We start from the raw sequence: 144179 nt of genomic DNA on the forward strand, positions 1-144179 counted from the left end.
CGTCTCCCTGCCACTTCTGCTGTATCGCTGGGTAGACGCCGAGTTCAGTCTTGGCTCCTCAGCGAAGACATACTGCGGTTGCGTTCACTTCCTCCTTTTATACTCACGGAGTAGGGCGGAGTACGCTATGCAAATTTCCGCAGCCCCAAGGCATTGCATGCCATTGGCTCGTTTTTAAATACTCGAAGAGGATTGGCTTTCTATGCGAAACCCCCAATCTCCGTCACTTCTGACGTAACGTCTCCGTTCCCTACTCAGGGAACGAGGGTTACATACGTAACCGAGACGTTTCCTTATCAGGTCAACATATGATGTTCTCCCATCACCACAGAACTTAAACCTCTGGGTAGGAGAGGATCCCTCTTGTCCTTTGTGTTCATCACCCACCACATTAAGGTACATTTTGACAGGATGTAAGGTGGCTCTTAGCCAAGGTCGGTGTACTTGGCGCCATGACAAAGTACTGCAATGTTTGGCTTTAGCATTGGAAGGCAAGTGTAACATGACCAATAAGTTGCCACCTGTTCTAGCAAAACATTACATAAACGTGTTGGGCATGAGTTATCGTCATGATGAAATTATATATTGATTTATAATTTTACCATTATGACATTATGAGTGTGATTCTTAATTTAATCAGCCAATATAACTTTATTTATATTCCTTTTTATTCCGCTGTTTAGACACGTTTGAACACGCAACCCAAACCCACCCCACCCCACCCCTAAACCTACCTAGCCAAAGGTTTACCCTGCATGTTGAAAAAAGATTATGTTTTGAAATCATGGAAATAATTATGGAAATTATAATGTGATGATAATGTGGTGGAAAAAGCTACTGAACACACCTGCCTGAAAACAAAGTCTGTTTTTCAGCTGAACTGCTTGCAGAGAGAGAGAGAGAGAGAGAGAGAGAGAGAGAGAGAGAGAGAGAGAGAGAGAGAGAGAGAGAGAGAGAGAGAGAGAGAGTGTGTGTATGTGTGTTTATATTCTCTAGAGCATCTGTTTACATGGATGACTGAGGAGATGTACTAAAATCCCCTAAAACTCTAAGCCCTCATGACAGATGAGTGAATGAATAAAAAGTATTGATATGCAAGTTACCACAGTATAATATCTGTAACCTCAGGGGGGTCTATTGTAACTAAATAATCATGGCTAAGCGACCGTAAGAATTTCAAATGTTTACCAGCAGGCTATCCCAATAAAGGGAAATACAAAGAGAGAGAGAGAGAGAGAGACTGGAGTATTATAAAAATAGAAAATTTATTAATTTCCCCTTTTCTTTGGCTCAATGGACTCACAACATGAAACAGTATTCAAAGGACATTAGGCCTCTGGGCAACAGAGTCAGGGACAACAAAATCCAAAATCAAAGTGTTCAAATAACTCAAAAACAAAATACAACAAACTCAAAATTGATAAGGCACGTCACAAAATCACATGCACAAATATAACCAAAAAGAAAATAATTCACACTAGACAAACCAGTGGCCACACAACAAAATTGTTCTCCCCCCCTACCCAGGATATTGCACCAACCCAATGGCCTAAAATACACACATTACATAACACACAACATACATCAACACACCAGGGGGAGGCTCATAGGCAACCCAATAGACGGTTCTTCCCCACGTACACGTACACACACACACACACACACACACACGGAGCTGAATCCTAAAAACAAGAGCACAGGAAAAACAGTGGCCAGGACAGCATATGTCGCTCCTCCTGCAAAGAACAATTACAATGTTACATAATTATACAGTATACAGGTCGGCATCACAACTATGCCTAATTTGTAACCTGTGCACCAATGGGCTGGGAATTACTTAAGATGTAAAAAGTTAAGCTGAACAATCAGAGCGGGGCAAGAGGCTAAAGTAGCCTAAAACACTAACCTGTATGACCAGACAGCACAAAATCAGAAAAACGCCAGCTTGCTGGATTTAAAGGTGTAGCGCCAAACAACCCCCACCTGATTCAACCCCCACCTGATTCAATCAAGCAATTCTCATGGAACACACCCCACTCGCTACATATCAAAAAACACATGACAGTGTAATTTTTATTGCATACACTATGTTTATATTATGGAATTTATTCTAATATATTTTTGCATATGAATAAGGTAATCATTTTATATTCCAGAAAGCAAGATTAACTTACTGTCACATATTCGCTTCAAGGGTAGATGAACTGAGAAATCAATTTTTCCTTGAGCTTTTGACATCTAAGAGGTCATCATATTATAAGAATATCCTGTAAGTTTCAGAACTGAAAACGTCCTTGTTAGTCCAATAAAAGCTTTTATTGACACCAGCCTCAGCAAACGACTCGTTTTTAAAAGTGGGGAACTATGACGTAAAGGAGGATAAAACCCCACCCCCGCAGAAGAAGATCAACTCCTACTATAACACAACCAGTTTAAAACAACCGGCTAAAATAACATAGGCCTACCTCGGGATGACAAACCGGATCAAGCTACCGAGCAATACAGAATATTGTGCAGTGCCTGGTTGTGGAAGAAGACGCTGCATATGCTTCCTCTAGATAGACCATTTTGCAAGATGTAAACAACACTGGTCCAGAAACACTTCCTGTTTCAGTTTGTAACTGTTTTCTTTATTTTCACAAGAAAACATGTAAAAGATGTTTGTTTAACTTTTTGATTCAGTTTTATATGTTCTGTTGGTTGTATTTTATCCCAGCTTTTATGTAGTGTTAAAAAACTGAAACGGGAAGTGCTTCTGGACCAGTGACATTCCACTCCAGCTGATGAGGGTAAACCGTCTGTTCGCTTCATTTCACTGAGGATTGTTCTGTAAACAAGACTGGATTTGCAGACCGATTATAAGTAAAGAACGGTGCTGTGCCGTCTATATTGGATCTGACAGGAATTGTGCAACACACGGACTCTGGGTCGAACATGCATGGGCGAATCATTCCGGTTGCCATTTAACAACATTGGATGTTTTCAGAACATTTTTCCCCACGTACACCGACGAGGTAAGTTGAAAAACTCATTATAATATGCAAAACTGTTATACACTCACAGCAGTGGGCGTTTACTTCCTAGTCTTCAGTGCGAAACGCCCATAAAATCCGTGCATTTCTGAGCTAGGCTCAAAGCTAGGGTAGAAAATAGCTTATTAGTTATTCATTTTGATGTTTTTGAATACAAAAACCAAGCAAACGTCATAAGTTTACCTCAGAAAACAATATAATACAATTTAAAAAGCCAGTTCATGACCCCTTTTACACTTAGTTGATTAATGCTGAGTTCACACTGCACGATTTTCGCCCGGAATTTTACTCGCAGACAGATTTTGTTAAATCGCCGACAAATGCCCGAAATCGAAGTCAAAGCGGTGCTTGACAATCACACAGTATGTATCAAAGATCTGAGAGAATCGACGATGTGTCGCCAATGCCCATGAGACATTTGGCATATCTGGACCTGTCTGTCTCAAAATCCTGCTGTGTGAAATGTGTTCTGACAATTACATTGGCAATGACCTACATCCAATAAGAGACCAAGATACAAGGTAACTGGAAGTTCAGGGAGGAGATATAGACTAGAATATCAGTAAACTGAATTCTTTCAGATTCTATTAATTTTCATACACACAAGCTTAACAAGTATATCAATCAGCCACCTGAAACAGCAGCTAGCAATATGAGGCCATACCTGAAATAAAAACTCATTGTAAGAACACTGATCAAATAAATTCCAAAAACCCCTGTCCTCAATAAAACAATCATAAAAAAATGCCTCACCTTCTAGGTAAGATTCTAACTCTATACTACCTTGCCACCTCACCACACTTAGAATGACGGCTTTGGGTGGCCCAGATCTCGCAAGCAGGCCATAGCAATGCCACATGTCAGCCAAGAGCGAAGAAATAAACCAGAACTGGACCTTATCTGAACCACAAAATCTTTGTATAAATATGGTGTCGTATCAGCCTTAAAGGGATAGTTCACCCAAAAATGAAAATTATGTCATTAATTACTCACCCCCATGCTGTACCAACCCCGTAAGACCTTCGTTCATCTTTGGAACGCAAATTAAGATATTTTTTTAGTAAATTTGAGAGGTGTATGTGGTCTAAGGGATTAAAACTATATTTAAAGGGTACATATCATGCTTTTAAATCATTCATTTTTACATATAAATCATACCGTTGTGGTCTATATAAAACATAACTGCAATGATTGGGTCTGAATTCCTCATTATTATAGCTCCACAGGCCCCTTTTCTACCCCTTTTCTGATGTGCGTCTTTGAGCGACCGGTTTCAATGCTTCCCCTTTAAATAAAAAGGAGATGAGTCACACCCCGCCCGCTCTCCAGGTCGATGAGTTCACGGCCAGTTTAACTCCCCACGTTCGGCCATTATTGTAGTTTGATTAGAGATATACGATTATATACGATACCTTCAAAGAACATTTTTATTCACACGTTAATAAAATGTCAACAACAGAAGACTTGTCCATCAAGCCTTACATATTGGAGCCAGAGCGAGCGAGTTGATAAAGACGACGACGAACCTGCAGAACAACTTTTCATATGGATATATTGGTATGTGAGTTAACTGTTTTGTGTTATTAGTGAAAGTCGACTATTTTTCTTGTTAAAACAAGCACACTGACAAGATAAATGACTACGGTCTAATCTTACCACAAAAAAATCTGTATTGACAATATGATACGTTTAGAAAAGCATCAGAAAACAACGCAGCTAAATGACCATTGATGAAACTCAAGAACAATAATACTGCAAACGTGTAACGTTACTTCACAACAAAAACAAAGAAAGACAAAGGTACTGCTAAACCATGACCACCATGTGTTTTAAGAAAGTACTTTATTTTTATTAACGATATTTACAGCTTATCGAAATGCTCTGTTCGTCGTCTCCAAAGATACAGTAGAAGGAATTTACCCCTCATTCAGACAAAGTCAATCGGCAAACCCTTCTTTATACTGGTGGAGGTTGTTGAAGTGGGAATCCTTGAAGTGCTTCAGGTCACTAACGTACATCCAACAACCGAACATTTTGACTTGCCCTCTCGTAACTTCTGCATCACTGAGCTCGGACTACAAAATCGGAGCGAGAAATAATAATGGCGGATTGCTCGAAGTGTTGGACCGGTAGTCAATGTCCTTATCAGTTCCGGTGCAAATACGGTGACGCACTTGCTCAAAAAACGTCATAGAGAACAGAAAAATCTGAACAGGTTGAAAAATGACCAAAACAGAATATAAAGATATAAACGAAGCACCTGAAGAGAATAATTTAATCTTTTCTGTACTTATAAACACTCCACATATAAAACCAAATGCATTTAAGGGCTAAAAAAGTGGATTTTGCATGATATGTCCCCTTTAAACTAAAAACTATAAGGGATTAAAACTCAACTATATTTATCAAGTGATGAGAATACTTTTTGTGCGGAAAAACCCCCCCAAAAAACGACTTTAATCGACTATTCCTTTGCTTCTGGGCCTGATACGAGAGTTCAAGATATTTCCACGACGCATGTGCGAGAACTGAACAAGAAGTAGTAGAAGAAGAACGTAGTGCTCGCGCATGCGTCATTGGAAATCTCTTGAACTCTTGTCTCAGGCCCAGAAGGAAGAAAAGGAAGAAAGTCGAATAAAGTTGTTAATTTTGTTGTAAAAGTTGTGATCCAAGGACATGTTTTTGAGCTGTTCAGTGGGTGATAATATATGATTCTATACAGGCTTCAGGCAATCATCACACCTGGAGGGTCCAGCAGCATTGTCTCGTTCCCTACTTAGAGACATTTCTTCTGTTTCTATTAGTCTCGCTGTGTCTGAAAAACTGCACTGATAAGTTTCAGTTTGTGTTTTAACTGCTGAGACAGCTTTTATTTATTTTGTAAGCTCATTATTTTTCCATCCATTTCCTGTCCTTTTCTCCTCCTTTCTTGGGCTACTACTCAATCCCCCACTCACTGGACGGCACATTCCTTTCTATTCCCAGGCTGTCCTTTGAACTGTCCGCACAAACATTTTGTGTCGTATGTATGCGTAAGTGAACTTATGAGTGGGTGTCTTAGAACATGTTCTGGAATGATCTTTTTGTGGATTCATTCATTTGTTGTAACAGTCATTTATTGCATAGTAACATTTTCATGACAATTAGGTACATTTTCCTTTCCCCGTTCTCATTACTGTGATGCAAAAAAGAGGCTACATGACACATTTTTTACACTGTTAAAAAAATGGTTACTTGCTCATAAATATCCATATAATAATGTAAAAAAAATATTGTTACTGTAATATATATATATATATATATATATATATATATGTGTGTGTGTGTGTGTGTGTGTGTGTGTGTGTATGCCTATTGTAGGTTTTATATTGTTGAAGAGCATTCAATTTAGGATTGGGTGGGGGCTCTAAAACATTAATATGATGGCATAATGGACCTAAACTAATATATTAATATATATAAGCATAAAAAACATTGTAATACAATCTGAAGACTTTAATTGCTACAGTGAGGCATCCCTTATGAGATTCAAGCCAGCCATGTTACTAAAGGACAGTGAAGGCCGCTTTTGGGGTCTACATAGAGATGTGTGGGTTCACAGAGCCTATGAGTGTAAGGGCACTTCCTTCAACAAGGGTGCAGAAACACATAGTTATGTGAATATGAACGAGGAAGCACAGGGTCAGGCAAACAAAAATACATATTTCACTTGTAACGAGATGTGGACACATGTTGAGAAATGTTTATTTATTGTTGGTCAAGAAACTTACAATACTTTCTCAGACACAACTGCATATCAGAGATCTATTCCAGTGCAAAACATAGCACAAATGATATACAAACACAAACACATGCTGACTCAAGGACAGAAAATGAGACTGTGTGGAGTAGCTACAGTAAGTGGAGCCAGACGTGAAAGCACAGCTCTAATTTAAGACTGTTAGTCATTTCCTCAGCTGTCCTGAAACTGTGGTCCACTGCACTCCGCTGGGCCAGCACACTGCTGTGGAATGATTCATAACACCCCAGGAAAACTTCATAAATGGGTTAACACTAACATAACAACAATCCGATATCCATGATAACTTGGTATTAGCCACTTCTTGTTCATCACTATATCATCTAAGTGTATTACATATAAACAACCTTAGAGTTTCCGATTAAAATTACATAATATGTTGGCAGAGAAAATTTAAGCATGCTTAAATTTATTAGATATGTTGATAAATTTAGGATTAAAACCACTTATAAGAAACTTTTTGAACTAAACCCCTGTAGACACAATCTTTTGGAAAACATTATAATTTCATCTAGCACAAAACTTCCAGCATGCACTGAATGTGTCACCGGGGAGGCCGGACGCCGGATGACCGGCCGTCCCAACCCCCTCCGACACACGTGCCACCGCGAGGAGCCAACACCACAGAGGACACAGAGGCCAAGTCAGTTAGAGAAAATCACAGAGTCTTTATTGAATAAATTAAGTTAAAACGGCCTCCAGCCAGCTGAAGGAAGGTGAAGTTTCAGCCGTATAGCTGGCTCTTCTCAAAACTCAGGTAGGCAGAGCAGGTGAGGGTTCACAGCTGGACTGGTTCTCTCGAATTCACAGCAGAACAGTTTCTCTTTTCACAGGATTCGGATGGACGGAGAAGAGTACGGAATCCACAGCCAAGCTGGCCCTCTTCTCAGGACCCAGGCCGACAGAAGACAGGTGAGGATTCAACAGCATAACTGGTTCTCTCAGTTTCACAGCAAAGCTGGCCCTCCTCTCAGGACCCAGGCCGACAGAAGACAGGTGAGGATTCAACAGCATAACTGGTCCTCTCAGGTTCCACAGCAAAGCTGGCCCTCTTCTCAGGACCCAGGCCGACAGAAGACAGGTGAGGATTCAACAGCATAACTGGTTCTCTCAGGTTCCACAGCAAAGCTGGCCCTCTTCTCAGGACCCAGGCCGACAGAAGACAGGTGAGGATTCAACAGCATAACTGGTTCTCTCAGGTTCCACAGCAAAGCTGGCCCTCTTCTCAGGACCCAGGCCGACAGAAGACAAGTGAGGATTCAACAGCATAACTGGTTCTCTCAGGTTCCACAGCAAAGCTGGCCCTCTTCTCAGGACCCAGGCCGACAGAAGACAGGTGAGGATTCAACAGCATAACTGGTTCTCTCAAGTTCCACAGCAAAGCTGGCCCTCTTCTCAGGACCCAGGCCGACAGAAGACAGGTGAGGATTCAACAGCATAACTGGTTCTCTCAGGTTCCACAGCAAAGCTGGCCCTCTTCTCAGGACCCAGGCCGACAGAAGACAGGTGAGGATTCAACAGCATAACTGGTTCTCTCAAGTTCCACAGCAAAGCTGGCCCTCTTCTCAGGACCCAGGCCGACAGAAGACAAGTGAGGATTCAACAGCATAACTGGTTCTCTCAGGTTCCACAGCAAAGCTGGCCCTCTTCTCAGGACCCAGGCCGACAGAAGACAGGTGAGGATTCAACAGCATAACTGGTTCTAGTCTCAGGATCTAGCTGAACAGGGAGGAGTAAGGATTCAACAGCGAAGCTGGCTCTCTTCACGGGGCTCAGGCAGACAGAGAATACAGGTGAGAATTCAACAGTGTCACTGGTTCTACTCACAGGATCCAGCAGAACATGGAGGAATAAGGATTCACCAGCAAAGCTGGCTCTCTTCACGGGGCTCAGGCAGACAGAGAGTACAGGTGAGAATTCAACAGTGTAACTGGTTCTACTCACAGGATCCAGATGAACAGGGAGGAGTAAGGGTTCAACAGCAAAGCTGGCTCTCTTCACGGGGCTCAGGCAGACAGAGATTGACGGTGCGGGTTCAACAGTGTAGCTGGTTCTACTCATAGGATCAAGCAGCACATGGAGGAGTAAGGATTCAACAGCAAAGCTGGCTCTCTTCACAGGGCTCTGGCGGACAGAGAGTACATGGGAGATTTCAACAGTGTAACTGGTTCTACTTACAGGATCCAGCAGAACATGGAGGGGTAAGGATTCAACAGCAAAGCTGACTCATGCAGGCAGAGTGTCAAGCTGGCAATTCAACAGCAAACTGAACTTCACAATCCTACGTAGAGATTAAAGAGGAGAAAAGAAGAATTTCACCACTAGATGACTTCCTCCATCCAATGAGATGCGGGCGATATATCCACAGCCAGAACCGTTTCCCCGATGTCACTGCATTACACTTCCACTCGTGTTTAACTGTAATTCACACAAATCGGCACACATGATTTAACGAACAACACTGCAAAGTCTTGTCACTCACAAACTAGGGCGTAGACAGGGGATCTGGTCCACTGCACAGCACTACAATCTCTTGGACTTCTTCCAATAAAGCGTGGGAAATTCAAACTTCCTCCAAAAAGACAGATTTACACCTCATGAAGTCTCATCACATCCTCCAAACAGATTTCTCATATCACAGTCCAAACATCAACAGCACTTATCTCTTATCCACCACGGTTCTCCTCTTCTCCTTCTCCTTCCTCTCCTCCCTCTCCTTCCTCTCCCTCCTCCTTTCCTCCTTTCATCCTGTGTTGTCCATCCTTTCCTCCTCTTCCTGCTGTCAGTCCTCCTCTGCTCTCCCCTCTGTTGTGTTGAAGATGAAATATCCTTTTATCCTTCCCAACTGACAACGTGTCCCAATCGCGATCGCGATAGTCTTGTCCCGCACCTGTTTTGAATTAACTAATAATTCTCCGTCTCCGCTCGGAGTTTTCCGGAACTAGAGTCTTCCGGGTCCCACACCGGAAATCCCTCCCCTCAGAAACCCGTCCATGATAAAAGGTTCCGCCTGCCTTTTTGTCACCCCGGTGACATCCCCCCCTGCCATTCGGGACTAGTCCCTAGGACCGGGAACTTCAGCCCACTCGCCGTATCGCTGGGGTGGTCTCCCCTCTTCATCGGCCCCCGTGAACCTGTGGCTGCTTCAACTCGCGGTGGCAAATCCTGCCGACTACGCCACTTTTGTCACCGGGGAGGCCGGACGCCGGATGACCGGCCGTCCCAACCCCCTCCGACACACGTGCCACCGCGAGGAGCCAACACCACAGAGGACACAGAGGCCAAGTCAGTTAGAGAAAATCACAGAGTCTTTATTGAATAAATTAAGTTAAAACGGCCTCCAGCCAGCTGAAGGAAGGTGAAGTTTCAGCCGTATAGCTGGCTCTTCTCAAAACTCAGGTAGGCAGAGCAGGTGAGGGTTCACAGCTGGACTGGTTCTCTCGAATTCACAGCAGAACAGTTTCTCTTTTCACAAGATTCGGATGGACGGAGAAGAGTACGGAATCCACAGCCAAGCTGGCCCTCTTCTCAGGACCCAGGCCGACAGAAGACAGGTGAGGATTCAACAGCATAACTGGTTCTCTCAGTTTCACAGCAAAGCTGGCCCTCCTCTCAGGACCCAGGCCGACAGAAGACAGGTGAGGATTCAACAGCATAACTGGTCCTCTCAGGTTCCACAGCAAAGCTGGCCCTCTTCTCAGGACCCAGGCCGACAGAAGACAGGTGAGGATTCAACAGCATAACTGGTTCTCTCAGGTTCCACAGCAAAGCTGGCCCTCTTCTCAGGACCCAGGCCGACAGAAGACAGGTGAGGATTCAACAGCATAACTGGTTCTCTCAGGTTCCCCAGCAAAGCTGGCCCTCTTCTCAGGACCCAGGCCGACAGAAGACAAGTGAGGATTCAACAGCATAACTGGTTCTCTCAAGTTCCACAGCAAAGCTGGCCCTCTTCTCAGGACCCAGGCCGACAGAAGACAGGTGAGGATTCAACAGCATAACTGGTTCTCTCAGGTTCCACAGCAAAGCTGGCCCTCTTCTCAGGACCCAGGCCGACAGAAGACAGGTGAGGATTCAACAGCATAACTGGTTCTCTCAAGTTCCACAGCAAAGCTGGCCCTCTTCTCAGGACCCAGGCCGACAGAAGACAAGTGAGGATTCAACAGCATAACTGGTTCTCTCAGGTTCCACAGCAAAGCTGGCCCTCTTCTCAGGACCCAGGCCGACAGAAGACAGGTGAGGATTCAACAGCATAACTGGTTCTAGTCTCAGGATCTAGCTGAACAGGGAGGAGTAAGGATTCAACAGCGAAGCTGGCTCTCTTCACGGGGCTCAGGCAGACAGAGAATACAGGTGAGAATTCAACAGTGTCACTGGTTCTACTCACAGGATCCAGCAGAACATGGAGGAATAAGGATTCACCAGCAAAGCTGGCTCTCTTCACGGGGCTCAGGCAGACAGAGAGTACATGTGAGAATTCAACAGTGTAACTGGTTCTACTCACAGGATCCAGATGAACAGGGAGGAGTAAGGGTTCAACAGCAAAGCTGGCCCTCTTCACGGGGCTCAGGCAGACAGAGATTGACGGTGCGGGTTTAACAGTGTAGCTGGTTCTACTCATAGGATCAAGCAGCACATGGAGGAGTAAGGATTCAACAGCAAAGCTGGCTCTCTTCACAGGGCTCTGGCAGACAGAGAGTACATGGGAGATTTCAACAGTGTAACTGGTTCTACTTACAGGATCCAGCAGAACATGGAGGGGTAAGGATTCAACAGCAAAGCTGACTCATGCAGGCAGAGTGTCAAGCTGGCAATTCAACAGCAAACTGAACTTCACAATCTTACGTAGAGATTAAAGAGGAGAAAAGAAGAATTTCACCACTAGATGACTTCCTCCATCCAATGAGATGCGGGCGATATATCCACAGCCAGAACCGTTTCCCCGATGTCACTGCATTACACTTCCACTCGTGTTTAACTGTAATTCACACAAATCGGCACACGTGATTTAACGAACAACACTGCAAAGTCTTGTCACTCACAAACTAGGGCGTAGACAGGGGATCTGGTCCACTGCACAGCACTACAATCTCTTGGACTTCTTCCAATAAAGCGTGGGAAATTCAAACTTCCTCCAAAAAGACAGATTTACACCTCATGAAGTCTCATCACATCCTCCAAACAGATTTCTCATATCACAGTCCAAACATCAACAGCACTTATCTCTTATCCACCACGGTTCTCCTCTTCTCCTTCTCCTTCTCCTTCCTCTCCTTCCTCTCCCTCCTCCTTTCCTCCTTTCATCCTGTGTTGTCCATCCTTTCCTCCTCTTCCTGCTGTCAGTCCTCCTCTGCTCTCCCCTCTGTTGTGTTGAAGATGAAATATCCTTTTATCCTTCCCAACTGACAACGTGTCCCAATCGCGATCGCGATAGTCTTGTCCCGCACCTGTTTTGAATTAACTAATAATTCTCCGTCTCCGCTCGGAGTTTTCCGGAACTAGAGTCTTCCGGGTCCCACACCGGAAATCCCTCCCCTCAGAAACCCGTCCATGATAAAAGGTTCCGCCTGCCTTTTTGTCACCCCGGTGACATCCCCCCCTGCCATTTGGGACTAGTCCCTAGGACCGGGAACTTCAGCCCACTCGCCGTATCGCTGGGGTGGTCTCCCCTCTTCATCGGCCCCCGTGAACCTGTGGCTGCTTCAACTCGCGGTGGCAAACCCTGCCGACTACGCCACTTTTGTCACCAAGGCCGGACGCCGGATGACCGGCCGTCCCAACCCCCTCCGACACACGTGCCACCGCGAGGAGCCAACACCACAGAGGACACAGAGGCCAAGTCAGTTAGAGAAAATCACAGAGTCTTTATTGAATAAATTAAGTTAAAACGGCCTCCAGCCAGCTGAAGGAAGGTGAAGTTTCAGCCGTATAGCTGGCTCTTCTCAAAACTCAGGTAGGCAGAGCAGGTGAGGGTTCACAGCTGGACTGGTTCTCTCGAATTCACAGCAGAACAGTTTCTCTTTTCACAGGATTCGGATGGACGGAGAAGAGTACGGAATCCACAGCCAAGCTGGCCCTCTTCTCAGGACCCAGGCCGACAGAAGACAGGTGAGGATTCAACAGCATAACTGGTTCTCTCAGTTTCACAGCAAAGCTGGCCCTCCTCTCAGGACCCAGGCCGACAGAAGACAGGTGAGGATTCAACAGCATAACTGGTCCTCTCAGGTTCCACAGCAAAGCTGGCCCTCTTCTCAGGACCCAGGCCGACAGAAGACAGGTGAGGATTCAACAGCATAACTGGTTCTCTCAGGTTCCACAGCAAAGCTGGCCCTCTTCTCAGGACCCAGGCCGACAGAAGACAGGTGAGGATTCAACAGCATAACTGGTTCTCTCAGGTTCCACAGCAAAGCTGGCCCTCTTCTCAGGACCCAGGCCGACAGAAGACAAGTGAGGATTCAACAGCATAACTGGTTCTCTCAGGTTCCACAGCAAAGCTGGCCCTCTTCTCAGGACCCAGGCCGACAGAAGACAGGTGAGGATTCAACAGCATAACTGGTTCTCTCAAGTTCCACAGCAAAGCTGGCCCTCTTCTCAGGACCCAGGCCGACAGAAGACAGGTGAGGATTCAACAGCATAACTGGTTCTCTCAGGTTCCACAGCAAAGCTGGCCCTCTTCTCAGGACCCAGGCCGACAGAAGACAGGTGAGGATTCAACAGCATAACTGGTTCTCTCAAGTTCCACAGCAAAGCTGGCCCTCTTCTCAGGACCCAGGCCGACAGAAGACAAGTGAGGATTCAACAGCATAACTGGTTCTCTCAGGTTCCACAGCAAAGCTGGCCCTCTTCTCAGGACCCAGGCCGACAGAAGACAGGTGAGGATTCAACAGCATAACTGGTTCTAGTCTCAGGATCTAGCTGAACAGGGAGGAGTAAGGATTCAACAGCGAAGCTGGCTCTCTTCACGGGGCTCAGGCAGACAGAGAATACAGGTGAGAATTCAACAGTGTCACTGGTTCTACTCACAGGATCCAGCAGAACATGGAGGAATAAGGATTCACCAGCAAAGCTGGCTCTCTTCACGGGGCTCAGGCAGACAGAGAGTACAGGTGAGAATTCAACAGTGTAACTGGTTCTACTCACAGGATCCAGATGAACAGGGAGGAGTAAGGGTTCAACAGCAAAGCTGGCTCTCTTCACGGGGCTCAGGCAGACAGAGATTGACGGTGCGGGTTCAACAGTGTAGCTGGTTCTACTCATAGGATCAAGCAGCACATGGAGGAGTAAGGATTCAACAGCAAAGCTGGCTCTCTTCACAGGGCTCTGGCAGACAGAGAGTACATGGGAGATTTCAACAGTGTAACTGGTTCTACTTACAGGATCCAGCAGAACATGGAGGGGTAAGGATTCAACAGCAAAGCTGACTCATGCAGGCAGAGTGTCAAGCTGGCAATTCAACAGCAAACTGAACTTCACAATCCTACGTAGAGATTAAAGAGGAGAAAAGAAGAATTTCACCACTAGATGACTTCCTCCATCCAATGAGATGCGGGCGATATATCCACAGCCAGAACCGTTTCCCCGATGTCACTGCATTACACTTCCACTCGTGTTTAACTGTAATTCACACAAATCGGCACACGTGATTTAACGAACAACACTGCAAAGTCTTGTCACTCACAAACTAGGGCGTAGACAGGGGATCTGGTCCACTGCACAGCACTACAATCTCTTGGACTTCTTCCAATAAAGCGTGGGAAATTCAAACTTCCTCCAAAAAGACAGATTTACACCTCATGAAGTCTCATCACATCCTCCAAACAGATTTCTCATATCACAGTCCAAACATCAACAGCACTTATCTCTTATCCACCACGGTTCTCCTCTTCTCCTTCTCCTTCTCCTTCCTCTCCTCCCTCTCCTTCCTCTCCCTCCTCCTTTCCTCCTTTCATCCTGTGTTGTCCATCCTTTCCTCCTCTTCCTGCTGTCAGTCCTCCTCTGCTCTCCCCTCTGTTGTGTTGAAGATGAAATATCCTTTTATCCTTCCCAACTGACAACGTGTCCCAATCGCGATCGCGATAGTCTTGTCCCGCACCTGTTTTGAATTAACTAATAATTCTCCGTCTCCGCTCGGAGTTTTCCGGAACTAGAGTCTTCCGGGTCCCACACCGGAAATCCCTCCCCTCAGAAACCCGTCCATGATAAAAGGTTCCGCCTGCCTTTTTGTCACCCCGGTGACAAATGCACCTGAATGGTCTTTTGTATTTCCACCATTGTCAAGATTAATTTTTAATATCTGTGTCTGCCTGAATGACGCTGTAGTTCTGTATTTTTTAGTGTTTGTATTTTTTTGTGTGTGTTTTAGAAAATCCTTCATTAACTAATTGCTCCTGGAACTTTTGCTATGGTTAGGACTTTAAGCGTGAAATACCGAACTAAAATATCAGTGTGTTAATAACACTTTAGACAAGGGAAACACAAGATGAGATCAATGAATCAAGAGATTATATGACGATCATGTCACCATCAATACATAACTATCAGCAGTCATTGATATATTTTTTTGGGTCACAACAAATGTGGTTTGCAAAACAAAACAAAAAATAACAGTTAAAGCAGCAAAAGAAAAAAAACTGATGTTAAAGGAGAACTCCGGTCAATTTTAACATTGAGCTCATTTCTTTGTACATTTGAAGTGCTGTCAGTACAGACAAAAATGACAAAAATCGGTGTTGCCTTCACAGTGTTATCCTCTTTTTAAACTTCGCACCCTGTTTAATTCAGTGGGGCAAGTTCTAAACCTGCTTTTAAATCAGCCAGCTCACATACCCATATTTACTTTCTGTTTTCGGTCAAAGTCCACAGTTGTCGATTGTCGAGTTCGCGTGTTATTCCTTAGATACCAATGATCGTGCGCGCAAACTCGACAATCAACTACTGTGGACTTTGACCGAAAACAGGAACTAAATACGGGTGTGTGAGCTTGTTGATTTAACATAATTTTTATTAATATCTTTCACATCTACTGCAGTCATATATTGACCGTGGTCACGTGTGGCTGTGCACTCGTAATGACAAATCAAGGATGTTAAGAGGCTAAAAGCAGGTTTGGAACATGTCTCATTGATGTCAACAGGGTGCGAATTTTAAAAAGACGATAACACCCCTGCTGAAAAATCCAGCTAAAACCAGCCTAGGCTGGTTGGCTGGTCTTAGCTGGTTTAAGCTGGAAGTAGCTGGTTTTAGTTGGTCACCCAGCCTGGCTTAGCTGGTCAAGCTGGTCTCCCAGCCTGACTTAGCTGGTTAAGCTGGTCTCCCAGCCTGGCTACCAACTTGACCAGCTAAGACCAGCCTGACCAGCTGAAAAAGTGTTCAAAACCCCTCTAAAACCAGCCTGATAAACCAACTAACCAGGCTGGGAGACCAGCCAAAACCAGCCAACCAGCCTTGGCTGGTTTTAGCTGGATTTTTCAGCAGGGACGGTGTAGGCAACACCAATTTTTGTCGTTTTTGTCTGTACTGACAGCACTCCAAATGTACAAAAAAAAATAGCTCAATGTTAAAATTGACCGGAGTTCTCCTTTAAGCGTAAAAGTAGATGTAGAACTTTCCAGCAGTTAGTAGTTTATAAACTTAAAATGGCAGTTGGCCAATTTAAGGCAGTCGGTTGAAGAAATGAAAAAAAAAAATCAGGCCAAAACTTCACTCACAGTGGTCCCACAATAAAACCATAATGGGGCCATTTGTGTGTCCATTGTGTCACGTCCTGTGAAGTATGTTGTTCTTCAATGGAGAACTCCAACGCAAAATTAACTTTTGGTCTATTAAAACATTGGTACCTTGTCGACCATTCTCTGAGATTTGCTTTAATGATAATTGAATGTAAAGAGTTTTATCTCTAAAACTGTTTAGCGTATATCGCTAGTATATGGGGCATAGAATAATTAAAAAGAAATCGCTAGTTAATACCACTAACAAGGCTCAAAATAGCCCCACACTAACACAGAAACTTAATGAGGGCCCATAGATGCAAAACAAAGCATTGAGAACTGTGTAAGTGTACAGACCGTTTAATAAGAAGATACCACTTTGTGTACATACAGGCAGGAAATAAAACAGTCTCGACAAGTCGAACCACGAACGCTGTTCATTCAGTTCAGAAGTTCGCTGAACTTCATACAGTTCAGCTCACTTGGCACGTCGTTCGTGGTTCGACTTATCGAGATGTTTTCCAAAGATGGCTCCTGCTGTGTATACACGAAGCGCACTGTCTTTATAAAATATCATCTTATTAAACGGTCTCTACACTTACAAAGTTTTCAATGCTTCGTTTTGCATGTAGATGTTACTGTGTTAGTGTGGGGCTATTTTGAGCCTTGTTAGTGGTATTAACTAGCGATTTCTTTTTACTTAGTAAATGCCCCCAGTACTAGCATTATACGCTAAACAGGTTTTAGAGATAAAACTCTTTTCATTTGATTATCATGAAAACAAATCTCAGAGAACGGTTAACTATAGGTTAATTTTGCGCCAGAATTCTCCTTTAATGTGTTTCTGCATTCTGATGTTTGCTTCTTTTCTTTTTCTTTTTTTCTATCCGCTGTCTGATGTGAACATCCGTTGCTGGTTACTGGGCTGAGATTAGGACAATCGGTTCCTTATAGCTCTGCTTCAACTGTGCGATACCCTCACGACATCCGACCAACCAATTGCAATCTCTGAAGGAGGCCGCCCCATACTCGCTCTCACTGTCAAGGCCACGGAAGCCATTCCTGAGTGGTTTCTAAGTGTGGTTTACTATTTGTGCTCCTGTTTTTGGAGACAGGCAGTGAATAATGGGGGGGGGGGGGGGGGGTCAGGGCTGAATCTCGCTGAACGGTTGGGGTAATGCAGTTCAGAAATTACACTCAGGAGCCTAGGGACTTTCCTGACCCGTGTCATGACACTCTCCCAGCCCCCTCCTTCGAACTTCCTTATGGTTCCTCAGTAGTTCAATTCAGCTGTGGAAATGTTTTTTTTTATGAGAGTAATAAATTCCATTTATTCTCACAGGAACTTGATTCCTGTTATGTAAAAAACAGGAAGTAACTAAGTAAATTAACAATGTTAATTTTATTCTCCATTTGGCTATGGCAATACATTCATATTTTGATAAATAAATCACATCATATTGCATCAATATACTTTATATTTAGGGCTGTCACAATCCCCCCAAAAAAGTGACACATGTCAAATGTCAAATAAGTACTAAAGAAAACAATCAAAGTCCCTAATCTGGAGAGAAGATATCAAAGAAAGAGCATAGGACACCACCTTGAAGGTGAAGGTGACTTAACATCATGTGGGACCTTTTGATATCTCTCTATCATTGACTTAGCAAGTTGCAGTAACGGGACTAAGAGAACTACACTTTTTGTAAGAGCAAGCATGTAGCAGTTGCCTAGACAGTACGACTAACATCAATCTGACAATGTTAATCTGACTAACATCAGAACTGGCGAGTTTGAGACCCAGATGAGTGAGACTATGCAACATTGGGTCCCTAATGAATGAATAATTGAAATTATAATCAAATATCCAAAATGTATAACAAAACTCTAAATTTAACATTTATTTGACATTGGAGTCAGATTAAATACAGAGCTAAAGCCAAATTGAAACTACCAGTAAATTATGTGAACATCACAGAAGCCCAAGTAAAAGACCTACATGCATTAATTTCGCCACGCCATTAGAAATGGGTGCATGGTCCTAATAGAAATATCTGATGAGTGGTGGTGTTACCACCTACACTAAACCCTGTCCTAAACCTTAACAACAATGTTAAATCAAACATGCAATTAAAAACCCATTTGCATGGAACATTTTCTATGTAGTACAGCGCTGAATAACCTTTCTCACATAATAGATTAGAATCTATGATGACAAAATAATTGCTGAATTTCCACAAATCCAGTTCAAAAGTTTACATAGCCTTTGTAAGGAAATTAGCTCAACGTAACTTGTTACTAACTAATTATAAATATAAAATATAGCTGCGAGCAGAGATGGCGGGCCCAAGCCGGTGTCACCGCAACCCCGGTTCCTTTAGTTACCTAAAGGCACCGGGGTGGCGGTGCCGAAGGCTTTGGCCTTTTCATGATTAAATGTTAAAATGGCTTGCCATACTCTGACATTTCGACTAGTCACAATTATGTTACAGATATCTTAAATGATAATACAAACTATCCCAAATGTAATTACGACTAGACAGAAAGACGTTGTTGATATCTACAATGTTAATTCCGGATAGGCAAACTTAGCTTTTAAATGTTAAAAGGGCTTGCCATACAGGGACGTAGGCTCAGAGAGAGCCTCACCATATTCAAACCAAAATATCTGACTTCCTCTTGGTCCGAGCTAATGACTATGTATTAAAAAGTTGTCCGGCTTGAGGAGTACAATGTATATACCGATTTTTGTAACTGTAGATAAAACTAACAACCCCACTTTTGTCAAAAGGTGGCGCTATTTAGTCCTTGCACCATGCCCGTTTCTGAAACTTTGCACATGTCTACTGGCTAATAAATGTGATGTGTCTGTTGAGTTTCATGCAATTTCAAGCATGCTAAGAGTCTCAAAAGTCCATCCTAAAATAATTTCAAGGTTTGAAGCGTTGCCACGGCAACAGTTTCAAAGATATCAAGAATCCATTCACAGGTCTAACGTTATATAAATGTATGACTTACCTCAACCCCGTCCCTAAACCTAACCGTCACTGGGGTTAATGGCATTTATGACTGTTCCCTTACCATCCTAGGTAAAAAAAAGATATGACTTACCTCAACCCCATCCCTAAACTTAACCGTCACTGGGGTTAATGGCATTTATGACTGGAGATTTGACTGCGTGTACAGACACGCGGAATGACGCGGACGTTAATGGCGTAGACATATACGCATACACGCGGATACACGCGGATAACTCAAAATGGGTAGAGATAACACGCCACCTGACTCGAAAGTGTATGTTTGTATGTTTACGCAAAAGTCATGATGTCATGTTGATACACTATACAACACTTGACAAGCTATAATCCATGAATGGTTATGGGTGTTCCGTTTCCAACAATCTCTTCCTACGGTTTACCAATAACAACTGACTGGGTCATGTGACCAATCACCGCTGATTCGCATCACTCAAAGGAGGTGTTTGGAAAAATGAATCGTCGAACGAATCATTTGGGAGTCGTTGAGCAAATCAGGTAAAAATAAATGCGTATAGACGAATCCGACGAGCGTTCTTGTGTAGGCTGCCATCTTGTGGCGACGCCATTACTGAGCTGTTACACCGGCATAGACATGCACCGGTATGTAAACAACCCTCGGAGATAAGGTGATAACGCACCCTTGATGACAGCTACAGCCAGGCAGACTTGATGGGTTGATGATGTTAGACATTGGCCTCCAGTCACAGATGAAGGTACAAACGATCTTACAGATTATTTATGAAAATAGCTTGGCAAGCAAGCTAGGCTAACGTTTGCTACCGAGGAAACTAAAAAAAGATCTGTCCATTTGGCAACAATAAATAAATAAATAAATGAAATCAAATTAACAATTTCATGTTTTTCATTTGTGTCCATTATTTATCTCATTTTTACATTGCAACGGGCATGGGTAAGGTAACGTTACAGCTAGAAAGTATACATAATATCGACCAACTACTGTTTTTAAACCATGGAAAGAGGTCAATATAACAGCAGGAGAACAATTATGTCACATAACGTTACATTCAGCTCAGGAAAGCCATTTAATGACCATAGCATGTAAATTGAATAGAAAAAATAACAAGAGAGGAGATTTTGCTGATCACTATATCACACATTTATTATATTTTTTTACTTATGTCATTAAATAATTGTTATTATACGCGAATGTCCGCGTCTTGTACTCGCCCAGGAAATCTTTGTAAACCGTACGGCTCCAGACAGGGGCAGTCGACCCGGGGTATTCACAATGTTTTCTCTTCAAAATTGAAATTTTACTGCCACCATTGAAACAATTTATAACGGAAACTGTTTACCCACTCGACATTATACAAGGGCTAACGTTGTAACGTTAGTGACAGTCGTAAATCGCGAGCTGTTTATTCCAGTGGACACAAGTTGCAACTAAAAACAATAGAAGGCAATGGCACAACGCTACCCAGCAACAGCTCAATAATGGCGCCCGCTTACTTCCGGTAGTTTCGCCGGATTCGTCTATTATAAGACAAATAAAGTGTTTTTTATCATGCACATTAAACTGTTTTTGGGAACTCCCAAAACAAAAATAGGAACATTGCTATGATACAAATGCTATGATAGGGGCTATTTAAGCAAACTGGATGTTTATTTGGACAACACCTGAGCAGGTAAACTGGAAGTAGGTGAGTAGTAAACGCTGGAAGTGAATGGATTGTATATTCTTACAGGAATGTTGATGGATCGATGAAGGAGTGAAAGATGGAATACAGGATTGCTGGAGACTTTGGAGACATGGAGAAGACACTGGGAGAATCACACGCAGGAGACTGGAGACGGGACGCTTGAGAATGACGCTGGAGTGGAGAGTGGAGAGAGATCGCTGGAGAAGTCAGGTCGTTGCACAGAAGGTAAGTATAGTCCTCTTCATTCAAACAAGTGAGACTGGGCCATAAACAGAAGTGAAGAGTGAGTCTTTATAGAGGCGATGGTGATGATGGGGATGTGCAGGTGTGTGTAATTAGGAATGACGTGCAGATGGGAACGGAGGAGAGTGATGGAAATGATGATGATCTGTAACAATAACATTTTATTTAAAAACCATATAGTCCCAAGAGATCCACAAACACAAAAACAATGTATTTAATGTAAACATTGCATTCAAATGTGAAACTGTATATTTGGGGAATCTAGGATTCGAAACATGGAATATCAACAATAAAAAATTGCTGGCGATACTAATGGCTGCCAGTAAGAAATCTGCAACGAGGAAATGGTTAAAAGTAGATCCATCTGTAACCCACCCAATTAATTGAGGCTGTGTTGCTATGTATTTTCATGTATTTTTTTTGTTTTGTTTTGTTTATATACATATATATATTTTTTTCTTTTTCCTTGCCTAATGCATGAATTGTTCAGACATATGTTTTAGTATTATTTTTATTTTAATTACTATTTTGTTTTCGCGGAGTGGTGAAAATAATTCATTGCGTCGATGGGTGCTGATGTCACATGCGCGCCAGCTCATTGAAGAGAGAGACGTGAGCCACATGTGTGAGCTCTCGTTAATCAAATCCATCGTCATTAATATTGTTCTAAATCGATGTCTGAACTGTTTCATTGTATTAGGTAAGTCACAATTGGGTCATATTTTCATGTATAATGTTCAAGTTTGTGTTTGTTCATATAAGAAAATGTGGATGGTTAATGGTGTTTGTGATTGAGTATATAGTGTGCAATAGAAAACATGTAAAGCACTTATGCTGCAGTAGTATACTTGTTAAAAACTGGTTGCACATTTATGTAATGGGAATAATGTAAGTTAAAGTTATTGAATGTTAAATGCATTTTTTGCGATGGGTGCTGACGTCACATGCGCGCCAGCTCATTGAAGAGAGAGACGTGAGCCACATGTGTGAGCTCTCGTTAATCAAATCCATCGTCATTAATATTGTTCTAAATCGATGTCTGAACTGTTTCATTGTATTAGTTGGGATTGTTTCAACGCTCTGGAATCGTGTTTGAGTTGCGCCGTGAGGGAGAACGCGCTGGATTTCCACTGGAGGAATTGCGTCATCAGGGACTCTTCACTCAAGGGACTCTTCACTCAAGAAACTCTTCACGTTCGGCTTTCATCACTGCACGGAGTTTAGTAGGCATTTACGCAAACAAACAAACCCAACTGAGTCATTTTCACTTTCACGCGAACTGAGTCATTTCCACTTTCACGCGAACTGAGTCATTTCCACTTTCACGCGAACTGAGTCATTTCCATCTTCTCAATGAACTGAGTCACATTTCGAACAAATTGAACCGAGTCACATTACGAACAAATTGAACTGAGTCACATTCCAATGAAACTGAACTTAGTCATTTGCATGGCACTTATACTGCTGTGAACACGAACTGATTTTTCTTTATTTTTTGTTTTATTTTTCTTTTATATATATTTTAGTGTCCTTTGATGGTCATTGTTTTTTTTTTTTTTTTTTTTTTTTTTTTCGAAATGGTGATTTGTCAAATGGGATTCTAATGTGATGTGATGTGTGAAAAGTGATTCGTGCGCAATGACATTCGAGTAAACAGTTACTGTTCAGTGATCTGATTGACCTATCTGTTAATTCATTTCATTATCATTTATTAATTCATTCTATTTTATATTGAAGTTTATTCATTGGTTTATTTAATATCATTTTCATTTATTTACTTTTCTAGTTAGCAATACAGACATTAATTTAAACAAGTGCAGACACACATTTAATTTTTTTTATTGCAAGGTGTGAGACCCCGAACCCGGGACTCCAGATACCATTATAAACTGTGAATTATAGGTATTTGGTGAGCTCAGACCCAAGTAGATATTTTTCCTCCTTTTCTTTTTGCGGTGTTAAATCCCACTAATGGGTTACATCCAAGAATAGAGAGAGAAAAATTTGGCGCCCAACGTGGGGCTGCGCTTGTTTGACAAAATCGGGTTTTAGTCCTAATTTTCAGAATAATTTTTTTTCTTTTCTCACAATGGAATTTTGCAAGCAGCATAATTTTGATCCTGAACGGTCTGTAATACTTACAAAAGTAGATCCAAAAACTACTCTTATGGACGTGAGGCGATGTTTTGATCATCTTGATGAGGTGAAGAAAGTTGAGTGGTTAGGTGACAAATTCACAGGAGAGCTTCTTTGCGAATTTCAGGAGGTTACTACCCCGTTAATAGCTGAAGAAGAGTATTTGAATGCAGATGGCCAAAATGTATGGGGTGTTGTGCCACTAGAGGGTAGGCAGCTCGACGATATGCAACCTCACCCTAGTTCCCCAACACCAATACAGAGTAAATACTCGGGTCAAACCTTGGATGATATGGCTGATCAGCTATTGGTGCAAATAGAGAGTTTGGCACAACTTCACTGCGTAGATGTAAATGAACTAAGCCAGCAGGTTGTGACTAAGCTTGCACACATAGCTGATGGTGTTGATAGGGGCCCCTCCACTTCAACCCCTGCTCCAAGAAAGTTTGGTAATGCAATGCCAGCAGCAACGCCTACTGTAGCCGCCAATTCGGCATCAAAAGTGTCTTTTGCAATTCGAACCGATTCACCTCCTGTGGGTAGAAACGCAACACACGAAACTCCTATCACTTTTACTATACCACAGGACGTACAGCGGGTAGTGGTGGAACATGTGGTGAAACATGACTCTGATTACCAGGGACATGTTCCCTTACCCCCTAAATTAAGAATGTTTTCTGGACATTGCCCCAAGCCTAGTGGGGAAGTTGATTTCGCCACGTGGCAATTGTACGCTAGGCAGCTACTTTCCGACACTTCTCTGATGGAGAGGCATAAGAGAAGGCACATTTTGGATAGTCTCCTTCCCCCTGCTCTTAATGTTGCTCTAGGAGTAGGTACAAATGCGCCACCAGAAACGTACGCACGGGAGCTAGATAAAGCTTATGGTAGTGTCACAGGGGGAGATGATCTGTACATTCAGTTTATCGAGACGCACCAAAACCGAGGTGAAAAGCCCTCTGATTATTTGAGGCGTCTTCATTCCTTGATGCAGGAGGTGGTTGAAAAGAAGGGAGTGGTTGGCAAACATTCTGACACTTTGCTTCTCAAGCAGTTCATCAGAGGGTGCTGGGATGATGTCCTGATAACGCAGTTGCGTCTTAAAGATTTGCTATCAGATTCTTTACATCCCGATTTGAGCTATTCCAGCTTGCTTTTCAAACTGAGGTCTTTCGAGCATGAGAAGCAGCTTAAAGAGAAACGTATGAATGTCCATTTATGCATGCCTCCTGTTAGAGCGCAGAGCCAAGTGCATGTTACTGCCGACCAGGGATTTGTAGCACACTCTGGGGAAGCACAAGTAAATCTGGCCTTGACAGAACGCATTAGAGAGCTTGAAGCTGAGGTAGCTAAAGCAAAAGCACCAAAGCCAGTTTCAGTGAAGAAACTGCCATATGATCAACACCAGTCAAAAGTGCCAAACAAGAAAGGGAGCAAAGAAGGGAAGTCCTCACGCCCTGTGCCTCAAACTCAAGCTAAGTCACTGCCCATGAGTGGATTTTGTTATCGCTGTGGTGAGGATTCTCATTATTTGCAACAGTGCACTAATCCAGTGAATGCAGCCTTGGTGCAGAAAAGGCTGGTGCAGAGACATGAGCAAAGGAGTCTTCCAAACAAAGTGACGACACCCGCTGCTCATTTAAACATGGAGTAGCCTCTGTTGTGGAACAAACAGAGGCTAGAGTTGTAAAAGGTTCCATAGAAAAGACAAACCAGGTTCCTAGGGGATTAGTTGGAGAACCTTGGGAAAGTCAGGCTTGGGTGGATGGAATTGAATGTTGTTGTCTAATTGACACTGGGTCACAGGTGACTTGTGTAGCTGAATCTTTCTACAAGCAGTGTTTACAGCATAGGGGTATTACCCCCATGGTAGAACTACTCCGGGTTGAGGGGGCTGCAGGGCAATTAGTCCCTTATCTAGGATACATTGAAATCGATGTCCAGTTTCCGAAGTCTGCTTGTGGAACAGATGCAGTGGTTGCCGTACTAGCGCTGGTCTGTCCTGATCAAACCTACAGTGCTCGGTCGCCCTTGTTAGTGGGTACAAATGTTCTCCGTCATCTTGTACAAGATTGTAACACGGTGCAGGAAAAGAATTACCTACCGCAAATGCCCATTAGCAGCGACTGGATGGCTGCTTATAGTACTTGTGAAGCTACTTCGACACCTTGTAAAGGGGCACAGTGCCTCACCCCAGTTAGACTGTCGGGTAAGAGATCTGTAACGATCAGTAAAGGTGAAAAGTGTGAAGTGACCGGGGTGTATCGAGCTAAAGATTTCGGCCAGAGCAAGACAATGATCATTGATGAACCAGTGATGCATCATCTTCCAGGTGGTTTAGTCGTGGAATGTAAGTTGATACAAGCTGAGGCTAGAGCTCGAAATAAAGTCAAAGTGGTCATTCGAAATGTTTCAGACCACAGTGTGACCTTGCAGCCAAAAGGCGTTCTCGCTGAGTGTTCAGTGGTGGAATGGATGAAGTCTCTGCCTATATTTGATAATGCTAGTACTTCTCAAACTACCACTTCTCTGATGGCAAGTCTTATGGTAAAGGCAGACGATCCTGTGGTTCTCGATTTTGATGGTTCCCCCATTTCTGAGGAGCTCAAAGCTCGCATAGTGGGAAGAATAAACCGTGAGGCATCAAGTGCATTTGCCAAGCATGATCTAGATGTGGGACGAGTGTCAGGCGTGGCACATAGGATAGAGCTAATTGAGCATGTTCCGTTCAAAGAGCGTACTCGTCGTGTCTCTCCAGCTGACTTTGAGGACTTAAGGAAACACTTGTTAGATCTGCTTGCTAGTGAGATTATAGAAGAATCAAATAGTCCCTACGCTTCACCAGTAGTACTGGTGAGGAAGAAAAACGGTGACTTGAGAATGGTGGTTGATTATCGCAAACTAAATAAGTTGACAAAGGGAGATGCATATCCTCTTCCCAGGATCGAGGAAACCTTTACATTGCTGTCAGGTTCGAAGTGGTTTACGGTCCTAGATTTAAAAAGTGGATATTACCAGTTGGAGGTGGAAGAGAGTGATCGCCCCAAAACTGCGTTCACTACGCCATTTGGAAATTGGCAATTTCGGCGTTTACCACAAGGGCTGACGAATTCTCCAGCCACTTTTCAGAGAACCATGGAGAAAGTCATGGCGGGTTTGAATTTGCAGGAAGTTATAGCTTTTCTTGACGACTTGATCATTTTCTCTGACACACTTGAAGAACATGAGGCTAGACTTATGAAGGTTCTCCAACGTATTTCCGCGTTTGGGCTTAAGTTAGCACCGTCCAAGTGTAAGTTCTTTCAAACTTCCGTCAGATATCTAGGGCATGTTATTTCTGCGCAAGGCATACACCCTGACCCAGACAAGATTTCTGCTTTGACAGAATGGCCCATCCCAAAGACTGTCAGAGATTTGAGGTCATTCCTAGGCTTTGCTGGGTATTACCGGCGATTTGTTGAAAGCTACTCCCAGATAGTTAAGCCTCTGAATGCGTTATTACAGGGTGAATTCTCTACTAGAGGACGGTCAACATCATCTTACCGTGTTAGGAGTAAAACGCAATCTCTAGCTGGGAAATGGGATAATGAGTGTCAAGTTGCTTTTGACACTATCATTCAAAAGCTCACAACAGCGCCTGTTTTAGCTTTTGCAGACTGGAAGTTACCATACATTCTACACACTGACGCTAGTGTCACTGGCATAGGTGCTGCTTTGTATCAAGTTCAAGATGGAAAGACAAGAGTGATCGCCTATGCCAGTCGTGGTCTTTCTAAGAGTGAGAAAAACTACCCAGTGCACAAGCTAGAGTACTTAGCACTCAAATGGGCTGTGTGTGAGAAATTTCACGATTTCTTGTATGGCACAAAGTTTACCGTGCTAACAGACAACAATCCATTAGTGTATGTGCTCACTACGGCTAAATTGGATGCGGCTGGCCATAGGTGGCTCGCGGCTCTGTCTATGTATGATTTTGATATTAAGTACAGAGCGGGCAAAACTAATGTCGACGCGGACGGGCTGTCTCGTCGTCCTCAAAAACCACTTATGGATGATGAGGAGGCCATACAGATCGATGAACGAGTAGCAAACTTAATAAGCAGAGCAGAATGTGCAGCAAGTGAGTTTGAAAACATCGAACATCAAGCAATCAAAACTGTGTGTTTGCGACATTCAGTGTGTTGCGAGACGCATGTTGTACAGCCGTGTGATGAGGGAGACCTGCTGGAAGGCAGCGTCATCTCGAATCCCGCTGTCGAGATGCTTCTTTGCAATGATGATGTGGTTCCTGATGATTTGATAGAACCTGAGCACTGGCCTGGACAGACTGCTTTACCCAGTATGACTCCCACAGATTGGTACCAGTTACAGAGAGAGGATGTAGCCATCGGAAGGATAATTGCCCTTGTGGAGTCTGGAGAAATTTTAGCTCATGCGGATAGACTAAAAGAATCTAAAGAAGTGAGTCTGATGCTGAGGGAAAGGCCTAGACTAAATTTAGTAGATGGCGTTCTGTATCGTACAGTATCTGATCAGTATGGGCAAAAATACAGGCAGCTGGTGGTTCCCCCGAGTCTTAGAGACAGGGCTCTTGAAGGAGTTCATGATGAGACGGGGCACATGGGGTATGAGAGGACACTGGAGCTCGCAAGGGGCAGATTTTATTGGCCTAAAATGGCAGAATATGTGGAGAAAAAGTGCAGGACTTGCGAGAGATGCGTCAAGAGAAAGGCTCGTGCACAAAGAGCTGCAGAACTAGTGAACATCAAAGCTTATTCTCCCTTGGAATTAGTTTGTATTGACTATCTTTCATTAGAGCCAGATTCAAATGACACCCGCAACATATTAGTCATTACTGATTTTTTCACTAAGTTTTCTTGGGCATTTCCAACCAAAGACCAAACAGCCAAAACGGTGGCCTCGGTGCTGTGGGAAAATCTGATTTGCAGTTTTGGTTTTCCTAAGAGAATACACAGTGATCAGGGGGCAAATTTTGAGTCCGATCTTGTGAAGGAGTTGTGCACACTAGCAGGAGTTAAGTCCCGCACTACACCTTATCACCCGCGGGGAAACCCAGTAGAAAGATTTAATCGAACCCTACTGGATTTACTCGGAACCCTTAGTGATAAAAAGAAGGAACATTGGAGAAAATATGTCCGTCCTGTAGTGCATGCGTACAATTGCACTAGAAATGATGCGACTGGTGAGACTCCTTTCTTTCTCATGTTCGGACGCCAACCTCGTCTCCCAATTGACCTTTGCTTCGGGATTAACCCAAAGGGGCATAATTCCAAAACGCATACTCATTATGTCAGTGAGTTGAAACGAAGGTTGCGGTACGCTTATCAATTGGCAGTTCAAAATTCGGAAAAGAGGCAATTGATGAATAAAGCTAGATGGGATAAGAAAGTGACTGCTGCTACAGTAGAAGTTGGCGATCGCGTTCTTGTAAGAAATGTTAACATCCGGAGAAAGCACAAGATTGCAGATCGTTGGGAATCCACCATCTATGTGGTGGTAAAGCAGCCTAATGCAGAGATCCCCGTGTATGTTATTCAGCCTGAGAACTGCGAAGGCCCTGAGCGTGTCCTGCACAGAGATCTTTTACTTCCATGTGGGTTTCTTCCAATGAGTCATGATGAGATTGATGAGGCTCCGGTTGTCGAAGGAGCAGTTACACGCAGGAGGCGTAAACTTGAGTTGGAAGGGGATATGGAGGCTGAATGTTGTGATGAGAGTGTGGAAATTGAAGGTCACAATATGTCTCTGAATCCTTATGCCCCAGAGTTCCAGTTGGGGACAGTCTTGCAAGAAGTCTCTGAACCTTTTGTGTCTCACAGTTTGTTGAATGAGCATGAAGTTGAAATTCAGAAAGGCGATTGGCAAGGCACTCAATCTGTTGAGAACAATGTGGATGATGTTAATGAGACTGTAATCCAGCAAGATGTCTCGCCATTAGAGGATGATGTCAATGAGGTATCAGTTCATCCCGATGAGTTGAGTGCTGAAGGGAAACTTGATTCTCATGTTGAGTTAAGGAGGTCCCAAAGAGAGAAAAGACCCCCAAGTAAATTGAAAGATTTTGTTTGGAAAGCACAATGTGGAAAGCAGAGTGTTCATGTAGAACCCAAATCGAGTTATTTTAGCCAAGTACTTGAAATGATGCAACAACAGATGAGAGTGCAACAAACTCAAAGTGAATTGTTATTTAGCCTTGTGGGTCATGTATCAAATTAAGTATCTGATGAGGACATCAGAGTTTCAGCAGGGGAGGATGTAACCCACCCAATTAATTGAGGCTGTGTTGCTATGTATTTTCATGTATTTTTTTTGTTTTGTTTTGTTTATATACATATATATATTTTTTTCTTTTTCCTTGCCTAATGCATGAATTGTTCAGACATATGTTTTAGTATTATTTTTATTTTAATTACTATTTTGTTTTCGCGGAGTGGTGAAAATAATTCATTGCGTCGATGGGTGCTGATGTCACATGCGCGCCAGCTCATTGAAGAGAGAGACGTGAGCCACATGTGTGAGCTCTCGTTAATCAAATCCATCGTCATTAATATTGTTCTAAATCGATGTCTGAACTGTTTCATTGTATTAGGTAAGTCACAATTGGGTCATATTTTCATGTATAATGTTCAAGTTTGTGTTTGTTCATATAAGAAAATGTGGATGGTTAATGGTGTTTGTGATTGAGTATATAGTGTGCAATAGAAAACATGTAAAGCACTTATGCTGCAGTAGTATACTTGTTAAAAACTGGTTGCACATTTATGTAATGGGAATAATGTAAGTTAAAGTTATTGAATGTTAAATGCATTTTTTGCGATGGGTGCTGACGTCACATGCGCGCCAGCTCATTGAAGAGAGAGACGTGAGCCACATGTGTGAGCTCTCGTTAATCAAATCCATCGTCATTAATATTGTTCTAAATCGATGTCTGAACTGTTTCATTGTATTAGTTGGGATTGTTTCAACGCTCTGGAATCGTGTTTGAGTTGCGCCGTGAGGGAGAACGCGCTGGATTTCCACTGGAGGAATTGCGTCATCAGGGACTCTTCACTCAAGGGACTCTTCACTCAAGAAACTCTTCACGTTCGGCTTTCATCACTGCACGGAGTTTAGTAGGCATTTACGCAAACAAACAAACCCAACTGAGTCATTTTCACTTTCACGCGAACTGAGTCATTTCCACTTTCACGCGAACTGAGTCATTTCCACTTTCACGCGAACTGAGTCATTTCCATCTTCTCAATGAACTGAGTCACATTTCGAACAAATTGAACCGAGTCACATTACGAACAAATTGAACTGAGTCACATTCCAATGAAACTGAACTTAGTCATTTGCATGGCACTTATACTGCTGTGAACACGAACTGATTTTTCTTTATTTTTTGTTTTATTTTTCTTTTATATATATTTTAGTGTCCTTTGATGGTCATTGTTTTTTTTTTTTTTTTTTTTTTTTTTTTCGAAATGGTGATTTGTCAAATGGGATTCTAATGTGATGTGATGTGTGAAAAGTGATTCGTGCGCAATGACATTCGAGTAAACAGTTACTGTTCAGTGATCTGATTGACCTATCTGTTAATTCATTTCATTATCATTTATTAATTCATTCTATTTTATATTGAAGTTTATTCATTGGTTTATTTAATATCATTTTCATTTATTTACTTTTCTAGTTAGCAATACAGACATTAATTTAAACAAGTGCAGACACACATTTAATTTTTTTTATTGCAAGGTGTGAGACCCCGAACCCGGGACTCCAGATACCATTATAAACTGTGAATTATAGGTATTTGGTGAGCTCAGACCCAAGTAGATATTTTTCCTCCTTTTCTTTTTGCGGTGTTAAATCCCACTAATGGGTTACATCCAAGAATAGAGAGAGAAAAATTTGGCGCCCAACGTGGGGCTGCGCTTGTTTGACAAAATCGGGTTTTAGTCCTAATTTTCAGAATAATTTTTTTTCTTTTCTCACAATGGAATTTTGCAAGCAGCATAATTTTGATCCTGAACGGTCTGTAATACTTACAAAAGTAGATCCAAAAACTACTCTTATGGACGTGAGGCGATGTTTTGATCATCTTGATGAGGTGAAGAAAGTTGAGTGGTTAGGTGACAAATTCACAGGAGAGCTTCTTTGCGAATTTCAGGAGGTTACTACCCCGTTAATAGCTGAAGAAGAGTATTTGAATGCAGATGGCCAAAATGTATGGGGTGTTGTGCCACTAGAGGGTAGGCAGCTCGACGATATGCAACCTCACCCTAGTTCCCCAACACCAATACAGAGTAAATACTCGGGTCAAACCTTGGATGATATGGCTGATCAGCTATTGGTGCAAATAGAGAGTTTGGCACAACTTCACTGCGTAGATGTAAATGAACTAAGCCAGCAGGTTGTGACTAAGCTTGCACACATAGCTGATGGTGTTGATAGGGGCCCCTCCACTTCAACCCCTGCTCCAAGAAAGTTTGGTAATGCAATGCCAGCAGCAACGCCTACTGTAGCCGCCAATTCGGCATCAAAAGTGTCTTTTGCAATTCGAACCGATTCACCTCCTGTGGGTAGAAACGCAACACACGAAACTCCTATCACTTTTACTATACCACAGGACGTACAGCGGGTAGTGGTGGAACATGTGGTGAAACATGACTCTGATTACCAGGGACATGTTCCCTTACCCCCTAAATTAAGAATGTTTTCTGGACATTGCCCCAAGCCTAGTGGGGAAGTTGATTTCGCCACGTGGCAATTGTACGCTAGGCAGCTACTTTCCGACACTTCTCTGATGGAGAGGCATAAGAGAAGGCACATTTTGGATAGTCTCCTTCCCCCTGCTCTTAATGTTGCTCTAGGAGTAGGTACAAATGCGCCACCAGAAACGTACGCACGGGAGCTAGATAAAGCTTATGGTAGTGTCACAGGGGGAGATGATCTGTACATTCAGTTTATCGAGACGCACCAAAACCGAGGTGAAAAGCCCTCTGATTATTTGAGGCGTCTTCATTCCTTGATGCAGGAGGTGGTTGAAAAGAAGGGAGTGGTTGGCAAACATTCTGACACTTTGCTTCTCAAGCAGTTCATCAGAGGGTGCTGGGATGATGTCCTGATAACGCAGTTGCGTCTTAAAGATTTGCTATCAGATTCTTTACATCCCGATTTGAGCTATTCCAGCTTGCTTTTCAAACTGAGGTCTTTCGAGCATGAGAAGCAGCTTAAAGAGAAACGTATGAATGTCCATTTATGCATGCCTCCTGTTAGAGCGCAGAGCCAAGTGCATGTTACTGCCGACCAGGGATTTGTAGCACACTCTGGGGAAGCACAAGTAAATCTGGCCTTGACAGAACGCATTAGAGAGCTTGAAGCTGAGGTAGCTAAAGCAAAAGCACCAAAGCCAGTTTCAGTGAAGAAACTGCCATATGATCAACACCAGTCAAAAGTGCCAAACAAGAAAGGGAGCAAAGAAGGGAAGTCCTCACGCCCTGTGCCTCAAACTCAAGCTAAGTCACTGCCCATGAGTGGATTTTGTTATCGCTGTGGTGAGGATTCTCATTATTTGCAACAGTGCACTAATCCAGTGAATGCAGCCTTGGTGCAGAAAAGGCTGGTGCAGAGACATGAGCAAAGGAGTCTTCCAAACAAAGTGACGACACCCGCTGCTCATTTAAACATGGAGTAGCCTCTGTTGTGGAACAAACAGAGGCTAGAGTTGTAAAAGGTTCCATAGAAAAGACAAACCAGGTTCCTAGGGGATTAGTTGGAGAACCTTGGGAAAGTCAGGCTTGGGTGGATGGAATTGAATGTTGTTGTCTAATTGACACTGGGTCACAGGTGACTTGTGTAGCTGAATCTTTCTACAAGCAGTGTTTACAGCATAGGGGTATTACCCCCATGGTAGAACTACTCCGGGTTGAGGGGGCTGCAGGGCAATTAGTCCCTTATCTAGGATACATTGAAATCGATGTCCAGTTTCCGAAGTCTGCTTGTGGAACAGATGCAGTGGTTGCCGTACTAGCGCTGGTCTGTCCTGATCAAACCTACAGTGCTCGGTCGCCCTTGTTAGTGGGTACAAATGTTCTCCGTCATCTTGTACAAGATTGTAACACGGTGCAGGAAAAGAATTACCTACCGCAAATGCCCATTAGCAGCGACTGGATGGCTGCTTATAGTACTTGTGAAGCTACTTCGACACCTTGTAAAGGGGCACAGTGCCTCACCCCAGTTAGACTGTCGGGTAAGAGATCTGTAACGATCAGTAAAGGTGAAAAGTGTGAAGTGACCGGGGTGTATCGAGCTAAAGATTTCGGCCAGAGCAAGACAATGATCATTGATGAACCAGTGATGCATCATCTTCCAGGTGGTTTAGTCGTGGAATGTAAGTTGATACAAGCTGAGGCTAGAGCTCGAAATAAAGTCAAAGTGGTCATTCGAAATGTTTCAGACCACAGTGTGACCTTGCAGCCAAAAGGCGTTCTCGCTGAGTGTTCAGTGGTGGAATGGATGAAGTCTCTGCCTATATTTGATAATGCTAGTACTTCTCAAACTACCACTTCTCTGATGGCAAGTCTTATGGTAAAGGCAGACGATCCTGTGGTTCTCGATTTTGATGGTTCCCCCATTTCTGAGGAGCTCAAAGCTCGCATAGTGGGAAGAATAAACCGTGAGGCATCAAGTGCATTTGCCAAGCATGATCTAGATGTGGGACGAGTGTCAGGCGTGGCACATAGGATAGAGCTAATTGAGCATGTTCCGTTCAAAGAGCGTACTCGTCGTGTCTCTCCAGCTGACTTTGAGGACTTAAGGAAACACTTGTTAGATCTGCTTGCTAGTGAGATTATAGAAGAATCAAATAGTCCCTACGCTTCACCAGTAGTACTGGTGAGGAAGAAAAACGGTGACTTGAGAATGGTGGTTGATTATCGCAAACTAAATAAGTTGACAAAGGGAGATGCATATCCTCTTCCCAGGATCGAGGAAACCTTTACATTGCTGTCAGGTTCGAAGTGGTTTACGGTCCTAGATTTAAAAAGTGGATATTACCAGTTGGAGGTGGAAGAGAGTGATCGCCCCAAAACTGCGTTCACTACGCCATTTGGAAATTGGCAATTTCGGCGTTTACCACAAGGGCTGACGAATTCTCCAGCCACTTTTCAGAGAACCATGGAGAAAGTCATGGCGGGTTTGAATTTGCAGGAAGTTATAGCTTTTCTTGACGACTTGATCATTTTCTCTGACACACTTGAAGAACATGAGGCTAGACTTATGAAGGTTCTCCAACGTATTTCCGCGTTTGGGCTTAAGTTAGCACCGTCCAAGTGTAAGTTCTTTCAAACTTCCGTCAGATATCTAGGGCATGTTATTTCTGCGCAAGGCATACACCCTGACCCAGACAAGATTTCTGCTTTGACAGAATGGCCCATCCCAAAGACTGTCAGAGATTTGAGGTCATTCCTAGGCTTTGCTGGGTATTACCGGCGATTTGTTGAAAGCTACTCCCAGATAGTTAAGCCTCTGAATGCGTTATTACAGGGTGAATTCTCTACTAGAGGACGGTCAACATCATCTTACCGTGTTAGGAGTAAAACGCAATCTCTAGCTGGGAAATGGGATAATGAGTGTCAAGTTGCTTTTGACACTATCATTCAAAAGCTCACAACAGCGCCTGTTTTAGCTTTTGCAGACTGGAAGTTACCATACATTCTACACACTGACGCTAGTGTCACTGGCATAGGTGCTGCTTTGTATCAAGTTCAAGATGGAAAGACAAGAGTGATCGCCTATGCCAGTCGTGGTCTTTCTAAGAGTGAGAAAAACTACCCAGTGCACAAGCTAGAGTACTTAGCACTCAAATGGGCTGTGTGTGAGAAATTTCACGATTTCTTGTATGGCACAAAGTTTACCGTGCTAACAGACAACAATCCATTAGTGTATGTGCTCACTACGGCTAAATTGGATGCGGCTGGCCATAGGTGGCTCGCGGCTCTGTCTATGTATGATTTTGATATTAAGTACAGAGCGGGCAAAACTAATGTCGACGCGGACGGGCTGTCTCGTCGTCCTCAAAAACCACTTATGGATGATGAGGAGGCCATACAGATCGATGAACGAGTAGCAAACTTAATAAGCAGAGCAGAATGTGCAGCAAGTGAGTTTGAAAACATCGAACATCAAGCAATCAAAACTGTGTGTTTGCGACATTCAGTGTGTTGCGAGACGCATGTTGTACAGCCGTGTGATGAGGGAGACCTGCTGGAAGGCAGCGTCATCTCGAATCCCGCTGTCGAGATGCTTCTTTGCAATGATGATGTGGTTCCTGATGATTTGATAGAACCTGAGCACTGGCCTGGACAGACTGCTTTACCCAGTATGACTCCCACAGATTGGTACCAGTTACAGAGAGAGGATGTAGCCATCGGAAGGATAATTGCCCTTGTGGAGTCTGGAGAAATTTTAGCTCATGCGGATAGACTAAAAGAATCTAAAGAAGTGAGTCTGATGCTGAGGGAAAGGCCTAGACTAAATTTAGTAGATGGCGTTCTGTATCGTACAGTATCTGATCAGTATGGGCAAAAATACAGGCAGCTGGTGGTTCCCCCGAGTCTTAGAGACAGGGCTCTTGAAGGAGTTCATGATGAGACGGGGCACATGGGGTATGAGAGGACACTGGAGCTCGCAAGGGGCAGATTTTATTGGCCTAAAATGGCAGAATATGTGGAGAAAAAGTGCAGGACTTGCGAGAGATGCGTCAAGAGAAAGGCTCGTGCACAAAGAGCTGCAGAACTAGTGAACATCAAAGCTTATTCTCCCTTGGAATTAGTTTGTATTGACTATCTTTCATTAGAGCCAGATTCAAATGACACCCGCAACATATTAGTCATTACTGATTTTTTCACTAAGTTTTCTTGGGCATTTCCAACCAAAGACCAAACAGCCAAAACGGTGGCCTCGGTGCTGTGGGAAAATCTGATTTGCAGTTTTGGTTTTCCTAAGAGAATACACAGTGATCAGGGGGCAAATTTTGAGTCCGATCTTGTGAAGGAGTTGTGCACACTAGCAGGAGTTAAGTCCCGCACTACACCTTATCACCCGCGGGGAAACCCAGTAGAAAGATTTAATCGAACCCTACTGGATTTACTCGGAACCCTTAGTGATAAAAAGAAGGAACATTGGAGAAAATATGTCCGTCCTGTAGTGCATGCGTACAATTGCACTAGAAATGATGCGACTGGTGAGACTCCTTTCTTTCTCATGTTCGGACGCCAACCTCGTCTCCCAATTGACCTTTGCTTCGGGATTAACCCAAAGGGGCATAATTCCAAAACGCATACTCATTATGTCAGTGAGTTGAAACGAAGGTTGCGGTACGCTTATCAATTGGCAGTTCAAAATTCGGAAAAGAGGCAATTGATGAATAAAGCTAGATGGGATAAGAAAGTGACTGCTGCTACAGTAGAAGTTGGCGATCGCGTTCTTGTAAGAAATGTTAACATCCGGAGAAAGCACAAGATTGCAGATCGTTGGGAATCCACCATCTATGTGGTGGTAAAGCAGCCTAATGCAGAGATCCCCGTGTATGTTATTCAGCCTGAGAACTGCGAAGGCCCTGAGCGTGTCCTGCACAGAGATCTTTTACTTCCATGTGGGTTTCTTCCAATGAGTCATGATGAGATTGATGAGGCTCCGGTTGTCGAAGGAGCAGTTACACGCAGGAGGCGTAAACTTGAGTTGGAAGGGGATATGGAGGCTGAATGTTGTGATGAGAGTGTGGAAATTGAAGGTCACAATATGTCTCTGAATCCTTATGCCCCAGAGTTCCAGTTGGGGACAGTCTTGCAAGAAGTCTCTGAACCTTTTGTGTCTCACAGTTTGTTGAATGAGCATGAAGTTGAAATTCAGAAAGGCGATTGGCAAGGCACTCAATCTGTTGAGAACAATGTGGATGATGTTAATGAGACTGTAATCCAGCAAGATGTCTCGCCATTAGAGGATGATGTCAATGAGGTATCAGTTCATCCCGATGAGTTGAGTGCTGAAGGGAAACTTGATTCTCATGTTGAGTTAAGGAGGTCCCAAAGAGAGAAAAGACCCCCAAGTAAATTGAAAGATTTTGTTTGGAAAGCACAATGTGGAAAGCAGAGTGTTCATGTAGAACCCAAATCGAGTTATTTTAGCCAAGTACTTGAAATGATGCAACAACAGATGAGAGTGCAACAAACTCAAAGTGAATTGTTATTTAGCCTTGTGGGTCATGTATCAAATTAAGTATCTGATGAGGACATCAGAGTTTCAGCAGGGGAGGATGTAACCCACCCAATTAATTGAGGCTGTGTTGCTATGTATTTTCATGTATTTTTTTTGTTTTGTTTTGTTTATATACATATATATATTTTTTTCTTTTTCCTTGCCTAATGCATGAATTGTTCAGACATATGTTTTAGTATTATTTTTATTTTAATTACTATTTTGTTTTCGCGGAGTGGTGAAAATAATTCATTGCGTCGATGGGTGCTGATGTCACATGCGCGCCAGCTCATTGAAGAGAGAGACGTGAGCCACATGTGTGAGCTCTCGTTAATCAAATCCATCGTCATTAATATTGTTCTAAATCGATGTCTGAACTGTTTCATTGTATTAGGTAAGTCACAATTGGGTCATATTTTCATGTATAATGTTCAAGTTTGTGTTTGTTCATATAAGAAAATGTGGATGGTTAATGGTGTTTGTGATTGAGTATATAGTGTGCAATAGAAAACATGTAAAGCACTTATGCTGCAGTAGTATACTTGTTAAAAACTGGTTGCACATTTATGTAATGGGAATAATGTAAGTTAAAGTTATTGAATGTTAAATGCATTTTTTGCGATGGGTGCTGACGTCACATGCGCGCCAGCTCATTGAAGAGAGAGACGTGAGCCACATGTGTGAGCTCTCGTTAATCAAATCCATCGTCATTAATATTGTTCTAAATCGATGTCTGAACTGTTTCATTGTATTAGTTGGGATTGTTTCAACGCTCTGGAATCGTGTTTGAGTTGCGCCGTGAGGGAGAACGCGCTGGATTTCCACTGGAGGAATTGCGTCATCAGGGACTCTTCACTCAAGGGACTCTTCACTCAAGAAACTCTTCACGTTCGGCTTTCATCACTGCACGGAGTTTAGTAGGCATTTACGCAAACAAACAAACCCAACTGAGTCATTTTCACTTTCACGCGAACTGAGTCATTTCCACTTTCACGCGAACTGAGTCATTTCCACTTTCACGCGAACTGAGTCATTTCCATCTTCTCAATGAACTGAGTCACATTTCGAACAAATTGAACCGAGTCACATTACGAACAAATTGAACTGAGTCACATTCCAATGAAACTGAACTTAGTCATTTGCATGGCACTTATACTGCTGTGAACACGAACTGATTTTTCTTTATTTTTTGTTTTATTTTTCTTTTATATATATTTTAGTGTCCTTTGATGGTCATTGTTTTTTTTTTTTTTTTTTTTTTTTTTTTCGAAATGGTGATTTGTCAAATGGGATTCTAATGTGATGTGATGTGTGAAAAGTGATTCGTGCGCAATGACATTCGAGTAAACAGTTACTGTTCAGTGATCTGATTGACCTATCTGTTAATTCATTTCATTATCATTTATTAATTCATTCTATTTTATATTGAAGTTTATTCATTGGTTTATTTAATATCATTTTCATTTATTTACTTTTCTAGTTAGCAATACAGACATTAATTTAAACAAGTGCAGACACACATTTAATTTTTTTTATTGCAAGGTGTGAGACCCCGAACCCGGGACTCCAGATACCATTATAAACTGTGAATTATAGGTATTTGGTGAGCTCAGACCCAAGTAGATATTTTTCCTCCTTTTCTTTTTGCGGTGTTAAATCCCACTAATGGGTTACACATCCACCATATAGCAATGGATTGAAATTGTCTATGACAATTATGTCATGGAAAAGATATCCTTCTCCCTCAAAGTTGAAAAAGAAAAAATTTATAAGATCTGGACCAAATGGACTGAGTATGTAAAACCAATCAGATCTGATTTCAATTGACTGTACTTGTGCTTTGTGTAGACCTGCCTTTTTAAGTAAAGTTTAAATTACCTGAGGTGGTGCGCATTCCGGTTCCGTTCTGTTTTGTTATTGTTCCTAACTGAAATATGTACTGGTCCGTAAAAGGAAAACTCAGAAGGGCATTATGGATAACTCATCTAAACTTTCAACGCATTCTCACCCCAAGGCGTCACCTTTGACCATGCTTCAATATTTGACGTTTTAGGCGCCCTTTAGCGTCACTTACATGACGCGATCCTACGGCGTCATCTAACTGACGCTAAAGGAAAGCGTCTGTTAGAGGACGCGGTTAGGTTTAGGTGTGGGGTGGGGGTAGGGTACACGCGATCCTAGGGCGTCATCTAACTGATGCTAAAGGGCGCCTAAAGCGTCAGATATTGAAGCATGTCCAAATGCTTCCCAAGGCGTCAGTTAAGTGACGCCTTGGGGGTGAGAATGGGCTGAAACTTTCTGAATTCATCCCTACCTATGTAGTTAAATGACTAAAATTGTAATTAATGTATGTGATAGGATTTTGCCTTTCCAAATAAAAAGATTATATATATATATATATATATATATATATATATATATAACATATAGTCTCTTAAATAATTGGTTGACAGACACTTTTCAATGTTGCTTGCCCAATACTGGTCAAGATTAAACATAGGAGTAAAGTTTCAGGCAGCATCAAATAATGGTAACAAGAGACAGATAGAGTCCATGCAGGAAGGGTGGGTAGCGTGGACGACAGAGAGCTTTCCAAAAAAAAATCTTCTTTTAGAAAATCCCTCCTTGAATTCCTGTCAGTGAGTCAGCCTTGACCATGCTTTCAAACATAAGCCAGACACACATACACTGACTCATAACACAGATATCACCTCCAGTCTTAAATGTTCTCATCAATACCAGATTTTAAGTACATATTACATTCAAAAACATCCCGCCCTCTGATCTGCTCCTTTTGATGTGAAAACTGTGGTTTCCTCTTTCAAAGATCAAACGATACATCACTTTGAACCTTCATATGTAAATCTCAAGATCTTCTACTTTCAACACAGTCTAGATATGTGAATGAGACAGACTAATTCTGTAATAGACAATAATGTCATAAGTAAATAGATAAATAAACAACTTGTCATCCATTGAAAAATTGTGTGTTGTCTTGTTTTTTCTCGTTTTTATTTTGCATTCTCATTCTATTTCCTTTTTCTTCCCCTATCATACTGATTTATGTAAAGGTGACAAAGGGTTAGGGAGCTTCTTCAAAGTGGCTCTTTGATTTGAAAAGAGAAAAAGACAGGCACAAAGACAGATAAGGGTTATGAAAAAGACATGCTGTACTCTACTGAATAGGTTTGTGATAGTTATCTTCCAGGTGTGAAAAGAAAGAGAAAAGGGAACAAAATCCCTCCGGGGGAGAAAGCAGGTTTTGCAGGTCTAATTATATGATGTTAGATATGTTTTTTTGTTTATTGTTATTCAGTTTTATTTTGCGCTAATGTTGACATGTTTGTTACATGCAAATGTTGAAATGTAGCAGCCGTGGCCAAAAGTACAACGCATTCTCACCCCAAGGCGTCACCTTTGACCATGCTTCAATATTTGACGTTTTAGGCGCCCTTTAGCGTCACTTACATGACGCGATCCTACGGCGTCATCTAACTGACGCTAAAGGAAAGCGTCTGTTAGAGGACGCGGTTAGGTTTAGGTGTGGGGTGGGGGTAGGGTACACGCGATCCTAGGGCGTCATCTTACTGACGCTAAGGGGCGCCTAAAGTGTCAGATATTGAAGCATGTCCAAATGCTTCCCAAGGCGTCAGTTAAGTGACGCCTTGGGGGTGAGAATGGGCTGAAAAGTATTGGCAGTGACATAAATGTTGTTTTGCTAAGTTTGTTACTTAACATTTATAATTATTTTTTTAATATGTTTCTATGGTACACTGGAAAACAATGATAATAATTTAATTAAGGCTTACTGTATATTGGCATAAAACAACAACAACAACAACAACATTCAATATATGCAAAGAGTTAATATTTACAGTGTTCTTCAAAACCTCTGCGATTCACTCTGGCATGCTGGATTTCAGTGATGCCCATTCTCATTCATCTCTCTCTCTCTCTCTCTCTCTCTCTCTCTCTCTCGGGATCATTTCTGCGTAGACTTAGGCTCTAAATTACATAATCGGCACAATATTTTGCTGAGATATTTTGCCTTAATTTTTCTATAGTGAAAGGAAGGAATCCATCTTTTCTTTCTTTCTTTTTTTTTTTTACAGTCTATGTTGTTTACAGTTTCCTGTAATTGAGGTCAGTGAACCCCCTGTTCCCTTTCGTAGTCACTTCGAGTTACGTCAGAAGTGACGGAGATTGGGGGTTTCGCATAGAAAGCCAATCCTCTTCGAGTATTTAAACACGAGCCAATGGCATGCAATGCCTTGGGGCTGCGGAAATTTGCATAGCGTACTCCGCCCTACTCCGTGAGTATAAAAGGAGGAAGTGAACGCAACCGCAGTATGTTTTCGCTTCGGAGCCAAGAGAACCTCTTCACTCCTAAAAGCTGATTCAAGACTCTTCGAGAACGAGCGTCCTCTTCAGTGTTGGTGTGACGGCGGTACCCAGCGAGATTTTGCATTGCCTGCGATCTGAGCAGTGGTCTGCCAGACTTTGCACTTCTCCCTGGCAGCTTCAGCGCTGAAAGAGTGAATTTCTCCTTTCTCATAAAAGTGAAAGTGAAAGAGCTGCACGCGGCACGTCTTTTTAAAGATGGTTCGCCCGTGCCCTTCTGGATGTGGTAGATTTCTGTCATCATCTGATGGTCACGAACGCTGCTTTGTATGCCTGGGCATTCAGCATGCAGCAGCAGCGTTCGTGGATGACTCATGTTCCTTCTGTGGGAGCATGACCATCTCCACACTGAGGTCGAGGCTCAATGATCTCACTAGAGTGAGAGCCCCGGTCCCCCCTACTCGATCGGCTTCCTTCACGGAAGGGGGCCCGTCGACTCGGGGACCCGGCGATCTAACGGTGACGGTGTGGGATAAAGCCCCGACGATTCCTCGGGCCACACCTCCCGCCTCAGTGCGTGAGCCAGCGAGCGCTAGCGCGACTCGGTCGGTTGTCTCTTCGGCGGCACCGGCTGCTTCGAGCAGCGCTCCAGATGATGATGTGATGTCTATCACAGCATCACTAGGCGGGCTTGAGTCCTCGGGAGAGGAAGATGCGGCTGCGTTGCCCCCTTCGGGAGTGCCAGCGTTGCCCGTGTCAGATCCCGAGCTGACGGCCATGCTGTCTCGAGCCGCTGGGAGTATCGGGCTAGAATGGAAACCTCCATCCTGCCCCGATCTCTCGCGGATGGATAACTGGTATCTGGACAAAGCTGCCGCCGCAAGGCCACGGCCAACTCCAATACCTTTTTTCCCCGAGCTGCATGCGGAGTTATCGCGCTCTTGGGGGGCTCCTTTGTCCACTCGAGAGCGCGATCTCTCCCCCGCCTTTCCCCCCCTCGACGGTGGGGCCGCCCGTGGGTACACTGGGATGCCCCCGGTGGAGCGCTCTGTTGCGATGCAGCTGTGTCCACAGAGCGCCTCCACCCGTGGTCCTCCTAAGCACCCATCCAAAGCCTGTGGGTTCTCGTCTGCTATGGCGGCGCGAGCCTATAGAGCGGCGGGACAGGCGGCTTCCGCTTTGCATGCCATGAGCACTTTGCAGGTCTTCCAAGCGAAGATGCTCAGAGACATGCACGAGGGCGGGACTGACTCGACGGCATTTAAAGATCTGCGGTCCGCCACTGACCTTGCTCTCCGGGCAACGAAAGTGGCCGCTCGCGCCGTCGGTCAGGTGATGGCCACTTCGGTGGTTCAGGAGCGCCATCTCTGGCTCAACCTGGCAGACACGCGGAGCGCTGAGCGGACTCGTCTGCTCGACGCTCCGCTCTCCCAGGTTGGCCTTTTCGGCGGTGCGGTCGAGGACTTCGCCCAGCAGTTCTCCACCGCCCAGAAGCAGACGGAGGCCATTAAACACATCCTGCCCCGACGACCAGCTGCTGCCTCCACCCAGTCATCGGCGCAGGTGCCTCCCTCTGCTCGCCGCCGAGGACGCCCCCCTGCGGCTCCCCTCCCTCCCGCCCGGCCCCAGCAGCAGCCTTCACCCGGGCCCCGGCGTCGAGGAGGCCGCAGGCCGGCGTCTCAGCCCCCTCAGGCCGCTCGCCCCGCTAAACGCCAGGCCAAGCGAAGATCCTGACACGGGCCGCTCAGTGACGATCTCGAGTCTTTCTCAGGAGGCGGTAGCAGGCCCCCTCCTTCCCCCGGTGGAGGGCCGGGGGAGAATCTTTTGTTCTCAGCTCCCCGCTGCTCACCCACGGGTGGGCAGCACCCTGAACTGGTTAAAGAAAGACTTGACATCCTCACTGAGCTCACAGACTGGAGTGGGTGCGCTCGATGCCCCCGTGCGTCAGCCCACACACTCCTCTCTGTCTCTGAGGGCGCGGAAGGGTGCGTGTGTCGTCCCCGGGCTACACCAATCCCTTCCCCCTCTGTCGCCAGACCCCCGGCAGAACAGACCCCCGTGGAACGCTCCGCTTTCCCTGGTCCCTTCTGTCGGGGAGCGGGCTTCGACGCATCCGAGCGGGGTAACCCCTGCACGCGTGCCAGTCGACCCGCACCGCTGCCCCTCCGGGGGGACGTCTGTGGTTCGCATGACTCCGTTGGCTCATTTCCTGGAAGCCTGGCTAGCGCTTCCCGGGATATCCCGCTGGGTCATCAGAACGATCAGATTCGGCTACGCGATTCAGTTCGCACGGTCTCCTCCCCGCTTCAGGGGAGTTCGCTCCACGATAGTTGGTGGCAATGCCCCAGTCCTGAGAGCGGAGATTGCGACCCTGCTGGCGAAGGGTGCAATCGAGACGGTCCCTCCAGCCGAGGTGAAGTCCGGGTTTTACAGCCCCTACTTCATTGTCCCCAAGAAGACCGGTGGGTTACGACCGATCCTGGACCTGCGCATTTTGAACCGTTCTCTCCATCGACTACCGTTCAAAATGCTCACGGCCAAACGCATTTTCGAATGTGTTCGGTATCAGGATTGGTTTGCAGCGATCGACCTGAAGGACGCGTACTTCCATGTGTCCATCTTACCTCGACACAGACCGTTTCTTCGGTTTGCCTTCGAGGGCCAGGCATATCAGTACGCCGTTCTCCCATTCGGGTTAGCTCTGTCCCCTCGCGTCTTCACGAAGATCGTCGAGGCAGCCCTTGTTCCCCTTCACGAAAACGGGGTTCGCATCCTGAATTATCTCGACGACTGGCTGATACTAGCACACTCTCGAGCTCAGCTTTGCGAACACAGAGACTTGGTGCTCCGGCACCTAGCCCGTTTGGGCCTTCGGGTCAACCGGGAGAAGAGCAAACTTTGCCCCGTGCAGAGGATCTCTTTTCTCGGCATGGAGATAGACTCGGTCGCCATGTCCGCGCAGCTCACGAACGAGCGCGCGCACTCACTGCTGACTTGTCTTCGACAGTTCGAGGGCAAGAGTGCGGTTCCACTGAAACTATTTCAGAGGCTCCTGGGGCATATGGCATCCGCGGCCGCGGCAACGCCGCTCGGTTTGCTTCATATGAGACCGCTTCAGCTGTGGCTTCGCGATCGAGTCCCGAGGTGGGCATGGCATCGCGGCTCGCTCCGAGTTCCAGTAACTCCAGCGTGCCGCCGAACCTTCTTCCCGTGGTCGAACCTCAGCTTTTTACGGACCGGCGTCCCTATTCAGCGAGTTTCCAGGCATCTCGTTGTCTCCACGGATGCATCTACCACGGGTTGGGGTGCCATGTGCAATGGGCATGCAGCCGCCGGTTCCTGGACAGGAGCCCAGCGCCTCATGCACATCAATTGCCTCGAGCTGTTGGCAGTACGGCTCGCCCTTCGCCGCTTCCGAGCGTTGCTCAAGGGCCAGCATGTGCTTGTCCGCTCAGACAACACTGCGGCAGTAGCGTACATCAACCACCAGGGGGGTCTACGCTCACGCCAGTTGTCGCAGCTCGCCCGCCACCTCTTGATATGGAGTCAGAAGCACCTGAGGTCCCTTCGTGCAGTTTACATTCCTGGAGACCGGAACTGGGCAGCCGACGAGCTGTCCCGGGTCCGCCCCGTCTCCGGCGAGTGGCGACTCCATCCCCAGTCGGTCCAGCTGATTTGGGACGAGTTCGGGGAGGCACAGATAGACCTGTTCGCCTCTCGGGACTCGTCCCACTGCGCCCAGTTTTATTCTCTGACCCGCGGCACTCTCGGCTCGGATGCGCTGGCGCACAGCTGGCCACGGGGCCCACGCAAGTATGCGTTTCCCCCAGTGAGCCTCCTTGCACGGGTGTTGTGCAAGATCAAGGAGGACGAGGAGCAGGTCTTGCTGGTAGCCCCCTACTGGCCCACCAAGACGTGGTTCTCCGATCTCATGCTCCTCGCGACAGCACCTCCTTGGCCTATTCCTCTGAGACCAGACCTACTCTCTCAGAGACGGGGCACTCTGTGGCACCCTCGTCCCGATCTTTGGAGGCTGCACGTGTGGCTCCTGGACGGGACGAGGCAGGTTTGAGTTCGCTGCCACCTGCGGTGGCGGCAACCATCACTTCCGCAAGAGCGTCGTCCACGAGACACCTTTATGCGTTGAAGTGGAACCTCTTCGTCAATTGGTGCTCTTCTCGCGGAGAAGACCCCCGGAGATGTTCGATCAGTGTCGTGCTTTCCTTCCTGCAAGAAGGGTTGGAGCGCAGGCTGTCGCCCTCCACCCTTAAGGTTTACGTCGCGGCCATTGCCGCTTCTCATGAAGCAGTGGAAGGTAAGTCCTTAGGGAAGCACGACCTGGTCATCAGGTTCCTGAGGGGAGCGAGGAGGCTGCATCCGCCTCGTCCTCCCCTCGTACCCTCTTGGGACCTCTCGGTAGTTTTAAGTGCTCTGCAGAGGCATCCCTTTGAGCCTTTGCAATCGGTAGAGTTAAAGTTTCTGTCCATGAAGACAGCGCTCCTGGTTGCATTGGCCTCCATCAAGAGGGTGGGGGACCTGCACGCATTCTCCGTTGACGAAGCGTGCCTGGAGTTCGGGCCGGCTTACTCTCACGTGATCCTGAGACCCCGGCCTGGATATGTGCCCAAGGTTCCCACCACTCCCTTCCGGGACCAGGTGGTGAACCTGCAAGCGCTGCCCCCGGAGGAGGCAGACCCAGCCTTGGCACTGCTCTGTCCGGTACGTGCTCTCCGCACCTATGTCGACAGAACGCAGTGTTTCAGGACCTCAGACCAGCTCTTTGTCTGTCATGGAGGGAGCCAGAAGGGAAGGGCTCTCTCAAAGCAACGGCTGTCCCACTGGATTGTGGATGCCATTGCTTTGTCTTACCAGCAGCAAGGCCTTCCGTGCCCCCTTGGTGTGACGGCCCATTCCACTCGGAGTGTGGCCTCCTCTTGGGCTTTAGCGCACGGCGCCTCGCTAACAGACATCTGCAGAGCTGCAGGCTGGGCGACACCCAACACCTTCGCCAGATTCTATAATCTGCGAATTGAGCCGGTATCCTCTCACGTACTCGTTTCGGCCAGTTCTGGATCCGCTCAGGTGTCTTCGCTTGCTCGCCACTCCACTCCCCGGACTGGATAAGTGCGATATTTCCTCAGTTCTTCCATTGAAGCCTTGAGTCCTCCAGCACCGACGATGCGGGCACCACTGCTGTGGCTCTGGATGCTGGCTAGGTGCCTCCATGCGTACGGTTCCCCCTTGGTAACCGTCTCATGTGTATTATCCACTGTAAGCCTCTCTGAGCATGTGTCTTCCCTTGGCAAGCCATCTGCCACCCCTGGAGCTGAAATTAGTAGCCACCTGCGGTTGGTGCTCCAGTGATTCCATATGTGTTCCTATGTGGCCATATGTGTATTCGTAAGTCCTCCCTTCGGTAGGCAGCTGGTAGCATGTCCCCTTCGGGATATGTTTCCCAGTGTACCTTGGTAATCCTGTGTCTAAGTCGGATCCCCTAAGGAAAACAGGTAAGGCTCGGGGGTTCAGACTTTCGCAGGGCACTGGAAGACAGCCTGAAGTTGGCGTGATGGCACAGACCCCCAATCTCCGTCACTTCTGACGTAACTCGAAGTGACTACGAAAGGGAACGTCTCGGTTACGTATGTAACCCTCGTTCCCTGAGTAGGGAACGGAGACGTTACGTCTCCCTGCCACTTCTGCTGTATCGCTGGGTAGATGCCGAGTTCAGTCTTGGCTCCTCAGCGAAGACATACTGCGGTTGCGTTCACTTCCTCCTTTTATACTCACGGAGTAGGGCGGAGTACGCTATGCAAATTTCCGCAGCCCCAAGGCATTGCATGCCATTGGCTCGTGTTTAAATACTCGAAGAGGATTGGCTTTCTATGCGAAACCCCCAATCTCCGTCACTTCTGACGTAACGTCTCCGTTCCCTACTCAGGGAACGAGGGTTACATACGTAACCGAGACGTTTTTTCTCCACAAGACGTGGTGTCCCATCAAAAGGCAAAATGCATCTTCTGTTAATGCTGTCAACAAAATCCAGATCACAGTGAAATAAAACTTTTCCACACCATTGCGTGGAAAGGGGTTCCCATCCTGTATATGCCTGCTGTCCATTATTGTGAAATGTTTTACATGTATGTAATGTATGTTGGGGAAAAGCAGTATGCTTTTCTAGGATATGTGTTTTTGCAATGCAACAATGTTGTTCTAGACTAGTACATCAGTTTTCATGTGGTGGGTTTTTGAAATGGCATACTCCCTTTCTGTTCCAGTGTAGTGTCCTCACCAATGTGCTTTTAATTTTTCTCTGTGGTCTGTAATTTGGAATGATGGAATTGTGGGTATCGTTTTGTTATGACTTATTACCAAGAACAACTAACAATCACTTCTTTTTAGCATGACAAACATATGCTCACTTTGTGTTTTCTTGTAAAACTATTTAGCATTAAAACATGAATTTGTCTTTAAGGTTAGTTTTTAATGTGTATAGTGCTTGTTGGTATATTGCTTGTTGGACTTGATTGACCTATTATATTAACAAAACAAACAGATTTAGGTTGTATAGGTTGTATATAAATTGTTAAAGGAAATCAGAACTGATTTAAATAGATGGGATGTACTACCACTTTCTCTTTTGGGTAGAATTGAATGTATTAGAATGAATATTCTATTTTTTAGACTATTATTTTTGTTTCAAAACCTCCCTGTTGTTATACCACAATCTACTTTCAAATTCTTAGATAAATTAACGTCAATTTTTTTTTTGGCAGAACAAAAGACCAAGAGTGTGCCTTAAAATGTTAATGTCGGCTAAGGAGAAAGGGGGCTTAAATTTACCAAATTTCAAATACTATTGGGCTGCCCAAATAAAAGCTATGGTGGCATGGATCATTATCCAGAGTCACAGTGGGTCTCTATGGAAGAGTACGGTATGAAAGAGTGTCAAGAGTCTCTCTCTCTCAACTCCCATTTCTCAACCAGCAAAATTACAAATGTATGGGTCAAACATACTTTAAAGATTTGGAATAAGATCCAAAAGCAGTTGAAAGGAAAGACTGCTTTATCTCGAGCTATAACTATTAAAGGAAATATTGAGTTTCTTCCATCTTTATCAGACAACAGCAGCTTTCGGGGATGGGCTGAGAGGGGTCTCCTCACAGTGGATCAATTGTTTGATAAAAATGTATTTAAAACCTTTGCCCAATTAAGAGCAAAATTCAAGTTACCCTCCAGTGATTTATTTAAGTATTTTCAGATAAGGAGTTATGTAACAAAACATAGTGATTGGGAAATGGTCAGAAGAGAGCCTACAAATATAGAGAAGCATTTTATTAAGTTGATTGTAAATGGTGGTGTAATGATAAAACAAATGTCCTTGATGTACAAAAAAATGTTGACTAACATGTCAGATAATCCACAACACAAAACAACAATGGGAATTGGAGCTGAATGTTTCCTTTGATGACAATGTTTGGAATTACATTTGCTCTGGAATGGATGTCATAAGGTAGCCTGGCTGCGCCCTCCTACGCACTTCCGCTCAATTTCATTTTACTTCAGTACTACGTCTGGGATCGCTCCATATCCTTAGGTTTCCAGAAACCAATTTTTTGTAGGACCAATCAGCGAATAGAGGGAGTGGCTGAGAAAGATGACGTTGATGTAAGCGCGTCAGTTTCAATTCAGTAATGGCAGCGGAGAAAGACGTGAGAAAAGCTATTCGGTCCGTTGTTGGAAAAGAAACTGCCGAATATACAGAATTTAAAGCCGGATTGTTATCGTCTAACCTCTTGTTGCACAACTGAGGACCAAGTGAAGGAGGCAGAAAGTTTGGAAGTTTGTGCTGGGCAGTTCGTGCACGATGACCGTGACATTTTGGACGGACGGTTTAGCCTGGTGTTCGCGGTGTTCGGAAGCCCCGAGTCCTGGCTGCTAAACTATTGTTGAAGATCTCAGGAGTCATGTCAGTCACTCATATTCCCAACTGTATATTTACTGATTCTTGTGATGAATAGAACATTTTGAGCCCCTTTGTGCACTCGTGCAGGAGGTTGGTGTGTCAGTTTTACATGTTGTAAATCATACAAATTGGTTGTGTTTTAAAAAAAAAAAATTGTCATAAATAAAAATGTGAAAAACCATACTTTGAAGATATTTGATTTTCAGTTTTAGATGGCAATGGTTGATTTGTTTTACTAAAAAAAATAAATGCCACATAAAAATGTACAAACACGTACTTTGAAGACCATAATTAAGGTAATTAAGAAACAATAAGATGTAATATGAAAAATTGTTGTTTATTACACATCTGCAGATAGAGACAGACTGATCATTCACTGTAGCTGCTAGCTACAGCATTTGCGGCAGATCAGAAACGACCACAGCGGCGTATTTGTAATGATTAGACACAGCTTCCGCCATTGAATGAATATATCACTGTCCTTCGTGTCAAATATACATTTCGAATTAATAATTGTTCCTAGATTAACAAAACCTGCGGCGCTCGTTGACTGAAATCCTATTGTAAACATAATCCTCCAGCCATTTCGGCGCGTGACATACGTCACTCACGACACCCCGTTAGCGATTGGCTATGGCAGATCGTGAGTGACTTTGGGCAGATCCAATAGATTTGAACTTTAATAGTGAACCCGCCTACAAGGAAGAAAACGTTTTTCAATGGAGCGGTTCCAGACTCTATGTGGAAATGAAATGAACAAGAGTCTGGTTGAACCAGGCTAGTCATAAGGTTGTGCGTAGTCAGATTTGGAGGGAGTTTGATTGGAAGACAAAAATTAGATTTTTCAGGACCCCGTTAAAATCCTTCCTCACCAAGAGTACTATGAATGATAAATGTTGGAGGAACTGTGGTTTGGTTGGTGATCAAGCTCACATCTTCTGGGAATGCCCCATCATGCATAACTTTTGGAAGAGCATTAAGGATATTTTGGAAAATCTATTAAAAGTGAACATCTTTTTTGACTCCCAAACATTTTTACTGGATATATTTCCAGAAAATTTTTCTCAAGACCAAGCATTTCTTCTCCATCTCCTCTTAATGACGGTAAGGAAGATGATAACAATCTGTTGGTTAAAACCTGAGCCACCCACTGTTACGCAATGGATACAATAGATAAGACAAGTTTATTTAATGGAGCGGTTGACAGTACAACTACAATTGAAAACCTCAGTTTTTGAAAGAAGATGGGGTCCTGTTATTGACTTTTTGAAATAGGACATAAGCCTATGCCTTAAATTGTTTATGTTGTTGACTGTAAATAATGTATGAAGCCCAGTCTCAGGAGGACAATGTTCATGTTCTTTTTTTATTTTTATTTATTTTCTTTGTATTTTCTTTTGTGTGTATACACAATAAAGTTAAAAAAAAGAAAATTCATAAAATTGAAATAGTCTGGCGAGGTGGGGCCCTAGGTCGGCACATTCACGGGATGGACCTGCTTTCTTCATCCATTGTTTCATCCTTGGTCTCGTCTCTTATCTAAATCTGACCATGGAGTTGACTTTGGCAGGAAAGCTGAAGGTGATTGCTGATAGGCTGTCCCAATCAGTGGCGCCTGCACAATCCAATCACGTTTGAGATGGAAACAAGAAATTGAGGGTTCCTGAGATTTTTATTTTTTCCATTTTTTTTTTTTTTTTAGAAGTAACGGGTAGCCTTCTCACGTTTATGGATAGACATATAGTTGAGTAAAGAGTACAATATTTCCCTCTGAAATGTACTTGAGTTAAGTCATGAGTACTCCCGTTGAAATGATACCCGAGTAAAGTACAGATCCCTCAAAATTGTACTTACGTACTGTCCTCAAGTAAATGTAAGTTACTGTCCGGCTCTGCCCAGCACTGCCGTATGACTCTATAATAGTCCTGGACTTGAGGGAATTATGATTCGACCAACACGTCCTCAGCACCAGGTCCTTCAGCTCCACCCATCTGTTCACAACCACCAGAATACATCTGGGAGCATTTAAGACAAATCATATGATAACAATGATTATATTGATCTTATTTTATTTTATCTTTATTTTTTTATAAAGAAACTCGATACATAAAACACCTGCGTTTCAGATGAAAGACCTCCATGTTTGTTATACAAACGGAAACATTGAGTGTAACCACTGCACATGTCAGTGCAGGAACAAAGGCTTGAGGAAAATTCACTGTGTGTAAACTCCCCTGAAACTGTTGACTCCAATGCAACTGTTGAGTGAAGCTTGTTTGAGAACACAACGCGTTGGCTTTATCGGCCCACTGGGGCCCTTATATTAGCATCCTGAATAATGAACATGACATTTAACAACCACGCCACACTATTTTACATCAGTGAGACCGCGGAAGAGAACATGCTCTTTGTAATATGACACATTTCCGAGGGAAAAAGAATATTTATGTAAGGTCGAACTTGTTGTTTGTGCACCATCTCATTCACGGTAAGATAAGTAACAGATTAATAAAGTAAACAGAGCAGGATAGTCTAATAAGGGTAACTTCTTTCAAAAAGATAAGTGTCCAAAATGACTTTCTTCTGTTTAACATAAAAAGATATTTTGAGAAATGTCTCATTGTTTATATTTCATCCATACAATTGAAGTCATTGAGCACCGAAACGTTTTAATTACCAACATTATTCAAAATATATATTTTATGTTCAACAGAAGAAATGAACTGGGAACTTCGGAGCAACATGAGAATAAGTAAATGATGACAGAAATCTCATTTTTGGGTGAACAATCCCTTAACCTGTTTTCAAGATTATTGGAAGTAATTTTTATTATTTAATGTGTATCATTACTACTAAAGAGGTTTTTAAATCTGATTGTCACAAAATGGATTTTACTCTGTAGAATCACAGTTCTATTAAAATGAATAATACAAAACTAATACAAGTTTAATTAGAGATTAGGCTCAGGTAAAGATCACTGAATCAAGTCACTCAATGATCATTTTTGTCATCAAAACACAATCATCGACACTTGATCATATTTTCTTTTGTGGCACAACAAAAGTGTTTTATATACACTCGGTTTCAGCAGCCAGTGAAAAACAGGAAAAAATGGATTTTTTTAAACAGTAACTAAACACTTAGCCAACTTTTTTTAGTTAATGATCTGTAAGAATGGATCTTTATTAATACCAGTCATTGATTTGAGTAACTTTTTTGGCATTTGTTTATAAAGTGTTCTATTCCTACAATATATGGTGTAAAAACGTCTTAGTGCTGCCCCCTTCAGGTTGAACGGTGGCTCCTGCAGTTGAATTTTCCTATTGGATGTTTGCGGTAGTACGTGACACAGCGGTTGTTGGTGACGTAGGCAAGTTCCATACAAAGAGATGCGTCTCAGATGCACGCCCCCCTCCCCTGGGCTCTGCCCACTTTTCCAGCATTTTTCAAATATTGCCAGTGGGTGGAGTCAGGCTGTCACGTTCCAGCTTACGAAAAGGAGAACTCAAGTGCAAAACAAGGAAGGTTTATTTACAATGAAAAATGGGTACAAAAACAAAAACCCACGACGGGGAAAACAGAATAAATGAACATGAAACAAACACTGGGTCAAGAATACAGGGAACGCCAACCAGGAACAGAGAAACATCTGACAATGACAACGAACCGACCAAGACTGCAAACATGAGGAGACTTAAAAAGGGAACAAATCAAGAGGGGAACAGGTGGAACAACTAAACACTAATCAGGTAACGAGTGGGAAGGATCAAACAATCACAGAAACACATGGCACAACATAACAACACCCATGTGCAATACAAGACAGGACCAACATGTGACATTACCCCCTCACTACGGAGCGGATCCCAGACGCTCCATCAGGCGGGATAGGAGGGACAGACCAGGGCGGGACGGGAGGGACAGACCAGGGTGGGACGGGAGGGACAAAACGTTTAGTCCTGGGAGACACGGGTAAAATACAAAGTCCATCAGGTGGCCAGGGCGGAGCAGACCCCTTGGGCGGCCAGGGCGGAGCAGACCTTTCGGGTGGCCAGGGCGGTGAAGACCCCTCGGGCGGCCAGGGCGGTGAAGACCCCTCGGGCGGCCAGGGCGGTGAAGACCCCTCGGGCGGCCAGGGCGGTGAAGACCCCTCGGGCGGCCAGGGCGGTGAAGACCCCTCGGGCGGCCAGGGCGGTGAAGACCCCTCGGGTGGCCAAGGCGGTGAAGACCCTTCGGGTGGCCAGGGCGGTGAAGCCCTCTCAAGACCAGACACTGGCTCGAGAACAGACACCGGCTCGGGAACAGACACTAAAACAGAAGCAGTCACAAAGACAGACACAAACACAGACACAAACATAGATTCCAGCTCAGCGGCAGACGCAGGCTCAGGGACGGGCACCGGCTCAGGGACGGGCACCGGCTCAGGGACGGGCACCGGCTCAGGGACGGGCACCGGCTCAGTGACGGGCACCGGCTCAGGGACGGGCACCGGCTCAGGGACGGGCACCGGCTCAGGGACGGGCACCGGCTCAGGGACAGTCCCGCCAGACGTGAAGTGGATAGTCCTTCGCTGGGCAGACGGGACATGAGCAGTCTCTCGCTGGACAGACGGGACGTGAGCAGTCTCTCGCTGGACAGACGGGACGTGAGCAGTCTCTCGCTGGATAGACGGGACGTGAGCAGTCTCTCGCTGGACAGACGGGACGTGAGCAGTCTCTCGCTGGACAGACGGGACGTGAGCAGTCTCTCGCTGGACAGACGGGACGCGAATAGTCCTTCGCTGGGTAGATGGGACAAGAATAGTCTCTCGCTGTGCAGACGGGACATGAGCGGTCTCTCGCTGGATTCCCAATAAGAACCTCTGTAGATGTATGACAGAAATAAAGTCAATCTAATTAGTGAAGCTTATTATCAGAGTACTCATAATAATTGGTTTCTAAAATTAAACGAATTAAGGTAAACAGTGTACTTAAATGTTATGAGTTATTTTAACTAATTGGATTTGACTTTGAGTGTGTTTGAGTGTTTCACTGTTTTCTACGGTATATTACTGTTTTAATGGAAAATTGAATGATACTGTCATAATTTGGCCTTTTTTTACAGCAAGGGTTAACAGTGTACTTCAAGACCCAAGGAGTCAAATGCACTCCAGACGAACACTTTGTCTTACATGCACTTACAGACAACTGTCTCCTGAAAACAAACAAGAAAAGGTTAATGACATGTACTAAGGGTGGCCTCTTATACTTACGGTGCACCACTTATGACATCATGGGCTGGGCGGTCACCCATGTGTATTTACACGTGCTTTTAGACACCGGTCACACCGATGACATTTCCCATAGCGTCGATCCACAATGCAGTGTTGAGTTCCACTTTGAAAGGGAATTTCGATTTCATGTTGACTTTAAAGTTACGCAAAGCTCTGTCAGGCTCTGGCAAAGTCTATAGTCAGCACATTTTTGCCTTGGCAAAGACAGAAACTGATGGTTTGGTTAAAGTGTGCTTGTTAAAAACCCCAAAGGAATGGCAATTAAACAATACTGGTGTATGGAGAAAAGCTGTTTGGCTCTTGTGAAGACATCTAATGTGAGGATGCCTCAGGTCCAGAGTTTGAGGACAAGAGTTTCCAAAAATGTATGTTTATGAACAATAGGGTACAGTAGATGATGAACAATTTTGCCCATTGCAGTCTTGCATAAAGGCTTGAGTGGATGTTGTAGTGTGCTGCTTGCCAGTGTGTGTATTTGTTAACTTTTCCATGGAGTCATCACTAAGAGCACCACGTTTTAAATGCAGGTCTGGACATGCATCAGTCGTTTCCAAAGCCTGAGTAACCACGTGTCATTAATTCCCAGAGGGAAGAGAGGAAAGGAGAAAGTAAAAAAAAAATCAACAGCAAAAGAAAACAGAAACAGAGGATAATAAATTGATTAAAACATTAGACATTTATTAGGGAAGTTTATTAGGGAAGAACATGTTGAGCTATGTATTTTTTCTCACAACTGAATTTATTATGTTTATGTATAAGTAAACCATTATAAATACAATTGTTTGTAAAGAATTTGCTGTAGGACTGGAGCTGTAACTCCATTACTCCGGCCAATACTTGACCCTAATTTGTGAACCCCAGTTTATGAAGATTTCTCAACTACTTTGAAGTTTTTGTAATTACACACACACAAAAAAGTTGAAACAAAATATGTTCAAACACTCTATAATCTCCCCATTATCTTCTGGGCAGGATAACCAATAGATAAATACATGTTTTTTGTTATTGTTGTGGACTGTTGACATGAGGAATGTGTATTCAATTTAGCATAATATCACAGTTATATGATATGAGAATAGTAAGGCCTGTTGTTAGGGAGAACATGTTATTTAAGGAAAATATAATTTTATTTTTAAAATGACATAATTTTTTTTCAAAGCTAGTCTGTGGGGTAAAACGCTTCCCACTATCATAATTACAGTAGTTACAACAGCCTGAACATCACATTCTTTGTTTCACCATCAAATGTGAATGTTATCGGTTGTTGAATAAAAAAAAATGTGGACTTTCATTTTTGTTAAAAATCTAATAACATGGAAACTTTACATTTTTGTCAATGTTACTGAAAAGTAGTATACATTCTATCAGTTTAGAATTTATACTAGTTTTCAGTAACAACAGTTCCCCCACTTTATCACTAATATTTATTATGGGAATGACAATAATGAGAATTTATGAGAAAAATCTTTTCATTAAGATTTTGTGGACTGGATTGAGAACCTTGTTTATTTATTTTGTTTATTGAAACAATTAATGGGGCACAATGGCACAAAATAAGTGCAAAAAAGTATATAATAAACACTGCATGAATGTGACATATTTGTCAAATGACACCTATATCGTTTTAAAACACTTGCAATATACATGTTAAATGGCAGTATGTACATGTTGAAAGATGTTGCAAATAGCATACTTCAATGAAGGGTGCTTTGAGTTTGCGAGCAGTGTAGTCTCTGCCACATTGCATTTAACCTAACACACAGAACACAGTTCTCACCACTCAAAAACATGGGAGCTTTATAAATATACACACTAATGCTTCTCATAAAGATGTCGGCACAAGGAAACAACTGAAGACACACACATACACATACAGTACAGTCACAATCATTTTTTTTTTTTACTAACTCAAAATTCCTCATTAACACTAATACATCATACACACTTGCACATGGGTGAAATTTCACCTCAAAACCAGAAGAATATTTTGAAAGAAAATTAAGCCTGTCTGTAGGACAAACTTATTTGTATTATGACATTATTTTCATGACAAGTACATTATTTTACTGTAATAAAAATACTTAACTTGTTTACATTTATTGATTTTATGTATTAATAAATCATTTTATGTATTTGTTGTACTGTCTTTACTGTAAACAATAATAACTGAATTGACTAGATGCATTACAGTGTCTAAAATGACATATATTAAAATATATATATTATATCACATGATGCAAATTCATGGTCATAAAATGAAGATTCACATTTGTGAGAAATAATATATATATATATATATATATATATATATAATTTTAATTTATTTTTTATTTTCTTTAAATGTGACATATTTTGTTGAGATTGATCAACACATTTATTTTGCAAAGCTGTAAAAGACATTCTCCTGTGACACCTGATAGTGTGCAATATGTAGTTGGGGAGCACATGAGAGCTTTGAAATGTTTACCATTCAGTAGTGCTCTTAGTGTTTCTCTTGCTTTCAAAAGCTGAGACCTCACCTGGTCTGCACTGATCTTATTTACAGGAACCTGTTCTGGTGAGATCTTGAGGGTGTAAGAGCACAGTTGTGCACAACAGTAAGACCCATCCTGTACATTAAAAGAAAACCACCCAAATATTAAAGCATTTAAATCACACATTTTCCAATGCCAATAGCTTTCTTGACACATGCTGTACGTCATGAGCCTTCACCTCCATTGTTTAGTGCAAACACTTCTCTTTACTGTGCATTAATTGACACATTAGATGTTCCTTTGACAACATTACCTTTATCAGTACAGCACCATTAGAAATTCTCATTGAACATTTGGCATGCAATGCTACACGGCTGCCCTCATGGTACAATCAAATTATGAACTTAACAAGCACAATAAATTAATGGGTATGAGTAATGTAAATAAACATTGAAAAAATGAAAAAGCATATATTTGGTTTAATATTGAGCTTGTTTTGTGAAATGCTTTAACGGAATGTCTTTGTGTGCTCTTGTGACATTGTAGAGGGGCATAGCTGAGAGTCTCATTTTCAAAGATATTCTTTCATTTTCCCTCCATTTTTTTGCCACTCTCATATCTCCTTTTCCCAGCCTTGTGAGTTGTCTCAGCTCCTGATTTTCCTTCCCAGTGAGACTTTATCTGTCCATCTACTGTATCTTTGTGTTTGCTTATGATCCAGAGAGAGATAGTGCCATGGAGCACTTTTTGAAGATAAAAATAATGTTATAAAGTCCTATTTTAACTGCACTTGCAGCTCCTCACCACCATGTTGGACAACTGCTCCACCTAGAAACAGAGCCAAGACAAAATTATTAATTCACATGAATGAATTTGTAAATAATCAAGCACAAAACCTTGTCAGGTGAAGTACTTCTTAAGTCCATTTTTGTTAGATAGTAGTTATACCAAATTGTTCTCACTCCAAAGAACTCACTATTTGTATTTGTAAATGGAGCACGGTGCAAAAGAATGTGTATGTATGTAGTTGTTTTGATTGTTTGTTGTACTTAGGATTGAATGCTTTATGTGTATATGCTTTATCATGGTTGTTAAATGTAGGACTAGGTCTATTGCTTTTGGATGGGTTTGGATGAATTAGATGATCATGATGGAGAGGTTCGGCACTGCAGTGACATTGGTGCATATATCAATTGTAACTTAAGCAATATGACCTAGAAAATCTTAAATATTTAAGTATGAATAATAACTTTTCGGTGGTTCATATTAATATCAGAAGTCTAGCTAAACATATGATCAATTAGTGTCAATGCTGTCTGCATCAGGTTGCTGTTTTGATGCAATTGCTTGCTTGCAGTGAAACCTGGTTAAATGATAGGTCATACTGTGATTCTTTTAACCTTAAGGGCTATACATTTTATTATAAGAACAGATTAGGTATAATGGGTGGAGGTGTGTGTCTTTATGTTAAATCAAGATTTCAGGCCAATGTCTGTGACAATTTGGGCTTTGAAGATGACCAAACAGATTCATTGTTTCTCGACATAAGTATTAATGCAACCAGTAATCTCATCGTTGGCATAGTGTATCGCCCCCCTGATGTGAACCCTACTACTTTTATTAGTAAATTGGAGGAAACTCTTTTTGATATTAATAGGAAAAATCACAATTGTATAATTCTTGGGGATTTTAATATTGACATCTCAAGGGATGGTCCTATTAAAAATGATTTCATGAACACCCTTCACTCCTCCTCCTTTATACCAACCATTAATAGATATACTAGAGAAACTCACTCTTCTAAGTCTATCATTGATAATATTATTACAAAGTCAGGTGTTGTTCTGACTGATATAACTGATCACTACCCAATTGTGTTATCTTTAAACCTGGCGTCCAAACCTCCATTTAACTGCCGTAAAATAAAGATTAGTGTCCTGAACGAAAGAACGCTACAGCAGCTCCGTAATAACTTAGAGACTAAAGTTTGGACTAGTGTGTATCCAGAGACTGCTTATGACAGACTAATTCAAGAATTAACGGGGGCCATACAAAAGACTCTTCCAATGAAGACTGTCATGTGCAGGAATGATGATCATCACCCTTGGCTTACTAAAGGGATTCTTAACTCTATCAAACGTAAAAATAAACTTTATAAACTCTATAGGAAAAATCCAAATGATGACAACAAAAGCAAATATTTTAAGTTTAGAAATAGACTCACCCATATTATGAGGAAGAGTAAACAAATTTACTATATTGAACATATAAATGCAGCCCAAAAAGGGCCTGGGCTGTGTTGAATAAAGTTCTAAACAGGGGCCAGAAGTCAGCTGTGTTACCCGAATGTTCGAATGACAACTCACTTTTATTAGCTGATAGTTTTAACGATTACTTTGTTTCATTAGGTGAAGATCTTGCCAAAAAAATCAGACCTCCCAACGAATCCTCTTTTAAACAGTATCTCCATGGAAATTAGATGCAATCTTTCTTTATGAAACCTACTGACAAAATTGAAATTTATAAAATTATTGCAGACTTGAAGAGTTCTTGTACGGAAGGGGTTGATGGAATCTGTAGTAAAATTCTGATAGCTGTTGCAGACTTAATAGCACAGCCACTTATGCATTGCATTAACCTGTCACTTCTGTATGGCATAGTGCCAAGTATGACAAAAATAGCCAGAATTACTCCAATTTACAAATCAGGTGACAAAAACAATATGGGTAATTACCGTCCAATTTCTATTTTACCATCTCTGTCTAAGGTATTGGAGAGAATGGTACACATTAGGTTAAGTCTATATCTGGATAAACTTCATATTCTTGTAAGATCGCAGTATGGTTTCAGGAAAGAGAATTCTACCTTTATGGCTGTTTTAGATCTTGTTGAAAAAAAAAATCAATGATTCTTTAGACCAGGGTGATTGTGGAGTTGGTGTTTTCCTTGATCTATCTAAGGCATTTGACACTATTGATCTTAATATTCTTCTAGAATTTACATCATTATGGTGTTAAAGGAGTAGCATTCGACTGGTTTAAAAGTTATCTATATGGTCGGAAACAAAACTGTATGTGATGATTAATAACCATATATCTCAAATGAAAGAACTTAAATACGGGGTTCCCCAAGGCTCAATATTGGGTCCATTACTTTTCAATATATATATATATATATATAAATGACTTTGTGAATTCCTCTCAAGTATTTCTGTTCGCAGATGATACCAATTTGTTTTTGTCGCATAAAGATCCAACAGATTTACAAATTATTTTAAATGAAGAACTACAAAAAATTGTTATCTGGTATAAGTGTAATAAATTATCCATCAACACTAAAAAAACTAACTATATAATGTTTCAATCAAACACAAGGCCATCGGCTATAAAACAGCTTTGGCTCAATGTAGATGATGAGGAGATACTACCAACATCTACTACAAAGTTCTTGGGGGCTCACATTGATAAATGTTTAAACTTTAAATGCCACATTCATCACTTGATACAGAAGCTTTCAAAATACGTCGGTCTGTTTTTCAGAATACGGCACTTTCTTACATTACCTGCTCTTCTTACCCTGTATAAAACCTTGTTTGAACCTCACATTAGTTATTGTAACGTAATCTGGTGTAATACCTACCCGAGTCATTTAAATAAATTAATAAGTCTGCAAAAGAAGATAATAAGAGCTATAACGTGGTCTTGGTACAACACCCATACAAGACCCCTTTTCCACCACTTAGGTCTCCTTCGGCTTACCGAGTTGAACATATACCATAATGCGTGCATTATATACCAAGTAGTTAATGCTACAAATAGCCGGCTATCCCAGCTCATTCCAATTAGTAGTCCGCTTCATGCTCAAGCTACCAGAAACAAACATCTAATCATTGGTAAAACTAGAAGACTCAAAAGTGCAAAAGTGAGCATTACAAGTAGAGGCCCAATGATTTGGAATGAGCTAGATACCAAGCTGAAGGTGTTGAAATCTGTATCCATCTTTAAGAAAACACTAAAAAAGGAACTTTTACCTTTATATCTAGAACCTTGTCAGTAGCCTTCCTAGTCTACAGTTGATTTTAAAGCATTGTCCTGATTCACTTTTGTTGTGTCTTATGTTGTCTTATGTTGTATTCCATTGCTACACAGATGACACCCAACTATACATCCATCCACAATGCAGTGCTTCTTTTCCCACAAATTCCATATCAGCCTGTATTGATGATATAAATGCCTGGATGACCAGTAATTTTCTCAAACTCCACACTGATAAAACAGATGTACTTCTTGGTTCACCTCAAATACGCATCCCATTTTTGGTTCAACCTTCCACCATGTCAAAAACCTTGGTATAATCTTTGATTCCTCTGTGTCCTTCCTTACACACATTTCCTCTCTCACTAAGTAATATGATGCAGCGTCAATTTATGAATATCAGCGATGCTGAAACCTTGGTTCACGCTTTCATCACATCACGGCTAGACTACTGCAAATCTCTATTCTGTGGCTTACCCAACTCATCTATATACCCAACTCATCTATATATGCAATATATTCGTCACATATACAAAGAAATCTTCCCACATAACTCAGATTTTATGCAGACTTCATTGGCAACCGGTACGCTTTCGTATTAAATACAAGATACTCCTTATCAAATTCAAAGCACTCCAAAGTCTCCATTGGTCTTCAACCAACTCAAATGTCTTTCAGCCGGACACCTCAGCCGGACACTCAGCCGGTCTTTCAGCCGGTTTTCAGAGACACCCAGGATACTCCTCTTTTTTTTGGAAATAGGCTCATTTTACAACTCCACCAGAGTTAAACTGTTGAGTTTTACCGTTTTTGAATACATTCAGTCGATCTCCGGTTCTTGCGGTACCACTTTTATCATAGCTTAGCATACATCATTCAAGTGCACAAGACCATTAGCATTTCTCAAAATAAAATGACTAAAGTGTTTTGATATTTTTCCTATTTAAAACTTGACTCTTCTGTAGTTGCATCATGCACTAAGACAGACGGAAAATGTAAAGTTGCGATTTTCTAGGCTGATATGGTGAGGAACTGTGAATGGAATCTGTTAGTATGTGGTGTGCTTTCCTGGTCAAATTCTTGGCACTCCACACTAAAGAGGAATAAAACAGATAAATCTATTTTTTTTTATCATCATGTTTGTGGTCTCTCACATTTTGAAAAAAATATAAGATATAAAAAATCTTTTAATGTGGCCCCATCTTCAGATGATATTCTCAGATACTGCGATTTCATTGTAATCCTTCTCACAATGTCACTGCATTCACCATTAACCATTCACCTGAACATTTTATGATGTTGTATATGGTATCATTGTGATCCTTGGCCATCAAAACATAGGGGTAGACATCACACTTTCCTTGTTATCATGTTTGGTTCAGGATATAATACAAAATATATAATGCAGTTATGGCAGAAAGCACGAAAAGTTTTTGCGATGGCTCCATTTCTGAAAATGTCCAGGGTCGCAAACTGTCCATGTGTACCAAGTTTCATGCTTTTATGAAAAAGTGAACAAAATTTTCACACATCACCTGGACCATATCTGTTGTAACTCATCCTGTGAAAGTGTATATATGTGCATACAAACATTAACATTATAAATATTACACGTAATGATATTTTTTTGCATTTACCTTGTGCTGTCTTCCCACATAGTAAAGAATTGGTAGAGGGTCGAAGACTGCAGGTACGCAGCATGGCTGAGCAGATGCACCAGGGTTGTGGTGTTTGTACAAGGCTAAAATCTGTGTGAAAAAAATACACATACCAATACTACAATGAAAAGGAGAAGAAACGCATGTCTTATTTTATTTTACACAGTGTAAAATAAGTGCACATAATGGTAAAATATGAAGTGATCTCAGTAGTGAGCTGAAAATGAGTAAAGCCCTATTCGCACGGGATTAGTATTACCTGGGGACAATGTGAGAATTTGAAATTACCCTCCCACATCTGAATTTCGTGTGGCGCATTCGCACGGGATAAGCGAAGCCTGTGATTTTACTCGAATTTACTGACTTATCTCCCGGATATGATGTCATTAGGCTATAGCTTTGAAATGTCTTGTCGTTATTATGTCTAGCTGTAAATAATAATAAAAAGAAGAATTGTCCTTACCGTATGCTGCTAACATGTCATTCATCTCCATCTAATCGTTCTTTTTGTTTTTGCTCTTCTGATGGTTTTCCGCTTTCTATTTCTGCAAATTGTATAGTTGTACTAGTGATATGACCCCGCACCCAAAATACTATCAAAACACTCCAACTCAGCCTCTATTCTTCGCGGAAGATGGATAAAAAGGCTCAGATGAAACAAAAACCTTGAAAAAATTATATACGATCCTGCCAAATCACAGAGATGTCGATTCGCACGGGACTAATGTTATCACATGACCTCGGTGTTCGGCGAAATATAGTAGGTAATTTGCGGAGGAATTTTTACTTTACAAATTACAGACATGGGAGATTCGCACAGGATTAACATCACAGACAAACAATTATTACAAATTACTACAGGTCACCTGATAATAGGGCTTTATACTAAAGTTTAACATATCAGTTACCTGTTCACTCATTCACATGTTCTGATTAGTAGCCTAACCGGGATCGGAATGGTCCACATCAAGAGTAGCCCGAAGTGCAACAAAGCTATATGTCGGAGTTCTGCCAGTGCCCACTAGGCTATCAGCTCCGACAAGACGGCACTTTTGCTTGCGCTTGCTTCTGTTAAGCGAGTAGGTGATATGCAAGCTCTCCCAATCAGCGAGTCTTGCATAGATAAGAGCCCAAATGACCATAGGGTCACTATTATTCCAAGGAAAGAATTTTTTCACCTTAGGCCTATTATGTGCCTACGGTGCTCTCAACGCTATTCGTTGCTGAGGGTGATGACCCCACAGCAGATAAGGACCCCCTTCCACAAATGCTTTGCCCTGTACGTGCTTTGTGCATTTATATTGAGTGCACCAGACAGTTTAGACCCTCTGATCAGCTTTTTTTTGTACTTTGATGGCCGCACTAAAGGCCTGCCTGTTCCTTTAAAGGGGAACTTGGCAACTCTAGTAATTTTTTTGCTGATTTTCACTTTTGTTGTCGTATGTTTTCTCATCGAGCTGCCCCTACAGCTGTGTGGCGTATATTTCCACAACACTGACATAAAAAAAAAAACTCACTTGCAGCACCTTCCTCTTTCTATCACTGCTCATGTGCACTTGTTATTAACTTACCGACTTACCAAGGTATACATTTTTTTAATGGCAAGACAGAAATCTCTCTGACTAAATCTAAAACTGTGTTTCAAAGATGAACGGAGGTCATACGGGCTTGGGGCGAGGGTGAGTCATTAATGACATCACTTTCATTTTTGGGTGAACTAAGCCTTTAAGGACATTATCTCAGGCAGCTCACACATTAAAAACAGTCAGGATCCTCAGGTATGATCTGTTTTCTCTTCTAACAAAGACAACAAGTTTCATAATAAAACCTGGTGAAATTTGAAGCTTGCATAGGCAAAACTTAAAAGCTAAAAAAGAAAGAACATAAAAGTGATGTTAAGTGTATGACATTTCAGCCCTTGGGGTAACTAGTCATTCAAAAATTGTTTTCTCTACATTGCCAACTCTTGACCTCAAATGTACCTCTGGATACTATCTGTGCATTGTAAATGAACTAACATACTGTACATAGGCACGATTGACACTCTTTTTTAAAGTGGTGTTGTGCAATCTTGCTCTAAAAATGATTCAGGCAGGAAAATGAAACAAGCTGTTTTCTGTTCTAAATAGTATTAAAGATTGGAAATAGTGCATACCAAATCATGTTGCAAATAATCCTAACATACTTTTCTGGTGTATTTTCATAGTGTGCCTGTACACTATTTTAGTGTAACTTGTCCAGGTAAAGAAAACTGAGTGGTATGAAGCTGCAGCTGCCACAGCTATAAATGTAAAGTTCAGAAATAATATTACTTTAGAAAATGCACTGTGAAGATTTTCCACTAAACATTTTAGCGCAGAATTTGGCTTCTAAAAGCCAAATTCATTTGGCCCATGCTATGTCCAGACACTGGCATTCTGTAACTTTTGCTAAACACACACTGGTGAAGTACTGTGCATACTTTTATAGGCATTATGTGCATTTTTGTCTCTATATATACTAGACTTCTGCACAGCACAGTGGTCAACTATTTTTTTTTGTGATTTATAAAATAATTCAATTAATTGAAATTATATGTTGTATCATTTGTCAAGTGGGACGGGGTGGAAAACAACACCCTACCTGAGAGTATTTGTTCTCAGCATTCCAGATGTAGGTACAGGAGCCCATGCAGTAGTTAGCATAGTATCCTTTAGGCTTGTGGATCCACTTCCAGCCCAGATCTTGCCGAAAGTCAATGTAAAGCTTACGCATGCAGCAGGTCTCTGTTTTTCTGTCAGAGAATATTGGGAAGGAGAATACAGTGGCTCTTGTTAAAGTCAGCATTATTAGATAGAAATAATTGACAGGGTTGAGTTACTGAATTAGTCACCCTATTCAGTCCCCGTCCTGCGTTTCTGACTCGTTTCTGACTTCGAGTTTGCTGACTTGTTGTCAATGTCAATCCTTATTTTGGGATATTTTAATGTACACATAGACCACAATGACAAAGGACTTTTTATTTTTACTTGTTAAAAGTATTTTTACTTTTATTTTTTAACTGTTTTAATCTTACACAGTTTATTAGTGGCCCAACACACAACAAAGGTCATACTTTAGACCATGAGATTGCAAATGATTAATTTGTGTCTCAGCGGTCTTCTGCTGATATTGGTATTTCTGATCATTTAACAAGTAACGTCAGTCAGGGGATGATTTTGGTTGCAGGGATTGCATTTTCGTTGGAAATGAAAGTCGGGTTGATGATGCCAGATTGACGTCAGAATCCTACGTCGGATTGACGTCACCATCCAACTTCGGACAGATGTTGGATTTTGGTTGGAAATGAAAGTCGGGTTGATGTCAGAACCCAATTGACGTCAACACGAATTTCATTTTCAACCACAATACAATGTCTGTCCAACTTTGGAGATTAATGTCAATCTGGCGTTGCATTCTGACATTAACCTGATTATTCATTTTCAACATTGGGTTTGGTCTTCTAAATGCGAAAATTGTCATTGTTTTGGAGCACACTAGCTTTATAGATAACAGTAAGGCTAACATATTCACACTAAAAGCCAAAAACTTTAAAAAGGGGACTATTTGAGGGAACAGCCATTTTGAAACCATTTTGGAAATTATTGAGTGCACTTATTCAACCTCACATTCAATCCCACTACTGAAACTCTGTTCTAGAAATAAATTTGATATTGATATTAGGGTAGGTATGTATGCAGGCATAGATCAGAGACATAAAAGGTACTGTATTATAACAATGCAACAATAATAAAACAATGCATTGAAATGTATTTTTTACATAAAATGTAAAACTTTTAAAACAAGCAACTTAAGTAAAAATCGGTCTTTACAACTTTACTTTTGTAACAGAGTAATATTTGACCTCTATCTGTACTTTCATTCAAGTAAAGAAGTTGTGTACTTTGTCCACCTCTGATTCTGACATTTGGTCAACATGATAAGAGTATAAGTGTTTAGGTATATTTGCTATTTATTTTTTTGTTCTGTATCTAAAGGTGAAAGACAGCAAAGAGACTCACTCATCACAAGTTACATCAGTGCCAACATCTCGTTTCCTGCGAGCGGATGCAAGGGAGTTGCCATTAGACGGCAAGGATAAAGCCAAAATGTAAGGCTTCACCATCATCTCTGCCAGACTGGCAGTGTCACCTCTCTGTTTGTCTAGTCCTTTAAATATACACATATACACACACAGAAAAAGATGAAAGATTATGTCAGTTTTGGATTCTTTTGGCAAACATTTCCAACACTATGTTTCAAATTGTTGAGATTATTTTACCTGATATAGTGAAGAGGAATTTATCTGTACTCTGCAGGTCTGTCTTACAGCCACAGTATAACCTCACTTCTAAACTTTCTTCATCTTCTGTAAAACACACACACACACACACACACACACAAGATTATTTGGATTTGGAGTCTGCTGTATATGGAACACATAATACAACTGCTAGAGTACCTGCCCTAACATCAAAGAAAGAAAAAAAATGGGTAAATAAAAATGAGTCACTCCATACTAAAAAGTCTATTTAAGATGAATTATGTAGGGTTTACAAATATAACTTTGCTTTCCATTTATCATTTAAAGAACATTTTAATTATTCGATACCACAGCAAAAACACAGAAATACAGGTAGGGGAGAGTGGTGCACAATTAAGGAGTAAACAAACACACAGCAAAACACAGCTATACAGCATAGTTCAAAACATAACAATAATGAATCATTTCCGAACATTGACTCTCAGTCTTTATTCACCTTTTTCTAATGGTTTCGCAATAGAATTCAAAGAAGTATAGAACAGATTAGCATTGTTCTAATAGGTGCACATTGTAACACAGTGGAGCACGAGCCCCAGTAAAGTTTTGCTGTGCCCCAGTAAAAATAAATCCTAAAAAAGCTATACACAGTAGATATGTCTGAAAATAAGCTATCCTCATTATTGGAAGTCATGATTTATTTAATTATTTAAACTATTTAAAATTTGAAGGCTGATTGTAATGCCAGCTGAAGCAAAAATATCCTGTGCATCCTCTTCAATCACTTCAGCCCTCAATTTGAGTCGCAGTCTGTCATTACGACGATTATGCATAATATGACATTTTCTCCAGAGACATGAAATTAAGTTGCTAGTGACCTTGGAGAAAAACTGAGCAAACTTTATACTGACCTAAACAAAGTGTGACTGTTGTGAATAAAACAAGTTGTCAAATTTGTTTAAAACGTTTTTTCTTGATTATTATTGCACTTCCATAGACACCTGTGTTTATTTTTAAAACTATAAATATTTTGGGAAGTACTTTGGTGTGTTTATACTGTATATATTAGAATAAACATTATTTTTGTTGGTCAGTTGTGATGGTGCTGCTGAGCGAGTCTCTCTCTGGCCAAAGCATGAAAGCAGAATTGAATTGAGCAGTATGATTATATATTTATCACACACCATGCTAATCACACTGATGTGATCGTTGTTTAAAAATTACATGGTATGGTAGAGTTCCAGTGTACAAAAATATGGAGTTCCCTTTCGTTGTCACTCCGAGGTCCGTCAGATGACAACGAATGGGGATTTTGCTTAGAAAGCCTATCAGCTTCGCTCAACATAAAACGAGCCAATGGCAAAGAAATGGCATTGGTCTGCAGATTTTGCATAGCGTAACTCCGCCTCACTTGTGAGTATAAAAGGAGGACGCTGGCAGCAATACAGACATGTTTTTGCTTCGGAGCCAAGTTTGATCTTTGTTCCACAAGCCTCCCTGTATTGTCAGCTTTTTCCCAACAAGCAGATTCTCTGTGTTGGAGTGACGGCGATATCCCCACGTGTTCACGCTTCCTGCTAATCTGTGCAGTGGTTTGCCAGTGAGTGTGTTCTCCCTGGGCGATTCAGCATCTCCCTAAAAGAGCTTGCACGCCGCACGTCTTTTTAAATGTGCCTCGCCCGTGCACTTCTGGTTGCGGCAGACTCTATCAGACTCTAATGGGCATGAGCGCTGTCTAGTGTGTTTGGGCATTGATCACGGTAGAGCAGCGCTCGTGGATGACTCATGTTCTCTCTGTGGGAACATGACCATCGCGTCACTACGGTCGAGACTCAGTGATCTCGCAAGAGTGAGAGTCCCCTCATCCACCCCCTGATCTACTGACTGTAGAAATAGAGCTAGTACTTCGGCTGGTGGCCAGGGTGACCTGAGAGTGAAGGTGTGGAACAAGGCACCGACTATCAGTCCGTGCCCTCCACCTACCCCTCCTGTGACGATGCCCGCCAGTGTCCAGATGATTCCCGCGGGCCCATCTTCGGATGTCCCGCGTGTTTACTTTGGTGCTACAGATTATGCAATGTCTGTCGCTGCATCACAAGGTGGGTGAAGACTTGGCAGCGCTGCCTCCTTCGGGTAAGAAGTCGTTCGCCGAGCCTGCTCCCGAAATGACTGCAATGCTTTCCCAAGCAGCTGTGAGCATCGGGTTAAAAAGTGGACTCCTCCGCCCTGTCCCGAGCACTCGCGGCTGGATGATTAGTTTTAGACGATTAGATTCACGTCTGTGGCCAACCCCAATACCATTCTTCACGGAAGTGGATGATGAAATCTCGAAGTCCTGGAAGACCCCCATGTCTATGGAAGCTTCTGTGTAGCATTATTCAATTTGAAATGTAATATGCAAAATGACAATGCAATATGTAAAATGGCAATGCATTTTGTATTTAAATTTACATTTTACATTACCATTCTAGCAACATTTGGTGCAAAATGAAAATGAAATTACATCATTTACATTTGCCATTTCATACACTAGTTTTAATATGCATATTGAAATGCTTTATAAGTGGCAAAATTAAAATGAAAATGTATTAAATGTTTAGATATGTGTAACATGTTGAAGCAAAAACTGTGGCAAAATGATCATTCAAATGTTATTTTTCTTAATTGCATTTACACTCACAGTCAAGAACATAGACTGAAAAGGGGTGTCATCCATCTTTTTTAACAATCAGACAGAACTGAAGCCGCCAATGTCCCGATATGGCGCTGACATCTTGGAACTTGAGTCTGAGCACTTGCGTTTTCCCACAAAGTGGCCTCTGTCTGCTTCGTTCCTCTCCAATGATGTCTGCTGATAGCAGAACCTCGTTAATATAAGGTAAATACAACTACTAACCACATAGTCAACATTATTAAAAAAAGTCCGCTGGTGCTTCAGTGACTACCTCACACAGAGAACCTGTCAATCACAGCTGTCAATCATGATGTCACAGCACCGTTTTTATAGCATCACATAACTAACTAAAAACAAATTTATTTTAAAAACAAACACTTGAAATTACACCAACGTGATAGAAACTACAGTAAATGACAGAAACTATCTTTGGAAAAAGGATATATGAAGTGTAATTGAATTTTTTAGTTGGTCTCACATCCCGTTGAATAACATGGGTAGGTGGGGTTTATGACCTATACTAGGACCGGTCACCAGGGGGCGATCGAGACGCTTTGGCTTCACTTTTGAGGGCTTGTGCGGCACGCTTGGCCAAGACACTTGCAATTGCATTTTCATGAAATGCCCCACAATGGATGTAGCAAAATTCAATGTGCACATTGAAAATGCATTCCGAGTCAATCACACCCCCTCCTGGCCTCTCAATCACTGCATCAAGGCGGGGCTCGGCAACAGCAGGTAAACATAGCATGTTATGGCTATGTTACGTGTTTTGAGCTGTTGAAAAAATTGCTGCGGCAGAGATAATATGAGTGTTAAATCATTTAGCAGATAAAATGGAGCGTGAACAGAGAAAATGCAGTATTTCCGAAGATTATTACGTGTATGTAGGTGATCGAACAGTACGTTGTTGGAACGTCTGGGAGAATTTTCTGCTTTATCAGGCGCCGACACCTGTTTGGCTGCTGACCTCTTAAAGGTGGTGGAAGAACAGTTGTATTCGGATAGGCCTAGGGGAGTGGGGAGACCACCCATGGAGATCCCTGGTGATGGCATAGAGGGGTATCTTATGTATGGGTTAAAAGTTAAAGATATCGCTGCCTTGTTTGGAGTTGGACGGTACATCGCCGAATGCAGCAATGTGGACTGAAGTAAACAACAACTTAAATATATTTTAATATACGCGTAATAATCTTCGGAAATACCACCTTTTCTCTGTTCACGCTCCACTTTATCTGCTAAATGATTTAACTCTGAATTTTGCTACATCCATTGCGGTGCGTTTCATGAAAATGCAATCGCAAGTGTCTTGACTGTGAGTGTAAATGCAATTAAGAAAAATAACATTTGAATGATCATTTCACCACAGTTTTTGCTTGAACATGTTAGACATATCTAATCATTTCTGTAATGCATTTTCATTTTAATTTTGCCACTTATAAAGCGTTTTCATTGCATATTAAAACTAGTGTATGAAATGGCATTGTAAATGAAGTAATTTCATTTTCATTTTGCACCAAACATTGCTAGAAAGGTAATGTAAAATGTAAATATAAATACAAAATGGAATGCCATTTTACAAATTGCATTGTCATTTTGCATATTATATTTCAAATTGAATATCTCTACACAAATACTTCCATACATGTCTTTCCAGAACTGCTCGTTGATTTCATCCACCTTTCCTCCCCTCGATGGAGCAGCTGCCCGTGGGTACACTGGGCTCCCCCCGGTTCAATGCCCTGCTGCGATGCAACTGTGTCTTTAGAGTGCTTCTTCTTGCGGCGAGCCTAAGCAGGTCATTCTGGTCACGACTCACATCGTATTGGCCCACCTGGACCTGGTTCTCTGAACTCATTCTCCTCGCGACAGCACCTCCTTGGCCCATTACTCTGAGGAAGGACCTCCTTTCTCAGGGATGGGTCAACCTGTGGCACACCCTCATCCCGATCTTTGGAACCTCCACGTGTGGCTCCTGGACGGAATGAGGCAGGTTTGAGTACCCTACCACCTGTGGTGGTGGCTACCCTCACTTCTGCTACAGCGTCGTCCAGGAGACACGTCTACGCGTTGAAGTGGAAGCTCCTCGTCAACTGGTGTTCTTCTCACAGAGAAGACCCCCGGAGATGTTCGATCAGTGTCATGCTTTCCTTCCTTCAAGATAGGTTGGAGCGAAGACTGTCTCCCTCCACCCTCAAAGTCTATTTCACCACTATTGCCGCACACCACGACCTTATGGAAAGTAAGTAGGTAGCGAAGCACAACCTGATCGTCAGGTTCCTGAGAGGAGCGAGGAGGACTGAATCCTCCTTGCCCTCCTGGGACCTCTCAGTTAGGGTTGTAACGGTATGAGATTTTCACGGTATGATAATCGTCTCAGCATGACAGAAATAATATGGCCTTAAGTAATAAAAGTTATGAATAACCTTTATCTTCATGGAGGGATGGTGTTTCTGAATATGGGAGAACATGTTCGACGTGCTTCCTCTTTTTGCAGCCACTCTTCGTCCACATATCTTGCAAACTGGACATCCATCTTCAAGGACAACACCACGATCATTTTTCAGATATACAAAATATTCCCATACTGCAGATTTTATTTATTTTTGGGCGGGAGATTCGCAGCCTCTGTCTCGGACATTTTCAGCGCTGTACAGGTATGGAGTCTAAGTCAAGCTGAAAGAAGTTGCACGCTGCAGTGCAGGTGAATTCTGGTTTAAATTTTTTTTTTAAACCGCGGATAAGCCAATGTGCACGATATGATAATCGTACATGTCAATGTTGCGATAAACCGCCATACCGGTATACCGTTACAACCCTACTCTCAGTGGTCTTAACTGCCCTGCAGAGTGCGCCCTTTGAGCCTTTGCAATCAGCTGAGCTTAACTTCCTGTCAATGAAGACAGCGCTTCAGATTGCATTGGCCTCCATCAAGAGGGTAGGGGACCTGCACCCAGCCCCTGGAGGAGGCAGACCCATCCTTGGCACTGCGCTGTCCAGTATGTGCTCTCTGTATCTATGTAGACAGAACACAGTGTTTCAGGACCTCAGACTCTTTGTCTGTTATGGTGGGAAGCTGAAGGAAAAGGCTCTCTCCAAGCAAAGGTTGTCCCAGTGGATAGTGGACGCCATTGCTTTGGCATACCTGCAGCAAGGTCGACCGTGCCCCCTTGGTGTGGCTGCCCACTCCACCCGGAGTGTGGCGTCCTCTTTGGCTCTAGCGCATGGTGCCTCGCTAACAGACATCTGCAGAGCTGCAGGCTAGGCGACACCTTACACATTCCAGGGCTCCAGACTACGACCAAATAGTCGCATTTTGCGACCAAAACTTGAGAGTGTGCGACTGAATTTTACATCCAGTCGCACATGTGCGACCGGTAAATTTGCCACACGTTATACGCATGGTAAGCGTGGAAGGGGCGCGTCAATGAATCTGTGACAAGAATAGCGCGAATAAACGTCTGTGGGAAGGAGACGAAGACAAATATCACAACCTGCAATGTGCGTCTGAGCAATAAGCGATCTATCGACACGTTACCTAGTAGCAGCGAATACAAACAAAAAGAAATTTTGGAACTCATATAGTTTATGCTTCACGGACCGTTGGCATTTTTATTAGGTTGGACCAATAATATACAGAGCACCGCATAGTGGAGCCCCCCGAACCACTGACAGTAATAAAGCCCCGAACTTGCCAGTCGCGGGCCGATCTCGATCACGCCACACTGTTACTAGCAGATCCAGTGAATAAATCCATTGAATTCACCTCAGAATTAATAAAATCATCGCTACGAGATCCAGTGAGAAACATTCCGATTCAGAGTTCTGTTATAAACCACAGACATCAGATCAAACAGCGCTGACGTGGAAACTAGGAGAAACACTTACAGAAGGCTTTCAGTCCACAAATCAGCAACATTCACCATGGATTTTTAGGCTAATGTAGTAAGTTAACTCTAACCATAAATATGATGTGACAGAAATACGGTAGTCAAATGCTTACAACGTAGCCTACACATCTTTGTCCTGCTCTTCAAAACTATTATATCATATATAAATGTTTTATTTTTTGTATTTTTTCGTGATGATCAACAAATTTTTTTGTTCATCCTTCAAAGATTGTCCTAAAACGAAACATTTTAAGATGTTGGAAAACTCTTATTTAAACATTAAAATTATTTTTTTTAAAAATTTATTAAAAATTGAAAAAAAAAACATGTGAACAGTAGGATATTTCGGAGATTTCGGAAGTTTTACCTTTCACTAAACATATTTAGATATACGATTTCGATATATCTAAATATGTTTAGTGAAAGCTAAAAACTTCCGAAATCTCCGTGTAAACAATGCGTGACGTAGATGCGCGAGAGATCACTTCCGGCGTAACGTCTGGCGACGGTTCAGTTCGGTTCAGTTGGACATCTGATTCAGATCAGTTCGACGGCTGTTAACAAAAGGTAAAAACTATATAAATACTGTTCGTTTTCTCACACAAACTGCCCGTTTCGTGTCTTAGGCCATCAATGTGCATTTACATTCACGAGTCATTAAATCATGTTTAATTTTGACTTCTCTGTGCATGCTCTTTGAGGTGGACCCCCTAAAACTGCATTATAGGACTGATAGACAACAAAGGTTTGAGCAAAAATGTCAAAACTGAAAATGCTGTGGAAACAAAGACACCTACATCTTGGATGCCCTTGAGGTAAGCTAAAACATTTCAAAAATTAATTTCAAAGTGAATTATCCCTTTAAAAAAAATTCAAGTCAGTTACAGAAAAACTTGGTTGGTCTAATTTGGTGACAAAAATTAAGACTGATTGCCCTATGACTAACTGCTAGTTGGTCATAAAAGTTCTAAAGACACAGTCGTGACATAATGACGATGCAACTGGCCCCAGAGGACAAGTTCCACAACTGTAGCAATAAGCACTGTCTATTTTTCTTCTAATCTCAGCATTAATAACAGCATCCTGCATTGTTGTCTCACTGAGGTTTTGAGTTATCATACTATGATAGACAGTCAAGAAAAGACTGTTTTAAAAAATTTTTGTGAGCACAAGAGCACAACTTAAGGATGGTCATTTTAAATATAGTCATCAACTGCCATTGGGAAACTGCAACTAATGTTAGCTGAATGCAGCCATGACCTTACCTGAACTCTGCAGCCATTCTGTCATCGTCTGTTTCACGTCAAACGAGAGCCAGCGATTGGACAAATCCTTGGAGACAAAGCGTGTGCCCAGATATCGAGCCTGATCACCTACTCTATGATACAGTTCCAGCCTCTGCTCTTGGTCCATGGTGGGATTCTTAATCCGAAGCCGTAACTCCGCTTGAGACAGCAGCCGGAAGTCTGGAATACTCTGTCTCATCTCTGATATGTTAAAAAACATCTGATGCTTTGTGCCATTCTGAGCTAGAGAGAAATAATAAGAAAAGTTCATGGTTATTTTATAGCTCAGACAACAGGCCACTCTTTTGTCAGAAATCACCAAAGCACTGAAAATAAAACTTTATATCCGTAACTTTAGGTGGTACAGTACTGATCCTTTCTTGAGTAACAACTTTTTTAACAAAACCCGTGTTTTGTATTTTTGTTCATAAGACACAAACAATTTCAGGCATGAGGGGGAGCATTCCGTTCAAAACTAAAATGAATCCACAGCATCTTCAGCAGCTCTGATGTCGAGAGTACATGAAGACTGCTATGTTCACTCTTAAGCCCGGAACACACCAAGCCGACACTGACTGTGTTGTCACCTCTCATCCGCTATCATCAGGGTAAAAAGCTGCACTTGAACACACCGAGAGAACTGCAGCCGACTGTCAGCTAGAATGTGCGTTCTGTGCCTGCGTGTAATGAGCCAACTGTCTATTTCTGCAGATATTTTAGACTATATTTGTCATTTAAAAGGGAAAACCGACGCTGACGGCTGCAGATAGACACACTGTAAATAAATACTTATTAAAGCTGCAAAAGTTATTCAGTCAAGAGCAGTGATTTTCTCTTTGTATTTTGTTCTTTGATTAATATTAATGGATCTGGTATGTTAGGCTGCTGTTAATTCAAAAGACCTTACGCACACAATGCGTATCATATCCGATTCTCTCTCAACTGTTTACGTTCATTTAAGGTTTTTTAACTCATTTAAGACTGGCTATTATTTTGTATGTTTTTGTCTGTTCAAGATGCTAGATGCTAAAGAGATCTCAAATTGGTACTGCCACGCTGTCTGTGAAGCTGCTTACTGTGCGTGCGTTTTGGGTATGTGCACGGAGAACCGCTTCACAGACAGCGTGGCAGTAATTGAGTTTTCTTTTTTGTCTTATCGCTCTTGAATGGTTAAAAAGGCCTTAGCCGGAAGTACTACTACGAACGGTTATTTGAAATAACCGATCGTTTTGCATGAAAAGACCCTTATTCATCGTCTGGTGTCGTTTAAAGACATTTGAAGCTGCATCTGAAACTGTTATTAACTGTCGTTTGGACCTTGGACCGTCTGGTTCCCATTGAAGTCCATTATATGGAGAAAAATCCTGGAATGTTTTCATCAAAAACCTTAATTTCTTTTCGACTGAAGAAAGAAAGACATGGACATCTTGGATGACATGGGGGTGAGTAAATTATCAGCAAAAGTTTTTTCAAAAGTGAACTAATCCTTTAAAGGGTTAGTTCACCCAAAAATGAAAATTAAGTCATTAATTACTCACCCCCATGCTGTACCAACCCCGTAAGACCTTCGTTCATCTTCGGAACACAAATGAAGATATTTTTGATTAAATTTCAGAGCTGGATCACCCCTCCATAGGCTTCCTAAGGGACTAGCACTTGACGGCCCATAAAGTCATTAAAGAAAATGTTTAAATATTCCATGTGCCTACAGCGGCTCAATTATAAGTTTATCAAGCGACGAGAATACTTTTTGTGCGAAAAAAAAACATAAATAAGGACTTTATTCGACTATTCCATTACTTCCTTATGGGCCTTGAGACGAGAATTGAAGAGATTTCCAGAACGCATGTGCGAGAATTGAAAGGAGGACGTCTTCTTCGACTACTTCTTGTTACCGGCTGCTCACCGCTTAGGAGTCTTCTTGTTACCGGCTGCTCACCGCTTAGGAGTATTAACGCCCTCTACCGTATAAGATGATGATCCATTTATAAGGCACTCCGGATTGTAAGGCGCACAGCACTGTCGTATTTGAGAAGAAAAGGCTTTTAAGTGCGCCTTATAGTGCGGAAAATACGCTAATTGAAAGGCGTATGTACAGCGCACGTCTTCCTCTGCTTGTAAACAGAAAGTTTTGCGCTTCCAGCTATAACAGCACGTCATCTTATACGGTAGGGGGCGGTAATATTAGCGGTGAGCAGCCGGTAACAAGTAGTCGTCGAAGAAGAACGTCCTCCTCTCAGTTCTCGCGCATGCGTTCTGGAAATCTCTTCAATTCTCGTCTCAAGGCCCATAAGGAAGTAATGGAATAGTCGAATAAAGTCGTTATTTATGGGTTTTTTTCACACAAAAAGTATTCACCTGTATAAGCTTTCATATGATCTTTAGATCTGTCTCTAAAGCAATGGGAAATAAAATTAATTATTTATAATAAGCTTGATTTACACTTTAAGGCATGTTCTATTGGTGATCCACTGTTGAGGGATATCATGTGTCCATGACTAAATGAACTGCTCTTTGTTGATGGTGTATAAGATGAGGGTGGAGTGGGATTTGTGTGTGTGTGTGAGTGTGCTTACATAGGCTGGTGCTCAGGTAAGCTCAGGACAGCTGTCCTAACAGGCACTGAGACAGACCTATCATTAGTAGTGGGTGCAACCAGATTCCAGCAGACTTAAAAATCTGCCTTTCCAACATATGTTTAACCCTTCCTGTCCTCTTACTGTAGCCTTCCATAGAATCACAACTCTCTCTTTCCCCAACTATCCTGTTCCAATCACATTAAGCCATAGCACTTTCCTGGCAGATGAGCTGTGCAGTCAGCATAATTTTTGACAAGTGATAACATGAGATGAAAAGCGGCACATTTACAATAAAACAGACTTATTATTATTAAAAATGGAACATTAGGTATGCCTGGAGGACATGGCTGTAAATTGAGAGCTCTCTATTTGACAGCATAATTTATTAAATTACACACTTGTATGGTCAGGGCAAAATCTTTTTTTTACCTTCAACAAAAAGATATCAAGTGTTGCAAGCCATAATGAAAAGTATAGTTCCTAGATAAAACTACAGTTTCTATGAAACTATAAGTTTCAAAAGTACTTTTTTATTCTTTTTTAGCTGTGGACTGTACACATTTAAGACATACGCAAGTTTGGTTAAAGTGAAAAACACTATACATAAGATGTTTTTCTATGCATGTTCAAAAGGTCAAAATCATTTCACAAATTTCATAAATTATTATTGTTTTTTTAAAGCAAGCCCACTTTTCTGCTATCAGAACAACCTCTAACCGTAAATAAAATACAATTTCCACACAACTCACCTCACACTGTTTACACAACAGATGTGAATTATACCTCAAATTATGAAGTGTTGCTTGTAACCACCCAACAACAAGGAAGAACACCCTAGCAACCACATAGCAATGGTTATAAAACGCTTATCAAAATCTTAGCAACTGCAGTGCCTAGAAGTGTGGCAGTGACTTTTCTTTGGTTCAAGCACAGTTTTCTTAAAGGAGTAGTTCACTTTTTTTTTTTTTTTTTTTGCTGATAATTTACTCGCCCCCATGTCATCCAAGACGTCCACGTCTTTCTTTCTTCAGTCGAAAAGAAATTAATAAAACATTTTCTCCATATAATGGACTTCATTGGGAACCAAACGGTTCAAGGTCCAAATGAGAGTTTCAGTGCAGCTTCAAAGGGCTTTAAACGACACCAGACGATGAATAATGGACTTATCTAGGACCCTTCGAGTCATGACTTGAAAAAAAGATTTGTTCATTTTGATGAACGAGTTTGAACAGGAGAGTCACGAACTCTCTTCACAGAACAGAGCAAGGCGAGCATTTGTGCTTATAAAACGTAAACTTTTTTATTTATTTTTTTAAATGACCGATCATTTCGCTAGAAATTTCGTTTAAAGCCCTTTGAAGCTGCACTGAAACTCATTTGGACCTTGAACCGTTTGGTTCTCATTGAAGTCCATTATATGGAGAAAATCCTGGAATGTTTTCATCAAAAACCTTAATTTCTTTTTGACTGAAGAAAGAAAGACATGGACATCTTGGATGAAATGGGGGTGAGAAAATGATCAGCAAAAGTTGTTTTAAAAGTGAACAACTGCTCTAACAAGTGTAATGTTGCCTTGAGAAAGCAAGCAATTACTACAGTAGGGATGGTTATAAATACTGTGCGTGGGAGGCCTTCCAATTGCATCAACTTATTCCACCTTAAACAAATGCAAAAAGCTTTATGCAAATACAAAACATAAGAAAAACTTTTGTAACACAAAGGGAATTGCAAGAGCAGGAATTTAAAGTTGCTATATATTTCCTCGCTATATTAGTCACACCTCAGAAACAAGCAGCCCTTTTTCCTGTCGAATGGGACTGTCAGACAGATAAACGAGGGAAAGAAATGAGAGAAAATACAAAACAGAGAATTGAGAGAGAAAGCTCAAGTTACAGGAAAGCCCCAAACTCCAGAGGAACACACACAAAAAGAAAACAGAATTAGTGAGAAGGACAGCGAATCTGACTCATCTATACTTATCACCATTTTCTAACATGTATTTCTCTGTTTCTTTGTCCTTGGTTTTCATCCTTCAAACAAGCCTTTTTTTTAAAGCTTTATTCATGACGTCTGCATCAGATCACAGGTCTGATGTCTATGTCTGACGGGTTTTAAGTGGTTAAAGAGGAACAGCGGGTGCAGATGGTGGGGGAGGAAAGCGTGAGTGGTAAGCATCAAACGCCAGATTATTTGATGTGGCATTGAATTAACAACAGGTCTAAGACATAAAATGAAGGGGAAAAAAAGTGAACAAACAGCTGTCAGGGAGTTCAAACAACCTAATTGTTCAGAACAGACCGAAGTATCCTCAAAATATTCAACCCCCAAGCAAAGAACTTCTTGTTAAACCTTTGAGTTAACAATATAATGCATGAAGCCAACAGCAATAACAACTAGGCTATAAAAATACCACAGAACGTGATGTTACCAAGTGCAACATGTTCCTGGACCAACATCTGTGTTGATCCTGGAACAACATTCCAATCAACCAATCAGATTTGAGGGACACATTGATAGTTTGTCAAGTTCAGGCTTACAACCAGGGTTAGATGCTTCTACATCAGTGTTGTCATTTCCCTCTGATTGTAGGGATAACTTATGGGTTATCCCAATCAGAGGACAACACTGATGTAGAAACATCTAACCCTGGTTGTTAGGTTTAGGGCTAGGGAAAGGGTTAGGTCTACATTTTCGGCCTGGAATGTTGTTCCAGGATCAACAAAATACGTTGAATCAGGAACGCATCTAACTATGCAAAATCAGGACATACCACACATATTGCTCAGATGCGCAACAGAGGAAAAATGGGAAAGGCATGTGATATAAAACTTTGTCATGTTTTAAAGAAGATTGGCTTGATTAAGTGGAAATAACTGACTCAGGCTCATAACAACCCTCTGAGAGATTTACAATTACACTTCCACACTGGTTTAGATGATTATAAAGGAGAGCTCACATATTCCCTTTTCTTGGAAATATTTAGCTATTAGGTCTATGCTTCCGTTTGTTTTTAAATTATAATAATATAATTTTAAAACAAAATGAAGCATTTAAACTGATATATAAATAAAATTATATTTTATTTGGCCTGTATTTTATTATATTATTAGCCTTATACAGAATTGATCTCACAAGGGGATTGTTTAGGGCTCCTTGCCATTAAAAAGTTTTAAAACCCTGATAAAGAAAATATTGGAAATTCATAAGAAAAAAACAATCATTTAATTTTGATGGTTTAATGCTGAAAGTAGCCTATAATTGACTGTATAAAAGACTTAATTGTTGTCCCAAACCATGTCAGTGTTACTACTTCATTTTTTTTTTTCCAAACTATATTATATTAAAGAATTGAACTGTCCTGCAGGAGATTTTGTAAATATTTTTTTAATAGAATTTCTTAAAGACTGGTACTCAAAATTCTCTGGGAACCTAAAAATGTGCTTCATTTAGTGACTTCTTAATTAACTTAACTCAGTGGATTTAATACCACTAAGTTACATCAAGGGTCAAATAACATAGAAATGCCACATTAAAGTTAAATGTTACAACTGTGTGTGTGTGTGTGTGTGTGTGTTTACATACGTGTACAGGTCTGGTATAAAGAATGTTTTTCTCAGGTGGCGAAAAAATGAGAAAAGGTTCCCTCAGTAAAAAAAAAAAACAATTAGGGGGGAAAATTAATTATTGAATATTTAAGGGATAAAACTGTGTATCACTATGAAGGAATTTATTTTTGTATTGACAGCACATCATCCCACTCAATTAAATGGCTACTGTCCATTTAAGTAAATAAATAGACATTTTATCTATAGTCCCAATATAAACACTTATTATAGGTGAACCGTAGTGATTCAGAATAAGACAAAAACATGGATTCATGATTTACCCGCTTATTTTATACATTTTGAACACAAAAAAAGTTACGCAATGCAGCCTTAACTTATTTTAGTATGTGAAAAGAAACTGAGCATAGATTGAAACACGAGACTACTAAAAATCGGTCGCAAGGGAAATTATACAGTTGTGGACTGTCAATAGGCAGTAATTATACTGTTATACTGTGATTATTATGCTCACAAAAAATATTTCACCATACAACACTGCCATGAATGAATAGGACATGATGTTAGTTTATATCTCTAAAGAAGTCAGAAAGAGGACACCTCCAAGTTCTTACCTTGCCTGATGACGAATTTGTGCACCTCTTTGCCAAAGTAGTCCTCATCTTCAGCCTGCAGAGGGACAGTGTTCAGCTTCATTTCTTCACTCAGTTCAACAGTGCTGTTGTACAAAGAAAGCAAGGAATCTGGGATCTTCTGTCCATCGTCGTCTATCTCAGATTCTGGCTCTTTGGCCATGCGCAGTTTGCTGAGGATCTGACCACGGATAGCCTCAATGCGTTTTTTCTTCACCACCTCCAGGTCCAGAGTCTTGCAGGTGGACATACTGCCCGTTCCAGCCACCATGCACAAGGCCGTCAGTACCAAGCAAACGAATCTCATGGTGCCAAATCTGTGCCCACACTGTCTATTGGAACTGTTTTAAGTAAGGAGAGAGGCTCACCAAGAATCTGTATTTAAGCCTTTGGATCAAATAGACACAGTAGTGTAGCAGGTTATCAAGGTGATGCTACCTGAGGATGATGATTCTGGAAAGCACCTTGAATAATAGCCAACAGAACAGCTGATGTCTGTCTAATATGGGAAATTCCTGCCTGTTTCAGAGCTCCATCCAGACAGCACTGAGCAGTTTAGCTAACTGGAGCAACCACTCTCCCACATAAACAAACTCAGAGACACACAAAGACCATGCAATTAGTAGGCTACACAATGAATATATGTAAGCATGAATCTGTATAAACAAAGCAAAAACATATACACACATAAACAGAAATGTTGTTCCTTTCAGCACAACTTTATCACAGACTCACTGCTAGCAGTAAGTCAACACAGAAATGCTTGTTCAAATCCATGTGTCTGGACTGACTATTTTTCTCTCGTCTAGTTTCGCACTGTGAAAACATGTAGAGGTCCAGATATAATGGCTCGTCTGTAACCTTGTTTTCTCACTAACTTTCCTCTTTACCCCTCCAAGCCTCTCTGGTCTTGATGCTTTAGCCTACTTGATGTTTTGTCATCTCACACAAAAACCTCTAAATAAGTCTTGCTTAACTATTTCACTAAACCAGACAACCTCATCTTGTTGCATCCTGCATTCGTAACAAGACAAATGGCTGTGTCCACTTAAGAAATCTTAGATTAAGTTTCCAGAAGCATCCAGATAATCAGAAAACAGAAATACTTAATTTAACATGCAGACATCATGTTAGGAAAAGAAGCTCTGGCAATGCTGTAAACCATTCAAAACAAAACATAGCAAAGAAGTTTAAGCAAGTGTCATAACTCAATGTTCACAATCCATCAGTAAAAACAAGTAACAGTGTTTTTTAGATGTTTAACATGTCTCTTTAAAGACTACAACCACGTTTTCTCTCCAAACAAGACTTTCTCACTACAAAGGCAAGTGGAAAGATTCATTTACACTGCTCTCATACACATCTCGTTTCACTGAGAGGAAATGAAAGGAAAACAGATCCTCTTGGAAAATACCCTGACGTTCTGGCCCTGGTGATGTCAGGAAAATCAAACTAACCACGTCCAACCCACAAGCTTCGAGTGACAGATGGAGTAAACAAAAAGAGTGAAACGAATGAACCGTCTGTGAGTGCCCAGGCAGTAAAAGCACGTGAACCGCAGCAGTAACAGCAGTAGATGTAGTGCAAATGCTTCTTCTCTTCTGTTTGTCCTCTTTAATTTGTTTTTGGCTTCAGTAAAAAAGTCCTTCAGACACTCCTTCAGCTCCCTCGTGTAACACACTCCCTCTCTTCGCTTGTCAGAGCTTGCTGGTGACAAAATTAATTGTGAGAGCTTCACGTTCCAATAACTTCTCTCTCCCACTCATGCTCACTCACTCTGTTTTCGGGTTTTTGTTGCTTCACTATAAAGCCGAGAACTCTCCGCCCAGGAAATGAGGCTAACAGACTCTCTGAAATCTGCTCCTCACACAGCACTTCTCTTATACTGGCCAGGAAACCCTTTGCAGGTTTTTGGGGGGGGGGACACATACACAAAAATACACAGTGAAAGGACAGACAGACTAAATAACATGGGCATGACACTAGCGTCTGGGCAAACTAACCACACACCTTGTTAACTGAGTGCCAAGGTAAGATGATGACAGGCACTCTGGAATGCTCTCTATTATACAAACACACTCCCAAACTGAACCCCGGCGAGCTGCACAACAGAACACTGTTATGAAGGCCACATTTATGTAATGCGGTGAGCTGATGTTCACTTTTTAGTTTATTTTCTTGCCTTTGATTGTCATTAAATAGATGTGAAGCTGAAATATTAGACACATGTGATCCAAATCCACATTTGGCTGGCTTGAGCATTAGACATTTCTTAGGAGCATCACAACCTTTTCTTTAATAACAATGCCCTCTTTGTACTGGAAGAGCTGAAGCTTGCACCTTAAGAGAATCGTTCATTTTAATTATTCAACCTGCACAACACACCATATCAACTCAGACACCAGTTATTTGCATGTTCTCAGATAATCTCACTGCTTGATTAAAGTGAATCTACAGTATACTTTACTGGAAAAGAATTCCATCATGCATTTCCACAAAGCATCCATAACATTAGTAAAACTTTAGCAAGGTTTTCATTTGGATTTTATTTGGTTTGTTTTAAATGTCAGAAAATGAAACAGATTCACATATTGTGTTTTCTGAGTTTTGGTAAGCTATAGAGACATAGGCATAAAGAGACTATTTTCTCATTAAATAAAGCAGTTTTAATTTGTTTTGACAGCATCTATTTTCACGTGCGTCTGGCACCCCCATGTGGATCTGAAGAGCAGTTCAATCATCTGCTGATTTCAAGTCTTACAGTTTTTTACAATCATTTTGCTACCCTTTTCAGAACCTTGATGTCATTTTTCAAAACTCTAGACACAAAACTCAAAACAGTTATCACTTGTAACACAGGCTGTCTAATGTTCAAAACATTGCATTGAACATTTACAATCTTGCACTTGCACAATCATTGGTTTAAAAAACAAATTTACTGTGAAATACCATTAAAACATAATTATAGATCACCCACACACAAGTAACCGATAGTTTCACTGTGTTAAATATCATGAAATATTGTAGAACAAAATAGGTGATCCAGGTTTCATTATGGTTCTACATGTACAGTAAACACATCTCTGTAAAGCAGTACTGCAGTAGTAGAGAGAATACACACATAGTGGAATCATTGAACAAAGTGTGTGATACATTGATGCAAAACACTACAGTACAATCACAAAATAGGTTTATTTGAATCAAAACGATTGGAATAAAATTTTAGGATACATCCATGGATATTGCAGTCTAATTGGTTCATGCTCCACGCTAATCGGTGACAATGAATCTCGTTATCTAGAAACTTTCATGATTTACTATAAACATGGAAGATTGTGTGTCCAAACAACTACATTAAGAGTACTGGAACAGTTACTTCTCATTTTGAGCAGTTGTATCAATTGATAGTTAGATCATTGTAGGGTAATGAATAGACACTCATTTGAAATGTACTGTGTGAATTGACTTTTGAAATAGTTGTACTTTGATGTTAAGTTGTGTCATATTGAACAGGTGATTTTTGTTGAATGAACAAATGGTCTAAGTTTTATGTGTATTGTATCCAAGCAATTGAGAAAAGGGTTAGAGTTTTTAAAAATGTGCATTTTGATCATTGGTTTTGAGTTTTGTGTCTAGAGTTGTGAAAAATGACATCAAGGTTCTGAAAATAGTAACAAAGTGATTGTAAAAAACTGTAACAGTAAATTCATGCAATTCCCAAAGCCTATTCCTGCTATTTATACTGGCCTGCCACCAAATAAAAAAATATGAATAATAATGAACACTTACCGTGTCTTCCACAGGTCAGATGAACAGATAGGCACAAAACATCTTTGAATGCACCTGAGTTTACTTGTCAGGAAGTCACACTAGTATTACCTTACTAGTATGCATCTCAGCATGTTGGAATGGGATGTTTTAACCACAGAAACCATATCTATGTGATGTTACATGAGGTTACTGTAGGACAAGGTCTAACTCTGTCCAACACCATTTGTGTTTGTGGGTACAGCCAACACTGACCTGTGATCTTTCTCACAAATGGAAGCCAAGGAAACCAGGCTCCAAAACAGCGAACCGGCACCAGCATGCACTTTTGATCCCACAAGCTTAAACTGGACTGTGAATCAGAACATAGACCTGTGTGATTATTTCCATTTTGCTCATGAATGTGTCAAAGTAGCTACAGTCCTTCTGATCATTTCTACGCCTAGAATTTTTCTTTAAAAAAGGAAAAAGGACCTGCTTTAACCAACGTATCATTAAATTTGTTAATGGTGTATTTCTTTTCATTTGTTTCTGTTGGAATTAGAGAGCCCTCTATTTGAAACTGTTGGAGGATCAGCCCTTTTCCACTGTAATACAATTAAACGGCACACCAAAAGTGAAGTAAAGGCAATCAATAACTAGGAGACATAAATCTTATTTTAAGTCTTTTCTAAATTCTATCCCATCAGACCTAGTGCCAAAAATAGCTGTACAGAGGTCATGATTAGGACCTCTTAAAGAAGTAGTTCGCTTTTAAAAAAACTTTTGCTGATAATTTACTCACCACATGTCATCCAAGATGCCCATGTCATTCTTTCTTCAGTCGAAAAGAAATTAAGGTTTTTGATGCAAACGTTCCAGCATTTTTCTCCATATAATGCACTTCAAAGGGAACCAAACGGTTCAAGGTCCAAAAAGTCACTTTCAGTGCAAACTGTTCGCTTTAACCGATTCTAGACGATGAATAAGGGTCTTATCAAGCGAAACGATCGCTCATTTAAAAAAAAATAACAAAGTTTAAGTTTTATATTTTAAGCTCAAATGGTCGCCTTGCTCTGTACAGCGAGGCACGTTCGTGACTCTCCTGTTCGAACGCATTCATCAAATTGAACAAATCTTTTTCTGAGTCAATTTGTTTGTTTCTTTGATTGAATGAACCAAACGCCTCGGAAAAAAAAAATCGTTCATTTTGAGGAGAGACAGGAATGTTTTCGTCAAAAACCTTAATTTCTTTTCGACTGAAGAAAGAATGACATGGACATCTTGGATGACATGGGGGTGAGTAATATATCAGCAAAATTTTTTTTTCAAAAGTGAACTGATACTTTTAGGACTCTGAGATCTCTCTCCAGAATTCCTGTTGTGGCGCGTGAATCCAAACACCTAACGTTTCAATGCGTGAAGAAGGGGTAGCCCTGGAAAGAGTTAAATCAGGAAAGCTTCTGTTTTGCAAAAATCTGAAAAAAATGTGATCCAGGCAAAGAAAATTAATATTCAAGCTCTTCAAAAGAGCAAAAGTTGTTATTAAAAAATAAATCTTTCAAGAGCCTGATTCCATTCTCTTCCCAAACACATACAGAATCCACAGGGAAATAAAGGCAAGTACTTTCAAATGTAATTACAATGCTGGAACTTGTATGTACATTATAAAGTATATATTGTATCAAATGTTAAAGTGCATAAAGTCCCTAGTAGTTAAAGGCCATCTAATATAAATAGTAACCATAAAGACAATTTTAATAGGTACAATATGCAAGATTATTTTCGCCACCAGGGGTCGCTAACCTCTTATATTGATAATACTCGTATATTGATGACGTATATTCTGCATTAAGCGGAATTATGGCTCTTGTCGTCAAGCTGATGGATCTTTTATGAATGAGTGAATACATTGATGTTTTTAACATGACTGTGGTGTGAAGCAGGGCGTGATTGCTAGACGTAGCATACCAGCGACACACGCAATGCGAGTCCCACGGATATAAAGGACATTTAATTCTACAGAACTACACGCTGAATTACTACGTCGCCACAAGATGGCAGCCTACACAGAACTCTCGTCGGATTCGTCTATAGAATAACATAACTAACTTACAGATCATATTCCAACTTTTCATCATGTTGAACTGTGGTGATTAGGTGTGTTTCCTATGTCTATCCGCTAGATGGCAGTAAAACCAAACATACAGTTAACAGATACCCTTTGGTAAATAGAAGAAGAAACTCTAGGAAGTGGCACAAAGAGCTAATCACATGTTCGTGGAATATTCTAAAGAATAAAGAGGCTACACGCCAGTTCCAACATTTATTTGTTTGGAGTGTTTAATCAATAAACACCACATGGTACCAGGAGTGAACTGTCCTGTGATACAACAGAGATGGATTCTATCAAACCACCGGAATCTCTGAAACTCACCGGGAGTGTTGATAGCAGCTGGCGGACTTTCAAGCAGCAATTCGCGCTATACATCCAAGCTGTTGGTCTCGCTGATGAGTCGGATTCACGGAAAATAGCGTTGCTCTTGACAGTTGCTGGACCTCAGGCGATTGAAGTATACAATACTTTTACGTTTGCGGTCTCTGCAGACAGAGAAAAATATGACGAGGTCATAAAGAAGTTTGACGAGCACTGCTCACCCAAAAAAAATGAAACCTATGAAAGGTATGTGTTTCGCACACGCATTCAATCTCGGGGAGAAAATTTTGACTCCTTCTTGACTGATTTAAAGCTAAAGGCAAAAACATGCAACTTCGGAGTCTTGGCTGAATCAATGATCAGAGATCAAATTGTTTTTGGCATTGATGACAAGAAAGTAAGAGAAAGACTACTCAGAGAGACGGAGCTGACATTTGAAGGTGCTGTTAAGATTTGTCATGCGAGTGAGATTGCTCTGTTGCATTCAAGAACTTTTATCGACAAAGGATCCACGGGTGCAGACTGTCCAGTAGTTGGCGCTGTTACTCATAAAATGAAAAGGCAGAGTCAAAAAGCTGTACCAAAGACATGCACAGATTCATTCTGCTGTAAAAGATGTGGCTCAAAGCATCTACCTAAACAATGCCCAGCATATGGAAAGCAATGTGCAAAATGCAAAGGCATGAACCACTTCGCTAAGCAGTGCTTTTCAAAGAATAAAACAAAGCAATCGACATTTGTGCATGTTGTGGATGACACAGAATTGTCAGACACTTTCTTTGTGGGCATGATCAATGGTGACACAGAACGTGTTCAGGACAAACACGAAGAAAATGAAAAAAATGACTCTGATGTGAACTGTGTATCTGAAGATAAATGGATTGTGTCATTACAAGTCAATGGAACCATTGTGCCGCTTAAACTTGATACAGGAGCGAAGGCCAATCTCATAAGCATAAGTGACATAAAGGAAATGAAGATCAAGCCCCAGATAAAAAGAAACGCTGTGTCGCTCAAAACCTACAATGGACAGGACATAAAGACTCAAGGTGTGTGCAGGCTAAGAGTAAGTGTAAAGAACAAAACTCATCACCTGCTCTTTGTTGTAGTTCCAGATAATCTTCAGTCTCTCCTTGGTGACAAAGCCTGCGAGGAGTTAGGACTGGTTAAGAGAGTGTACTGCATCAATAGTCATGGTGTCACAGCAACACAGCAGGAAAGTACAAATAACATTGTTCGCAAATTTGATGATGTTTTCAAGGGACTGGGAGCTCTACCATTTATCTATAAAATTCAGCTCAAAGACAATGCTCACCCTGTTGTCCATGCTCCGAGAAGGATTTCCGCACCACTGAAAGAGAAACTAAAACAGGAGCTTGATAAGATGACAGCTCTAGGAGTCATTAAGAAAGTGGAGGAACCCACAGACTGGGTGAACTCGATGGTCTGTGTAAAAAAAAAAAATGGTGATCTGAGAGTATGCATGGATCCTCGAGACTTGAATGCAAGCATAAAAAGGGAGCACTACCAGATTCCAAAACGTGAGGAGATCACAAGTGAAATGACTGGTGCACAGTATTTCAGCAAGCTGGACGCTTCACAGGGATTCTGGCAATTGAAGCTCCATGAAGACAGTACCAAGTACTGCACGTTCAATACACCATTTGGACGGTATTCATTTCTTCGTCTTCCCTTTGGCATAATTTCAGCCTCAGAAATCTTCCATCGTGCCATGGAGCATATCATAGAAGGATTGGAGGGCGTCCGTGCATATGTTGATGACTTAGTGGTTTGGGGATCCACTTTGACACAATCAAAGACTTTTCCAGCTACTTCAAAGAGTACAGAAATATGGACTCAAGTTAAACAGAGCTAAATGTCTGTTTGGTGTCACTGAAATGACATTTCTAGGTGACAAGTTGTCTGGATGTGGTGTTGAACCTGACAAAAGCAAAATTCAGGCAATTCTGGACATGCCGAGTCCTGTGGACAAAAAAGGTGTGCTGAGGATAATGGGAATGGTAAATTTCATCGGCAAATTCATTCCAAACCTCTCTGCGAAAACTGCGACCCTCAGAGAGCTGTTGAATCATAAAAATGAGTTCAACTGGACAAGTAAGCATGAGCAAGAATGGAAAGTCCTCAAGTCAATATTGACAAGAGCACCAGTTCTCACCTACTTTGATTCCTCTAAGAGCATCAAAATCTCCACGGATGCGTCAAAAGATGGTCTAGGTGCAGTCTTGCTCCAAGCAGAAGGTGACGGCTGGAAACCGATTGCTTATGCCTCTAGGACGATGACACAATCTGAGTGCAGATATGCTCAGATCGAGAAAGAATGTCTCGGACTTGTCTTTGGATTTGAGAAATTTCATGACTATGTCTATGGCTTATCATTGTTCACAGCAGAGACGGACCACAAGCCTTTAATTGCGATCATCAAGAAGAATCTGAATCAAATGTCTCCACGCATTCAGCGTCTAATGATGAGACTGCAACGGTATGACTTTGAATTAGTCTACACACCAGGAAAATACATAGTGCTAGCTGATGCACTGTCCCGTGCACCATTAACATCCAAATCCTCAGATATGAGTTCCACGGAAGATGATGTGAGCACACATGTGAATCTTGTTGTTGAATCTCTTCCAGTGTCTGATCGAAAGCTCAAGCAAATAGCTGAGGAGACAGCAAAAGATCCAGTTCTCCAGGCTGTTATTCAAAATCTGAACAATGTCTGGGTCAAAAGTTCCTGCCCGCAATTCTACAATGTTAGAGCTGAGCTCAGTGTAGCAGATGGCATTCTCCTGAGACGGGACAGAATCGTTGTTCCACAAGTGCTGAGAAAAGAGATGCTTTCCAGGATACACGAGGGACATCTTGGAATGGAGAAATGCAAAAGGAGATCCAGGGATTCAGTGTATTGGCCTGGAATAAATTCTGAGATTGAGAAAATGGTCAGCACATGTGAAGTTTGTCTGATACATCAAAACAAACAAGCAAGAGAACCAATGATCACAACAGACTTACCTCAGCATCCTTGGCAGAAAGTAGGTACCGATCTGTTTCATTTCCATGGTAAAGAGTACTTGCTGGTAGTGGATTACTTTTCGAGTTTTCCAGAAATAGCCCTGCTGTCTAACCCTTCAAGTGCATGTGTGATACAGCAGATGAAGTCAATTTTTGCCAGGCATGGCATTCCTCTGGTTGTGGTGAGCGACAACGGCCCATGTTACAATTCCAGGGAATTTCAGGACTTTGCTGCTCACTATGATTTCAGACACATCACTTCAAGTCCTCATCATGCTCAATCTAATGGGAAGGCAGAAAAAGGAGTGCACATTGTGAAGCAATTGTTGAAGAAAGCATCTGAAGGAAAGTCAGATCCATATCTAGCTCTTCTGAGCTATCGAGCAACTCCTCTGGAACATGGTGCATCTCCTGCAGAGCTCTTAATGAATCGCAAGATTAGAACGACACTTCCCTGCAAACATGACACAAAACGAGATACGTTGAACAATGCAGCAATAAAACAGAAACGGAAGGATCTTCAAAAGAGACAAAAAAGGAACTATGACAAACAAACCAAAATGCTGAAGGTGTTATCAAGAAATGATACCGTGCGAGTGGAAAATGCAAACTGCTGGGACAAAAAAGCTGTTGTTCTGGAAGAAGTGAATCCAAGATCATATGTTGTCAGAACAGAGAATGGACAAGTGCTTAGGAGAAATCGCAGAAGTCTTCTTAAGACGCAAGAAACGAGCCAAACACTGACTGACACTGAAGGAGAAGTAGTTCTGGCTTCACCTGAAAATGTAACACCACCAAGCTGTCAGACTTCATCTTCTTCCATTCCCCTGGACAATGGTCATTCAGCAGAAACAAATGCATCTCCTATATTAAGAAGATCATCACGCATAATAAAGAAACCTGATCGACTTAATTTGTAAATTACCCTCTTCAGTTACAATTGAACTGTGCCACACAAATGTGTTGTTTTGAATATTTCAGTTTATTGTCAAATGGATAATTGAGTTGTGTTATATTATCCAATGTTAATTGCATTTCAGTTTATATTTTTCTTCCTAAAGGAAAGGGGATGTGGTGATTAGGTGTGTTTCCTATGTCTATCCGCTAGATGGCAGTAAAACCAAACATACAGTTAACAGATACCCTTTGGTAAATAGAAGAAGAAACTCTAGGAAGTGGCACAAAGAGCTAATCACATGTTCGTGGAATATTCTAAAGAATAAAGAGGCTACACGCCAGTTCCAACATTTATTTGTTTGGAGTGTTTAATCAATAAACACCACAGAACTACATAACATTGATGATTAGTTTTATATACATTGATTTGCTCACCTGTTTGCTCAAGTAACATGCAACACTCACGTCTCTGTCAAGTTGAAGTTAACTTTAGTCGCGGACGTGGAGCTCTCGGCATCTTGAAAGATGTTGATCTTCGTTCTAGTCCTCTTTTTGTCTCAAAGTCTGCTTGTCATGGTCCATAATGTTTGAATAAAACCCTGCTAGGGACGCTCATGCTGTTGAGCACGCAAAACGCGCATAACCGACCCAGTTGTCCACTGTTGCAGTACACGGTCAAACCTGGCGGAAACCGGGGGTAATGCGGATATGACGTCATTGACTGGCGACTCCTCATCCCTGCCCCTGCTCACAGGCTCACACGCCCCGTTTCCTTGGTTAAAAATCGCAATTTTCTCACGTTTTACAAATAGTTGGAAACATCAACTAAACAAAATATATAACATTGGCCTAGTGGTTTTTTGGATATTTTACCTTTTAACGACAGGTTGTCTTTGTCATTGTATTAAAAAATATTAAAATGTAAATATTATCTGGAAAATATTACAAATAAACACGTTTTCCTAAATAATACATTTAAAAATATATTTTTCCTCATATAATTTTCCGTGGACCTCTAGCTCCCCCTTGTGGCCTTGAACCCCAGTTTGACATTAATCCACGATAGAGGAGACGAGAAGTATTTTAAGTGTAATGTAACGTTATATTATAGAGCCCCAGAGCGCAATCAACATACACATAACCCATAAACGAGCCTCACGGAGAGGTGGAAGGGTTGTGTTGCTCTCAGTTACACTTGCTCACTGAGAGCTATAGCTGTGCTGTGGGTGAGACTGAGGTGCAGACAACAGTTCTTGTTACTGTCATCACGTCGTCTGTGCGTAAGAACACTTCTAAAAGGACTCAAATGAGTGAACAAATCGAAGACTCTCCGGTGACATTTCCATATATTGTCACTGATCTAGAGGAATTAATGCTAATGTCTACTAGGGAGCTTTCTCGAAGACAATGCCTCAGGAAACTGCAGACACTCAACTAAAAGAACTGCGTGTTTGTAGCTCATGAAGAAAACTTGCGACTGTATTAAACATTGAATGTTGTTCATGATGTTCAGAGTCAAAGAGGAAGAACTGTTAATCTTTAACGTAGATGAGAAGAGAAAAGCTTTGTAATTTACACGAGTCATTCCTCAGGTAAGCTTTTAAATTACATTTGCAGTTTAGTTTATTTGAGTCATATTGCTATCTTTTTATATTTTAGATTAAAAAAAACTGTTCGCAGCATGTTTTTATTCAAAAATCCTTTTCATAAATATTTAATTTGGTATTCATTAAATAGACAGAAGAAGAAAAAAAACGTATTTTTCCCTAAATTAATGCCCACTGGATGACGACGACAACTACATTACAGTATTGTACAGCCCTACTAATGGCCAACATGTGTTTATTTGTGCTATTATGATAGTTTATGAAATACTCAATGTAATATTACTATTGCAATTGATCATATTAGCATACACTAATGTTTTGTCAAATAAAGGAACTGTTTTATTCAAAACAAAAATAAAATGTATCCCAAAAAAATATTGAATATCCGGTTATACATAAGCAAAAAAATAAACATATGTGCAAACTTCTGTGGATAGGGGAGAACACTTTTTGACCTTCTCAGTTTGTGTATATCTACTTAGGGTTCAGAATATACATTTTTCCCACATTAATTTCCCACATGATTTGACATATGACACATTGTAACATGACCATATGATAGCTTAAAATGTTATCTGATCTAATAAAAATAAATTAAAAATAAACTACAATATTTTGTCAATTAAATGCAATTATTAACTTTTTCATATAAAATAATGGCATTTTTTAATAATTAAAAATATACAAATTTTTTAGGTTGATAAATAAATTAAAAACTCCACAAAACAAAACTATACAGCGTAGTTCAAAACATAATAATAATAATTTCTTAATAACTTTATTCACATCTTTCTTATGATTTCGCAATAGAATTCATAAAAGTTTTTAATGTGAATTATATCACCAACATCATAGAATAGCATAGGTCTAATTGGAGCAGATTGTAACCTTTAAGATTGTGCCTTATGTTAGCTAAGGATTAAAGAACTATCTAAACTGCTAAATAACAAATTGGAGATTAACATAATAACAGATTTCTCTCATTGTATATGAACACTAAAAATTTAGATGAAAATTGTTACTTCAGTTTAGCTATGGTTAAATAAATGTTCAGTGATATCTTCCAAAGATTTTGACTCAATTTTATTATATAGTGTTGATATGGAAACTAGTAAATACACTAAGTTTCGTCATGCTGGCATGTGTGGAAGCTTTTAAACCATGTGTGTTACAACTAGCCTTTGTTTGTTTGTTTGTTTGTTTGTTTGTTTGTTTGTTTGTTTGTTTGTTTGTTTGTTTGTTTGCAGTATGTAGCCCTTCATGATCTCTGTGAGATGGATAAGTATGAGAAACTGGCTAAGATCGGCGAGGGCTCGTATGGAGTTGTGTTCAAATGCAGACACAGGGACACAGGTCAGATAGTGGCCATTAAAAAATTTGTAGAGTCTGAAGATGATCCAGTCATCAAGAAGATCGCATTGAGAGAAATCCGCATGCTGAAGGTACAGTAGATGGTAGATATAGAGATTGTATGCATACAGATTGTAAATCCCCTAAACATTTGCACAATTATACATAAACATTTCTATTATATCCATATAGCAGTTGAAGCATGTGAATTTGGTGAATTTGCTTGAGGTCTTCAGGAGAAAGAGACGCCTTCATCTGGTCTTTGAGTTCTGTGAGCAAACGGTTCTAAATGAACTGGACAAGCACCCCAGAGGGTCAGTCATATTCTCCTCATTTTAAAAAAAACTTACAAATGACAGGAAAATAAAGGAAATGCAATAATTATGATTTAAGATATTTGGCTCCTATAGAAGATTCTCTTGTGTTTTTCTTCTCTTCTTTTTCTTAACTTTAACTTTCACTGCCATACATCAACTTTTTTTTTTGGTTGACTTCACGAATCTCTCTTCCTTTTCAACACCTCTTCTCCCACGATCTGAAATGCCCACTTTTCATAAAAAAAAAAAAAAAACAATTCCTGATCTGACCTGATGTTTTTTCATCAATAGTCTTGTTTTTCAAAGCTCTTAAGCTGGTCAGGCCACAAAGGCTGTTACTGCACAGCTTTCTCTGTCTTTCCCAGAAGGCCTTTCAGTCGTAACCTTAGCTTCTCTTGAAAACAAAGGAACTGGTTGCCAGGGACTACATGCCCATGGTTACTACAGACATATGGGAGCTGCAATGATCTTTAGAGAACATGAGAATTTAACTGTTGTTAGATCCTGCCAACTACAGAATGCCAAAAATGTTTGATCAGCAGAATCTAAGGGCATTTTCAGACCTGCATTTTCAGGGTTTTCTTTTCCGATACAGGGACTTCATTTGTTACAATCTTTCACATGGCAACAATTCAGAGTGTACCAAAATGTGTTTTTCAAGTCACATATGAGTAAAACTGTCCTTTTATTGGTCATAGTTTTCCATCAAAATGTATTGACAAGTTCGCTCCGCAAGCTTATTGGAGCTTTATCCATAGATGTTGATGCACACAAAGACTTATACTGATGTGGCCGTCATTCCCGCTCTTACTGATAAATTATATATATTTAATTATATTTCAAATTTATGTTTATACATTTATTATTACATTTATTTATATAACACATTTCCCAATATGAAATATGATATCGCTTGGTTTGTTGGTGCATGGGTCTGAATCCTTTCTCACCTCAACTGGTTCCAATCGGGCTGAGACCACCTCAGGGTGGCGATCTTGGTGCGACTATTTTGGTGCGGATCCAAGCGGGATTGCAGTGTTCATATATGCATAAACAAACCGAACTAAGCGAGAAAACGCATCAGGTTCTGGAACAAATGAGCCAGGTGTGATAATGCCATATAGTTGTTTTATGTCTGTTTCTTGGCCAGCAGCCTTAGTCTTTATATTAACATTGTTTTTGTTTTTTCTCTCTTCAGGGTACCTGAGGCACAACTTAAGAGTATTGTGTGGCAAACTCTACAAGCTGTGAACTTCTGTCACAAACACAATGTCAGTATGCCCAGCCTTTTTTTCATAGCCTACCAATGTGTATCAGTTATGAATGCACTGTTAAAGGGACCCTATGCCATTTTTTTAGCTTAACTGAACAGCTTCGGAGTTATTGAAATGGTTAAATTACTTCTTTCGGGTTGAATGGTGACCGTCTCCCCCCTTACCAGATACAGTGTTCTGTTGTGACACGCACAGTCTTCACACGGACGCGCGCTTCAATCCATTGTGGAGACTGATAGACTCTCTATATTTGTTATGGTGAAATCACAAAACCCGATGCACAAAAAACATGACCCTGCTTGATATACAACCACTAATAAAAAATGGGTTTTGATGAGGAAAATAAACTACCGGTATACTACTAGTGCGGATTAGATTGTAACCTCTGGCACAAAAGTTCTGCCACTGGACCATTAAAGTAAATGAGGATAATAGTCGGATCTATGAAAATTCTCACCACTAACAACGTATATTAGATCTCATTAAACGACAAATTAAACACAATGTAGGCCTATTATTGTATACTATGTAACACGTCACGCCGTGTCACGCTCTGTGTGAGTGCTATTTATAAATACATGTACTCCACAGCAACTCCAGGGGTCGCTGTTTGAAAAAAACGTAATTCCTGCATGGTGTCCCTTAAAATAACCTTTTGAGGAATGAGGAGACTATTTTTTCAGTCTTATGACCTACACCAGGCTTTCCGTGTGTGCTTTAATGTAAAGATTTTTCAGTGTCTCTTTTGGCAAGTTATGATGTGTGTGTAAAAAAAGTTACTCAGCATTAACTTTTTGTTTATTCCACTTTTACCCTGATATTGCTTTTAGGAATATGACTAGCTGTGAAACATGAAAACATTGTATTAAAAACAACCTCTTAAACAGAATATGGACCTTAATTGGAAAATGACATGCATGCACAGATACTGCTTTTTGAAAACCATAAAATAGGCATATTCGGACACAAGGGAATTACACTTATTGTGCTCTTATTGTGCTAGATTGTTGCTAGATCGGTTCTATTGCCTGTGGTAAGATATTTATTATTTTTTTTAGAAAGAAAATGTCTTTTACAAATCCCTGCCTTGTAGTAGGTGTTTTGTGTCTGTATCTCTGACAGTGTCACTCTTTGTGTTCTTATACTAGTGTATCCACCGGGACATAAAACCGGAGAACATTCTTCTGACCAAGACTGGTGTGATCAAACTATGTGATTTTGGCTTTGCTCGCATCCTCAGTAAGTGTCTTTGTCCAGCTCACACACTCCACCATTTATGTGCATTTAGCATCTTCACTTCATTAATGACTTATTTATACGCCCTACCTATATCAGCTGTCATGTGTCCTGAGCACACTTTCAGAGCAGCGTGAAGCCTCACAGATGCACTCAGCCAGTCAGGGTCAGCTTACATCATCCTTAGGTTTCAGTGTATTGTTACTATAGGCTAACACCAGGTCTATCCATCAGCATGTTGTAATCCTTTCTGTATGATGTACATGTAATTCTGAATCTGTGCATGTGTAGCTACTTAACCATGTTTTGGGCACAAATTTATACCCAGAAGTAAGCTAAACATAACAATTGCTTCCAAAACTACTTTTATACTGTTTTTTTTTTTTTTTTTTAACAAATGATGACATCCCTAAAAGACAAAGTAAATAAAGTTGTTTTAAAATTAGATAAACTACAGATAGTTATGATGTGGGTTAAGCTATCCACAAGTTTCCGAGGGGCGCTCCTGTAAAAAATAAAGTGAGTGAAACTTCCGGTAAGTCGGCGGAAGTAGCATTCCAATGGTATTTTGTGTGTTAGTGAAGAGGCTAGCTGTTTTTCGGAGAATTATTTTACTATTTAAAGACGCAATTCTTTATGAGAGATGTCGTTACGGAGCTCAGGGACAACATGTGCTGTCCACGGTTGTATGAATAACCGGACTAAACTAATTCAGTGGCTTAAACGTGATTGTTTTGAACATAGAGGTTTTGAACATAAGCCGAAAATGAAATCAGAGTGTTGTCTTCCTGTGTACATTTGTTTAAATTCTTAATATTCTATAAACTCTATCAGCATGTGTTTGGCTGTTCGCTACTGATGTTACACCTAAACTCAGGATCAAAGCCTGTGTTGACAGAATACCAAATGTGCCAGTTAATGTATTCAAGTAGCACATTCATTTATAATTTTGAATAAACTCCAAAGCACAATGACTAAGTGTGTATTTTTTATTTTAATTGTTTGTCAGCTCACACAACTGTCTGTCACCATGCCTTGATGAGTATTGATTATTAATAATGTTATTATAATACTCCCAAGCAACTACTGCGGAGGGTAAAGGTACTGTTATTTAAGCCTTTTTCATTTCGTTGAGTTTGTGTTCCCACATCGTTAGCTAGTTTGGATCGCTATAACTTGAATGACTGTCAACTGCTGAATGAACGAGTGTCAAGCATGTCAAGTCGCGCTTTGTTTACTTCGAACCGGAAGACACGCCCACTTTTGACGCAAGGCCTCATGGGGCGTAGGAAACTTGTGGATAGTATTTATAACTAGCTGTTAATAAAACAAAAGTCTGTAATGTAAGTAACCCATTTTGTAAAAAGCTGCGTGTGTGTTTGTGTCAAACAGCTGGTCCAGGTGATGATTACACTGATTATGTGGCAACACGATGGTACCGGGCCCCAGAACTCTTGGTCGGAGACACTCAGTACGGTCCCCCAGTTGATGTCTGGGCCCTTGGTTGTGTCTTTGCTGAACTGTTGTCTGGAAATCCTCTTTGGCCAGGACGCTCTGACGTGGATCAGTTGCACCTCATTCGACAAACGCTGGGTATTAAAAGAGAAACAAAGGAGAATATTTGTGCCTTGAAAGTTATATACAAAAGGGTCCAAAAGTCTAAGACCACTTAAAAATGTGGAATATAACAATTTAAATTTGAGTGAATTTCAACCTGGAAATACTTTATATGTGTATATATATATATATATATAAAATTAATTTTACCGTAAAACTAACAACAAAATATAGAAAATTATAGAAAATGTGTTCATAGTTGGTGTAGGTCAGATTAGTGCATGGATTGAAGAGCGAATGTCATCAATCAAGTTACAAAACTGTAAACGAGTGTCAGGATAAACAAGAGCGAAGGCAGGTACAAAAACAAAGTTTAATAGAAAAGGGAACAAAAGCTGTCTGCCGTCAGGCAGACGCAGAACTGCTAAACAAAAAGTTGTTATTTGGCTGGTAAAACACAGCAGCAGAGGGCCCTGAGCTGGGTAGCAGCAGTCAGCGATTGTGACACAGCCAGTTGTTGCAGATATGTAGGCAGCGGTGAGGTTGGAGACCACGAGCAGCAGCATAGTTGGGCAGAGAACAGTCTAAACAAACATGCAGACAGGACGAAACAAGACAACATTCTCCAGAAGTGGACTATCTGAGTAGAAGGTAACTGCTTACAAAGTAACAATAATCTGGCAATGAAGCAGCAAGAACAGTAACTAGATGTAGAGGACAAAAACAGACTAAGAGAAAACAGAAGGGCACCCGAATAACAGGTTTAATACAAGATGCATTGGAATACAGGGTGGACGCACCTTAATCCTCAGTGAAATGAAGCGAACAGACGACGATGTTTTACCTCATTAGCGGGAATGGAAAGTCATTAAAAATAAAGTTTATCCATACAGTCCTATTGGAATCCTGACAGAGGAAGCTTATGCAGCGACTGTCTTCCACAACCAGGCAGGCACTGCACAATATTTTGTATTGCTCTGTAGCTCGTTCCGGATTGTCATCACGAGGTAGGCATCTATGTTATTTAGCTATGCGTGTAATGTGTGAATCGGTGGACGGGGCTAACGACCGTGTTGAAGTAGGCGTCGATCTTCTCCTGTGGGGGTGGTGTTTTATCCTCTTTGACGTCATAGTTCCCCACTTTGAAAAACGAGTCGTTTGCTGAGCCTGGTGTCAATAAAAGCTTTTATTGGACTAACAAGGACGTTTTCTGAAACTTACAGGATATTTTTATAATATAAGAATATAAGAATCTCTTAGATGTCAAAAGCTCAAGGAAAATTTGATTTCTCAGTTCATCACCCCTTTAATGATGGCAAGCGCTGATTGCGATGATGATCAGCTGAGGGAAAGTGGTTGGAACGAAGGGAGCAAGAAAGAGACAGAGAGATAAACCCTGGTTTATGACAAAGAGAGGTGTCTAATGCCACATAAATAAGATAGAGCTTAAATAGTGTGGAACACACTAATTTAAAACTTATACAACTTCAGTTGTTTTTTTTTTAATTCTCTTTGTACGGATCATTAAGTCATTGAGTTGTTAGCTACTGCAAGTTTAATATTCTAGATCAGTCGAATTCACAAATGAATGTTATTTATTGTGAACCAGTGATTTAAAAGAATCAGTTAAAAAATGGTCTCGGAGATCTCGATTTAATACTTCATAAAGTGAATCACAATATTTGACCGTGGGGCTGTGAGATTTTATGATACAATTTGAGCTAAAAATGATTCCAAATGTGATGTGTTCAAATAGCCTGGATGCCAGCCCGAACCCCGCCCACAACATTTTTTGGTTGGGAAGTTCGTTCTCGATTCAATCCATTGAGGATAAATTATGATCAGTCAAAAAATGAACGGGCCAATCAAATTGCCAGGGCGGGCTTTAAACGATGATGGACAGATGATCTGCAGGGATGTAATCATAACGTTATCAAAGAGCGCTTAACTGGTTTCCCTCAGAGATGACTGCAGCTGGATAATTGAGATGTATAAATTCTGTTGTAAAATAAATCGACATCGCATTCATTTTAATAGTCGAACAGAAAACTGCAATCAAGGCATTTGTCGATCGGAAAGATATTTTTGCCGTCCTTACATGATTCGGCAAAAGTGTAACTTATCAGCTGGCTCCGATGGTTGCTAAGAAGATGGGACGTAATGAAAAGCCTGTGGTAGTTGTGATTTCTCCTTTGGTCGCACTCATGAAGTGCGACCAAAGGAGAAGCAACACTCGTTATTTTACTTCTAAAATAAGTAAGTTAGTTGAAAACTGCGCTATACAAAGTAGTTGACTTACTGCGTTACTCTGATTGGTTGTAGGTCTACCGACTATCCAATTGAGTGCAAAGTTTGTTTTTTTCCAGCCCTATGGAGCAGTATCAGATTCATATTCTCACTAGAAAATGAGTATGTGACGAAGTCAGGCTAGTGTTCAAATCTAATTTTGGACGCACCTGAAATGGAAACAGAAGTAAAACATCACTTATTCATGGACATGCATTTATTGCATGGACTGACACCAGACGTTGAATAAGGGTCTTATGTAGTACCCTTCGAGTCCTGACTGGAAAAAAGATTTGTTCATTTTGATGAACGAGTTTGAACAGGAGAGTCACGAATGTGCATCACAGAACAGAGCAAGGCGAGCATTTGTGCTTATAAAACTTTAAATTTTTTATTCATTTTTTTACAGTAAATGCCTGATCGTTTCGCTAGATGAGACCCTTATTCAACGTCTGATGTCGTTTAAAGTCCTTTGAAGCTGCACTGAAACTCATTTGGACCTTGAACTGTTTGGTTCCCAATGAAGTCCATTATATGGACAAAATCCTGGAATGTTTTCATCAAAAAATTATTTTCAAAAAAATTATTTTTGACTGAAGAAAGAAAGACATGGACATCTTGGATGACATGGGGGTAAGTAAATTATCAGCCTTAATGCTTTTATGCTGAATTTATTAAACTGTTTGCTGAAATAACCACGAAATTAACAACAGCACTGAAATAAAAACCTCTGTACTATTACTATATTCATTACTATAGCAAAAGACTTCAGGTACTTTCTTTCTGAATCGTGGCAGGTACAGATAAAAAGTTCTTGATTTCGTCACTGTAAAATAACGAGGAATGGGTTGTTTTTCTGAAATAAGCTGTAACACCTTCTGTAACTATAATTATGTCTTGCCATGTTACTGATAACGATACTGATACCTCCTTTTAATTTTTCTTTCTCATATATGGTGATATGAAATAATCAAAGTGATAAAAAATTATTTAGCCTAATTCATAACTCATTCCTCTACCTGAAGACCTAACCCTACTGGATAATCAACCAATTAACTTTTTTTAAATGTTGTGGGGTCATTTGTGTGTTAGCCTAAAGCTTAATTTAGCAAAATAATCATTTCAGGGACATTGCGAGTTACAGGCTAATGAAGGCCTTGTTAACAGCTTTTCCATTTTTTTTAATTACATACTCCTTCCTACACTTACTATGAACACAATTTCTATCATGTATGCCTATGAAAGAGGATGGAGCCAATCAGAGAAGTTATGCGGGTGCATGTGCAGGCAGATCCTTTTTCTCCATAGCTTGAGAAATCTCCAATACTGTACTGTGGGACAGTCTGTTTTCAAGGTGTCAATTGTGTGATGAATGTTTAGTCTAAATCTCTGTAAAAAAAGGCTCCTAACATCTAAACTTTGACCTCCTGATAGGTGACTTGATCCCACGTCATCAGCAGGTGTTCCGGTCCAATGTCTTCTTTAGTGGAGTCAGCATCCCAGAGCCTGATACCACGGTAACATAAATAACTACACTTATAAAAATATAAAATAAAAATAATCGTGGAAGATAACTAAATTTGATATTGTTGCTGTTGTAGGAGCCGCTAGAGAAGAGGTTTCATGATGTTTCTCCTCATGCTATTACTGTGATGAAGGTGAGATGTCAATACAGACATAAGTCTCATAGACCACTTTTCCCACAGACAGTGACATTCTTGACCTTTGCCAAAGGTCACAGCTTAATTCAACAATGGTGTGTAAACATCATGAATGGCATTGGTTCTCACAATGCAGTCAAACAGTAGTTGAACAAGAAGAAGCGTGTAGGTGCCCGAGGTGAGATGGAGGACTTCTTTTGATTCTTTCCAAGCGTGTTTTGGCTCGCGGGAAATTCAAAATGTCCTAAAAGAGTACGGGTGATGATGGTCTTTTCACCCGGAGGTTGGAGACTGATGAAGCACACGTGGGCGGTTCGGTCCGGAGACGAGAACAACGCACTAAGAACAGACTGGCTTAGCGCGAAATAAACAAAAGACAAATAAAACAAGGACAAAGTACACTATGAAGAAGACTAAAACTAAAGAATAACACGAAGAGTGGCACACGGAAGAAGACAGACACACGGAAGAGAGGGAGAGATCACTGATTTTAAAGTGAACGCGGTCACATCCTGGGAAGGTGTGAGAACCAATGGCCACGGTCCATCTTTCGGAGAGGGTACAACCCTTTGGCTGGATCACGGCATTTAATTTGCATTTTTATGACTGAGTTAGAAATTAAGCTCTCCTTTGAAAATGGCATGTACATGCGATTATATGTTTTCAGACACTGAGTGAAATGAGAATTTTTTAATTACGGAACACTCATTTATATAACTTTATTCAACAGGAAGAACAGCTCATTCTGTGCGTCATACGTCATTACGCTATTTCAACGTCATTGCACATGCGCAGTGCTTTTAGTTTTCGGTTTTCAATCCGATTGAAGTGTTTACATGTTCTCTCGATCGGATTACAAAAGGATTAATTCACCCCTTTCAATCTAATTGAAATTCCAGTCGGATCGAGCTCAATCAGATCGAGTTAGGTGTTTACATGAAGATTTTTTGGTCCGATTGAGCCGTCAATCCGATTATATCCTTCATGTAAACGCAGCTACTGATCTTGATAATGTGGTGATGTGATGTTGAAGTGGTTAGAGGTGTAGCCTTGTTTAGTGGCCATGTGCTTGGTCTTAAATGGGATGGCCTGATGAAGGTTGTGAGACCGAAACGTTGCTAATAAAAAATTTTAAATGCAAGTTCTACCTCAGTGTCTTAAAATATTTAATGACCTTAGTGTCATAAGTGGTTACAAAATTAATTGGGGAAAAATCTGTATTAATGATTTAAATTCAGTGATTCTACTTGTTAACAGGCATATTTAGTTTACACAGATTTAGATTGTGGCTCAGATAAGGTCCAGTTCTGGTTAATTTCTTTTCTCTTGGCTGACATGTGGCATTGCTATGGCCTGCTTGTTGCCCAGATCTGGAAAACAGTGGGCCAGATCATATTTCACACAACCAAACACGCTGCATGTGAGCCAGTTGTGGGCCGGATCTGGGACGTCACAATGTTGCTATGTGGGAAGGCATCTGTTGTACATAATGGTTTGAATACTTAGAATGATGTGATTTGATTTCGAACATTATAAGATGGGTTTGGAAGACTTACAAGTAAATGTGTGTTTGTGTCTTTTTAGTCCTGCCTGGTAATGGATCCCTCTGGCAGGTTGTCCTGTGAAGAGCTTTTAGAGCTGCCATACTTCCAGGAGGATGGGGGAACAGGATGGGGCAGAGAAAATGATCGTCTTGGAAGACGCTATGAGAAAGGCATAAGACGCAGACCTCCTGGGGTAAGATTCTAAAGTAAAGATAGATAATGTTGATGGGAAGAAATGAAAAATATATTCTCAAACTCAAAAAGTAAAAAAGTTAATAAAACAGATGTTAAATGTAGGTATATTGTGGGCATATTGTAGTTTAGCACAAGGGAAAACAAATGCATGGTGTTTTTGCTTGTTCATTAACCCATTAATTAGCATTAATTCAATAGAAAAAACAATGAGAAATTTTCCATTAAGTGTTCATTTTCAAAAAAACAAATAAATAAGTAATTATTCATATTTTATTCAAAGGAATTTGTTTAAATTAAATTAAATTTAAATTGTTGAAATTTAAAGAATTTAAATATATAATTTCTTGTTTTTAGGATCATGAAGAATTCGTTTTTTTATGTAATTTTCAAAGCCAATTTGCATTCTGAAGAAAGACAAAATATTAAATGTAATGGATGTATATTGACTGAGTAATCCACTATTAGAGATGGGTCAAAATAATCTGCAAGAACTGCAAGATAAATTGGGTTCAGATGATGTTGGCTAGCCTACTAGCCTGGGAAAACCCAGACAACTTCCAGCAAATTTAGATTTGCTCTGAAAGTTAGTCTGGCAAAGAGCTCATTCAAGCCCATTTCCAATCCACCGAAATCACGGCACCAAACAGAAACATTGGGGCGGGCTTTACACTATGACGACAGCACTGGTATTTTGAAGCAGATTTTGTAGCCTACATTACAAAGATGGACGCCGCCGTCGAGCATCACTCGTTTGAATCAGCTATCGCATCTGTTTAAAGCGATTGGAATGTTTCCTTTTTGTTAAAAACCGAGCAAAGAACAACACTCGGAGATGTTTTTCCGCCGGCCGCCGTCTCCATACGTCATCTCCTTCATCGCTCTGATTGGTTTTAGGTTTACCCGCGACGTTCGTTGGTGACTCCTGTCTGGAAATGATTTGTCTATGATGCTTTGCCAGATCATATCTCAGTTACAACTGAGAATGGTCTGGTTTTAACCAGGCTACTAGCCTACTTGATAATGATAAAGATATGATCATCCTGGTGTGTTCGATTCACTGATCAAATTCAGAGTCTACTGCAGTCAGCTGATACTGATACTGATAAAGGGGAATGTCTGAAGAATAAATTATGTTGAAACTAGAAATGTATATGAAGAGTTCAGATGCAAAAGCCTCTATTTGAAATTTTCTTCTAGAATGATCATTTTTATCAAGCTTGTATATTTAAGTTCAGTGATTTCACTTAAATGGCAATGATAGTTACCTATTAATTGTTATTTAAGTGAAATTACTGAACTTAAATATACAAGTTTGATAAAAATCATTATTTCATCATTAAAGAAGAAAATTTCAAATGGCATTTAGAGGCTTTTGCATCTGAACTCTTCATATTGTTTCCCAATCAAAACAATTATATAAAACAAACCTCTCTGAGTGCCACAAATCCACTGAAATTGTCACATTGTGGCACATTAACTTGTTCTCAAGAGTGTATATTTATAAGAATATATAGACCATTTTGCAAGATGTAAACAACACTGGTCCAGAAACACTTCCTGTTTCAGTTTGTAACGGTTTTCTTTATTTCACATGTAAAGAAGACATCTTAAAGATGTTGGTTTAACTTTTTGATTCAGTTTTATATGTTCTGTTGGTGTATTTTATCCCAGCTTTTATGTAGTGTTATAAAACTGAAACAGGAAGTGCTTCTGGACCAGTGTTGTTTACATCTTGCAAAATAGTCTATATTTGAATCCATTTCAGGGATATTTGGAAGAAGGGATTTTGAGCAACCAATAGTTCAAATACGCAGTATCGTAACTAAAATGTTACAACATTCTGTAAGGAGCCACTGGAGGCAAGTTCAGTGTTTATTCAAAAATAACATGCAACAAGATAAAAACATAACATGAAACAAAAACATGAAAAAAAAAAACACAAAAAAAACCCCGTGGATATGGACTTACTTAACAGTGGTCACGGAAAACAATACTTGACAAAGACACATGGCAAACATGAGGGCTTAAATACACAGACTAATGACAAGACAAGGGACACCTGTGAACAATGAACAGACGATTAACCAATGACAAGACATGGCAGGATCACATGACAAACAGGGAATCACATGACAGACATGTAACATGAACAAACCAAATCGTGACAGAGACAAGACCAAATCGTGACACATTAACATTCCAATATCTCTGGGATTAAACCATATAGGGCTGTTTAAAAGTGCTCTAAGCGGTGTCGGGTGACGTGACTTCTTGTTGACGTTTAAAGTATTTTCAAACAAAACAAAGGCTAGATAGACCCTCCCTCCTCGTCATCTGCACTGAATCGTCATGAGCAGATGTAAGCACTCAGGAGAAGTTGGATGCGTTTGCACAGATGGGATTTTTATTTTCCACTATTAAGGCCAATGAAAGGCAATAAAATTAACAGAAAAAAAACTATTTTGAATAAACTAAGTAAATTAACATGAGAGTCACACACACAAAAATCAGTACAAACATATTTTTACAAATGTTACAAAAATTTTTCAAAATAAAATAATGAAAAAATTACAATTATTTCTGAGAAAAAAATCTCTCTCAAAATAGTTTTTTGCTCATTTTTTTGCTATCAGTGTGAAAACATTTTCTCTAAAAAAAAAAAAAAAGTGTTTCTCTCAAAACTCTTTTCTTTGCTTTTGATTCAATTTCTTGCTCTCAAGTCAGGATTTTGTAGCCTGGAAAAACCCAGACAACTTCCAGCAAATTTAGATTTGCTCTGAAAGATTTGCTCTCATGTCCCCCCCGATTGCCTCATAGACAGTAAAAGATTGCCGACGAGCTTCTCCTCCTGTCTATACGGTAATGTCTCTATTGTGCGACAGAAAGTCCCGTGGTTATGACGCAATCTTTAGCCTATTTTTTACAAAATTGTCTTCTACGGGACCGTAACGTAAGATACAAAGTAATGGAGCATTTTACACATTGTCATGTTTATTTAGAAATAATTAATGGAAAAATGAAGTCTTTGGGCACCTCAGATGTAAAGTTATTCGCTGTCAAAGTGACGCCAAAATGAATGGGAGTCAATGGGATGCTAACAACAGGTGAAGTTTTGCTACAATGGTGACTTCCGTGAGGCTTCAACTTCCGGCTGATGGATTACGCCTTTGGTTTTATCATCGTCTTGTCTTGTGAGTCAAACTCATAGACAGGTCGAACTGAATCATTACACCATTGTTCGGGTTCACCTTGATCGATACCGCCTCTGCTTTAGTTGAGCTAGTTAGCTAGATCTTAGATTCTCTGCTCGAGCCCGAACTTGACCCGACCTGGGCCGCCGATATTTCCCGTCACTGTCCTCGGGCCAGGCCGGGCCTCTAGAGACGTGCACTCCCAATGCAATAGAGTGCGGAGTGGGACTAGATTTGATGGACGAGTGCGAGCGCGGGCGGTAATGTGCTCGCTCTGTGTGTGCGGGTTGCAGGAGAATAAAAAGATTTGCGGTACTCCCTAGAAACGAAATATTCCCTCACCGCTCAAAACTGGCTTTTTCTTCAGTGCTGAATTCAGTGTGCCGGCAAATCCTGTAATTATAACAAACAAAGTGTGGATATTATGAAAGATTCATTGATAATAACAGAGATGCGTAAGATCGCAATGAACTGTCAGCTTTTTAGGAATTATTATGGGAGCGCACTTTGCACGCATTCAGTTATGCCAAACCATGCACGCAGTAGCCTGCTTGTTTTTATATTATAACAGTGGTTTGTGTGTTAATGCTTTAATAACAAATCATTTATTGGTCACATTTATGCTGATGTGAATGGTGGCGACACGTAGGCTAACTTGAAAGTATTTGGAGGTACAGAAAATGCGGGCGGAAGCGGGACAAAACATAAATGTTACGGGCGGGAGAAAGTAGGCCTGGGCAATATATTGCTTGACATTGTTATGCGCATCTCTTCAGTACAGCCGGTTCCTTAGTAAATCACCTTCACCTGCTTTCAGATGACAGATATGATGCAGATATGAGTGTTAAATTAAGAGTGTTAAACTCAAGGGTGTTAAAGTTAATGAGATAATTAAGTGATTAAATTAGTGATGATTGAGCATTATTGAAGACACCTAAAGCAGAATCACTGAAGGAGAAAATCACAAATTGTTAGCCACCTTTATGGCGATCAGTGTTTGCTTTAGTTGGACTCTTGACCACTATACTTTCACTTGTTATTGATTTATAACAGTCAAATGAACAAAGAAGAGTGTGATCTGATAGTGTTGGCTATATTTTGACATAATCAGGCTTTGATCTGAAAAATGAAACTTAGTGAGATGATTTGGTTTAATTTACTTTCAACAGCTTTGTGATTCTGTAATTTGTATGAAAAGAGAGAGATGCCAGTCTTTTCTCTTTTACCTCATTATAGCGAATGACGTGTTAATGTGACCCCGCCCACTGAGAGCGTGTGCTATTCAAACTGTAATGTTGAGACAAACCATGACAATGCCCACATCAATAAAAACATACAGTTTATTACGGATCTAACCTCATCCTAACCTTTCGTCTTGCTGCGCAGTGAGGAGATCCTGGAAAAAAGTTACCTCAGTTACAGTTTCATTTTGAGGAACAAGGATTCAGCTGATGCAGTAAGTCATTATTGTTAAGTGCTTTGTTCTAATCGCGTTATTGAATAATGTCTGTAAACTCCACAAAGACTGTTTAAATATTAAAGGGCATATTGCAGGTTAGAGGACCCAACAAGTCAATGCATAGAAAAACAATGTAGGAACTAGATTTTCTTTAAAATATAATTATAAATACGCTATAGAAGCTTCTGGAGTCGTTTTTGTGAGAAAATTTTACTTCCGCGTCTGAAAACGGGCGTGGCGGGCGTGACGTAATGAGCAGGAGAGTCGTCGATTTACACAACAGGAAAACAATGGATCGCAATGACATTTCGGACGCTGAGGAAATACTTGTATGACTGATCAAGCCATAAAGTTATGAGCCTCCTATGCTAAAGAGAGCAGGGACAGGCCAGGATAATGTCAGACAGAACGGTCATTGAAAAATTGAGCTGTGATGTGAGGAGAACCAGTGGAGAACAGGACAGGTGTCTGTTGGTGAGATACGTGCACACACTCGCTAACGATATACACTGTGCTCACAATACTGTACAGATTATTATGATCCTGTAGCAGGCCAGCAGACAGAATGTTTAGGGTAGATTTATATACTATTAAATGTATAAAAACTTTACTTGAGTAAGTTCTAATGTACTAAAAGCATACTCGGGTAAATTTTTAATACATATTTTTCACCTGGGTTATAACATAAACAGAAAATTAAAGATTTGAGTATTTAAACAACCAATTTTGTTTTTCAATTACAAGTTGCCTCTATGACTAAGTTACCTATTTCACACTATTTGATGCCATTGGTATACGACGATCAATATTCTTGCTTCGGCATCCCATGTTGAACTCCATTATATTGCCGGAATGATAATCATTTGATCTGAAGTGAACGCTACACACGACCGCGTTTTCCGAGCCGATGCAGAAGAGAAATCCCGTCTCTTCACCTGCACAAACCGCACCAGGAACGAAAGATAGGCTATAGCACCATCCCTTTTCTTGTAATGGAAACTTGTGGACTCGATCTTGAAGTCCTGACAGGCTGGAGTTTTGGCAACCTCTACAAACACAATAATTTACCATGACGATGATCAATTAAAATACAAAAAGTACCGAAAGCACACTGACTGACGACCGCTCTCACTGAATACCAGCCTAATCTTCGCTGAGCCGAGGCTGACCTCTCTGATATGACGTCAAATGACGCGATGTTGAAAAAAAGCCGTTTTGTACTAGCAGTCAAAGAAACGCTCACTTTATCTTCTAAATTAGTGCCCTTATGTTGTTTTAAAACATTTTGAATCCTGCATTAACTTTTCATATGGTATTTTCATACAAGGTTATTAATAAATTTAGATTTTTTTTTACCTGCAATATGCTCTTTAAATGCGCGTCTGATAGGAAGAAATAGACGAATTCACAGCGCTGTGCGTTAATTCATTTAGCTCCTACATAACATTAGTAAGATAACATTAGTTATCTGTAAAACCAAAAAGAGTGTTTACATATGATTCGGGTGTGTGAACGAATGTATGAACGAACGTTCATTTAATTAGACTGTTAAAATTAGAGTTTCTGCTTATATTATTTTCTTTTCAAGATGTTTTAAACTCTAACTTTGAACCAATTCTAATTGGCACCTATTTGATCAGGATTTGTTTCCAGGTATGACTAAAAATGTTTTTTGACTTTCATTTATACTTTGATTTTATACATACATATGTAGGCCTATCTATATATATATATATATATATATATATATATATATATGAAGAGTTCAGATGCAAAAGCCTCTAAGTGCCATTTGAAATTTTCTTCTAGAATTATCATTTTTATCAAGATTATATAATTAAGTTCAGTAATGTCACTTAAATGGCAATGAAGACTACCTATTAATAGTGATTTAAGTGAAATTACTGAACTTAAATATATAAGCTTGATAAAAATTATCATTCTAGAAGAATTTCAAATGGCAATTAGAGGCTTTTGCATCTGAACTTCTCATTTATATATATATATATATGTGTGTGTGTGTGTGTGTGTGTGTGTGTGTGTTGTCCTTTCAATTTTTTCTTGCCTGACTCACCTGAATGAAAGGCTCATTATTATGCGTCTTTGTGTCTCAGGTGAGAATCACCTAATAATTAATGATGGGGCTGGCCTGTTCACACCCATTCGCATATTGCCTTGGCAAACAAAAAAAAAATGTTTTTTACAATATAACCCAATTCACAGTTTTATGTGAACAATTTAGAGGATGATTTTCAGATCATTGTGAAGAAAAAACCCTAGGCAACAACATCAATTAGTCAAAAGTCTTGTGGACACATATTTAGTATGTGTTTTGTGGCCTTATTTCAGAAACTTCCATTTTTAGTTTCTACAATAACCACGCATAAACAATATTCTCTCAAAAATACAAACATGTACAAACATGTTGCCTATATATCATGGTTGCCCTGCTTCTGCTAAATATAGTGTAATTTCACCTCTGTCATTAATATGTTTATAAGCAGCTGAAAAAAACACAGATGGCATGTTAGAACATCTCAAGGAACCCAAATAGCTCTTGGTCCCCAGAGGTTTAAGGGTCGAGAGCCCAACTAAAGCAAACAATGATCGCCATAATGGTGGCTTACAATTTTTTATCTCCTTCATTGATTCTGCTTTAGATGTCGTCAATAATGCTCAGTCATCATTCGATTAATCACTTAGTTATCTCATTAACTTTAACACTCTTGAGTGTGGACTTAGGCCCTGTTTACACGATAATGCTCGCGGGTGAAAACTTAAAAATATTTTATCGGCTGTGCCTTTTGTTTACATGGCGACGGCGTTTTTGGAGCTTAAAAATGCAAAAAAGTGAAGCCACCCTCCAGAGTGGAAAAAAGGCTCCACATTGCCACCTAGCCGCCTGGAGTGCATACTACATTGAATATCATACACTTTTGCGTCACCATATGTACACGGATTTTCCACCCAAAACGCTCGTCTAAACACAAAATAAAAAGTGATAATGAAACGTCATTTTTGCGTTTTCTCTTCAGAATTGTTTCAGTGTAAACATAGCCTCACAGCCTCATTAAATTAACCAGGAGTGTTAATTTAACACTGGAGTTTTTGGTGTGTACAAATAGCCGTAATGTTTCAATCCAATTTGTTTTGTAATGCTACCCAAATTTGCCCGAGGAGAACTGGCCCCCGACTGAGCCTGGGTTCTCCCAAGGTTTTTTTTCTCCAATCTGTCCCTGATGGAGTTTTGGTTCCTTGCCACTGTTGCCTTGGCTTTTGGCTTGCTTAGTTGGGGACACTTAATATTGAACAATATTATTGACCTGTGTATATTATTTTCATGTTATCACTGTGAACCTGCTTTGATACAATCTGTATTGTAAAAAGCGCTATATAAATGAAGGTGACTTGACTTGACTAGTTAACTGACAAGCTGAGCAATATAGCACTAATCATCGCTAGCGATACGTCCGCGATATTAATGTGATATGGCTCAGCTTGTCAGTGAACTACGGCTCTTTATAGTTAACGGGCTGGGCCGGGCTCGGACACAACGGGCTCGGGTAGGGTCGGGCTTGATTTTGGGGCCCGATCTAAGCTCTAAGTTGAACATGGACACTCCCTTGTTTGGGTAAGATGATGACAGACACAACTCGATGAGGTAGCTGACTGAGCAAGTTCAGCAAGCGTATTCAGAAAGCTCGTAATACTAGATATAAAAGTAGACGTTTGTAATCAGCGGACATTGACCGTGAGATGGATGGAACGAACGCGCGCCATCGGGCAGAAAGAACAAATGGTAAGAACTAGGGATGCACCGATAGGATTTTTTTTGGCCGATACCGATACCGATTTCAACAAACAACTACTGGCCGATATCGATACCGATATTTGTCACTTGCATACGATACTATTCAGTAGTAGCTAGTTTATTTCTGCATCAAATTATTTTCACTGAACATGGATTGATCCATTTAACATTCATCTGACCAGCATTATAAGAGAGGCACAATGATAAAAAAAAATACAATAAGACAACATGACAACGTTCAGAGGTGATTTTTGCTACCCAATATTCATTTATTTAACAATATGAAGTCATATTTTATTACTTCTTAACAATAGAATAATATTTAAAACTATTATGATAAAATGGCTTAACTCATGAACTATTCATTCAGTCGTTGTGCATGGTGCACACTAAACATTAAATCTTTTCAAATGAACATAGATCTGTTTAACAAAGATTTAAGAATATGACATGACAAACTTCAAACTCATGAACTGTTCATTCAGTCGTTGTGCATGGTGTACATTAAACATTAAATCTTTTCAAATGTAAATACAGTAGATCTGTTTAACAAAGATTTAAGAATATGACATGACAAACAGTTCAGTCCATTTGCAGTTATCAAGTATTAAGGTTGCTGCTTTAGAAACAGGGGCAGGTTCTTCTTTAAAAAAAAGAAGCTTTTCTGCTTTTTCACAGTGCAGTCGGTTTCTTTTACTGTCCAAGACATTGGATGCAGCACTGAACAATCGTTCACTGTCGGTGCTTGTGCTAGGTGCACACAAATACTTGCGTGCAGTTTGCGCAAGAGACGGAAAGCGACCTTGATTGACACACCAGTATTGAAGAGGATTCTCATATCTTTCAATTGGGATTTCTGTGAGGTAGGCATCCATTTCATTTGTGACATGGTAGGGTTAATCCTAAATCCATGTGATAAATTTTCCACCAGAACTTCGTCGAACATGTCACACAGACTGGGTGCATGTTCACTGTCTTTGCGCGACTTTTTGGCTTTTGGGCTGTCCTCTGGGTGGCGCACCGCGGGGTTTCCGTCTCTTTCGTCGCTCAAATCCAGCTGTGCTTGCAGCATCATGCGAACTGCCTGCTTTTTGTCCGTGTCGAAGTAGTTATCTTTGTATCTTGGGTCTAACAGTGTTGCGATACAATAAAGTGGAGTCATTTTTAAGAAAAACGCTATGTCACCGCATCTAGTAGTATTTTTTTGGTGGTTTTTACTCCCTGGTCAGTTTCAAGGTCACATCTGCTGCAGATGCTCCAGATGCACTCATCTCCCTCGTTAGTTGCTCAAATGGGTAAAGAATAGAAACTGTGTTCTCAATTAGACTCCAATGTTGGGCAGTTAATGTCACAGGCAGAATATAATCTGCACTATAAGCCGCGATTGCTTGCTTTTGATCCAAAAGGCTTCTCAGCATATAAAAAGTACTGTTCCACCTTGTTGAAACGTCTTGCTGAAGAATTTTTGGTTGCATTCCCATCTGAATTTGAACACTGTGTAAGCGAGAGTACGCTAGAGGGGAATGCTTGAAGTTGCCTACTATTCGTCGGCATATTGCTATCACGTCAGATATGCTCCGTTGACATAACAAGCCCTCGTTGACAGCTAATTGTAAAGTGTGTGCAACGCAGGGTGAACTCGCGACATCACTGACATCCATTGCCTTTGTAATGTTTCTTGCATTGTCTCTGACAACTGCATGGTCCTTGACTTTGTCGATTTTCCACGTTTCAAGCATTGTGTTGAATGTTGAAGAGATCGCCTCTGCGGTGTGTGAACCCTTAAATTCCTGTGCGTGCTGCAATATTTTTTGCAATTTGAAATCTTTATCAATCTATTGCCCAGTGAGACTGAGCATACAGGTAGGGCTTACATCAGAGCTCCAAATGTCGGATGTAGAACTAGGTAGGGAGTAACGTGGCTCAAGGTGTTGAACAAGCCTCCGAAACCCCACGTCTTCCACGACGGAAAACGGCTGATCGTCCAGTGCGATAAATTCCATACGTTTTTGGTTAATCCCCTTTGCTTTGATGCTGTCTTGAGTAAACTTTTTTACTTTTTCAAATACCTGGGCCACAGAGGGTGTCGGAACACTGGGAGGCGGCAGTTTTTTCTTGGCAGCTCCGAGGAACGCAGCATGCTGTTCAGGATGCTTTTTCAGGTGGCAGATTAAATTGGATGTGTAAATTGGAAATTCTTAGCCGTGCTACCCTGCAACAGACTGATTATGCAACAGACATGCAACTCATTGCCTTCAAGCAATTAATTAACAAATCTATCTGCCTTTTCCATGCTTTTGCCGATATGCCGATGGTGTTAAATTAATCAAAAATCGGCCGATAAATATCGGCGGCCGATACATCGGTGCACCCCTAGTAAGAACCAATCAGCATGTTCAGCGCTCAAGTCCCACCCCGAAAGTTCCTGAACTCTGAAAAAGTATTACCTCGCCAGCAGGGACTTTCTAGGGGGGAACTAAAGTTTGACTTGACTTCTTTATTTAGACCAGTGTTTCCCAACCCTGTTCCTGGCGGCACACCAACACTGCGCGTATTCTTTTGCTGCGTCCCAATTCGCCTACTTATACTACGCCCTAAAAGTATGTACTCTTTTTGTGAAGAAAAAGTACATACTTTTGAGTGTGTAGCAAAAGAGTAGGTGAGCTTTGGGACATAGTATCACGTCATCTTTAACCGACGGCTCTGCGTGCATCCTGTCACCATAAACTGCCCTGTCAATCATCTTGTCACAGTTAAAATCCTCCATTCTATCTAATTTGATTTCCTACCATATCGGAGGGCATTGATCTGCCAGTCGTGGGTCTTTCATGCGGATACTTTCCTCATAATTGCAATTTGAATATAATGATTCATTTTAAAACGTAATGGCTAAATGTATCCTTACAAAAGTTCACAATGCTGCTGCAGATGCAATATAATGTGGATAACATTGAATAAATTAATTTTTGTTAGGTTAGATAGTGTTAATTAATCACTCAAACCTCTTTATCTATACCTCTCAACTCTCTATCCACGGGACTCGCACGTCCTCCGTGTCTGTAGTTTCTTAACACTTTTTACTGGTTTTTCTAACCGAATCTTTCAACGCGCAATGGGTTGTTGGCAATATCAGCCGTTAGAGTGTGCATCTACACTTCGGATTCTGACCGGAAAAAGTAGACCATCCGGGTATCTTTGAAACACTCATTTCAACATTTGGGACGCACTAATTCTATTTTCGAATACTATTTAGGACGGATAGTATGCGAATTGGGACGCAGCATTTGTCTCCCTTATCAAACACACCTGATTCAACTCATCAGCTCATAATCAGATGGGTTAATGAGCTGATGAGTTGAATCAGGTGTGTTTTAGATTAGGGAGACAAAGAATACGCGCAGTGTTGGTGTCCCGCCAGGAACAGGGTTGGGAAAAACTGATTTAGACCATGGTTCCTGCAGTGTAAACACACCGAGTACACCCCAAAGTTCCTAGTTCCTAGAAAGTCCCTGCGGTGGAAACGCGGCTTATGTGTTTTACTATTATTAGGTTGCTAATCGCTAGTAAAGCTAATTAGCCATCATGCTAGATAAACTTGAGTTTTAATATTTAATTTTCGTTGATGCTGAACTTGCTCAACCAACTACCCATTGAGTTGTGTGTGTCATCATGTTACTCAAACATTGGAGTGTCCGTCTGTGCTCGACTAAGGCAGATGCGGCATCTATACGAAAACCGAACAATGGTGTAATAGTGATTCGTGTCCCAAGACAAGATGATGCTCACCCAACTGGCCAATAGGAATGCCCTGCCCATGACACAATTTTCACAGTGAAAACAAAATCCTGACTCGAGAGCAAGAAATTGCATCGAGAGCAAAGAAAAGCGTTTTGAGAGAAACACTTTTTTTTGTTGAGAAAATGTTTTCACACTGATAGCAAAAAAATATATATTTAAGTATTTTGAAAAAATAAAAATTCTATGAGAAAATACTTTCAAAACTTTTTTTATATTATTATTGTTTGCTATTGGTATGAAAACTTTTTCTCAAACATTTTTTTTTTCTCTCAGATCATTTATTTTCTCACATTTAATAAAAACACAATCCTAGCTCAAAACTAAGTGATTTCTGAAGAAATTGTGTCATCATTTTTGTGTCTATATTGTAAATATATTTCTTTTCAGAGATGAAAACTAGAGAATTGGGATTGACTTAAATGATGTTTAAAAAGGACAATAGCTAGACTAATTTCTGGAGGAATCAAAGATTTTAAAACTGCAACAAAGGAATGTAAAAAATACTTGGGTTTCCAACCTTGTTATGCATGTTGCTCACTTCACATTATTTGGCTATTAATTGACAAGATACATTTTGTTTTGCAGCCTCAATACTTTCCACAGCTGACCAACAGTAACACCTCACCAGCACCTGAACTGAAGAGTAAACACAGGCACAAACACGACCATCATCTACCCAACATCTGACTGGTGCGAATGTGTTTGATAGTACAAATGTGTTTTCAGTGGAACGACTAGATGCATTTTTAGCAGAGAAGTATAGCTATTTTAACACATACTGTATTAAAATTATTAAAGTTATAGTCCTGGAATCTGATATTCTACATATACAGTGTCATTAAAACATAAACGTCTCGGGTTATGACTATAACCCTTGTTCCCTGAGAAGGGAACGAGACACTGCGTCGATAAAATCGACTCTTTGGGGACGCTCCCTAAGCGTGCGCCTCTGAAGTATGAATGAAACTAATCCAATCCTGATTGGTGTTGCGTCGTGACGTAACATGTGACGGCATACCCGGAAGTATAAAAGTGACGCTGTCACAACACACACTAGCCTCGCGATGAAGCAAGACGCTCAAGGGTCTGAAAAAAGGGGCGTGGCAACACGACGCAGTGTCTCGTTCCCTTCTCAGGGAACAAGGGTTATAGTCATAACCCGAGACGTTCCCTATCGAGGGAACTCAACACTGCGTCGATAAAATCGACTCTTTGGGGAACGAGTACCCACTAGGCCACGCACCGAACAGACCCGCCCCAGAGTGAAACTGATTAGGCACTCAGCAAGGGCCGAGTACGTGTGCACCGGGCTTACTGGGAAGGCTGAGACTGTAAAACCTGATGAAAGTATGCGGGGTAGCCCAGCCGGCTGCCTCACAAATCTCCTGCAGAGGTACTCCCGACAGAAGGGCCCTAGAGGAAGCCATGCCTCTAGTCGAGTGAGCCCTTAAGGCCAAAGGTGAAGGAACCCCACGCACCTTGTAAGCCTCAGTAATAGCCTGGACAATCCAGTTACTTATAGTTTGTTTGGTCGCCGGGAGCCCCCTCTTAGGTGACCCAAAGCATACTAACAACTGGTCAGATCTTCTCCAAGAAGCAGACTTTTCCAAGTATACACTCAAAGCTCTGACGGGGCAGAGCAAGTGAAGCCTCTCTTCTCCCGCCGACACATGAGGTGGAGGATGGAATGCCTGAAGGACTACAGAGCGAGCCGTACTCGAAGGAACTTTAGGCACGTAGCCCGGACTCGGGTGCAAAAAGGCCTTTACTTTGCCAGGGGCAAACTCCAAGCAAGCTGGCGTTACCGCCAGGGCCTGGAGATCTCCCACCCTCTTAAGAGAGGTAATCGCTAAGAGAAAGACCATTTTCAGCGTTAAGTCCTTAGGCGAAGCCGACTCTAAAGGTTCGAAGGGAGCGAGGGACAACCCTTCCAGAACTATTGCCAGATCCCAGGCAGGCACCCTGGACCTGATCGCCGGCCTCATCCTCCAAGCACCACGGAGAAACCTAATGACCAATTGGTGCCTCCCCAGAGGTCCACCATCTACTGGCGCGTGGAAAGCCGAAACGGCAGCCACGTACACCTTAAGAGTGGACGGGGAGAGACCCGCAGAGAAACGATCCTGAAGGAATTCCAGAACTGAAGCCACTGGGCAGTTTACTGGATCCAACCTTCGTTCTCCACACCAAGTGTGAAACACCTTCCACTTGAGGCCATATAATCTCCTGGTAGATGGGGCCCTAGAGCTAAGTATGGTTTCAACCACCTCAGCTGATAAGCCAGCATTTAGGTACTGAACCCCCTCAGAGGCCAGACCCACAGCTTCCACAACTCTGGGCGAGGGTGGAAGATTGTGCCCTCCGCCTGAGACAATAGATCCCTCCTCAGAGGAATCGGCCATGGCGGAGCTATGAGGAGTGATATTATATCCGAGAACCATACTCGTGTCGGCCATCTCGGGGCAACCAGAAGTAGACTGATGCCCTCTTGACGGACCCTCTCCAGGACCCCTGGGAGCAGAGCGATCGGGGGGAAAGCATACAGGCGAAGCCTCGGCCAAGCCTGTACCATGGCATCCAACCCCAGCGGGGCTGGATGTGAGAGGGAGAACCAAAGTGGACGGTGGGACGTCTCTCGAGACGCAAACAGATCCACTTCCATCGGTCCGAACCTCTCCCATATCGACTTCACCACATCCGGATGAAGTCTCCATTCCCCGGGCCTCAGCCCCTGCCTCGACAGGATGTCTGCTCCCCGATTCTGAACCCCTGGGATATACATTGCCCTTATTGACAATATCTTTCCCTGGGACCAAAGGATAATCTGATGCGCCAGTTTGCACAGAGGGCGCGATCTGAGTCCCCCCTGTCGGTTCAGATAGGCCACCACTGACGTATTGTCCGTCCGTATAAGGACGTGGCGACCCTCGATGTCTGGGAGGAAGCTCCTCAAAGCCTTGAATACCGCCATCATCTCCAGGCAATTTATATGCCAAGTGCGATGATGGTCCTGCCACAGACCCCTGGTAAAGCGGCCGTCCATGACCGCGCCCCAGCCCGTAAGGGAGGCGTCTGTCGAAACGGTTTCCCGGCGACATGACACCCCCAACACTGGCCCTTGGGATAGGAACCAAGGCTTCTTCCATATTTGCAGAGACTGAAGGCACTTGCGCGTTACTCTGATCATACGGAACGGATTTCCTTTGGGTGAGAACCCCTTGGTCTTCAACCACCACTGGAGGGGCCTCATGTGAAGGAGGCCCAGAGGAATAATGTAACGGGCCAAAATAAGCCAGTCGTCGAGATAATTCAATACGCGAATCCCCTGAAGTCTCAGTGGAGCAAGGGCCACGTCCATACACTTGGTAAATGTGCAGGGAGAGAGTGCTAGGCCGAACGGAAGAACCCGATATTGGTATGCTTCGCCCCCGAAAGCGAACCTCAGGTACCTCCTGTGACAAGGAAGGATGGAGATGTGAAAATAGGCGTCTTTCAGATCTATCGTGACAAACCAGTCCTCGGATCTGATTTGACTCACGATTGTTGGAATGGTCAACATTCTGAATTTGAACCTTCTCAGAGACCGGTTCAACACCCTGAGATCCAAAATTGGCCTTAACCCCCCATCCTTCTTTGGAACTATAAAGTACCGGCTGTAAAACCCGGACTCCCTGTCTACCGGAAGAACACGTTCTATGGCTCCTTTCGACAGCAGAGTCTGTACTTCTTGTTCCAACACCTGAGCCTGCTCTGGGACCACCGCAGTGAGCACCACCCCAGAGAACTTGGGGGGGCGGTGCGCGAACTGCAGTCTGTACCCAACTCGTATTATCTGCAGGACCCATGGAGATATGTTGGGAAGATGATACCATCCCTCTACAAAATCTACTAAGGGTACCAGCCTCTCGAGGCTGGCCTCTGGTGTCTTTTCGCTGGAAATTGATGCGGCCCGAAGCGCTGTTAACGGCGGACCTGCATCTTTTCCTAGAGGGCCCCGCTGTGAGAACAACCTCGGTTGTCTCACTGCGGAGGGGGCAGCCCTCTGAAGTCCTGCCTTGGCTAGGACCTCTTTTCCGAAGTCCTCTTAGCCTGAATGACGTCCCTCAGGTCGCCCCTCTGGCCGGAGGACTTCGGTTTTTGGGAGCGTTTCCTCTGTTGCCAAGACCCCGGAGGGGGGGCTCTAGAGGAAACGCTCTCCTTCTGCTCTGCCCTGTGGGAGGAGCTGGCTGATGGCTGGGGCTGATTGCTTTGCCCCCCCCCCCCTACTAGATTTGGCCTTCGCTTTCCGGGGGAGGTACTGCTGGAACGCCGCAGATTGTTTTCTCGACTCCTGAAACCTGTCGACAACCGAATTAACGGCGTCGCCGAACAGGCCAGAAGCCGAAAGCGGCGCATCCAGCAGGAAGGACCTATCCTTTTCTTTAATACCGGATAAGTTCAGCCACAGATGCCTCTCCGTGGCCACCATGGCCGCCATAGAGCGGCCAATAGCGCTGGCCGCTTCCCTAGTGGCCCGGAGAGACAAATCTGCGGCCTTTCTCAACTTCGCGACATCTTCAGGAGTAGGCCCCTCCCCCTCATCCAAATCTTTCAGGAGGTCGGCCTGGTATGCCTGCAAAATCGCCATCGAGTGCAGACACGAACCAGCCCGACCCGCCGCCATGTAAGCCCTGCCCACTAATGCAGATGTCTCCCTGCAGGGCTTACTAGGCAACACCGGGGTCTTTAGGGAAGACGCCGATTCGGGAGAGAGATAGCTCGCTAAAGCCTCCTCCACCTTCGGCATCTTCCCATATCCCATATCTCGAGCCCCCACAACATTGCTGTAATCTATTACATTGGGACTCGAAATACGGGACGAATGCGGTCTTTCCCACCTTTCTCGAGATCTCTTTATGGAGATCGGGGAAAAACGGCAGACCCCGGCGGTGAGGCTGTGACCTGCGCTGCAGGTAACGCTCGTCCATTTTACTGGTGACTTGCGTTTCCTGCTCATGATGTGGCCAGCTGATGTTTAGTCTGGCCACAGCGCGTGTCACAACCTCCACCAGCTCCTCATAACCCAGGCCGCGTGATGGCGTGCTGAGATCACGGTCGTCCGCATCGATGCTGAGCACGTCCCCTTCCTCAGAAGTAGACAGCTCAAGCACCGGGACCTGATCGCGGGTAGGAGAAACCGCAGCGCGGGCTCCCACAGCACTCTCAGAGGCCGCGGGATCAGCCGATGGCGAGCGAGAAAATGCCTCAGCATTCTCACTCTCCTCCGCCAGATCCCACTGCGAACCCCAGGATCTCAGTCGCCGCATCGCCTCGACATATGCGGGACCGGAACCCTGGGGAACGCAAGCCTGACCGTGCTCGTCAAAGCACGCCAGCCGGGAGCGCAGCACTCTAATAGGCAAAGCCTCACACATTTCACAAGCAGCCCCCTCGAGAGCTGCCCGTGCGTGCTGCACTCCCAAACAATACACACAGAGAGAGTGTGCGTCCCCACCCGTGATGAAACGAGGGCAGGGATGCACACACCTCTTGAATTGCTCACTGGCCATACTTTCTTCTTTCAATAATAAGACAAACAACACCAAATAAGACAGACAGTTTCAACATAAAGCGCTTGCTGAAGAGTGAAAGCTAGTGTGTGTTGTGACAGCGTCACTTTTATACTTCCGGGTATGCCGTCACATGTTACGTCACGACGCAACACCAATCAGGATTGGATTAGTTTCATTCATACTTCAGAGGCGCACGCTTAGGGAGCGTCCCCAAAGAGTCGATTTTATCGACGCAGTGTTGAGTTCCCTCGATAGGGAACCCCCAGTGTTGGGAAAGTTCACGTTACATGAACTAGTTCAAAGTTCAGTTCACACATTTTAAAATGAACTGGTTCAGTTCGTAGTTCATACTTCAAAAAATGAATTAGTTCATAGTTAATTTTTTCCATATGTTGCGAGCTTCTTCTTTTTTTTATTATTATTATTGCCACAGACCATATACAACCACAGACAACAATTATTTTATCGAGGTGCAAAGTTTGCACAGAAATGTAAGATTTTTACCATCCTCACGACCTCGTCATAAAACCCGTTTAAATGATCATACGTCACCTCCTCGCTCGCTGCTTTGTCGACGGTGCTTGTTGCCAGATTGGGTGTTTTTTTTTCGCTACATATTAAGGGCTGTTTACGTGTTTTTTACAGCCTGGAAGGCTATAGTAATCTGGCACCCTATTGTACGAAGTTAAACTGAGAGAGCATGCGTTCACATACACCAGAATGGATGAGTTCACAGTAACGTTCATCAGGAATAATGCAGTATACCTTCAGTTCACATTCGCCCAAAATATGAACGTGTTCAGGCACAACACTGTAAACCACACATAATGTATATATTGAATTTACAAATTTATTAGTGTTAAAAGTTATTATTGCATTAGAGTATTATAAATTTGTGACCAAAAATCAGTTAGCCATGTCCGATGTCTTTGTAGTAGAATCTTTTCAATAGTTAAAATGGTTCAACTTTTAGCAGCGTCTTGCGTCAGCAGCATCACTGCGGACTCATGAACGCAATGACCAAATTATTTTTGGACCAAAATGTATTTTCGATGCTTCAAAAAAATTTAACTAACTCATTGATGTCACATGGACTACTTTTATGATGTTTTTATTACCTTTCTGGACAAGGACAGTATACTGTACATACATTTTCAATAGAGACAGAAAGCTATCGGACTAAATCTAAAATATCTTAAACTGTGTTTCGAAGATGTTCTGAAGGTCTTGCGGGTTTGGAACGACATGAGGGTGAGTCATTAATGGCATAATTTTCATTTTTGGTTGAACTAACCCTTCAAAGGCCATTTTACATGTCTGGCATCAGTTCTGGCCATTGCACTGATTGATCTAAGCTTCAGCATTAGATTGAAGCCTCGTTGGTTGAGCCTCAAACAGCCTTGAGCACCGTTCACACCGCCAATGACTTTAGGTGTTTTCCACTTCACTTTAGACTATGACCAGTGAATTGTGCCACTTTCAAGGCTACCAGGAGAAGGAGCAGTCTACCCTACCGTTGTCAGATATAGCTGTGTTTAACTGCACTTTTAAACATACACTCATGAACTTCCTCAAGCACTTCCCCTCCGGGAATACTCGCTGTCATTTTGAAGTGTGTTCAGCTTTGTCTAGTGGACGAGGGAAGTTTATTTGGGCAGACCCTTGATTTTCGAGGGAGCGAGTCTACTCATTCAGTATGTTCCATAGGTATTGTAGATCTGTAGAACAGCAACTCGCAGTTCTCACACTTAATTTACCCACAAGTGATCAAGTGCTTAGGGCCTTTTAAATCCATTGCAAGAGTTCTGCTAGTAGTGGGCATTCTGATGTAGGTTCGATTGAATGAGACTGAGGGAAGTTAGTGAGGGAAGGCCATAAATAAGTGGACTTAAACGCAGCCAGTGATGAGTTTCGAATGGGATTGATTGGGACTACTTGACCCATTTGAATTTGACAAGAGGATAATATGTGTACATTAAAGGCTCTAAAACCAGATTGAACAGACCATATAAACTAAAGTATCAAGGTGTGCACCAATATTTTTTTTATCAAATATGCCTTTATCAGCAATTGGATGCCCATAAGTTTGTCAAATTCTGATGTTAAACTACTGGCTAAGGAGCTGGCTTGCCCTGTCTCCCTAAAATAATATCTGAAGATCAGACTGATTTCATTAGGGGGCGACAATTATCATCAAATATTCGTCGACTCTTAAATATTAATTTTTCTCCGTCCAGTAATCTCGTTAGAAGCAGAACAGGCCTTTGACCGCGTTGAGTGGAATTATTTATTTACTATATTATATATGTTTGGCTTTGGCCCCTTTTTCACGTCATGGATGCCTTCTGTACACTGCTTCTGTTGCTGGTATTTTGTATTAATCATACTTACAAATTTAACCTGACATACACACTTTAACCCTTGCTGTAAAAAAAGGTCAAATTCTAATAGTATCATACCATTTGCCATTAAAACAATAATCTACTTTAGGAAACAATGCATTATGGATTATAGTTATATTTTTTTAAGAAAATATCCTACAGGCAGGGGCGCAACTACCCAGTGTCAGAGGGGTATGCCCCCCCCCCCCCCCCCCCAACAGAAGCTAACAGAAAAATAAGTGCAAAATTGTCATTTATTAATACAATTAAACTATAGCTACTCCACTGTGATGAACCCCCCTAAGAAAACTATAGGCTCCATTGGAACAGCAATACCATTGTTTCTGAAAGCATTTTAGGTAAATCTGTGGTAGGTGGACCTTCTCTGGTTTCTGTAGGGGAGTACAGGGTCATGCTCCCTCGTAAGAAAATGTTGTGTTCTTTAATGTTAAATTCAGCAGTCTGGTGCACTTTGAAATCAAAATTAAAAGCTCCAACCCATATGCAGGGTCCAAATTAAACAAAGAAATATTCAAACCTCTTTTAGTTAGTGTCTGTCTACATTACACTGCAATAATAGTTATAATATTAATCCCATGATAATAATAACCATATAGGCTATTGTAAAACTAATGCACTGAAAAATAAAGGAAACTTTCATAATTAGTTTTGTACTAATTACTATACTTAAAGATATAAGCACATAATGACATGTTTCATGGGCCGGTGTGTCAGAAAAAAAAAAACTAACTCTGACTTTGTTTGACCAATGCATTACACCACACTAACCCAGCGCCACCAATTAAGCAAAAAACAAAAACAAAAAAAAACGAATGGGTTGGCCAATGTATGAGTTTATGGGCCGTTAAGACAAATAAAAAAATTAAAAAAAGTATAGAGATATATCGGCCGAAAAAGCACGTCGGCCCACCGGGAATCTCCCGGTAACGTTGGTCCCGATGGCCAAGGAGATATAGATTGCAGATCTGGCAAACAGGAGTGGGCCACCAAAGCGCTGTCAGTTATTGCTGCATGTGGGCCAGATTCGCATCCCTCAAGTGCCAGATGTCGGCCGGGTCTGGGCCAAAACAACGTTGCTTTGTGGGTCAGTAGCTGTGTGCAAAATCTAACCCTAAACCCTTTTTCACTATTCCCTACATTAGTTCACTAAAACAGTCCACTTGAATGAAAAGTGAGTGAATTCAGACACTGATGAACACCTGATAAATAGAATCACGGAAGGACAGAGAAACAAGAACAGAAAAAAAGAGAACTACAACTGACTTCCAGCCACTGAGTGTGAATGCAGTTTACAAACCTGTTTAACATTATGGGCCCTATTATAACGATCTCAAAAAGCAAGTATCAAGTAACTTTGTGAGCGGGTCTTCGGTGCTGTTGCTATTTTACCGGCGTGAAAAATTACTCTTGCGCCCAACGCACGTTTAAAAGGGGTTATCTTTTCATCCCCTTATCTTTTCATGTGTTTTTAATCCACCACAACGTAGAATAGGGAAGGAGCAAAAAAAAAGGATATATATAAATATATAAAAGGTATGATACATGAAAAACCTCACAAAAACCTAGGCAGGCAAAACAGGCAAGAAATGCTTTCCATGGGACAGCTGTACTCCCACACTGTACTTCCTCTTTTAATGCACATAAAATTACATTGCACATAAAATACAAAAAATAAATAAATTATAAGAGAAGATAGGGACTGAAGATATGTGAGGGAAGGCTATTCTGTTATCTTATTATACCATCTTTTATTTTAGGCAGTGTTGACCATGGCAATTGTTACATAGGAGGAAAGATGGAAATAAAAATAAAAAATCGACTAATACAATATTGGCACTGCAGTATGATGGTAGTGGGGAGTGGAAGTGGTGATGGTAATGACGATGGTAATAAATAATAAATGGTTACTTTGTTTACGCGTACACGCACATACACCTACCCACACACCTATACATTAACACTTTTATTTCACTTCTGAAATTAAGGAATTACAAGATTGTTCACTACTGCACTATGTTGGTTTGTATGTCTGACTGTTAAATAAAATAAATAAATAAAAAGGAATGAGACTGTCACGTAGTGGTTTTGTGTGTTTTCGTTATTAGTTATTGCCCGTCTATTATTTATCCCAGGTGTTTCTCATTTCTCACGCCTCCTTGTTATCTTGTCTAGCTCGTTTGTCCTTGATTATTTAAGCCCTGTGTTTCTGCCCTGTCTTTGTTGGTTGTTGAATTTATGTGTGTTACGTTGGTGCTCTCAAGTTTCTCGAGTCCTGCTTCTAGTTTTGTGTCTTGTTTCAAGTTTGTTTAATAAAGCTACACTGCGTTTGGACCCAGCCTCAGCTCTGTTTCTCCGCACAGCGTCACAGAACAACCAACCTCAATATGGGTCCAGCAGTCGTCAGCAACCGGGCTATGACAGAATACCTGTCGTCAGTCTTGCAAGAGGGCCGGTCTGTCCAAAGGTACGCGAAGGAGTTCCTGTCCATTAGCAGTCTGGGAGCGCTAGATGATGTCCAGCTCATGGGCCTGTTTCTGAATGGGCTGGATTATGAGATCGCTCGATGGATGCCGCGGGACCTTGCCAACTGGACTCTTGATGGGTATGTCACTCGGGCTTGTTCCTTGCAGGACCTCTTCACTACTGCGCGCTTATTCTACTCGACACCTGCCGAGTGTACTTTACCCGCGAAGCCCTCGTCGTCTTCACCGCTGGTTCACGTCAGTCACGACGAGCCCGCGCTTCACGTGCGCATTGACGAGCCCGCGACTCACGTCAGCCCAGCCGAGCCCGCGCTTCACGTCAGCCCAGCCGAACTCGCGATTCACGTGAGCCCCGCGAGGGAATCTCCTGTTCAAGTGGATGAATCTCCAGTTCAAGTGGATGAATCTCCAGTTCAAGTGGATGAATCTCCAGTTCAAGTGGATGAGTCTCCGGTTCAAGTGAGTGAATCTTCAGTTCAAGTGAGTGATCCTGTTCAAGTGGATGAATCTCCTGTTCAAGTGGATGAATCTCCAGTTCAAGTGAGGGCTGAGTCTTCAGTTCAAGTGAGTGCCGAATCTTCAGTTCAAGTGAGCGAGCACTGCGTGAAAAGAGCTGTAATCGGGCATGTAAAACTCCTGAGTACTCCTGTGTACTCCACAAATAAACGTGTGTATACGGGAGTTTGCTGTCCCGTCACACAATCCCGAAAACTCCTGGATATGTACCAAGTTTGGGGCACAGCAGGGAGCCACTAGGGCCATCAGTTGCCATGGTGAATAATCCCCAGGTCGGGGTCAATGCAAGGGAACATTAGCATTTCACACCTTTGGGACACAAGGCAGTGGCCTCCTTCAATTGGTCAGAGATCTTACATAGGATTGGGTGCTCAATGCTTTGTCCCTCTTCTAAACCCCCACACTATTTGTCCAGTTTATGGCCTCATTTGGATTTATTATTACTCATTATTAATATTCATTGTCATTGGTGTTCATGGTTATAATGTCAAGACAATCAGATAGACAAAGTTGAGTTTGTTATTTTTATTATTTGTAAATGACACTGGGCACATGACATATATATTTATATACACACAGTCAAAACTCTATAAATAAAAAAAAACATTAGCACAGAATACATTTTACTATTAGTCATACAATAAATAACCCCATATAATATATAAGGCCTGTGTATAATATATGTAAAACAATATAATAACCCGAACAACCCACACCGACTTTCCATCCAATATGGCATCCTACTCTTCAGACATGTGGTCAACTGTTGCAGTCTTCCAGATAGCTGCCTCTTCCTCTGTCTGGGGAACCCCAGTCCTGCAGCTCAGTAGCTGCAAAATGGGAGGGAAAAAAGTAATTAAACCACTGAAAATATCAAATGTGTTGGGATGGGAGCCTCTCCCAGGCTGAGGCTTTTACTCAGATTTATATGTATTTATACTTACTCTTCTTTTTCTTTGTCTCATGAGCATAATGATCCTGCTGTCTTCCATCTTGTCTTTGTTATCATCTTGGGCCATCCTGTAACCCCTTCTAACAGTTTCAAAATATGTCTTGCAGGATGCTAGAGAGATGGAGATAGAGAGGGGGAGAATATGTTTATTTGTAACTAACTAATCTATACAGTTAAAAAGTTGTAGCCTTGGTACATTCTCTTGTGACTTACCTTTAACAACAGCAGGATCTACGTCCGGTACAGCCATTAGAAAGATTATGACCTCGAGGTTGTGGGGGGAGGATAGACTGTGAAGCAGTAATTAAAGAAGCTTGATTAAAAATATAATTTAGAAGAAAAGACTGTTATGAAAGCATAGTTTTAAAGATATACCTTGTCTGTGGGTCATATTTGTGTATGTTGTTTTCCCCATTGTGCAATCTCCATACAGCTTCCTGTAAAAATCCGACATAGTATGAGGGCTCAATTCGAATAGATTTATAAATAAAGCACACAAAGTTAAGCAGACACTGTGATGGTCTTACCGCAACAGAATTATTCCCAGCTCTCTTTAATTTCTTTGAAGCAGGCTCCACTTTTGCCTCTTTGAGCTCATTGATGTCAGCCTCCATTTTATCCAACCTCATGTCCATCATCTCCAGCTTTTCAAATATCCTCTTCAAACTTTCATTTGCCATGTACACCAGGCTGTTTTCGTTCGGACTCAGAGATTTAATAGCCATATTGTCCCTATGTAAAGGAGTAACATCTCCACTCTGCTCTCCGTAACACTTGTTGAAGATTGACACAATGTAAACCCTATCACCTTTCCTGAATACTAATGAGGGGGGCAGGGGAATAGGGGCAAACTTGAGCCAGTCCCAAAACAAATTAGCATTTAAAAAGCCAAGCCATCAACTAACAGCATGTGGTCAGACAAGTTCCTGTTTTCGGGCCTTTACAGGCATTTACAGGTACGCATAACAAAGTTCCAAAGATCCCTGCCAAACAGCACATTTAGCGGGCGTTTTCATTGTCCGAATTCTCCCGTATACACACCTTTTGACGCAGTGGAGTCTCCTGTTCAAGTGAGTGAATCTTCAGTTCAAGTGAGTGATCCTGTTCAAGTGGATGAATCTCCGGTTCAAGTGGATGAATCTCCAGTTCCAGTGAGGGCTGAGTCTTCAGTTCAAGTGAGTGCCGAATCTTCAGTTCAAGTGAGCGAGTCTCCTGTTCAAGTGAGTGAATCTTCAGTTCAAGTGAGCGCTGAATCTCCTCTTCAAGTGAGCGCTGAATCTCCTCTTCAAGTGAGCGCTGAATCTCCTCTTCAAGTGAGCGCTGAATCTCCTCTTCAAGTGAGCGCTGAATCTCCTCTTCAAGTGAGTGCTGAATCTCCTCTTCAAGTGAGCGCTGAATCTCCTCTTCAAGTGAGCGCTGAATCTCCTCTTCAAGTGAGCGAGTTGTCCAGCCCAGCAAGTGTCTCTAGCCCTGTGACGCGCCGCCGCAGGAGGAGTAGAAGGAGGACTCGTTTGGTTCGCCAGGCCCCGGTGAGCGTGCCCAGACTCCTCGCTCTGCCGGCCCCGCCTCTGCGCCTCGCCCTGCCGGCCCCGCCTCTGCGCCTCGCTCTGCCGGCCCCGCCTCTGCGCCTCGCCCTGCCGGCCCCGCCTCTGCGCCTCGCTCTGCCTGCACCCTTCAAACTCCAGGAGGCCTTTCCTGTACCCGTTCACCACCCAGAGGCTCCTCCCGTGAATTTCCCCAAGTATTTTTTGGGGGGGGGCAGTAGGTACTCTGTGGGGGCCATGGAGGCGAGGCTGTCATGGACCTTGCCTGTGTCTGCTCCGCCCTCATCTCTGTCTGAGTCTGCTCCGCCAAAGTCTGCTCCGCCCTGGCCTCTGCCTCGTCCTGCTCCGCCCTGGCCTCTGCCTCGTCCTGCTCCGCCCTGGCCGCCTTCACGTCCTGCTCCGCCCTGGCCGCCTTCTCGTCCTGCTCCGCCCTGGCCTCTGCCTCGTCCTGCTCCGCCCTGGCCTCTGCCTCGTCCTGCTCCGCCCTGGCCTCCGCCTCGTCCTGCTCCGCCTTGGTCTCCGGCCCAGTCTGGTATGCCCATGCTCTGCGGCCCAGGCCCGCCTTGGCTACCTCCTGGTCCTGTTCCCCTGCACGGGCCTGGCCCTCCGTCCCTCCCCCAAGACTGTCTCCGCTTCACCGCCCTCCTGAACTGTTTGTTGTTTGTATGGGCGTCGGGAGCCGCCCATAGGGGGGAGGCTATGTCACGTAGTGGTTTTGTGTGTTTTCGTTATTAGTTATTGCCCGTCTATTATTTATCCCAGGTGTTTCTCATTTCTCACGCCTCCTTGTTATCTTGTCTAGCTCGTTTGTCCTTGATTATTTAAGCCCTGTGTTTCTGCCCTGTCTTTGTTGGTTGTTGAATTTATGTGTGTTACGTTGGTGCTCTCAAGTTTCTCGAGTCCTGCTTCTAGTTTTGTGTCTTGTTTCAAGTTTGTTTAATAAAGCTACACTGCGTTTGGACCCAGCCTCAGCTCTGTTTCTCCGCACAGCGTCACAGAGACATGCGTCAGTGTATAAAGTCATTTGCGCCGGGTGCAAGATAGGGCCCAGTTTCTTTCATACATGTACAAAAGTTCTTGTTGAGAATTAACAGATGTTTAGTTATTGATGTTTTATTGAAAATAATAAAGTTTGTAGTCTCATTTGTTTCTCTCAGGCTGCTGTAACTGTGAGTTTATTAAAACACATTTGTTTCAGTTAAGAAAAAGCCAAGAGGAACTTGATCAGGTGTTTTTGGATGTTGTGTTGGTGCCACCTATCTGGAAATAACTGACTCTCATACTATTTGCTTTGAATTTACACAAAAATAGGAAAAAGAGGCTACAGTTTGCAAGAGCAAAATTGGACAGTTGAAGACTGGAAAAATGTTGCCTGGTCTGATGAGTCTCGATTTCTGTTGAGACATTCAGATGGTAGAGTCAGAATTTGGCGTAAACAGAATGAGAACATGGATCCATCATGCCTTGTTACCACTGTGCAGGCAGGTGGTGGTGGTGTAATGGTGTGGGGGATGTTTTCTTGGCAGACTTTAGTGCCAATGGGCTCTATGCACGGCGTTATTTCCGGTGAAGGATTAAGGATGCTCGATAACTTCCGCCGATCATAGAGTCCAATGCAATACCGAGAATTTATATTGAATTTTATACTCCATGGTTATACTAATGAAACGTTAGTCACAAAAACAGATAAAACAGACACCCCTCGTTGTGTTTATGCTTCTTTTTAAAATTATATTAAATAAACATAACTATATATAAAATTACATCTAAACGTATGTACGTTTCGTTTCAAAGACGGGAGGACAGTAAATATTGAAGACTCTGCCATAATCCCGTTTTCTCCGGTTTTCCTCCACTTTAATCTCCACAACCGGAAATGGACGAGCATCCTTACGTCAAATGCGGAACTTATGCGTGCATATAGCCCATTGGTGACACCTAACTAGTTGGCATTAAAGTTAGTTAGGTGTCTACGGACAAGATGGCCGCCTCCGAGCCAGAGTCTGTTCCTGTTCCCGAGCTAGTGTGTGTGTTCTCTGTTCCTGTGCTTGTGTCTGTCCTTGTGGCGTTACTTTTCTAGGGCAGGTATCTGCTGTTCCTGAGCCGGTGTCGTCCAAAGTGTCTTCTCCGCCCTGGCCGCCCGAGGGATCTTCATCACCTTGGCCACCTGCACAGCCTGCTCCGCCCGCTCCGCTCAGGCCCTGCATCCTGCCGCAGTCTCCAGGCCCTCTTCCGCTCCACGGGCCTAGCCCTCCATCCCACCCCTGGGTCCACCTCCCTCCTAGACTCCTTAAGTGGGGGGCTATTTCACGATTCCTGTCTTGTGTTTTCCTTGTCTTGTGTGGACTTTAGTTATTTCCTGTTCTGTGCCATGTTTTGTAGTCCTTTGTAGTTTTTCTTGTTGATGAATCTCTCCAGGTGTTTCTAATTAGCCCAGCCCCCTTCGTTCGTTCATTTGTTTTTCCTTTCATATATGAAAACGAAAAAACAAGAAAACACTTCTTTTTTTTGAAAAACGAAAAAACTAAATTATGACTTGATTTTTGGTTTTCTTGTTTTTGCACAGAAATCGTCTCAGGTTACGACTGTAACCTATGTTCCCTGAGAACAGGGAACGAGACAATACGTCGAATGACGCAATGGGGAACGCCTCAGGCGTGACAGGTGTCTGAAATCAAATATCAACTCACAGTAATCAGGTTGACCGGCGACAGCCCGTGCATCATCAGCTTGAATGATGAGCGCGTCAATCTGGATGTATAAGAAGGGCGCCTTGAAACCATGACAACATCCTATCGTCTGAAGGGACTGTTGCAGGCAGGCCCGAGGCATGGCAACGAGACGTATTGTCTCGTTCCCTGTTCTCAGGGAACATAGGTTACAGTCGTAACCTGAGACGTTCCCTTTCGAAGGGAACTCAACAATACGTCGAATGACGCAATGGGGAACGAAATACCCACTCCGCCATGCTGAGGGGAGTGCATGCCGAAAAGGCAGTGACAACTGTCAGAACCAGTAATTCCAAGGAACACTGAAACCACTCACCCTATGTTACATCGGGCTGTCAGTGACAGCACTCCCTACCGGTCATAGCCCAAGCTAATGAACCAAGAAAAACCAGAACGTAATAACGTGGGTAAATCAGGGCCAGCTCAAAGGCTTTAGGACCACAACTTCAAAATAGAAGGGGTCCCTTCTAGGGAGTGTGGCTAGGGGGCCAAAGGGACCCCCAGCCAGTCACTATTCAGGAGAACACTCCTCCTGAAATGCCCCCAGGCTGGCCTGGTGAGCTGTACTAAGACACACAGTCTGGCCATAGCCTGTCCGTCCAAGACAGAGCCTCTGGAAATTGCCTAGAAAAGGCATCCAAAAACTGAAGGCCCGCAAAGCTGGCAGAAACCATCGAGTTTCAGATCACAGAGACGGGATCCTCCGGAGAGTGTGACTCAACCTCAAAACAACGGGAATCGTACACTCAATCCACGAGTTTCCACCCAGTGCTCGCTTTTGAGCACTGAGGAAGTAAGAGAGGGATCAAAATCAGGAAGGTCGAAGAGACTTAAGACCTGATGACCCCATGTGTGGGGAGCTCCGATACATGAGGGCTCATGTCAGGAAGGCCGTACATTGTGCGGCCTGAAACCCAACGACCACAGCATGTGGAAGCTCATCCTTCAGGAAAGCCAGAGGCTAGAACCTGACAGACCCACAATGTTGGGCTACCTTCGAAAAAGGTCTAATGAGACCTAAAACCACCAGTTGTGGGAGATAGCTCGAACAAGGGAAGTGCCTGTCGTAATGTATTGCGACAAAGACACATCTAGAGTGGGACCCAAAGTGAAGAACCGGAGTCTGAACCACATAAGAAGGGACCGAAGCATACCGCGCGTGACCCCCACCATAAGAAATGGATTTTAAAAAGTGCACAAGACATCTTGTCGGGTGACTTATCACAATAATAGGTGAAGTATGGGTTTGTGTACTTCACTCTGAATTCAGGAAGGCCTGTTGAGGCCTGTAACCTGTCGACCACAGTGTGTGGGAGCTCATGGCCAGGAAGGCCTGGTAAGGCCTGTAACCTGACGACCACAGTATGTGGGAGCTCGCAACCTGGCAACCACAGTATGTGGGAGCTCATAACCAGGAAGGCCTAGTGAGGCCTGTAACCTGACGACCACAGTGTGGGAGCTCGTGACCAGGAAGGCCTGGTAAGGCCTGTAACCTGGCGACCACATCAGGTGGGAGCTCGTACTCCGGAAGGTCAGTCAGACCCAGCCTGGTGTACCTGAAAAACCACACCAAGTGGGAGCTACTTCCAGAAGTTAGCTCTTAAGAACTCTTAAAGTGGGACCCGAGGAAAGACCGGGGTCTGAGCGACATAAGAAGGGACCGAAGCATACCGCGCGTGACCCTCACCATAAGAAATGGATTTTAAAAAGTGCACAAGACAACTCGTCGGGTGACTTACCACAATAATAGGTGAAGTATGGGTTTGTGTACTTCACTCTGAATTCAGGAAGGCCTGGTGAGGCCTGTAACCCAGCAACCACAATATGTGGGAGCTCATAACCAGGAAGGCCTGTTAAGGCCTGTAACCTGCCGACCACAGTGTGTGGGAGCTCATGACCAGGAAGGCCTGTTAAGGCCTGTAACCTGGCGACCACATTGGGTGGGAGCTCGTACTCAGGAAGGTCAGTGAGACCCAGCCTGGTGACCACAACCTGTGGGAGCTTACTCCACCAAGTGGAAGCTACTTCTTCCAGAAGTTAGCCAGAGAAGGGTGTCCCTGTAGCCTACTTAAGTGACAGGACACCTCTTAAAGTGGGACCCAAGGGAACACCGGGGTCTGAGCCACATAAGAAGGGATCGAAGCATACCGCGCGTGACCCTTACCATACGATATGGATTTTTAGAAAGTACACAAGACATCCCGTCATGTGATTTACCACAATAATGAAATGGATTTTAAAAAGTGCACAAGACATCTCGTCGGGTGACTTACCACAATAATAGGTGAAGTATGGGTTTGTGTACTTCACTCTGAACTCAGGAAGGCCTGTTGAGGCCTGTAACCTGGCGACCACAGTGTGTGGGAGCTCATGGCCAGGAAGGCCTGGTAAGGCCTGTAACCTGGCGACCACAGTATGCGGGAGCTCGTAACCTGGCGACCACAGTATGTGGGAGCTCATAACCAGGAAGGCCTAGTGAGGCCTGTAACCTGGCGACCACAGTGTGTGGGAGCTCGTGACCAGGAAGGCCTGGTAAGGCCTGTAACCTGGCGACCACATCCGGTGGCAGCTCGTACTCAGGAAGGTCAGGGAGACCCAGCCTGGTGTACCTGAAAAACCACACCAAGTGGGAGCTACTTCCAGAAGTTAGCTCTTAAGAACTCTTAAAGTGGGACCCGAGGAAAGACCGGGGTCTGAGCCACATAAGAAGGGACCGAAGCATACCGCGCGTGACCCTCACCATAAGGAATGGATTTTAAAAAGTGCACAAGACATCTCGTCGGGTGACTTACCACAATAATAGGTGAAGTATGGGTTTGTGTACTTCACTCTGAATTCAGGAAGGCCTGGTGAGGCCTGTAACCCAGCAACCACAATATGTGGGAGCTCATAACCAGGAAGGCCTGTTGAGGCCTGTAACCTGCCGACCACAGTGTGTGGGAGCTCATGACCAGGAAGGCCTGTTAAGGCCTGTAACCTGGCGACCACATTGGGTGGGAGCTCGTACTCAGGAAGGTCAGTGAGACCCAGCCTGGTGACCACAACCTGTGGGAGCTTACTCCACCAAGTGGAAGCTACTTCTTCCAGAAGTTAGCCAGAGAAGGGTGTCCCTGTAGCCTACTTAAGTGACAGGACACCTCTTAAAGTGGGACCCAAGGGAACACCGGGGTCTGAGCCACATAAGAAGGGATCGAAGCATACCGCGCGTGACCCTTACCATACGATATGGATTTTTAGAAAGTACACAAGACATCCCGTCATGTGATTTACCACAATAATGAAATGGATTTTAAAAAGTGCACAAGACATCTCGTCGGGTGACTTACCACAATAATAGGTGAAGTATGGGTTTGTGTACTTCACTCTGAACTCAGGAAGGCCTGTTGAGGCCTGTAACCTGGCGACCACAGTGTGTGGGAGCTCATGGCCAGGAAGGCCTGGTAAGGCCTGTAACCTGGCGACCACAGTATGCGGGAGCTCGTAACCTGGCGACCACAGTATGTGGGAGCTCATAACCAGGAAGGCCTAGTGAGGCCTGTAACCTGGCGACCACAGTGTGTGGGAGCTCGTGACCAGGAAGGCCTGGTAAGGCCTGTAACCTGGCGACCACATCCGGTGGCAGCTCGTACTCAGGAAGGTCAGGGAGACCCAGCCTGGTGTACCTGAAAAACCACACCAAGTGGGAGCTACTTCCAGAAGTTAGCTCTTAAGAACTCTTAAAGTGGGACCCGAGGAAAGACCGGGGTCTGAGCCACATAAGAAGGGACCGAAGCATACCGCGCGTGACCCTCACCATAAGGAATGGATTTTAAAAAGTGCACAAGACATCTCGTCGGGTGACTTACCACAATAATAGGTGAAGTATGGGTTTGTGTACTTCACTCTGAATTCAGGAAGGCCTGGTGAGGCCTGTAACCCAGCAACCACAATATGTGGGAGCTCATAACCAGGAAGGCCTGTTGAGGCCTGTAACCTGCCGACCACAGTGTGTGGGAGCTCATGACCAGGAAGGCCTGTTAAGGCCTGTAACCTGGCGACCACATTGGGTGGGAGCTCATACTCAGGAAGGTCAGTGAGACCCAGCCTGGTGACCACAACCTGTGGGAGCTTACTCCACCAAGTGGAGGCTACTTCTTCCAAAAGTTAGCCAGAGAAGGTCGTCCCTGTAGCCTACTTAAGTGACAGGACGCCTCTTAAAGTGGGACCCAAGGGAAGACCGGGGTCTGACCCACATAAGAAGGGACCGAAGCATGCCGCGCGTGACCCTTACCATACGAAATGGATTTTATAAAGTACACAAGATATCCCGTCATGTGATTTACCACAATAATAGGTGAAGTATGGGTTCGTGTACTTCACTCTGAATTCAGGAAGGCCGAACTTGAGGCCTGTAACCTGGCAGCCATAACAAGTGGGAACCCATAATCAGGAAGGCCTGACAAGGCCTAACACCCGATAGTCCCAATGCATGGGGAGCTCACATTCAGGAAGGCCGCTGAGGCCTGCAGCCTGACATGTGAAGACTCACCACTACAACTTAGCGACGACGAAAAGTGGGGGTTTCACATTCAGGAAGGCCTGGTGAAGCCTGCAACCTGACATGTGAAAACTCATAACCAGGAAGGCCAATGAAGCCTGAAGCCTGGTGACCACAGAGTGGGAGCAAAGTGCTCAGGAAAGGTGGTGAGGCTGTAGTCTGGCTACCGCAGCATGTGGGAGCCCACATTCAGGAAGGCTGGTGAGGCCTGTAAACTGACTACCACAGTATGTGGGAACTCATAACCAGGAACTCATAACCAGGAAGGCCCCTTTGAGGCCTGTAACCTAGCGACCACAATGTGTGGGAGCTCATAACCAGGAAGGCCCTGTGAGGCCTGTAACCTGGCGACCACAGAAAGTGGGAGCTCATAACCAGGAAGGCCTGGTGAGGCCTGTAACCTAGCGACCACAATGTGTGGGAGCTCATAACCAGGAAGGCCTGGTGAGGCCTGTAACCTGGCGACCACAGAAAGTGGGAGCTCATAACCAGGAAGGCCTGGTGAGGCCTGCAACCTGGCGACCACAATGTGTGGGAGCTCATAACCAGGAAGGCCTGGTGAAGCCTTTAACCTGGCGACCCCAGTATGTGAGAGCTCGTATCCTGGTGACCACAGTATGTGGGAGCTCATAACCAGGTGAAGCCTGTAACCCAGCGACCACAGCATGTGGGAGCTCATAACCAGGAAGGCCTGGTGAGGCCTTCAACCTGGCGACCACAGTATGTGGGAGCTCATAACCAGGAAGGCCTGGTGAGGCCTGTAACCTGGCGACCACAATGTATGGGAGCTCATAACCAGGAAGGCCTGGTGAGGCCTTTAACCTGGCGACCACAGTATGTGGGAGCTCATAACCAGGAAGGCCTGGTGAAGCCTGTAACCCAGCGACCACAGCATGTGGGAGCTCATAACCAGGAAGGCCTGGTGAGGCCTGTAACCTGGCGACCACAATCAGTGGAAGCTCATAACCAGGAAGGCCTGGTGAGGCCTGTAACCCGGCAACCACAGTATGTGGGAGCTCCCACAGATGTCTCTCCGTGGCCACCGACGGCTTTTTTTCTAGAAAGGAATGGAAGGCTCATCCGGGCTGGTGGCTTATGGGTGGGGAGGAACCAGCCATCCAAAATACCATGAGCGGGTTCCTCCCAGACGCGCCTCCACTGCAACTGCAATCTGTCTGTGGCGCGCCCCATAATGTCAACCAGCTCAGCGTGCACTGGGCAGGAGGGCTGAAATGGTTCGCTCTCAACCAAACTGACATCCTTTTCTATATATATATATATATATATATATATATATATATATTACATATTACAGCCAACTCCTGCCCTGCCCGAAGAGAACAGTTACAGATTCACCAAAGAGAGAGAGCGCTCATTTTCTCTCTTCTTAGATGTTCAGCGTTAATCTGTAACTCACCCTCGTCAGCTGGTAGATCATCCGCGAGGTTAACGCCCCTCTCCCGATAATCTGCCAGCTCCATCTGAAAGCTCCACGAGCTCAACCGCCACTGAGCCTCAGCCCGAGCGGGAACCGGAACCGCGGGGTTCAGATGCCGCGCCCACTTCCCTCGAGAAGTGGGTCAGACGAGAGCAGAGAGTTCTGAAAGGAAAACTCTCAGTTCGCGGAAAAAACTCCCTCGAGAGCTTCCCGCGAATGCTCTTCTCTCAGGCAGAACACGCACAGATCGTGTGAATCCTCCGGTGTCAAATATCTAGACACAAGTCGGCACACTCGCGCAAAGTGTTTCTCCACGTCTCTGCGCGCTTAATCGTTGATACTATCACACAGACAAACAGTCCCTGAAGACGAAAAGATGTTGTCATGGTTTCAAGGCGCCCTTCTTATACATCCAGATTGACGCGCTCATCATTCAAGCTGATGATGCACGGGCTGTCGCCGGTCAACCTGATTACTGTGAGTTGATATTTGATTTCAGACACCTGTCACGCCTGAGGCGTTCCCCATTGCGTCATTCGACGTATTGTTGAGTTCCCTTCGAAAGGGAACAGAGAAACCACTTGATATTCTGATTTTCCCCTGTGGGTGGGCCTAAATCTGATTGGCAGGATATGCATTCATTGTTTTTCAAATTAAGAATTTTCCAAACACTGTGTTTGTTAGCCTATAAAATTAATAGTCTATATGCATGCTATTTGTCACCCAATTATTTGGCTTCACTGACTGAAAAAATCTATTGAAATAGCCTAAATGTAAACATGTTCAAGCATTGAAGTTGTCACGGTGTTTATCAGACAAAAGGCAGAATGGAGTGAAGGCCCTTTATAGTTTATATATTGCATTCCATCGCAATATATAGGTTACTTAATAGGCTACTCCTGGGGGGCCCATTTCAATAAGGAGGTTCAACCAACTCTAAGTTAAAGCTTGAACTCTGAGTTGACTTACCCTGAGATGGGAAACTTTGAGTTTTCGGTTACAGAACAGCTGAAATGAGTTAGTTCAATCAACTCTGAGTTGACTGACTCTGAGTTAAGCGCGTGCACCACAACTATAAAAAGCCATTATCAATGGAGCACAGATATTATGAGTCACCATGGCAACAGCGCAGACAAAAAGAGGTGTTGGGTGTAATTAATTACCAAGTAAAAAGGGATTACTCTGAATTCTTCTGTAATTTAAAATAAAATATGATGCAATTACATTAAATAGGCTACTGCATAAACTATAGACCAATTCAGTACAAAACAATAGTGGATTTAACATACATTTTTAAAAGGTAAATTTTTATGTAACCTTCTCCCTCTACACACTTTGATCAATTCAAGAATAATTCATGCAATTGTATATTGTTAATTTGAAAGAATTAAAAGTGCAGTTTCCTGTTTCTCCTCCTTGTATTGTTCAAGTGGTTGAGGTTGTCTATAGGATTTAGTAATTAGTAATATGTAGACCAATACTTTCTAGAGATAGTAATTATCTCTAGAAACTGGAAGATTAATCTAACTACACCGCTGAAGATGTCATTTGTAGTTAATAATTCATAACTATTTTAGAGTAACTTGCTGTTATAATATCAAGAGGTGAAACTGGAAGAATGTTATTCAACCTAAAGTAGGTTACTATTACTTTGATACATTTTTACTTAAGTAAAAGTAAAAATACCAACCTAAAAATCTACTCAAGTAAAAAGTAGTTAATTTAAAACATGAGTAAAAGTTGCTGAGTAACTTGTTTAACAGCAGGGGTGGGGTGGGGGACTCCCCCATGTGGGGTTGTAACGTATGAGAGTTTCACAGTATGAGAACTTCTCAGAAAATATCACGGTTTATGGTATTAAACAATTATTAAATATATAAACTGCATTATCAAATTACGGTTATTATTATCATCAGTTAAAATGACAGTTAAATAAATTAAACATTTGTTCAATAAAACATATGTAATCAACTAACTTCAATAATTGATTATGAATAAGATTAACATCTTATTTTTTATAAAAAAATAACTCTGAGTATAAGTTACCTCTCTTTCAGAAACGGGCTTGACTTACTCTGCTTTCTTGGGTTTGATATACCCCCCTTTCTGAAACGGAAAACCCAGTGTTTCCCTCATTTCAGGGTTAACATACTAAGAGTTTTCACTTAACCTCCTTTCTGAAACAGGCCCCTGCTCACTAGTTTTGAGGATGCCTTTCAAGACAATCATTGGCAAACACCTAAAGTAGTCAACCAAATATATATTTATTAGGCCAGAACAATAAAGCCTTTTATATTGTAGGCCTTTCTAGACGTCGGTTGCCTGTATTCCCCGGGGGAGCAGCGCGATAACAAAAAAAAAAAATATATATATAGGCTAATAATAAACAAACAAACAAAAATAAATTAGGTGCAATGAAGCTGATCATTTTTACTATTCTATTGAGGAATGAAACGAATGAAGAGCGCTTGTAGTCCAAACAAAGAAGCACACATTTAGAAAAAAATCTTGATAAATTCTTATATGTTCACGTCTCATTGCTTTAGAAAAATTAATTATTAAATTATCGAGCTTATTTTTTGTATCGTGCAATGGGCTCTATGCACGGCGGTATTTCCGGTGAAGCCGGATTTGCCCGATTTGCTTCAAACTTCATCTGTATAATGTAAACATACGGCAGATGTAGACCTGTGAATGGATTCTTAATATCTTTGAAACTGTTGCAGTGGCAACGCATCAAACTTTACCATTCTTTTAGGATGCTTTTGAGACCCTTAGCATGCTTCAAATTGCATGAAACTCATCAGACACATCACATTTATTAGCCAGTAGACATGTGCAAAGTTTCAGAAACGGGCGTGGTGAGGGCTCAGTAGCGCCATCTTTTGACAAAAGTGGAGTTGTTAGTTTTATCTACAGTTACAAAAATCGGTATGTATATTGTACTCCTCAAGCCGGACAACTTTCTAATTGACACTCATTAGCTAGGACCCACAGAAAGTCAGATATGTTTATTTGAATGTGGTCATGCTCGCTCTGAGCCTACATCTCTGTGTCTCTGCCTCTGCCTGTCTGGGTGTGTGTGTGTTTTTAGGGGGAGGGGGCTTAACCATTTCACTGCTGTGTGTCTGGCCTGCAGAAAAAGAAAATACATTTCTTAAGCCTGGTATGTTTTAAATATGTTTTTATTTAAATTTTTTATAAGTAAAGGCATTATATAACCAGTTTAATTGTAGTGCATTGACAATAGTTTTATATAATTAGTTTATTAATTAAATTAACTTGGTCCATAAACTTGATCTGAAAATTTGGTCCATAAATCAAGGAGGGGATTTAGCCCCCTCGCTCCCCTCAGGAACCTGATGACCAGGTCATGCTTCCCATAGACTTACCTTTCACTGCCTCATGAGACGCGGCAATGGCCGCGACATAAATCCAAAGGGTGGAGGGCGACAGCCTACGCTCCAACCCTTCTTGCAGGAAGGAAGCATGACTCCGATCGAACATCTCCGGGGGTCTTCTCAGCGAGAAGAGCACCAGCTGACGAAGAGGTTCCACTTCAACGCGTACAGGTGTCTCGTGGACGACGCTCTAGCGGAAGTGATGGTTGCCGCCACCGCAGGTGGCAACGAACTTAAACCTGCCCCGTCCCATGCCGGAGCCACATGTGTAGTCTCCAGGATCAGTACGAGGGTGCCACGGAGTGCCCCGTCTCTGAGTGAGTAGATCTTGTCTCAGAGGAATAGGCCAAGGAGGTGCTGTCGCGAGGAGCAAGAGTTCGGAGAACCACGTCTTGGTGGGCCAGTAGGGGGCTACCAGCAAGGCCTGCTCCTCGTCCTCCTTGATCTTGCACAACACCCGTGCAAGGAGGCTCACTGGGGAAACGCATACTTGCCCTCACTCTTGCCCTCGAACTGTTGAAGACAAGTCAGCAGTGAGTGCGCGCGCTCGTTCGTGAGCTGCGCGGACATGGCGACCGAGTCTATCTCCATGCCGAGAAAAGAGATCCTCTGCACGGGGCAAAGTTTGCTCTTTTCCCGGTTGACCCGAAGGCCCAGACGGGCTAGGTGCCGGAGCACCAGGTCTCTGTGTTCGCAAACCTGAGCTCG

The 144179-nt window shown here is 42.1% G+C and overlaps 3 protein-coding genes and 1 long non-coding RNA gene across 6 annotated transcripts; 2 read left to right on the forward strand and 2 right to left on the reverse strand.

The window, feature by feature from the left end:
- The first annotated feature begins 2666 nt into the window (after positions 1-2666).
- Positions 2667-67716, forward strand: LOC148973299 (uncharacterized). The gene is made up of 3 exons (XR_016146807.1): positions 2667-3014; positions 21280-21459; positions 67634-67716. It is a non-coding gene; the product is annotated as an uncharacterized LOC148973299 (long non-coding RNA).
- Positions 56108-84344, reverse strand: tgfb1a (transforming growth factor, beta 1a). Of its 2 annotated transcripts, XM_039654835.2 has the most exons (8): positions 82959-84344; positions 82503-82861; positions 75726-75989; positions 67918-68004; positions 67658-67805; positions 66240-66390; positions 63597-63707; positions 56108-58753 (listed from the first exon to the last, which is right to left on the reverse strand). In XM_039654835.2, exons 2-8 carry the CDS (start codon positions 82825-82827, stop codon positions 58706-58708), a joined length of 1134 nt encoding a protein of 377 aa, XP_039510769.1. In that variant the 5' UTR covers positions 82828-82861; positions 82959-84344; the 3' UTR covers positions 56108-58705. The 2 variants fall into 2 exon arrangements, with proteins under 2 accessions (XP_039510769.1, XP_039510768.1); XM_039654834.2 differs by having other exon boundaries at positions 82503-84343.
- Positions 84345-93829: 9485 nt separating this feature from the next.
- Positions 93830-118726, forward strand: LOC120465197 (cyclin-dependent kinase-like 1). Of its 2 annotated transcripts, none has more exons than XM_039654836.2 (10): positions 93830-94223; positions 95486-95680; positions 95781-95902; positions 97104-97176; positions 98328-98418; positions 99808-100008; positions 103693-103775; positions 103860-103916; positions 105504-105656; positions 118503-118726. In XM_039654836.2, the coding sequence occupies exons 2-10, from the start codon at positions 95513-95515 to the stop codon at positions 118602-118604; spliced, it is 1050 nt and encodes a 349-aa protein (XP_039510770.1). In that variant the 5' UTR covers positions 93830-94223; positions 95486-95512; the 3' UTR covers positions 118605-118726. The 2 variants fall into 2 exon arrangements, with proteins under 2 accessions (XP_039510770.1, XP_039510771.1); XM_039654837.2 differs by having other exon boundaries at positions 94096-94223; positions 95784-95902.
- A 10654-nt stretch (positions 118727-129380) lies between these two features.
- Positions 129381-130871, reverse strand: LOC120486829 (uncharacterized). Its single transcript, XM_089120933.1, has 5 exons — positions 130350-130871; positions 130198-130259; positions 130036-130112; positions 129815-129933; positions 129381-129700 (listed from the first exon to the last, which is right to left on the reverse strand). Exons 1-5 carry the CDS (start codon positions 130545-130547, stop codon positions 129611-129613), a joined length of 546 nt encoding a protein of 181 aa, XP_088977059.1. The 5' UTR covers positions 130548-130871; the 3' UTR covers positions 129381-129610.
- Positions 130872-144179: the final 13308 nt, after the last annotated feature.

Source organism: Pimephales promelas, chromosome 16 (genome assembly GCF_988280905.1).
Source record: "Pimephales promelas chromosome 16, fPimPro1.hap1.1, whole genome shotgun sequence".
Lineage (NCBI taxonomy): Eukaryota > Metazoa > Chordata > Actinopteri > Cypriniformes > Leuciscidae > Pimephales > Pimephales promelas.

What these genes read in the sequence shown, in the direction of transcription:
- LOC120465197 (XM_039654836.2), top strand. Translation starts at nt 95,513, where the DNA reads ATGGATAAGTATGAGAAACTGGCTAAGATCGGCGAGGGCTCGTATGGA. An exon ending in ACTTCTGTCACAAACACAAT is followed by an intron (nt 97,177 to 98,327) that starts GTCAGTATGCCC and finishes TTCTTATACTAG; the next exon opens with TGTATCCACCGGGACATAAA. An exon ending in TCCCAGAGCCTGATACCACG is followed by an intron (nt 103,776 to 103,859) that starts GTAACATAAATA and finishes TTGCTGTTGTAG; the next exon opens with GAGCCGCTAGAGAAGAGGTT.
- LOC120486829 (XM_089120933.1), bottom strand. Translation starts at nt 130,547, where the DNA reads ATGGCTATTAAATCTCTGAGTCCGAACGAAAACAGCCTGGTGTACATG. An exon ending in AAATATGACCCACAGACAAG is followed by an intron (nt 130,113 to 130,197) that starts GTATATCTTTAA and finishes ACTGCTTCACAG; the next exon opens with TCTATCCTCCCCCCACAACC. An exon ending in TGAGACAAAGAAAAAGAAGA is followed by an intron (nt 129,701 to 129,814) that starts GTAAGTATAAAT and finishes CCCATTTTGCAG; the next exon opens with CTACTGAGCTGCAGGACTGG.
- tgfb1a (XM_039654835.2), bottom strand. Translation starts at nt 82,827, where the DNA reads ATGAGATTCGTTTGCTTGGTACTGACGGCCTTGTGCATGGTGGCTGGA. An exon ending in CAAATTCGTCATCAGGCAAG is followed by an intron (nt 75,990 to 82,502) that starts GTAAGAACTTGG and finishes ATTTCTCTCTAG; the next exon opens with CTCAGAATGGCACAAAGCAT. An exon ending in AGAATGGCTGCAGAGTTCAG is followed by an intron (nt 68,005 to 75,725) that starts GTAAGGTCATGG and finishes TGTGTTTTACAG; the next exon opens with AAGATGAAGAAAGTTTAGAA.